This window comes from Muntiacus reevesi, chromosome 4 (genome assembly GCF_963930625.1).
Source record: "Muntiacus reevesi chromosome 4, mMunRee1.1, whole genome shotgun sequence".
NCBI lineage: Eukaryota > Metazoa > Chordata > Mammalia > Artiodactyla > Cervidae > Muntiacus > Muntiacus reevesi.
In genome coordinates, this window is record NC_089252.1 from 10,021,430 (window position 1) to 10,165,608 (window position 144,179).

The window sequence follows — 144,179 nt, forward strand, 5'->3', positions numbered from 1 at the left end:
TATTGGGAGTATCTCATGTTCCTCATACGTAGTGAGTCCATGATGAATACTGAGGCTGTGGTGTTCCAGGTACACTTAGTGTATAATCAATACAACACACTGTATTAGTCTTTTCTTCTCACTATATCTATGTTTAGCACAAATTCATATTTAACTTACTTCATCTAGTGGACCAGGTCTCAATAGTTACTACTTTATCTTATCTTACATCCTGTATAAATTATCCCAGTAACTCATAAGCTACTTGCTTGGTTTAGTTAGATCCATCTACCCTTTTTACAAATTTTATTCTCTTCTAAAGAAATTAGTATCCCACATAAAACAGTAAGTGGATTTTAAATCCAAATTGCAAAATTTCTCTGATACAAGCAAAATATAATTCCAAGGATGAGGCTTCCTTTTTTCTTTCAACTCTTTTTCTATTTCTTTTATTGAACTTTTTAAATTTAGGAGCAACAGAAATGATTGTTTTGAAGTGCTGTTAATATATTTCAGGAAGTGAGTTTGGCAAAGTAAACACAAACGACGCACATTTCAGGACCCTTAACACTGTTTTTGCTTTGACTCCTTCTCTTCATTCTTTCTGGAGTTATTTCTCCACTGATCTCCAGTAGCATATTGGGCACCTATCAGTGTGGGGATTTCTTCTTGCAGTGTCCTGTCTTTTGCGTTTTCATATTCTTCATGAGGTTCTCAAGGCAAGGATACTGCAGTGGTTTGCCATTCTAACAGTGGACCGTGTTTTGTCAGGACTAAGTGGTCAAACAGGAGATGACAAGAGTAAGCATTGACATTTTAGGGATCAGTGAGCTAAAATGGACTGGAATGGGTGATTTAACTCAGATGACCATTATATCTCCTACTGAGGGCAAGAATCCCTTAGAAGAAATGGAGTAGCCATCATAGTCAACAAATGAGTCCAAAATGCAGTATACTTGGATGCAATCTCAAAAACGACAGAATGATCTCTGTTTGTTTCCAAAGCAAACCATTCCATATCACAGTAATCCAAGTCTATGTCCTGACCAGTAATGAAGAAGCTGAAGTTGAATGGTTCTCTGAAGACCTTCAAGACCTTCTAGAACAAATATCCAAAAAAGATGTCCTTTTCATTATAGGGGACTGGAATGCAAAAGTAGGAATTCAAGAGCTACCTGGATTAACAGGAAAATTTGGCCTTGGAGTACAAAATGAAGCAGGGCAAAGGCTAACAGAGTTTTGCCTAGAATGCACTGGTCATAGCAAACACCCTCTTCCAACAGCTTAAGAGAATGCTCTACAAATGGACATCACCAGATGGTCAATACTGAAATCAGATTGATTATATTCTTTGTGGCCAAAGATGGAGAAGCTCTATACAGTCAGCAAAAACAAGACTGGGAGTTGACTATGGCTCAGAACATGAACTCCTTATTGCCAAATTCAGACTTAAATTGAAGAAAGTGGGGAAAACCACTAGACCATTCAGGTATGACCTAAATCAAATCCCTTACAATTATACAGTAGAAGTGAGAAATAGATTCAAGGTATTAGATCCAATAGAGAGTGCCTGATGAACTAAGGGCAAAGATTCCTGACCTTGTGCAGGAGACAGGGATCAAGACCACCCCCAAGAAAAAGAAATGCAAAAGGCAAAATGGTTGTCTGAGGAGACCTTACAAATAGCTGAGAAAAGAAAAGACATGAAAGGCAAAGGAGAAAAGGAAATATATACCCATTTGAATGCAGAGTTCCAAAGAACAGCAGGGAGAGATAAGAAAGCCTTCCTCAATGATCAGTGCAAAGAAATAGAGGAAAACAATAGAGTGGGAAAGACTAGAGATCTCTTCAAGAAAATTAGAGATACCAAGGGAACATTTCATATAAAGATGGGCACAATAAAGGGCAGAAATGGTATGAACTTACCAGAAGCAGAAGATATTAACAAGAGATGGCAAGAATACACAGAGGAACTATACATAAAAGATCTTCATGACCCAGATAACCATGATGGTGTGATCACTCACCTAGAGCAGACATCCTGGAATGCAAAGTAAAGTGGGCCTTAGAAAGCATCACTACAGGGATGGGGAATATGTGTAACTCTATGGCTGATCCATATCAATGTATGACAAAACCCACTGAAATGTTGTGAAGTAATTAGCCTCCAACTAATAAAAAATAAATAAATAAATAAAATAGAACAATCATATGATCCAGCAAAAAAAAAAAAAAGAAAAGAAAGCATCACTACAAACAAAGCTAGTGGATGTGATGGAATTCCAGTTGAGCTATTTCAAATCCTAAAAGATGATGCTGTGAAAGTCTGCACTCAATATGCCAGCAAATTTGGAAAACTCAGCAGTGGTCACAGGACTGGAAAAGGTCAACTTTCATTCCAATCCCAAAGAAAGGCAATGACAGTGTTCACACTACTGCACAATTGCACTCATCTCACACACTAGCAAAGCAATGCTGAAAATTCTCCAAGCCAGAATTCAACAGTACATGAACCATGAAAAGCTAGATTTAGAAAAGGCAGAGGGACCAGAGATCAAATTGCCAACATCCGTTGAATCATAGACAAAGTAAAAGAATTCCAGAAAAATTTTACTCCTGCTTTATGACTATGCCAAAGTCTCTGACTGTGTGGATCACAGCAAACTGTGGAAAATTCTTCAAGAGATGGGAATACCTGATTCCCTTACCTGCCTCCTGAGAAATCTGTATGCAGGTCAAGAAGCAACAGTTAGAACTAGACATGGAAAACAGACTGGTTCCAGATTGGGAAAGGAGTATGCAAGGCTGTACATTGTCACCCTGCTTATTTAACTTATATGAAGAGTACATCATGCAAAATGCTGGGCAGGATGAAGAACAAGCTGGAATCAAGATTGCCAGGAGAAATATCAATAACCTCAGATATGGAGTTGACATCACCATTATGGCAGAAAGTGAAGAAGAACTAAAGAGTATCTTGCTGAAAGTGAAAAAGGAGAGTGAAGTAGTTGTCTTAAATCTCAACCTTCAGAAAACTAAGATCATGGCATCTGGTCCCATAACTTCATGGCAAATAGATGGGGAAACAATGGAAACAGTGACAGACTTTATTTATTTATTTTTGGCTCCAAAATCATTCTAGATGGTCACCGTCTACATGAAATTAAAAAAGATGCTTGCTCCTTGGAAGAAAAGCTATGGCCAACCTAGACACCATATTAAAAAGCAGAAACATTACTTTGCCAACAAATGTCCATCTAGTCAAAGCTATGGTCTTCTAGCAGTCATGTATGGATGTGAGGGTTGGATCATAAAGACAGCTGAGTGCCGAAGAATTGATGCTTTTGAACTGTAGTGTTGGAGAAGACTTTTGAGAGTCCCTTGGACAGGAAGTGGATCCAACCAGTTCATTCTAAAAGAAATCAGTCCTGAATATTCACTGGAAGGACTGACGCTGAAGCTGAAATTCCAAACTTTGGCCATCTGATGTGAAGAACTGACTCATTGGAAAAGATCCTGATGCTGGGAATGATTGAAGGTGGGAGGAGAAGGGGACAGCAGAAAAGAGATGGTTGCACTACATCACTGACTCAAAGGACATGAGTTTGATTAAGCTCTGGGAGTTTGTGATGGACAGGGAAGCCTGGCATGCTACAGTCCATGGGATTGCAAAGAGTCCGGTACGACTGAAGCTACTGAACTGAACTGAACTGAGCATTGTAGATACACTGAATCATCCAGTCAACAAATATTAAGTCCTACAATCCTAAGATTTGGCTCAGGTACTACAGAGGAATGAACAGTGAATTATATATATTCTCCCTCTTCAAGTTTGGGAGAGGTGAATGTGGCATAAATTAAACACATCATGTCCTCTTCCTAGGAATATAAGAAGTCTTCTTCTTCAATTATATTGAGGACCAAATGACCCAACACTGACCAGTAAGTTTTGAGTGAAAGTGATATAAACCACTTCTAAGACTTGACTTAAAAAATATTCTGCAAAGCCATTCATTTCCTTTCTCTTCAGCCACAAACTTAAGTCACTCGTTTTCCAGAAAGCAGAGATGCAAGACAGGAGTAACCTGAATTCTTAATCCAAGCTTGGAGGTGAGCTAAGCTGTTTAAAAGCAAGAAATAAGGCCTCTCATATTTAGAAGAACCTAGCATAAAATGCATTCACTAATAGATATTCTAATACAATGATAAAACTGATATGCAATGATTCCTGTTGCTAGAAAATAGGGATCAAGGAGACGGACCTTTAGCATGGAAATCAGATAAAGATACATTAAGAAGGTGTCATTTAGGATTGTATTTGACAGACTTGGACACAGAAATAGAATAAGAAGCACTGCAGACTGATAACAGTGTGAATAAAATCAGTATGTTGGAATACATGAGGCCATGTATTGAATTTCTAGGAGCCCAATTAGGATATTGCAAGGAGATACACATAGAAGTTGAAAAAGTAGTATAGAATTCCGGAGAGTATTTTTGTTTTACATTTTCTAAATATGAATTGTGGCATGGAGAAATTTTGAGGAAAATAGTGAGGGTAGAATTTTCATTAGTCAAAATAGTCTAATACCCTCAGAATGATTTTTGTATTTTGTGAGACCTGGTAAAAATGAAAATATTGGGCCTTTTGTTCAAACATTGTTAAGAATTTAAAGTTGGCTATAGCAGAGTATTGCATCAAAATGTGCATGTTTGCTCACTCAGTTATGTCCACTCTGTGACCCCATGGACTGCAGCCCCCTAGGCTCCTCTGTGCGTGGGATTTTCCAGGCAAGAATACTGGAGTGGGTTGCCATTTCCTCCTCCAGGGACCCTGCCCCCCCGACCCAGGCATCACACCTGGGTCTCTTGCATTGCAGGTCGATTCTTTACGACTGAAGCATCAGGGAAACCCCTTGCATGGAGTGCAGGGTCCCTCTAAGAAAGGGCCATTGCTCATGAAACCCTGTCTGTAGTGTCTAGCTTTGATGGGAAAAAGAATAAGTGTTTGGGTGGAGTTGCACCTAGGGGTAATTTGTTAGATAGATACCACTCACAGTCCTCAGAGAGAGGACAGTGTTTTCAGTAAGAAGTTTTTTTTAGTCACTGAGAATGGAAGATACGACCATCAGTATAAAACGCAATGTCTAAACATGAAAACTGCTGATGCAAAAAATATATATATATATTTCTGATCCATGTATATTTAGTATCTGTACAGTGGGAATAAAAACCATGGCTTTAGTATGAGGGAAAAAAGAAGAACAAAAAATATTCTGCAGGTATAAAATAGAACCTGCAGCTTCAATGTATTTGGGTTTCACATTGAATTACTTAGTTAATTGACTACTGAAATGCATTTCACTACTGTTTCCCATGAGTGTCTCAACTGTGTTCTAGTAAATGGAAATTCTATAACATTTACAAGCATTCGACAACATTACAAGGTCCTAAAGATAGCCCTCTTGGATTTTGGATAAAAGCTTCCTTTATTATCCCAGTAAGGATGAATCTGTGGGGCTTGTCATCCTAACAGACAAAATCCACCATCACTAAGAAAATAAAGTATTGAGACGTTAACACATATATCTTTAAGAGTTTCTTTCGGGCTTTACAAGAAAACATTTAATTCATTATTTTCTGTATTAGTCTTGCCAAATTGTAGTAAGTATTAATAATACAATAACTTTAAAAATATACCTTGAGGTAAAATAAACATATAGCTCCTCCATATGTCCTCATTCAATCATAAAAACAAGTATAAGATTGATCATATAAATTTTTAAATGAACAAAATCAGTTTAGAGGAAGCATGCTTTGGGCAGACAAAAACATTATAAATATTAATATTTGCTATAGCCATTTTGAAAAGTCTTACATTAGCATATGGTCCCTTCTTATTACATTTTAATTCAAAATATACTTACAATATTTTTGGTTGCTCATCATGACATCTTTCATTCTGTCTCAATCACTAATACTAATACACTCTACACTAATACACTCTCATTCTTTGATAGTATCATGGGAGAATTCAGAGGAAAAAAAATATAGAAAATGAAGGACAGAATAATTCTCATGGCTTTTTCCCTCAACACAAAACTTTATGACATGTAAAAGTAAACATCCAATAAAATGTAAAAGTAAGCTTTGCATTTTATTAGAATTGGATCCAAGGAACAATAACTGACATGATTTCCCAGCATCTTACAAGGTTTCTAGATATGACTTGATAAGTTTGCCTTAACAGATAATACAGTAGCCATTTTAGTGTTTTAGTTTCAAATGTGACAGGTCTGCTTACATACAGAAGAGATTCTACTCATGCGGGTGGGTACATTCTCCAACAGCTTCTGAGGTAGCCTCTATTTCACCAAGTGGGCAGTGTAGTATTTAGCTTCTGTCACTGATACTGAGTCTTTTGTTACTTTGTTTTATTCTTTCAGACTTTTTTAAAGCCATTTTCAGTTCAGTTCATTTCAGTTCAGTCACTCAGTCGTGTCCGACTCTTTGCAACCCCATGAATCGTAGCACGCCAGGTCTCCCCATCCATCACCAACTCTCGGAGTTTACTCAAACTCTTGCCCATCGAGTCAGTGATGTCATCCAGCCATCTCATCCTCTGTCACCCCCTTCTCCTCCTGCCCCCAATCCCTCCCAGCATCAGGGTCTTTTCCAATGAGTCAACTCTTCGCATGAGTTGGCCAAAGTACTGGAGTTTCAGTTTCAGCATCAGTCCTTCCAATGAACACCCAGGACTGATCTCCTTTAGGATGGACTGGTTGGATCTCCTTGCAGTCCAAGGGACTCTCAAGAGTCTTCTCCAACACCACATTTCAAAAGCATCAATTTTTCGGTGCTCAGCTTTCCTCACAGTCCAACTGTCACATCCATACATGACAACTGGAAAAGCCATAGCCTTGACCAGATGGACCTTTGTTGGCAAAGTAATGTCTCTGCTTTTTAATATGCTGTCTAGGTCGGTCATCAGTTTCCTTCCAAGGAGTAAGCATCTTTTAATTTCATGGCTGCAATCACCAACTGCAGTGATTTTGGAGCCCCAAAAAATAAAGTCTGACACTATTTCCACTGTCTCCCCATCTATTTCCCATGAGGTGATGGGACCAGATGCCATGATCTTCGTTTTCTGAATGTTGAGCTTTAACCCAACTTTTTCACTCTCCTGCTTCACTTTCATCAAGAGGCTTTTTAGTTCTTCTTCACTTTCTGCCAAAAGGGTGGTGTCATCTACGTATCTGAGGTTATTGATATTTCTCCCAGCAATCTTGATTCCAGCTTGTGCTTCATCCAGCTCAGCGTTTCTCATGATGTACTCTGCATATAAGTTAAATAAGCAGGGTGACAATATACAGTCTTGACGTACTCCTTTTCCTATTTGGAACCAGTCTGTTGTTCCATGTTCAGTTCTAACTGTTGCTTCCTGACCTGCATACAGGTTTCTCAACAGGCAGGTGAGGTGGTCTGGTATTCCTATCTCTTTAAGAATTTTCCACAGTTTATTGTGATCCACACAGTCAAAGGCTTTGGCATAGTCAATAAAGCAGAAATAGATGTTTTTCTGGAACTCTCTTTCTTTTTCGATGATCCAGTGAATGTTGGCAGTTTGATCTCTGGTTCTTCTGCCTTTTCTAAAACTAGCTTGAACATCTGGAAGTTCATGGTTCATGTATTGCTGAAGCCTGACTTGGAGAATTTTGAGCATTACTTTACTAGTGTGTGAGATGAGTGCAATTGTGTGGTAGTTTGAGCATTCTTTGGGATTGCCTTTCTTAGGGATTGGAATAAAAACTGACCTTTTCCAGTCCTGTGGCCACTGCTGAGTTTTCCAAATTTGCTGACATATTGAGTGCAGCACTTTCATAGCATCATCTTTCAGGATTTTTTAGGTACACTCAAATTTGGGAGAAAGGTACAGAGGTTTGCCACATACCTGGTGCTCCCCTGGATATGCAACCTCCTCCATTATCAGCATCCGCAGAGGGGCACATGCGTCACAGTCAATGAACCAACACCGACACAGCATTATCACCCAAAACCCATGGCTTACATGAGCACTCACCCTCAGTGTTGTACATTCTGAGTTTGGACAAATGTATAATGAATGACATATGGCTCTCATTATGCAATAGTGTCATAGGGACTATTTTCTAAAACTTTGTTTGCCTTCTTATGGTGAATTAGAAGAAATTCTGAAACACAGGACTATTTCTTTCTTACTTAAAGTTTTTAGTCCTTTTGTATTTATGAAGTGTAAATTATTTTACTGTGAAAGTTAATTAAGGGAAACAAAAAAAAAACCCAAAACATTGCTTTTGGTTTCTCCTCAACTATCTTATTTTTTTAAACTTTTAGGATTCCATTTGTTCACTGTTTTTACCAATATTTGCAATTAATTATAGCAGTATGTTATCTTTTGCCATATTTGGAAGAAGTGAGGACGCATTCTTAATGTTTCCTCTCCATTTCTAGTGTCTTATTACAGTCTATTGTAAAAATACAAATGTTCCAGAGAGGATTAACAAAAAAAAAAAGTGAATGAGTTTTTCCTTTAAGGAAAAAGAGTATTTTGTTCTCTTTGAGGAAAAATATACTATACAAAACATCGACGAGCTGGATGAGAGAGATATATTAAAATCCAGGAAATGCTCAGAAAGGAAGTTAGAAAGCAAGGCAATGGCATCTACTAATAAGACAAGGCTTGGGGCAGACAGTTCAGACAGTCTTGGGGCAGACAGGAAGCTTGTATTCTTATGCCGGATAGGATAGAGTTTGGATTTAGATTGTCCAATTAAAAGCAAATCCAGACTTAGATTAGGGAAGACTGCATCCAGAAGCATGACTTTTTTCTTAAGGTTTGTTGGTTGGTTGGTTTAGTCACTCAGTTGGGTCCAACTCTTGAGACCCCAGGAACTGTCTCCCACCAGTCTCCGCTGTCGTTGGGATTCCCCAGGCAAGAACACTGGAGTGGGTTGCCATTTCCTTCTCCAGGGGATCTCCCCCTCCTAGGGATTTCCTGCAGTGCAGGTGGTCTATTGTAGGGAGCATGCTCCAACTTCAGAAACATGCCCCTGGCTCAAAATCAAACCGAAAAAGGCTTTTAAAAGAAAAAGTTGAACAAGAAAGGATAAGCAAAAATTGACAGATATTTTTCAGGAAAAGTTGGACAGCCACATGGTAATGACCTGGGGATTCTGACAAGAAACGCATCTTACTGTGGCCAGTCAATCTTTAGGTAAAGCTGGAAAGGGGGAGTGCTCCACCTCCCTTACGGAAAAGCTGGTAAGGGGGAGTGCTCCAGAGCCAGGGACCTGCGGGTAGCAGAGTAGTCCGACTGAAGTCTGGTTGAGAGGGAGTAGATGGCAATAAACAGACAGTTGAAACACTGACCACTGCTATTTCATTATTTTAACAAAATCATCTTTTTCAAGAAAGAAAATGAGAATTCTTGGAGTGGAAGAGCTATCACTGCTGTGACCCTCTCTCATAGAACCCCTCTCAGCCACATGTCCAGACCTTTTAATCTCTAGGCCTAAAAAAGAGGACTGTCGTTTTCAGTGTCTTTCGAACTATTTTATATGCCAAAGTTGTATTATCTTCAATTATTTTTATTTCTTTTCTGATTTTGATTTGGTACATAATATAGTCTTTTAAAATAATCATGAATGATGTGTTTTTTAGAGGAAAGTGCTTAAAAGAATAATTCCAGTCATACTTTGATATTTATGATAAGGGCTAGCATTGGAATTTGATGGCACAGTTCCATACAAAGCCAGTGGGGTCTATCCACAGAATATTAATGTAAAAGTGCCCCCAAAGTATTTATTACACAATGTAAGAAACTGTATGTTGTAGCTTAGCATTAACCATAGACATGATAGAGGGAAAATGTATGTAAAATAATAAGACTTGTTTCAGATCTAAGTATATAAGTATGCCTATTTATTATCATTATTATGTTATTTCTTATCATCCTGTTAATTATTATTTATTATCCTTCTGTTATTATTGCACAATATATTATTCACATATATTATTAATATCTGTATACAGATTTATTGTCTATCTCATAATTTAGTAAAGAGAAAGCTTTTGAAAACAAGTGACTTGTGTCTGCCACTCACTCTTGCCAACTCAAGCTCATTTCACACTCTTTAATCACCCTCTCCACAGTCCCCAAAGGTAATAGTGAAGATTACAGAGACTGGTATTGTACTTCATAAACTTGAATTCTAATTCTATCATTTATTCTGTGTATAATTTTCAGGAAGTTACTTGAGCTCTCTAACCTATAGTCTACTCAATCCTAACATGGGGAAACTGTCTACATATTGGGGTTGTTATGAGGATTAATTACAATAATTGTATGGGAGGAACATAGCCTCCCATTAATACCTCGCTGAGGTATTAATGAATAAATGTATCTTCCTTATCTGTAGGCTTATATATTGTAGTATATAATATAGGGAAATTTAAAGTGTTAGGCTTCCAGTAATTGAATCCAGAAATTCAGTCAGTTCAGTTGCTCAGTCATGTCCAACTCTGAAATCCCATGGACTCCAGCACGCCAGGCTTCCCCATCCATCATCAACTTCTGGAGCCTGCTCAAACTCATGTCCATCGAGTCAGTGATGCCATCCAACCATCTCATCCTTTGTCCACTTCTCCTCCTGCCTTCAATCTTTCCCAGCATCAGGGTCCTTTCCAATGATTCAGTTCTTTGCCACAGGTGGCCAAAGTATTGGGGTTTCAGCTTCATCGTCAGTCCTTCCAACGAATATTCAGGACTGATCTCCTTTAGGATGAACTGGTTTGATCTCCTTGCTGTCCCAAGGACTCTAGAGTCTACTCCAACACCACAGTTCAAAAACACCAATTCTTTGGGACTCAGCTTTCTTTATAGTCCAACTCTCACATCCATACATGACTGCTGGAGAAACCATAGCTTTGGCCTTTGTTGGCAAAGTAATGTGGTTGGACAAAATCTCTTGCAAATAGCAATTATAAATTCTAAAATTGAATGTAAAACTATAAGTGTGTGTCCAATTTTTTATTGCTTGCACATAAGATATTTAAATCATGCAAGTGTGTATGTGTGTTTATATGCTTTAAATGTTCACATTGAAAAAGGTTGAAGGTCTAAAATTAGTAATGTAAGTAGCTTACTTTAGAAGGCCCCCTTCCTAAAAATGGCAAACCAAATAAATATAAGCAAAGAATAGTAAAAAAGAAAGATGAAAAACCAATAAAATAGAAATAGTAGGTAAATAAATATAAACAAAGCTACTTTTAAGTACTAAAATTTATAAACCTCTATTTATAACAACAGAAAGAGGGATCTAGTCAAATTATCCTTTCCTCAATGACTTTAATGCATTCGGAACTAAATCAAATGCCTCCACATTCTTGTTCTGCCTGTATTTTTATGCCTAACTCTTAACGTTTCTCAAAATCCGCCTTAAGACCCAAGTATGCCAATTTCCTATGCATTCTGTTAAGATGACGTTCTTTCTCCTGCTGTTGCACATACGGATGCCATCCTTGAGGTATGTAGACCTAATTTTTCATCGAGCACAACATTAGCACCTTGACTTTTGGAAAAGTTTCCCAACTGCCTCCACACTTTCATCTGTAAAATGTCAGTGGAATAAGCCACATCCTCCTGTGGTCTTGTAGTACCCTGTTATAAAAATATCACAGCATTTATTAAAGTATAAAAAATGCAAAGTTCTTTAATAGATGCCATGATTCTTGCAGGGAAAGGCAGTAGGGTTTTTGTTTTTGCTTTTGCTGTTTTCATCTATTTCTAGCCTAGTGCATCACACACAGTAATAATAAATTCTTTGAATGAAAGCTGTGTATCCACTTGCATTCCTAAATATAGGGCAATATGACTGAGTGGAAGAATCTGTGTCATCTTTGGCATCAGATAGAAACTTGAAATGTGGCTGCAAAATGTTCTAACTGCAAGACATTCTCAGAGCTTTAGTTTCCTCATGCTTTCTATGAGGGTGAAGATAATACCAACCAGCATATATCATGATGCCTGACAATTGTGCATCACCTAAGAGTCGCAGCATCCCTCACCTCACTGCTGCTGGAAGACCTGCCCTGGGAAATTACCATTTGTCACACACAACACCATCTACGCCCTTTGCCAGAGAAATTAGGCAAGAGATGTGAATCCAAAAGATAACAGACTATCGGATCATTGCTGATGTTCATAGAATATTTTGACCCCTTAGAAGTTTTAACAAGAAAGTAAGAATAGGACTTTACTCAGCGGAAGTTGAAAATCTGTCACTAAGAGTTTATAGGTTTAACAATCAGCCATAAACAAGATAAATTATAAATAAGCAGAAATTCTGAGTGAAATAAACCAATACACAGAGACAGGAGGTTAATGACATAATCTAATATTAATTGGAAAAGGTACAAAGAAAAAGGAAGTAGCCAGGTCATTTCTGGAGAGCTGTGAACTCCCATCACTGCCATCACCAGATCTATTATAACCCTGCCACAGCTCTTCTTCCTTTATTTCCATGAAAGTCCATTTAACATAACTACAATGAATCTCTTTTCCTTACAGCCCAAATTGCCTGACCAATCACTACATGCTTTGTAAACTTGCTATAATCCAGAGGACACTGAACTTTACAATAGTTCTTAATATGTCTCCCTTTTTCCCATCACCACCCTGGCATTCTAATCTCAACACACAAAGTAGATTAAGTCTTTAAAATGTAAGTAAAGTCACATTGTTTCTCATTAAATCTGTCCAATACTTCCCATTTCAGACCTTGTAAAAGCCAAATAACCTGAAATTGCCAGCAAGATCTTTTACACTCTGCCCCCATGTGCACAAGAAAACACACAGGCACACTCGCCATCATTGCCATCAATCACCATATCTCTCTTCCTTTCCTCCCCTTCCCCTCCTCTGCCTTCCCACCTCCCTCTCCCCCTCTGTCTCCTGCTTTCCACCTCTGCACTGCAGCCGTGAAGGATGCCTTGTTGTCCCTTGAGCACTTCCGGCTAACAGATTTGTTTGACCTAAGCTTTTCTTTGGTTTGATAACTTCAGGGCTCACTCCTCATCTTAGTGATTTATTTACCCACTATCTCCTCAGTTGGACTTTTCTGAACATTCTGTATAAAACTTTGTGCTTCCTGCTCCATGAGAATACTAACTACCCTCCTTATCTGCTTTCATTTCTACTTAACCCTTCTGTTTATCTAGTATACTATATATTCTCCTAATTTACCTTGTCTGTTTACTGTGCCCCTTCCCTAGAACTTGAAATTCATCCAGATAGAAGTTTCTTTTCCTGGGTCACTCCTAACTGTACCTCCAACACTAAGACAGGAGCCTAAGAAATAGATACTCAGAGACTGCAAGGACAAAAAAAGGAATCGATAAAGGAAGAAAGAACCTTAGTTTAAGTCCTTATATGGTTAGTTTCATTGCTTTACAAGTGATGCTTACTATAACACTACTAAATTAAATTGCTGATCATATTTTTTAAATGTTTCTTTTAAAAATTGTAAGTTTTCTTCAGTAAAGAGGGAGTTGTTGTAGTGAGTACAATATAGACTCTGGCATAAGCAAATCCTCTGACTGTTCAAGACCTTGCTTTGCTACTTGTCTCATGTCTACTCAGATGTAAATGGAGCTGATGACCCCCTGGCAGAAGTGTGGTGGGTGTTAAATAGTCTCTATCATAGCACAGCCGTGCTGGATGTGTTGTAAAATGAAACAACTGCAGCTTTCCATTTCTTCTGCAAAACAGAACACTCTGAACCTGCCATAATACTCTCTAATATATGAACACATGTTCCTCTCAACCATGCAAATATATTTTTACAAAAAGCCAGCTTTGTTTGTTTGCAATACTATTTATGCCAGGTTTTCTAATTATTAAAAACATGGATTTACAGAATATAACAAATGAAATGTCTAAAAAATAAAAACCATTATTTTCTATTAAATCTAAGCTACATATTTCAGAAATGATCATCTGTTAAAAAAGATGTTGAAGGGTATGAGTGAAAGCATTTTTAAAAATAGATATGAAAAAATTATTGAAAGCAAATTAGGAAAATTTCTGTCCACATGAAAACCTTTACATGGATATTCATGGCACTTTATTCACATTTGCTAAAACTTGGAATCAACCAAGATGTCCTTCAGTAGGTGAAAGGATAAAGTGTGGAATATTACTCAGGAATTAAACAAGTGAGCTATCAAGTCATTTTTAAAAAAAAGAGAGAGGAATCTTAAATCCATATTGTAAGGAAAACAAGTCAATGTGAAAAGGTTACCAACTATATGCCATTTTCTAGATCTGTATGTAAAACTAGAGAGAGAATAAAAAGATCAGTAGTTGCCAGGAATTAAGGGGAAGGGTGGGATGAATAGGTGGAGCACAGAGGATTTTTAGGGCATGAAACAACTCTACATGATACTCTAATGGTGGATACACATCCAAACATTTGTCAAAGTCAACAGAATGTAAAGCACCCAATGGTAAATCCTAATGTAAACTATGAACTTTGGGTGATAATTACATATCCGTATAGGTTCATCAATTACAGCAAATGTTCGACTCTGAGGCGTAATGTTGACAGCAGAAGACGCTCTGCATGTGTGGGGGTGAGGGGAATATGGGAACTATGTGCATTTTCTATTCAACTTCACAGTAAACCTAAAACATCTCCCAAATATTACAGTATGTGTTTATTACACAATACACTGTATGCCAGACACTACATGTCTATTATACTATATGTCTTCACAGTTTGTTTAAATTCCTTCTTCATTCTTCAGAAGCAAACTAGGAAACATAGCTACATGATGAGCATATTTTATATAAAGAGATGCAGAGACCCATTCTGAGGATAATACTGTGAGGAAAATCCTTAATATGCTAGGGGAAAATATATGTATATAATTAACATGAATGTATAGGGAGTTGGTCAAAACATTCCTTCAGATTTTCCATAAGATATTAGAGTTAGCTATAAGTTCTTTCAGATGTTTTCATAACATATTAGGAGAAAACCCAAATGAACTTTTTTGGCCAACCTAACATATATTTTATGCAAATATAAAAAATTTAAATTGTCTTGGGACTTCCTTGTTGTCCAGTGGTTAAGACTCTGTGCTCCTAAAGCAGGAGTTCCAAGTTCGGCTCCTGGTCAGGGAACTAGATCCTACCTACCACAACTAAGAATTCACACACTGCTACAAAGAACCAGTGTAGCCAAATAAATAAGTAATTTAAAAAAAAATTTAAGCTGTCTTTTAATAAAAAAGCTAACATTTTCGTCAGCCATAGCAATCTATTGACCCACAGATAAGCAAGATAATGTAGTGCAAGATGACTGCTGCTGTGTAGATTTTTGTATATTTGTGTGTGTGTTTATCCATCTATAGATCAAATACATGTAATTTAATTTTAAGTAAAATGTCCTATACATATTAATTAAAAACACTATACCACATGAATATAAATCAGATAATGGTAAACTTTTCCTGTAAATGACTAGGTAGGAAATAGTTTCGATTTTGCAGGTCGAGTCTCTTGCAATTACTCAGTCTGCCTTAAGAACTTGAAAACATCCGCAATTTGGACAATATGTAAACAAGTTAGTATGGTTGTGTTCCAATGAAACTGATTTTTTTAAAGCAGAAAGCTGGATTATTTGACATGTTAAGTGTCTTATTTTGCATATGTGGATAAAATATCATTGAATTAATATTTAAGCACTGCTAATTTCCAAGGACTAATTTTTATTAATTTAAATGAATGCCATTTAAGCAGAGTTTTTCTTTATATGCTCTGCGCTCAGTCACTCACTCGGTCACTCACTTTTGTTCGACTCTTTGCAACCCTATGGACTGTAGCCCACCAGGCTCTTCTGTTTGTGAGCTTTTTCAGGCAAGAATACTGGAGTGGGTTGCCATTTCCTCCTTCAGGGGATCTTTCTGACCCAGGGATCGAACCCACATCCTCTGCATTGGTAGGCAGATTTTTTCCCACTGAGCTACCTGGGAAGCCCATTTCTTTATAAAAATATATAAGCAATCTTTCATAAAATGTCCCTCAAATTAGGGACCTTGAAGGAAGTGGCAACCCACTCCAGTACTCTTGCCTGGAAAATCCTATGGACAGAGGAGCCTGGTGGGCTACAGTTCATGGAGTCGCAAAGAGTTGGCCAGGACTGAGAGACTGCGCACAAGCAATAGGCCGTCTCCTACAACATGTCAGTCTGCAAAGAAAGTGTTTTGTTCTATAATTCTGTCCTGATCAGCTCTTGATTAAATACATATATCTCACATGTCATCACATAGTCATTTCTCTTTTCCAAAGTTATTTTATTGGACTTTCATTTTGTTTCACTTCATTTGGTTAAGCATCTTGGTTGATGCTTAAAATGATGTGTGCTTTTTATTTTCAAGATATGGTTGGTCAGAGTCATATTTTGTCTTTGTATAAGTGTAACCTCTAACAAGATGTCTTGCAAAAGGAAAGATTATGGATGACTGATAGGTAGATAGATAGTTCAAGAGCCAGGGGTCAAGGGTGCTAATGCTACATTTTGGGACTTGTACTTCTGAATTCTATTATTTTGAATTGTTTATGTATTACCAATTGCTAAAATATATATGTTTTATGGAATAGAACTTTTGTTATTTATGTATTATTCAATCAATTTTCTCTGTCCTGGGGTTTATGTTGTAGTTTAACCAGAGAGATTTATTCCTTAGATACAAAGCTCCAAAGCAAGGTCTTCCCACAAAAAAGAAAAAAAGCAACAAAACAGAAAATAAAATAATAAAATGTGGGTATATATGAACAGATACATTTAATTTATTTGTTGGTTTGCTTTTTTATTTAATTGATTTTTATTGGAGTATAGTTACTTTACAATGAACACATTTTAATTGCACCAAACCGATGGCTACTGCAATTAGAATTTAAAACATAAATCTAGTTCAGTTCAGTCGCTCAGTCATGTCCAACTCTTCACGACCCCATGAACCACAGCACGCCAGGCCTCCCTGTCTATCACCAACTCCCAGAGTCCACCCAAACCCCTGTCCATTGAGTTGATGATGCCATCCAGCCATCTCATCCTCTGTCGTTCCCATCTCCTCCTGCCGTCAATCTTTCCCAGCATCAGGGTCTTTTCCAATGAGTCAGCTCTTTGCATCAGGTGGCCATAGTACTGGAGTTTCAGCTTCAACATCAGTCCTTCCGGTGAACACCCAGGACTGATCTCCTTTAAGATGGACTGGTGGATCTCCTTGCAGTCCAAGGGATTCTCAAGAACCTTCTCCAACACCACAGTTCAAAAGCATCAATTCTTTGGTGCTCAGCCTTCTTTATAGTCCAACTCTCACATCCATATATGACCACTGGAAAAACCATAGCCTTGACCAGATGGACCTTTGTTGGCAAAGTAATGTCTCTGCTTTTTAATATGCTATCTAGGTTGATCATAACTTTCCTTCCAAGGAGTAAGCATCTTTTAATTTCATGGCTGCAGTCACCATCTGTAGTGATTTTGGAGCCCAGAAAAATAAAGTCAGCCACTGTTTCCCCATCTATCTGCCATGAAGTGATGGGACCGGATGCCATGATCTTAGTTTTCTGAATGTTGAGCTTTAAGCCAACTTTTTCACTCTCTTTCACTTTCATCAAGAGGCTCTTTAATTCTTCTTCACTTTCTGCCAAAAGGGTGGTGTCATCTGCATATCTGAGGTTATTGATATTTCTCCCAGCAATCTTGATTCCAGCTTGTGCTTCATCCAGCCCAGCGTTTCTCATGATGTACTCTGCATATAAGTTAAATAAGCCGGATGACAATATACAGCCTTGACGTACTCCTTTTCCTATCTGGAACCAGTCTGTTGTTCCATGCCCAGTCCTAACTGATGCTTCCTGACCTGCACACAGGTTTCTCAACAGGCAGGTCAGATGGTCTGGTATGCCCATCTCTTTCAGAATTTTCCATGGTTTCTTGTGATCCACATAGTCAAAGGCTTTGGCATAGTCAATAAAGTAGAAATAGATGTTTTTCTGGAGCTTTCTTGCCTTTTCAATGATCCACTGGATGTTGGCAATTTGATTTCTGATTCCTCTACCTTTTCTAAAACCAGCTTGAACTGGTTTTAAGACTTGAACTGGTTTTAAGTCTTCTAAGACTATGCAAAATGTTGCTGTATTCAATAGAATGTCTTTATTAGCAGCCAAGTTTTCTGAGTTTAACACAAAAGGATTGACGTTATTTGAAATATATGGATTAACTAGTGATTAGGTGTATATTTAATCTCTTATTTATCATTGTGATATATGATCATGATTTAAAAAAAGAGAGAAAATACATCAAATTGGACTATTAGAAAAGAATAACATCTAAAGGTCATTCTAGGAAAGAAATTACTTTTATTTTCAGCTTTTTGAAAGGCTATTTTACATATTTGTCTATAGTAAACACTGTTGATTGTCAAACCAGATTCAGCAATCTAAATTTTATTTGTTCACTAATAAATTTGTTCACAAATTTATTTGTTAATCCTTTCTCTGCCAAGTAGTTCTTCCTTGCAGGTGCAGGAATGGCTTAATGGTTCTAATCTTTTCTCTATGGTGTAACTTTTTCAGATATGGACAAATGATTATATTAGTCAATAAGACAAAAATGAAGTTTTTGGGACACACTTGGTGGGGTAAATTATTCTTAAGCTCAAGATAAGAGCAAATAATTTTGAATAACTGATTGCAGGGTGAAACCACTGGCTCCAACTAACCCTAAGCCAGCTTCATCTTTTTATGTATGTTCCACATTTCTCCAAGGTTTATTCCATTCTCTTAACTTTATTTTGTACTGTTGTCTCTATGGCAGCCAAAGAGAATCCTAACTGACAAAATGATTTAGAGTTAATATACTTTAAATTTTTTCTATTTATATATATGAGTTTTTCTAAAACCATTCATGAATATTATTTTATTATATTATGATAACAATATGCTATTATAATATATAATATATAATAGTGTGCTCCATGACTGCGGTGATCAGGAGGTAGACCTTTGATTCTGTCAACCAGACCACAGCAGATTGGAGCCTTAATATCTTATTAAAGTCATCTGGATCATCTATGCTGAGATATATGTACAGCTAAACTTCCTGATTGAAGTTTTATCTCCAGGAATTGAGCCTGAATAACATTTGACTTTTGTCCTCTGCATGCTGTTAGGTCTGAACTTCATTAGCTGCTCCATTCTGCAGCTAGTCATTAGATTTGCATTTCTTAATTATATTTTTTTAAAAAGAAATTGGTGGCTCTTTAGAGCATTGATGAATTGCAACATTTTAATTTAAATCTTAGATTAACTCAATTCAGTCCTAGTTTGAATTCTTCTGAAACTACACACTCTTTTCAACAGCCTGCTGTCAGATGACATTTGGAGAATTCTCCCGGACTGCATGTGAAAGCTGATGATTGTTTGCTAGAATGTTTCTGGGTAGTTATGAAACAGTATCTGTGTCTCAAGAATGGTCCACCCTCCCGACGATTGTTCTGTGGTGTGGAGACCTCCAGTAACCCTTAGGGTACCAGCGGCTCTGTCTCTCCAATGGATAGTGCATACTGAATTCTGAGCTCTCCCTTCTTATACAGTCATGTTCCATGCCCTGTTTCTTTACTCTCTTAGAAACAACTTCTCTCCTGATGTGAGGAAAACGTGGTAGAAGTAATCCCTAAGCTTATTTGATGGCCAGTCCCATCAATCTAGTCAAGTCTACGTTCTTGGTTGTGATATACAGACGCTGGATTCCCCAGTGTGGTATTAAGAAACTTTCTTCTCCCAGGGACTGTAAACTCTTAGGCATTACAGCACTTTTTGCCTAGAATAAAAACAAACCTAGTTGGTCACTTTACATAGGTGTTTTATAACAGATCTTTAGTTAACGAAATAAAAAATTGCCATCAATGGTATGCGACATAAAACATATAGTTTCAAACTGTACACTATTTAGAAAGTTTATTCCTATCTCAGTAGATTTTCTACAGTCCCAGTTCCCCCTTTAGTGGTTTTATAATAATCAGTGTATAAAATGCTGACCCACACTTGCCCTCTTTTGCCTGGAGATAAGCCCTCGGGACATCTTGTTGAACAGGGCTATTGGTTGAAGAAGTTAGTAATTGCAGTTCAGAGTGGAGCTGGAGACTGCATCAATGCAGGAAACTATTACCCATAAAATATTAGATTCGTACTCCAAAACTGGAATATGGTTGAATTGGGAGATCATTATGCAAGTGAGATAAGGCATTCACAGAAGGATGTGCTGCCTGAGTCCACATACATGAGGTGTCTAAAGTCGTCAAACTCAGAGGCAGGGGGTAGAATGTCAGTTGACAGGGCCTGGGGACAGGCGGAATTGGGGAGCTATTGTTCAATGGGTGTAACGTTTCAGTTACACAAGAGGAGTGATTTCTAGAGCTCTGCTGTACATCATGCCACTAGTTTACAGTCCTGTACTGTGCACTTTAAAGAAGTTGTCAAGAGGGTAGCGCCCATGTTAAGTGTTCTTACCACAATTAAAAAAAAAAAAACTGTTTGGTTTTGCTGCATGTTACAGAGGTCTTTAACATTTATTTAGCAAATGGTGACCAATAGAATTGTTTTATATGAACTCAAAAACGAAGTAAGCATGAATCAGATAATCTGTATCACATAATCTATATTGTTCTCATTAGCATTGGTTGTAATCCCTTTCCCCCTATCCTTCCATTGTTATGGTAAAAAGAATGAACATGTCTATCCTCCAGATAGTGTAGGATTTAAGGCTATTTCTGAAATTTGAGGCTGTTCCCTGCAATACTTGCATATATAAACCATAAAAGTATTAAAATTTATAGACATTGATCATGGTGTTAGACACTGTTCGTATTCTTTAACCTTTCTCTGATTTGGTTCAAAAATGATTTTTAATTAACAACAACTTGAGTAAACAGTATTGAGTGTAATATTATGTAGTTCACTATAAACAACAATAACTATTTATAACAAAATCTAACTATAAATTTAATAAAATAAATAGATTTATGTAGTTCATAAACCAAGGGAAACAAGAGGATCATAATTTAGACATCGCCTTCTCTTTCTGTATTTTACTTTATTCCTGAGTAGAAAGACTGAATTTAGGAGCAGCCAGAAGTCATAGAGACAGAGTTTAAAAGCTCTTCTCTTTTTAGCAACTTTTGTGCCTGCTTTAAATTGATCATTTGTTTCATCAGCTAATCCTCAAGTAGAGGGCATGTCCTTTCCACTTGCAAAATTCTCTTACATAAGTTGAATTCCCTCCTTATCACCTCCAGCCAATAAGTACTTTATTTTCTTTTTTGTTTCTTGTTAGGAAAAAAATCAGCTCATAACTATTTGCTGGAGCTGTCTGCATTTTAACCCCAGACTATGAACGGACATCAGAGTGCCCTTATGATATTTTGCACAAAGGCTCAGTGTTCGTGGCTCTGCTCAGAGAACCCAAAATAGCATTCAGTAAGCGGTGACATATTGAGGGTCTTGGTACTACAAGCACAAGTGGCTAACTCAGAGCGATGTGGCTCATGTAAGGTTGATGAGAAGCCTGTGAAGCAAACTCAGGGCCAACGCTCCTACTATTCTTCATGTGTTTCACGTGAAGTTTGAATTTCAGTCTCTTCAGACCTTGTTGAACTTGAAGATACACAGGTAAGAATGCGCTCATCAGGCAAGTATTGATTATATAAGCTAACTCAATGAAAATAGAGCGAAAAAGTACTTGAAAAACTCTCTAATTTTCCCTTCAAAAGGAAAAATTTCTAAAAATCTCTAAACTTGATGTGTACATTGAACATTCTCTAAAACAAAGATCAATTTAGCATCTCTGCAATTCATATACAGGAAAATAAAAGTTCTTTATATCTAGAAAATTTAAAAGAAGTTTCTTGGGAAGAATGTAGCATCTTTCTCCAGGATTTTGTTTCTTAATTTTCAAAAAAATATTTACCACTCTACTATCAGATGCCATGCCAAGGTTTAAAGTTATAAACCTTAAAGATATGTGGAAATATTTATTTACAGAATAAATATTTTTAAATAATAAATTGCTTATTTCTTAGTAAATGATATTTAGTGTGGAGATTTCCACATATCTGAATAAAACTCTATGTTTCTTTGAAGGATAATTTCTTATTAAAGTTAATATATACTTATTTTATTTTCTTTCTTTTTGTCAGGTTTTTTGGTTATAAAATTTTTCATTGGCTTCCAAAAATTCTTAAAGTGAAAAAGCTTAAGTAATTAAGAATGTTACAAAAATAATAATAATAAAAGCAAACTATTGAGCACATTATGAATACAAATACATACATATTCAAAAATGTAGACATATTAGCTTTCAATCTGTTATATCATGAAGGTTAATTCATCAAATATGAAATACACAAAACTAAAAATTAAGAAAATGCAAATTGTGAAAGGGATTTGTTATTGTCTCAATTCAGATTTGTTGCAGGCAATTTTAATTGGGTTACTAATTTTAATAAAATATTTCAAAGTAAATTTGCCAGAGCATTTAGTAAATCTATAACTAGCATATGAAATAACAGGAAGAAGTTAACAAAATGTATAAGTAGAATATCAAATGTTTTCTCAGATTATGTAAATTTATAGTTCAGTTCTATCAGTTTATTTTTTTAACTACTGTATCTGGAGAGAAGACCTTTTTATTTGCATAAAATATTTGCTAATTTATAATTATAATTGAGACATATCTATATTAGATGTATTTGCAATATCAAATAAAGTAATAAAATAGTATACTTTCATATAATATTATTTATTTCAAATTCAAAGTACTTTAAATGTCTAAATATCACTAATATGCAAATATATATTTATAATTTTAAATTTGAAAATATTTAGATTTCAATATAATCTAAATATTTCTGTTTGCCAAGTGTTTTTAACAAAATATTTAAAAAATTTCCAATAAGAATAAACATACAAATTTATAGGTCTAGAATTGCTTAAATTTTTAAATAACGAGTTTATGAAATCTAGAAATCATTTGCTCTGTTATTCATTATATGTGTTTTCTTTACCAACACTTTTTACCAATGATGGAAATGAATCAGATCTTTAGGTAAATTATATAGAATTTTTAGTTTCAATTTTAGCATTTTTTTATTTGTTTCCTTTTATGGTTAAAAACACACACAGTGTCACACAATTTGTAGAAATCTTAAAGCATAGATTATCTACTTACGCATTTTGTTTTATTTTGTTTTCTCCTTTGAAATATTTCTAAGGTACTTATATGCAGAAAATTTAAAAAAATTATTCAATTAAATCATCATAAATTGAAGTTGCTTTAAACTGATGTGCACAAATTCCCATGCATTCATAAGTAATCTATTGTTTAGAAATTTATCATAATATACTACATGTCATTTGATGAATAATAATCAATAACTAATTATGAATTGATAGTGAACTTTTTGCCAGTCATGCTCTTAACATTATTTTATATGTAAAGTGTTATAGTATAGTATTTGACATGTTATTGAGTAGCAATGTAATAGGAATAAATCATTACACAGTTTGAAAGAGCATACTGATTTTTCATTTCCCTTTCTTTAGATTAGGATTTAATGATACTGACCCTAATATTTGAGGACTATGCTGATGAACATGAGAAATTGGAACTTTTATATTTTGTTGTCATGATGACTTTCCTTAGTAACTATGATCATCTAATACCTGTATCTTTGCTTTGGTGTAACAGATTAAGGAAAAACACAAATACAGAACTTCATAACCCATAAGAATCCTTTCTTTCTCACAGTGCTGGTAACAGCTCATAATCTGAGAAATGAATGAGTTCCTTTTGCCATGGTGACCAGGAAGATGTTTGACCTTTCTTTTAAAGACTCGCAGTGTGAGAGTTTTCTTGCCACCACTCACTTGAGAGAATTCAGCTCAAATGCTCTAAAAATCTACCTTTTCACAACTTCTAGAAAATCAGTTTCTTTTTGAGACAATGCATGCCCTTTTGAAATAATGCATGAATATTCAGAAGTGATCAAGTCAGACAATTCTTGTTTCACATAAAAAAAAAAAATGGCTCTGGAATTAGTAAAGTAGAAATATTTTTGACAGAAGTTTATCTTGTTAATTAGTACTCCGTAAAGACATTCAGGATCATCAAAAAATGTCTTAAAGTTAAAGGAAAACATGTAATTTTTCAGAGACTCTGCTTTGGCATATTAAATCAAGTTTGAAATGTTATCACAGAACAGTGACTTATCAACATACAAGATCAGTACATTTACATTTTATCTGCTCCTTCCTTCTAAGAACTTACATGATAAATGAATTTCGTAAATTAGCAGGATAGTATATTAAAGTGGGAGTACTTTTGGCACATCAGTTGTGGCTAAAAATAACCTAGGTAATTTTCTCTAAGTGCAAAATTTAGAAATGTCTTCCTGTAGAAATGAGGAAATTGTACATAAATCATGGGAAAGGAAAATGCCACCGTTTTTCTGCCTTTAAGTTGAATTAAAGCTGAATTGTTTTCAAGAGTTTGCCATCTATTTTATTCTTAAATATCTCTAGTGGAGCATCAGTGACCTCCTTTTTTAACAGATTTGGCTTTTTTGTTTTGTTATGGTTTTGACCACAAGGCTCGTGGAATGTTAAGTTTGCTGAACCCAGGCTCTCAACAGTGAAAGCGCAGAGTCCTAACCACTGGATCCCTAGAGAATTCTCATTACCTCTTTTTTTTGTTTGTTTGTTTTTTTAAAGTATTTCATTGAAGTTAGTTGATTTACAATGTTGCGCTAATTTCTATTGTACAAAAAGTGATTCACATCCATTCCCTTCTCTGTTCCCTTCTCCAGATCTTCCTGACCCATTCTGTATCACAAGTGAATTCTTTACTGTCTGAGCCACCGGGGAAGCCCTCTTTTTCATATTATTTCCCTTTATGGTTTGTCACAGGATATTGGATACAGTTTCCTGTGCTATACCATAGGATTTGTTGTTCACGCATTCTCTACATGATAGTTCGCATCTGCTAATCCCACACCCCCAGTCCATCCTTCCCTCACCATCCTCCCCTGGCAATCACAGGTTCCCTCTCATATCTCTGAGTCTGTTTCTGTTTCATAGATAAGTTCATTTGTGTTATGTTTTATTTTTTATATTGTTTAGTTTTTTTCTTTGCAACATCTTTACTTATCACTCATTTAATTGCCCTACAAATTGAGCTCTCAAACACTGCAATTTCTATGTTAAAATTGTTTATTAATTCCAAATGGGCAGAGACATATATCTGCTTTCTTGTCATTTGCAACTACTTCGAGAGACACATCTACCACTGTAGATGTGGTTAGTCACTCTTCAATTCACTCTTTTCTAATTCTTGAGAAACACTTATAAAATTCTTGACCTATTCATCATGATGCACCAGCCTTTGGTTTTTGTTTTTAATTAATGAAAAGAAGCCAAATCTGGACACTTCAGGTACACATTGGCACTTGTTATGGACTCTTCTGGTGACAAGTTAAAGAAGATATCTATTTTTCATGTTCATTTGTAACACTGATTTTCTTATTAAATATAACTCATTATCAAACTCTACTTTCTGGATAGCATATAGTTTCTCTGCCAAGAAACTACGTAACTATCATTGTCATAATTCTGTGCAAAACTTCTTTAAACACTGGTTGTATATATCAAAAATTGCTCAACTAGCTTCAACGATTAGATTTCCACATTTTTTACACAGTAAACAATACATTGCAATAATGCATTGCATTTCTAAATGTCAGTTTATTTCTGTAGGACAGAGTTTTGGACCTGAGTTTAGTAGATTAAATAGTCTGAAATTCTTAACGTTCCTGAAAGATATTTTCTAATTTCAAAATATCATTCCAAGGTATTTTGCTGGTATGAGAAACAAGTAATAACAAGAAGCTATGGATTAGGAATTTATAGATCATAGGAGATTAGTGCATATCTTTGAAAGATTTATGAGGTAGAATTGACCATAGATGAAGCTTGAATATGCATGAGAGGTAAAGGAGGAAAACATTAAACAGGGAATTTTTATTCAACTGAGAGTTTCTGAGTGGAGGCTGGTTTTATTTGGTGAAAGAAACAACATAATCATGATGTGGAGGGCCCATTCCAGTATTCTTGCCAGAAAAATCTCATGGGCAGAGGAGCCTGGTGCTGTCCACAGGGTCAAAAGGGTCAGACACAACTGAAGTGACTGAGCACTCATGCACGCAGTGATATAGAATGAAGAATAAAAGATGATCATTGAGATGCCTCTTGAAAAATAGGTTTGTAGATCAGGAAATAGATATGTATAGACTATTCAGGAGATTGCTTTGTGATGCTTCAGTATATAAATATTAATTGAAGCTGTAAAACCAAGAGATAAACATGTACCGAATGGGCAAAAAATTTTTTAAGAACGGAACTTCAGAGTTTAAGGCAAGAAAATGAGATGGAGATTCCACAGGCAAAAGAGAAACACAAATGTGTACGGAGATTTGCAAACTGAGAAAGGGAGCGATTTTAAAAGGAGTGTGGTTATTGTGAAGGCAACAATATGTTATACCACTGTGAAGTTAATTTTACAGTCATAAGTAAATGTATTTTTTAGATTTCGTTAAAATATAATGGAAAATTCCTTTTGATCTCGTTAGGTTGTTTGCATTGCAGTATTAGGGTGGGGGAAACCTAAATTGCATTTTTCTGTAGACTTGCATGAGAGAACCTGAAGACAGTGAATGAACATTTATTCTGCAATGTTTCCCCTCCACTTGCTCTGATATTTACTTTTGGATGTTGCGCCTTTTGAATTAGTGTTCTAATTTCCTGATCCTTTGCATCCAATTTTCTATATCTATGCATCATTATTCTAGTACCTAAGAGATTTTCTCATATTTATCGTTTAACCACCCCTCACCCCACCTTTTAAAAACTAGTCATTAGATTGGACTTCATTAGATGTTTTTTTCTGGCAATGACTAAGGTGATTGATTTAGACATCCCCAAATATCATTACGGGCTTCCCTGGTGGCTCAGTGGTAAAAAAAAAAAAAAAAAAAATCCTCCTGCCAGTGTAAGAAATGCAGGTTTGATCTCTGGGTCAGAAAAATCCCCTAGAGAAAGACTTGACAACTCACTCCAGTATTTTTGGCTGGAAAATCCTATGGACGGTAAGCTTCTACTCCAACACCTTACTTTTCACATACAAGAAACTGCATACATTAGTCTTGGGTGTATAAACCTGATTGTCTGCTTCGTCACTCAGTTGTGTCTGACTCTTTGTGACCATTTGGACTGTAGCCCACCAAACTCCTCTGCCATTTGTATGGAGTCTGCAGCAAGTATTTCCTATTATTCTGCCCCTGCCTTGGAAGGAGCTCTTTCCTCCACCATTTAAGCAGTATTCATATTGACAGCTAACTCCTTTGATCTTTTATTTCCGTAGTAATGGGGACTCCTACACAGTCTAAGGATGGATTAATTAGAGGGTTCTGAAGAAATCTGGGATTATGAATGTTTAAATTAATGGCTTGTTTTATGACTTAATACTAACTACCTTTGTTGTGCATTTGGCTTGTTCCAGGTGCAGTCCCAATTCATTTTACCTGACTTATCACAACATACACAAAAGTCAGGTATGTTATCTCATTTTGCAGTTGGAGAAACTCAGTCTGAGAGTGTTTAAGTACGTTAGTTAGTGCATGCAGGCTGACTCTTTGCGACCTCAGGGACTGCAGCCCACCAGGCTCCTCTGTCCATGGGATTCTCTGGGTTAGAATACTGGAGTGGGTTGCCATTTCCTTCTCCAGGGGATCTTCCCGACCCAGAGATTCAACCAGTGTCTCTTACATCTCCTGCATTGGCAGCAGGTTCTTTACCACTAGAGACAGTTGGGAAGCCATACCTCAGTTAGTACCATGCAACTATTATCTATAGATGTACAAGTCTTTACATTTTATTCAGATTCTTCTTAATAGCATTAATTTAATGTTACTAAATGAGAATTTAAACAAGTAATATAATTAAGAAAAAGAGCCAGTTGAAAATTCCGCAGTTCATTTGATTTAATTCTTTACTTCATGCCATACCTTTGTCTACTATCACACATTCTCAGTCATTATTATCCTTAATAACCATCCATTCTAGATATAATATGGCAATCAGAAAGTTACCGCTACATGATCAGAGCCACACAGTAAAAGTCAGGCTGAGAACTAAAGCAGATTGTTCTCTTGAAGAGAGAGGAAGCAGGATAAGGTGGGAAATGTCTGGTTGGGACATCCCCCTGACCACGAGGTGCACCTCTATCCTAAGAACAGCCTCCAGACAGGGGCTTAGATAACACAGGGCATGCACAAGACCATCAACCAAGCTGTGGGAAAATATAAGAATTTCTGTTTTTGTTGTTTTATCTCATTCTTTTGCATTTCATTTTCCATTTGTTTTGTGAAATATCTGTAGGGTCATAAAAGTTGTAGAAGTAAATGATTAGTATACACATACACAGCAAACGTTGGAGGCCCCCTGAAGCCTTTTTTTTTTTTTTTTTCCTGATTAGAGTATAAAACATGAAAGTTGGGAAACCACTGCTCTAAAAATAAACCCTGGCCTATATCCGCACACATATTTGTTTTCCAAAATGTCGTCCATATTCCAAAATCCTTCAAGCACATTGGTTAAATGTACCCACTCAGAAGGAAGCAAGCTCTCTGAGTTTAACTCCAACCCCACCAAGTATTACATGGCTAAGCAAAGCTAGTTAACCTACATGTGCACATTTTTTGCATTCATAACATAGCAACATAGATAGAATGTGTACCGTAGAAATGTAAGACAAATCATTTAAAAATGACGTACTGTTTGTATAGTTATAATCATGGAGTAAGCATTCAATATTAGATAAGATGATGATGATAACGATGAAGGTGGTGATGGTGGTGGGAGTGTCCTCAGTGTTGTATTTGCCTTAGAATCAGCTTTAGAGACTTGAAAATACCTCACTGAATCAGAAACTGTGGAGTGGAAAAGCCACATTTTATCCCAATTTTCTTTTCAAACTAATGTAGAATAAGTGTGTAAATCATTTCCCACAGCTAGAGGGAGCGGACCAACCACGTTACTGTTTACTTTACACATGAAAAGATTAAGGCATTCTCTTCATGCATAGTAAAAAATTTTAAACTAAAGAAAATGTAATCAGGTCCAACATAAAATAATAATAGAATTGTCACATATGTTCACAGTTTAGTATAAAAACCATTACTACCATTGTCCAAAAAGTATTTTTGCTTAAATGCTTTTAATATTTCACCCAGTTCATCTGAATCCAATACTCTATGGTTCTGTGATACTATTTTATGAATTTTAAAATTGTGCTTTGATCCTACACACACAGATACACATGTACACATAACACAAGCAAAATAGCAGAGTGTATGACTTTAAACTTCCTTTTCATTCACTAAGATTTGGGCCTTTAAAAAATCCATGTTTATATTATGCCTTTTTCAATAACAAAATCATATTTTCCACACCATTTGGCAGTGATGCTTACTAAGTATTGCTTTTGATGGTAGAATAAATTTATAGATATTATAGTTATAAAGAAGCTGTACTGAAAAAATTGATAATTGAAGAAAGGAGCATTTGGCTGATATATTTGACTAGGCTTTATGTAGCTACTATTACAACATCAGCAAAAATAGTCAGAGTACAACTGTGTCTTTATTTACTATAGTAAGAAGTGGCCAAAAAGATTTCCAATAAGTGAAGAACAAAATAATATATTTACAATGGAAATTGAGGATTAAATAATAAATGTTGAAATACATTCTTAAGAGACTAGAATATATTGTTGGTAAGAAAAAAAATATTTTTTACTTTATCTTGTCTTTGTAGAGATAAATAAGTTCAAATCGACAGGTAGTATTTATGTAATGAAAATAATTAACCAATAATGTGTATCATCACGCAAAACAATGTTTTAGGTGAAAAAGTGCTTCACTTTGCATGATTCTACGATTGTGGAATTCTCAACTCTTTAATTTATAGGTACAAAGCTTTTCATTAAATGTTGATGGTAAATAAATAAAGAGAAAACAACTCATATATACACATATCAATACAGACGAGTCTAACTCATTGATTAAATATTCAATTTGAGAAGGCTTTCCATGATATCTCATTCAAGCAGATTTTTAAATGCTGAATATATATATATGTTGAACATATATATATATGTTCAATACATCTATAGAGTAGGTAGATTTATTTCTATATCTATAGAAATAAATATCTTTATCTATAAATGTCTTTACATTCAAGATAATAGTTATCTTTTTGGTGGGAAGGGAGGAAGATATTTGCATTTTGAAGATTCATAATATTTCACTATGTAAATATTAACATTAAAATATAAAAAGCTAATACTTGAAAAGTTTTATAACATTTTGCTCAAGTAAAAAATACTTATCAAAGTAGACTAATAAGTAATTGCTGAATTCTGGATGGGTTTCCAATTGTTTTTAATATGTTGATGTGTGTGTATGTATAGATATGTAGTATAACTATGTTTACACATTTTAATTACATAGGAATATAATATGTATTATAAACAATATATTATATACATATTGCTTTAATGTGTGTGAGTGTTTGTGTATGTTTTGTGTGTGTGTAACAAATCATTCATATTGCCTATTTGAGTCTTGGGATTTGATGTACAATGCATAATTGAGAATAGTTCATGTATATTTGCGCTTTCTTTTTGAAAATTTTAGACCTGCCACTATTTTCTTAATGTATGAATGTAGATTTATCTTTAGGTATATATTTCTTTTTGTATATGCTGCTCTCAAATTCCTTTCATCTTTATAATCATACATAAAGTGGATAGTAAAATATTTAATTATTTACAGTAACATTTTATATCTACTCTTCTTGTTTCCAACTATTAAATGCCATTGTTTTAAATTATAATTAATGTCATTGACTATAAACAGCTAATAAAGAAATATTTTCTGCTTGCCACCTCAAATCACAGGAATGGTACCAGAGGGAACATCAGTCTATATATTTATCTATATTCAAATATAGCTCTAAACCAAAAAAAAAATACCTTAATTAAATTATCTCAGAAAGTAAAGATATACATTATACACCCCAGGGCAGGGGTGGGGGAAATCTAAAATCTATTATTTTACAGAAAGTTCATTATCCTAGCTAACCTTAATTTTAAAAGTCATTCATTATGACTTTGATGAAATGAAGTTTCCTTTCAAGTTTTTATTTTTGATGGAATACCTGAAGCTGATTTTAGTATTTCATAGATTGCAGCCATGCATGTAAAATATCCTGGTATTAAATGCTTGAGAAATGTACCCAAATCAGAACACACCAGATAGATGAGGGAATCCCAAAGAAAAATATACTCAGTATAAAATATTTTAAGCATATGCTTTAAAAATACTGAAGAAATGGCAGAGGAATTAATTCAGGACTTAATATTTTGTGGAGAAAATATCCCAGAAAAATGAGGACTGAACTGAACTAGAGAAACGAAGATTTGATATAATGCACAAGAAGTTAACTGAATTATACAGGCTATGGAGATTTGTGGCCCATTTGACTACGCTTAATATCTTAACTTGAAAATTACTTAACTTGGGCAGCTATTTGAAATAATGTTTTTGAAATTACTATGCAAATACACTTGTCCCTGGGCACATCATATTTCTCCCCATCTCTGACCCTATTCAACTTCTTGTATCCTTTCAGGTTAGGCGGTTTTATCTCTTCTGTTACTCTGACAAGTCTTTATTCCAGCTATTATCTATAGCTGGCCTCTGTGACCTGCTTTCCCTCATTAGTTTCTATAAGCTCACTTTCATCTTTCTTCTTTTTTAAAATGGGAGTTAATAATTAGTATCTCATTGAATTAAAGGAATATTAACTGGATAATACAGGGAGTACCTCCTATAGTGTTAAGAATCTAGTTGGTGATTTTACTGGCGTGCTAAACTATGTAACCAAGTTCTCAGCAATCTCTTTCCACAAATGCTTAAGTCAGTGGGGGGTGCAGTCACTCATTGTCTCAAGCTTGATTGAAACTCCATCCTCTCATAACTACAGGATCTGGTTGCCTAAGAAAGGAAAGATAAACACAAAAGAGCTATTCCAACGTCTTATATTTCTTCTGTTCTGAAATAATAGATGTATGGTTTTTATTTCTATTTCATTAACAAAATAAAATGCATAACCCTCCCCAGTTGTGGTAGGGTTATTGCTAAACCATGATAGTGTCTACCACAGCAATCAAAAGATTTTAGTTCCTTTTTTACTCTCTTATTTCACATGCCAGTCACAGCCTTTTCTGCTCACTAATCGTTTAGATGTTAGAGATGGTTAAGGAAATCCTACAGAACTAAAGTTAGGCTTTTCCTAGAAATAAGGTGAAAGGGAAGATATCTTGTTAACAATCACAGTGGTCTCTGAGACTGGAATCACCTAGTGTCACTTGGAAGCTTTGCCTATAATTTTTGCAAATATCTCAACCTCAGCATTTCCAAACCTACTTAATCTCTTTTGAATTCCAGTTAACCATCGAATTTTGTTAATCCTGTTTCCATATTATTCATCGTAGTACTCATTTGTATTATCTGTTTCTGTGAACCGTGATTGACTTGAATATTGGAATGCTCTGGGAGCCTTCAACTGGGCAACAAACTGTCATGGTGGTTGGGATAAACAGAACAACCATTTCAAAGTCCTGGAATTGCAGATGCCTTTCAGCACTCCTAGAAAATTAAAATTATTTCTTGAAAACTGACCTCATATTAACTAATGGCTAAAATAAACAAATATAAATGAAATATGAAGGAAGACGTTGAGCTGGGAAACGACACAATAGGTAATAATAGTCCCCAAGATATTTCAACGGAATAGTTCAAGAACTTAACACTTTTGTATTATTAATACCCTTGCTTCTGCATTTAAGTGAGTAGTAGCTGTGGTTTAGTTGCTCAGTCATATCTGACTCTTGAGACCCCGTAGACTGAAACCCTCCAGAGGCCTCTGTCCATGGGATTTCCCTGGCAAGAATACTGGAATGGGTTGTTATTTCCTTCTCCAGGGGACCTTTACACTCAGGGATTGAACCTCAGACTCCTGCATTGCAGGCAGATTCTTTACTGACTGAGCCACCAGTGAAGCCCATTTAAGTAAGTAGAAAGTGAAACTGATGTCGCTTAGTCGTGTCTGACTCTTTGTGACCACATGGACTGTAGCCCACCAGGTTTCTCTGTCCATGGGATTTTCCAGGCAAGAGTACTGGAGTGAGCTGCCATTTCCTTCTCCAGGAGATCTTCCCGACCCAGGGATCGAACCTGGGTCTCCCACATTGCAAGCAGACACTTTACCATCTGAGTCACCAGGAATCTATTTTTAAATAGATTCACACAAAGTATCTTTTGAAATGTATACTGAGGCAGTTCCACAATCTTGGAAAAAATGAACTTCATGGCACAGTCTGTAACCTTCCCCCAGCTATCCTATAAGGAATGATAAAGGTGCTTATGGAATAAGTGGGGTTGTTAAGAGGCATTCCTTGTTTTTCTTTTATAAAAAAATCTGTCGAAAGAGAAAAAGGAAAAGAATCTCGAACTACTTCCCTTGTGGTAATAATACCACTCACAGCCCCCAGAGCCTCATTTTCCAGCCCTAAGGTTTTATAGAATTTACCTGCTTCACACACATTTAGATCCTAATATGAAACATTAGACATGCTTCTGTAAATTAATAAAGAGAAATATGTTATCTTATTTTTAAGTAGCATTTTAGAAACTAGGACTTTAAGAGTTTATTTTTTTAAGCTTTGAAACTTCCTGACCATTGCAAAGTGTGTCTTTTGATATATTATTTTGGCCAAGCCTACCCCACTATTTTCTGAAGACAGAGACATTGTATTAATTGCCATCTGCTTGTCTCTATGAGGAGCTGGCTAAGTTGAGCTTAGTTTCAGCTTTACACAAGCCTTTCAGAATACATTATATTTTATAAGTTTTCACAGATGGAATAATTATCTTTATATAACCAGGAAGAGGTCATAGAAAAGACAATTTCTAATTAGATTCAGTAACAAACTGTATAAGTGCATAGATTATAATATTTTTCATCCCTTAAGTCATAATTAGTCTTCTTTGAAATGTAATTGTTCTGAGTCACAGTGGGATCATTTTCAGCCCATATATGCCCATCCAATATCACACATTGCTTCAAGCATGACAATGTTTATCTGTCATAGTCACTTAGCATACTTGGAAAAAAAATAATGACATTCAAATCCTTTGAAAATACTTGTAGAACACATGCATTAGGAACAATGTCTCCTAAACCACGTTTGCAATAGTCATTTATAAAGTTTTTATATGTGCAAGAAGTTTGCAGAAATAATAGCAGTTGACTACTTTACTTCAAGGTTTAAAAATAAAGAAATCACTAGGTATTTACTACCCAGGCATAGGTTGCTACTCTTATAGAATTAGTTTAAAATACTCAGACAACACATAGTATGCATCAGACAGTGTTCTGTGTACCTTGAACCATTTAATCAAGATAACAACCTCAAGTGATATGCCTTATTTTATTGTCATTTTTCATATGACAAAACTGAGGCAAGCGGGTAGTGTTAGTCGCTGAGTCGTGTGCGACTCTTTGTGATCCCACGGGCTGTAATCTCCAGGTTCCTCTGCTCATGGGATTCCCAGGCAGGAATGGCGGAGCAGGTATTGCCCGTCACACAGCGGTGTGTGGTGGGGCTGGTCTTGTCATAGCCATGCTTGCTCGACAGGTGGCGCCCTTAACCCCATCAAGCGGACTTAGAACATTGCGTTTCAACATATTTGGGAGAGTCACCTCACTCTGGAAATAATCAACCCTTGATCTTCGTTATGGTGCTACATAACCTTACTTTAGGTAAAATAGCTTCATAATTCATTATAAAACTATGTGCATATCTTTATTAGCTAAATAAATATTAATACTAAAAAATAGAAATGCATATTCTTTTACTCCATTTATAATTCCTCAATTCAGAGATGATTTCTATTTATTTGCATTTGAGGGCATAGTCTTCCAGGCTTTCTTCTCTGAATTTGTCTACATTTATGGTCAAATTAATGGAATCATTTTCTACGTAATTTCTTTTTTCGTCTAGCAAAGTGTTGCAGCCTGTTTCCATTTCATTAAGTGCCTTTACAGCATAGCATTTACTGGCTGAATAACATGAATGATGTTAACGTGAATTTCGGGCTTCCCTGGTAGCTCAGTTGGTAAAGAATCTGCCTGCTATGCAGGAGACCCGGTTTCGGTTCCTGGGTTGGGAAGATCCTCTGGAGAAGGGAGTGGCAACCCACTGCGGTATTCTTACCTGGAGAATCCCGTGGACAGAGGAGTCTGGCGGGCTACTGTCCATGGGGTCACAAGAGTCAGACCCGACTTAGATACTAAACCACCACCAACATGAATTTTGAAACTTGTTTTCTTTCTATTCACTTGTTTCTTTGTCATCTGTGAGCAATTTTTTAAATCTTCTCCAAATGATTATATACAAGGTATTCAGGGATTTTTCCAGTGTTTCCAGTGTTTTAAAATTATACAAGGAGTTGGGAGGGGGGATCGGGATGGGGAATACATGTAAATCCATGGCTGATTCATGTCAATGTGTGACAAAAACCACTACAATATTGTTAAGTAATTAGCCTCCAACTAATAAAAATAAATGAAAAAAATAAATGAAAAAAATATACAAGGAGAGAAAAATATGGAGAAATATGAGTTTATCTCCTAAAATACTGTTTTAGAATTTTTTTTAGATATTAGAAATACAATACTGTTATTCATCCATATTACATGTTTTCATGAAAATGTTATATATGGAAAAAAGATTTCAAAAAATAAAGTTTTTTGACAACAGTCACACAGGAAGATACATGTGAGAAATAGCCTGTGGACCTGCAATGGCTAAATTAAAATTAGATTATAAAACTGGTAAAGACATAATTAAGTTTTGTACATATTGATTGCATTGGCAACATGTAGTGAGGAATATAGTCCAAAAGGAGTTCAGGTGAACCTTCAGTAGAGAGTTATATAAAGATTTAGCCTTGAAGTTGTAAGAATGAATCCCATTTTGGTAGCTTGTGGAAGGGAAATAAAAGGTGGGATACCAGATTTTTTTTTTTTAATGAGATTTTGCCAGTGTGCATTTCATCAACTGAAATCTGTGTCTTCCCACTGTGGAATATTTTGCAAGGGCATTTTCAATTTTATCAATGCACAGCCTTCCAAAATGGGGCTCATTAATCTACAGCCGTCCCTGAAAGTGAGTGAAAGTCACTCAGCAGTGACTCTTTGTGACCCCATGGACTGCCCTGTCTGCTGCTCTAAAACAGAGTTAACAGCCAGCCCAGGAATGGATTGACTTCACATTTTAGGACACCGCACAAGTAGTGTTGGAGAAGGCTGTAATGTCAAAGAGGGCTTAGGCGATTTCAGCCACTACACTGCTTCATCTGTAGCATACACTGTCAATCCGCAGTAAATAAGTAAAATCTAAGTCTAATGAGAATTCATAAACAGAACAAAGAAAAAGGTCTTTTACATTCTAACTCTCTGAAGAAAGAATTAACACATGGTTAATTATAATTTTTGGTTCAAAAATTGTCTTCCTTCTCACTTCTATCTGCAAGCTATATCCACTCATTTCTTATTATATTCCTATTAACAGTTCTGAGAAAGCCATTTAAAAGCCTTTATTTATAATGTCACTCCAAGAGACTGCCAAGTTTCCCTTGATTTTTAAGAGATCACAAATAGGATTAAGTTTCTATATTTATCTGATCCACACTTCCCCAGCTCCAACTTTTATCTTCCCCCACACAGCCACCAAATCCATCATTCTGACTTATTCTTTCCTTTTCTTTGTGACCTCAAGAATCTTTAGAGTAAGAGGGAAAACAACGGTCTAAAAGGAGATAATAGAAAGCATTTTATTATGTCTAGTTTCAAGACTGGTGCAAATGTTAAAATGCAATTTAAAGATCTTTATTCAACTTTAATACGTGAACTACCCATGACAGATGTCATACACAATGTTAGATATCTATGCATTTCCTTTCTTCTATTCAGTAAAACACAAAGTATATTGTACCCTTTATGTCCTTAAAATTATATCTCCAATCCTACCTGTATTTGGTATTATGTAGATCACTTAAAATTTCTCAATAGACATCACTTCATATGTGAGTATATTATATGAAATATGCTTTTCTATATTAAAATCATGTGATTCTACTTGGATATATATATTGATGCTTATAATAATAATGTTATTCAAATATTAATAACTTTATTATGTAATACTATGTTAATATCATTGCAACCTTATTTTTATATATTATGTACTTTGAAAAATAGTATACCATACACCAAGGGGCTTCCCTGGTGGCTCAGAGGTTAAAGCGTCTGCCTGCAATGCGGGAGACCCGGGTTTGATCCCGGAGTTGGGAAGATCCCCTGGAGAAGGGAATGGCAACCCACTCCAGTATTCCTGCCTGGAGAATCCCATGGACAGAGGAGCCTGGTGGGCTACAGTCCACAGGGTCGCAAAGAGTCGGACACGACTGAGCAACTTCACTTCACTTCACATAGCATACTCTACATTTTATTTAATATTTACACATATGTCTAGATACTGGCACTGATATTAAATCTAAGCAAGCAAACATGATTCAGAGTAATAGCGTGCTTTTTTCTATATTGGCCTGTTATGCATGGGGGGATAGGAGGGAGACTCCAGTTGGGGATTATATGTGTCCTCATAGCTGATACATTTTGTACAGCAGAAACCAACACGACATGTAAAGCAATTATCCTCCAATTAAAAATAAAAATTAAAAATATAAAGAAATACAGATTCATATCCCTGTATTCACCTGATTGGAAAATAAAACCAGGAGTGCTGACGCAGGTCAGACATGTCACTGGCTATCTCTCTAGGGCCCATTTCGGACATATTAATTGATAGCAGTTTTCCTTGTTAGCCTGAACTCAGCCCTGGGTATCTCTCAGTCTGACACTGCTGACAGCTGCCAACACTCTTCAATCAAAAGTGGACCATTATTTGCAACATTTTTTCCCTTCCCCTGAAATGTATGACCACTATAGGAAATTTGGAATATGGAAGATCGCAAAACCACAATAGTTCATCATTCAGATATGCTTACTGCCACCATTTCAATTTTTCCATTTTTACATTGAGTTTCAAATGACAGAGTACTATATTCCTGTTTTGTTATGATATAGATGTATGAAATAGTGATAACTTAACTTTTAAATATTTCAATCATGTACTTAATCTGAAAAAAATAAGTTATAACAATCATTCAAGTTTAATGGATATTATGTTTTGATATCTTTAGGTTGTATCAGAGGAGAAAAATGTCACAGATATTTCTAAACTTCAAATGTTAAACCAGTTTTTCTTTCTCTTAACTCTCATACTAAATTTTGCTTGTTATTTTTATTTTCCTAGGCTTATTTTAGAAAGTCAGTTTATGAGAATAATTTATAATGTATCATCTCATAATTTTGAAACATTTGGTATCATTTGATGCCTTAATCCAAACTTCGATTTTTTTAATGCATTTTTCCTACATAATTCAGTTTATATTTGCCTCTAACTGGACAAATTTAAAATTTTTTTCGAGGTATAAAGTGTTAAAAAAAATAGCTGTTAGTTTCTAGATTGAACTAGCTTTCAAATATATACTAAATTTGGACACATTACCTCCGCAGTGTCCGTGTATGTGCTCAGTCGTGTCTAACTCTTCGTGACCCCGTGGACTGTAGGCTGCCAGGGTTCTCTGCCTATCGAATAGTCCAGGCAAGAATATTGGAGAGGGTTGTCATTTCCCTCTCCAGGAATTCTTCCTGATGAAGAGAGCAAAGCCGTCTTTCGCGTCTCCTGCAGTGCAGGTGAATTCTTTACCTTTGAGCCACCTGGTATGCCCATTCAATGGTTGCCCAAATTTTTAATTTCATTAACTTGTTATGGGAGTTCTGTTTTCTGTATATTTTCATCAACTGCTGGTACTAAAATTTTTACTACTTTCTGTGCACCATATTGATTTTACAAATATAAAATAAATCATTGTTATTTTTATTGTTGAAAATATGTTTTAAATACAGTTAAAAATGCAGTATAAATGCTCATTAACCAATTTCAAGAATATTAATTATCAGGAGGACCAAAATTTATCAGTTGTTGACCAGAACAACAATGACTAGCAAAATTAGCAATATTTTTATCACCTAATAGCCAATTCATATTAAATATTACAGATTCATAAAAATGTAAGGATAAGAATGTGTTTATACAAATCAAGATCTAGACAGTGTCTTCGCTTTACACTTGCTCTTGTATCTTAAACATCTTTTAATCGAGCCCAATATCTTCTTTAAAACCCCACACTTTTTTTGTCAAACTACTAACATGCTGAAGCCTCGCCAACCCCAATCCCTCTAGGTTGTCACAGAGCACACAGGAAATTCCCACTGGCACTTTACATGTGCTAATGTATATATTTCAATGCGAAAGGACAGACTTCTGGACTCAGTAGCAGAAGGGGAGAGTGGGGATGTTCCTGACCCAGGGATCAAACCTGGGTCTCCTGCATTGCTCATTTATTCTTTACTGTCTGAGCCAGCAGGGAAGCCCTAATGCATATGTTTCAGCGCAGAAGAACAGACTTTTGGATGCAATGGTGGGGAGGAGAGTGTAGGAAGATTTGAGAGAGTAGCATTGAAATAAATCAGATTTTTTTAGCAGCAGTAGTGAGGCATAACTGACAGAACAAACCACACATATTCAAATTGATTTGGGTTTCTTTGACATATTTATACTTCTGTGAGACCATCATCACAATCAAGATAATGAACAAAGCCATCACCTCTTGATTTTCTCTTAAGACCCTCGGTATTCCCTCTTTCTTCTTCTCTAGCTCCATGCTCTCTCAAGAACTTACCTGTTTTCTGTCATTGTAATAGGTTTGAATTTTCTAGAATTGTATACAGATGGAAGCATGCAATCTGAATTATCTTTTGTCAAGTTTCTTTCAATTCAGCCTAGCTATTGGCGATGTTATTTTGTGCATCAATAGTTCATTTATTTTTACTACTGAGCACTGTTACACCCCATGGATAGACTACACTTAATACATTGAATTGTTGATAGGCATTTGATTTGCAGTCAGTTGGGCTATTTTAAATAAAGCTGCTTTAAACATTCTGGTAAATATCTTTGCATGGATGTGTAATTTTATTCATCTGGGGCAAATATCTGAGGGTAGAATGGCTGGGTCATATGGTTGGTACATGTTTAAGTTTTTAACCTAAAAACCTGTCTTCTACACTGGTTGTGCCAGCTTGCATTCCCACCAGCAGTGTGTAAAAACTATATCCCATTTTGTGCTGCGGTCTATAGTCTTAATTATTTTACATTGATTGATTATGCTTTAAAATTTTTTTTTATATTCTCAGGGATTTTTTTTTTAATATTCTCAGGGATTTTTATTGTTCAATGGGCATTTCAATAGAGGAGGCCAGTGTTAACTGCTCCACATAGTATAACTATTTACTTCTCCTTAGTTCTATTGATATTTGCTTCATGTATTCTAAAGCTCTGATATTAAGTTTGGTTATGTTTAGGAATGTTAGGCCTATTTGATAAATTTCCTTTTATAATCTTTATAAATGTTCTTGTTATGTCAGATGATATACCTCTTATCTTGAGGTCTTGTTTCTGAGATACTGATACAGCATTTCAGTTAATTTATGATTATTATTTTATGGTATATTTTTCTCCTTGTCCTTACAAGCTATCCATGTATTGTAATTACATGATTTGTTTAGTACGTTGTTGGGTTACGTTTTTAAATCCCAAGCACTGCATGTTACTTACAGTGTTTTATTCATCTCTTTTTACTGCAGTGATGCATTTGGTTGAATTTGCTATACAATCTTCAGTTTGCTTCTTCCCTCGCATTCTCCTCTTTATTATTGCACTAATAAACAATTTCTAGAATCCTACTTTCCCTTTCTTGGTCACATGATATGGCATTTTGTTTATTTTAGTGACTGCTCTGCTGAATTTGGTGTGCGCCCATCACTTCTCACAGCAGCCTGCTTGAGCAATTGCTCCATCACTATCTATAATATAAGAAGCTGAATGACAGATAGCTTAATTTCCCACATCGCTTTGTTTTCACCATTATCATCATTGATTTTATTCTACATGTTATATACCTGGTAATATTGTTACTAATTTATAAATAGTAGATATTTTTAAAGTATTAATAGAAATGCAAAACAGCTTTTTATAATTATCTATACATATTTAATATTTCCTTCTAATTCATTACTTGATGTTGGCCCACGTGTCCCTCATTCTGAAGAGTCTCTAGGTAATAGTTCTATAGTGCACTGGTGCTGTTGATTACTTCCCCTAACTTGCTGTATATCACCCTTATTTTGAAGGACATATAATTATAGGTTTGGAAGTTTTTCTCTCAGAACTTTTGTCTGTCATTCTCTTTTCATCAGTTATTTCTGATGAGCATTTAATGGACAGTCTCATTGTTTCCCTTTTTATCTTTGCATTTTTAGTAATTTTATAATACCATGATTTTGTTTGGTTTTTTTCCTTGTTTGTTGAGTGTCTTTTTAAGTGTGATATTGTTCTGCAGACTTGAAAAACCATTGGTTATTATTATTTTCTCTCTTTTCTCTTTTGGACTCCAATTATATAGATGTTATACTATTTGAAATTGTTCCATAGTTATTGAAATTCTCTTTATTTTTAAAAATTATTTTTTCTGCTGCTGCTATTATCTCTCTACTTTAATTTGAATAATTAAAAAATAATCCTTAAAGTCAATGGTATTTTCTCCTATAATGTTCAATCTTTTGACATAACCATTTTGATTTTAGATATCATATCATTCAGTTCTAGGAGTTTCCTTTTTTTTTTTTTTTTTGGTTTTTCTTTCTTTGTTATGTTTCATTATGTGGTCACTAAAATATTTGATTTAGACAGTTATCATCAATAACTGGCAAAACTTTAAGGGAAAGAGTGATGAGGAAATTCATAATAAATGATTCAAGTGCCAGGACATGAAGCTAATAATGAAATTTAGGAATAAGAACAACATCAAGACTGGAAATAAAATGTGACCAAACTAAGAAATTTTTGCCTTCACATATCAAGCAATATGAAATGTAGAGTATCAGTTATGAGTATTGTTGACAAATATGTAAAGGTGCATCTAATCAAGATTCTACTAATTTAAAGTAAATAAAGAAATATATTAAACCACACTGTGGCGATGTAGTCAGAAAAATCCATAATGTGGGAAAATCTATAGGATCAATTACTTTTCTGAACACATAAATGGAAAGAAAAGTTAAATTTAGAGTGATGAGACTTGTGAATTAACTGAGATTTAACTAATGTCTCAACAAACTACATGGTGTGGAAATAGCTGTATCTTGACTCAAAGATGTTTAAATAATTTTAATTTGAGTATTGCTTGAATATTTGATTATATTGAAGACATTCTTAATTTTTAGTAGTCAATTTTGATTTTTAAAAAGGTACACACACACACACATATAGCATGTGTGCCCAAGTTTGCCTCTGTGTGTAATGAATCATTAAAATGATAGGACATTTCAAATTGTTTTTAATATCAGGAAATAGCCATGTGTACAGATTAAGCAAGACTGATCATGTCTTGATAATTTTGAACCTAAATGATGGCGTATAGCTGTTCATTATACTATTCTATGCTTAGATGTATGAAGATATCGTAATATAAATTTAACTTTATAAAGTTTACCTGACATTTTAAGTGTAACACATATCACTGTTAGTGATAGTTTTCCAAATTTATGCGAAGTATCTTTTCATAAAGAAAACTGTACTTGTTACAAATGTTTTCATTATTCATTGCTATCAGAAATATCCATTTCTAAGCAACAGACATAATTAAAATTTCAAATATTGAGCATAAGGGTAAAATTAATCTCAATTTTTACCTCAGGTGAATTTTTTCTTGATTTTCATTAAGTAAACTTATAACAAAGAATATATCTGCTTGAAGGAATTAGAGAGGGACCATGGAATTCCCATTAACAACAGTATGTTCTTTGTTAATTAGCCTTTTTTAACAACTCTTACTAACAAGAGCCAAAGACCTAAGAAATCTGTCAGGGACAATCAAAGATATGTGGAGAAATTTCAAGCAAGGTCATATGAAAAACTCCTAACTGAGAAAGATTTTATGACTTTTATGTTGATTAGGGCATTGTTAGATCTGACAAAACTATTTTTCTTCCTTAATCCCAAACAAATCCAATTTGGTTATATGAAGACTATGTAAATATGAGAAATGCAAAGTTATTCTGTTTCACTTAAAGGTGAGAATTACCAATCATTTCATGGAGAGTTGGTATGATCAATATCAGGTAAATGGAAAGTTCTAAATTGAAAAGTCCCTAGCTTTTTTTTTTGTCATAATATTTAAATACTAAAAGATACCTTTCATCTCCATTTTACTTATTATAAACATTCAGCCATGTTATCCAAGCACTGTAATTTTTATTTTATTTTCAATAAATGGCTTTGTTTCTTTGTTAAGATAAAAAACATTTCTTTGGTATATATTTGCAATATAAAAATATATTAGAGTTTCTATTCACAAAGTGTTTCATAACATCAGTATTATGAATTAGTATAAAATTTTAAGTCCCCCAGATCTTAAGTTGAATTTTCTTTTTTTTAAATATTTAATTAGCTATGTAGGGTAACATGATTTGAGAAACTGAATGAGAAAATATTTCTGTTGAAAAGGAGGAGAAATGTCACATTGTCACCTGGTTTGATAGTTGATTTAATGGAATAGTTTGAGTTTTACTGAAATAGAGAGAAGTAAGCAGGTTAAGCTTTTAAAAATATATCAGTGGTAGTTATCAGTCAAGGAGATTTCTAGGGCAACTTTTCCACCTTCAGGCAGATTTATGACAATAACTAAGCAGAAATTTGTAATTGTTTTGTTCAAATTATTGCTACAAAATATGATTAACTAGCTTACCTGGAAAATAAATGCATACTTTGTCCCATTTTTACAGATGCAAAAGTTGTATCATGCCTTCAATAATTCTGTGAGAAAGTGTGTGTGTGTGTGTGTGTGTGTTTTAGGCAATTCAGGAGAATTTATTTATTTATTTATTTATTTTTAATTTATTTATTTTAATTGGAAGCTAATTACTTTGCAATATTGTAGTGGTTTTTGCCATACATTGACATGAATCAGCCATGGGTGTAAACGTATTCCCCATCCTGAACCCCCCTCCCACCTCCCTCCCCATCCCATCCCTCAGGGTCATCCCAGTGCAGCAGCCCCGAGCACTTGTCTCATGCATCCAACCTGGACTGGCGATCTGTTTCACACTTGATAATATACATGTTTCAATGCTATCCTCTCAGATCATCCCACCCTCGCCTTCTCCCACAGAGTCAAAGTGTTATTTTTTAAATGTCAAAATATTGTTTTATTCTGTTCTCTAGGAATATGAAAGATACGTAAGAGTTGAAAATATTACAAGGGAGCTTATGAGCTTTGTTTGCAGCACACTGTCTCCTCTGAAGAGTACCAGTTGAAATCCAGAGAAAAATGAATTGTTGGTTATTGCTGCCTTTTATGTTGGGAATTCCTCTCCTATGGCCTTGCATTGTAGCAGCAGAAAACTCTAAAACAGAGGTGAGGCACCCAGCGGGATCTCATTTGAGAATCAGGCGTGGCTGGATGTGGAACCAGTTTTTTGTACCAGAGGAAATGAATAAGACCAGACATCACATTGGCCAGGTACTGATTTTCTGAAAGTGCTACTGGAAATAACCTTGTAAATCTAATCGAATGAGGTGAGGAAGCTTCCGTATTTGTTGAATTTTTCATCTTCTCAGTGGAACTATTAGAAAGGCTAAAACAACAGCATACTGATTGTTTCATATTTGCAAACACCTGAAATATTCACAGAACTTGAAGAAGAGGGAAAGCTCTGCTTTTCAAATTCCACTCTAGTCTCTCATGTGAAAATGCAGCATTTATCAACATCTGGAAATCTGATGGTGTTATTTTTGGTAATGGATCAAAGCAACAGTAATGTTTACCAACAGTATTTAGCAGAATTTTCCATTATGCTAAGTGGGTGTTGATTTACCCCTCATTAAATTTTAATGAAATAGATTAATACCAAATCCTTTTACAGTCAGGTAGCTTCAAGAACCTACACACTTCATTTGATTAGTGAAGTAAAACCAATAATTACTTTGCTTCTCTCTATAAAAACATTTTAAGAAAATGGCATTAATGACACAAAACATTTCCTATTTATGTTTTCAGTTTTTATTCTTATTTAATTTTCTTTAAACAGAGGTAATTATAATATCATGTCCTTCTTCTCTGTAAGGCTCTTTCTCTGGATGAATGAACTGAAATAAGTTTAACCGCTAATTAACTAGCACTAAAATTTAATTGGGCCCAAAGGGCGAAGCACTCAAAATTCATTAACTCCCTCCTTCTAGCCCTTTCAGGAGAGTTTCTCTGTTAGTGTGTTCTCTGGATTCCACACCAGTTCATCTAGCCTTCAGCCAAGTATATGAGTACATTCAACCAATGACCTCGGCTAGGATTTCAGGCCGATTTCAATCATTGTTGTGTGTGTGTGTACCTGCTATAAGTAATATTTCTCATGCCTTTTTTGACTTTTAGTGGTAAGGCTCCAAGGGAAGTGCAATCAGAATGAGGACTGGTGATGTGATTAATTCACATTTTCTTGTTTCTTTTTTTTTTTTTTTTTTTGGCTCATTACAGATAACTTCCATTTCCTCCTTTCATATAGCATTTAGCTTTGTTTTTCATTTTGTAAAAATATTTATGAAAATATTCTAACAGATATCTTTCCTCTAAACAACCTCATTAGGCTTAAACAACATACAGGCAACTGTTTAAAAGAAAGTAATAGTGAATATTTACATGTTTGTAGTGACAGAGCTGGTAAAAAGACAATGTAGCTGATATGTCCAAAATCACTTTCTTTTTGATCAATTTGTTGAAAGGGGTTAAAATTTGGAAGCACAATTAAGGAAAGATTCAGTCATATTGATTTGCCAAATTGATAGTAAATACATAATTGAAAAAAATGGTTTTGAATGGAAATATAGAAAATGTATAACCATGAAATTGAAATGTGTTTAACTTAAGCGTTTTGTGACATAAATAGAAAGATGTTGAAATTATGGTTTTTATTTTAATTAAATCTAAATCCTACAAAGATCAAGCTCACTGATCTATGACAATTAAACTGAATATACTTGAAATGCATTTATTCATGACTAAATCTGACTTTCCTTCATCCTGATATTCGAATTACATTGAAATGATATTGGAAACCAGGGGCTGTGATTCTTCTCATTTCTAATACTTATTTTAGAAAATACATTTGTTTTCCTTAATTTCTTATCATTAGGGCATGTGGACTTCACTTTTATGAATAATTAAGGACTTTCAAAATTTAAGAGCTGTAATTCTTTTTTCATTATTTCCAATTTGCTTCTTTTATTGTAAAACAGTGATTCAAGACAACACTATAATTATTAAATTATTCATTTTGATATCTTGAGTTATTCTCCTCACATAGAAAAATGTATTAATTAGTCCAGAATAATGATACATTGTACCTTGAGCTGTCAGAAAAATTATGAAATTAAGCTTGTGTCTATTGTTTAAATATGTAAATTTTCAGAGAAGCTCTTACTTTGAAGAAGGGCATATTCATAAATAGTGCTCCTCAGGTGGCACAGTGGAAAAGAATCCACCTGCCAATGCAGTAGATATGAGTTTGATCCCTGGGTCAGGAAGATCCCCTGGAGGAGAAAATAGCAAACCACACCAGTATTCTTGCCTGGAAAACTCCATGTGCAGAGGAGAACATGCACACATCAGTATTCTTGCCTGGAATACCATGGACAGAGGAACCTGGTGGGCTATATTCCATGAGGTCACAAGGAGTCATACATGATTGAGCACACACACACCTTCATAAATTGGAATATGAATAAGGAATCAAGAAAACCATGGATTCACGATAATTAGGAGGTTACTATCTAATGCTTCTTTTCTTTATGTAAAATAAGTTAGATATGAAAAGTCATGTAGTATTATCTATATCATAACCCTTTTTAATGTATAAAATTCAAAATTCCATTAGCACTATGATGAATAAGCTATTTAGTGAGAGCCAAAGAATAGGTACATTTGAGAATTAAGTGGACTATATTGGAAAGAAACAGTTAGATCTAATTTGGCTAAGATTTGAGGACTAAAAGACCATGTAACAGTGGTTTCTAAGAGGGGAGGAGCTATGTAGGCAGGGGTCTGGGGTCAAACAGGGCTTTGGTCCAAATCATAATTCAACCCCCAAACCATACAACTCTGTGAAAGTTTTTACATTTTTAAATCTCACTTCTCTTCTCTATTCAAAGAATTTATTAAGTCAACAATATGTATTACACAATATTAGTATGAGGATTAATTGAAAAAACTAATATAAAGCAATTTTCAGATTTTATGGATGATTGAGATTATTATCATAGTCTCAACATGCTCCCTTATTTTCTTACTAATATTTCCATGTCTTCTATGTGTTTTTAGCCTAGAGATAGAACATCACTATTTAAATTTATGTAAGTCATTATCTCTTTAACTGTCTCTAGATCCGGATCTAATATAAATATTTGAGAGTATGATTTTAATGACTAAAAATGTAATCATTTGAGTAAACATGAACCGACTGTGTTGTGCATAATGTATAAAAGAGACTTTGGTTTTCAATCTTTATCATTTCTAATTGGAATCATCTATTTAGAGTAATAAAATTTGTATAGTGATTTACAGTGAAAATTCAGAGTCATCTGCCTGGTGATAGATTTTAATCTTAAACTTAACATTTCTCTTCATTTAATAGAATATGGGAATTATATGAAATTATTAGTTTGGAGAATAATTAGCAAACATGAAAATGAAACAATGAAAATACTTTAACATATCTGGACAATAAACCATCTCTCTTTGCACTTGCAGCTAAGATCTGATTTAGACAATGGAAACAACTCTTTCCAGTACAAGCTTTTGGGACTTGGAGCTGGAAGTATTTTTGTCATTGATGAAAGAACAGGTGACATATATGCTGAACAGAAGCTTGATAGGGAGGAACGGTCCCTCTACACTCTCAGAGCCCAGGTAATCGACACCAATACTGGAAGGGCTGTGGAACCTGAGTCTGAGTTTGTCATCAGAGTGTCGGATATCAATGACAATGAACCAAAATTCCTAGATGAACCTTATGAGGCCATTGTACCAGAGATGTCTCCAGAAGGTATTGCATATTAATTTACATCAAAGATGTACCTGTTAACAATGAAAACAGATTTAAAATTTCAAGCATATGTTTTGAACATGAATTATTTAAAGTTCTACCTGGGTACTTCCTTCTGCAAATCTGTTAAGTAAAATATTTGAAAATTTTGACTATACACTAAAATTTTATAAGCAATGATGCTATTTATTAATAGGTAATTTGTCTTGTTAAAATACAATTTCAGTCTTCAATAAAAAAAGGTTAAACATGTTTGAGTGATACATGAAATTATTTAACTTGTTCGCTTATTAGTTTCTTCTATATAAAAATTTACTTTCCAAAATAAACTATACTTTTGCATCTCAAAAAAACATATAAGATCATCTCCATTTAAAAATAAGAGAAACAATTTTATAAGACCAAAAAAACCTATATTTATCCAAACAATTGATCATGAAAACTAAAAACATTTGAAGATCTCTGTGTAGCCACATCCATTTTTAATTTCTTTTTCAAACCCAATATCACTTTAATAAATACTTTAAGTATAAATACTTGTAAAGGAGAATGCTTTCCATGAGATATAATAATTGACTGCCTTGGAAATCAGAATTGTTTCCAATAGGGGAACAATTATCATATAATCATACAAAGTTATCCGCTCTTCCTTTGTTAGAAAATTGTAATAAAACAACAAATAGTATATACATTTTAATTCATAAAATGTATTTAATTGTGATAAACTTGAATTTATTTAAGTGTGATTTATTAATGATGATTTTTAAATTATGTTAAGGTGCTTTAAAACTGCCTTATCTGAACATTTGATTCATTATCCAGCATGTCTAAAAATGTAGATTCCATAATATACTTTCCTGATTCTTCACCTTTTAACAGCTAGCAATTTAAAGACCTATTTCTACATGTATTCAGAACATAGATTTTTAACAACAGCATAAATAAATTTAGCTGTGTAATATATATCAAGGCCAATTATCCTTAGATACAAGTGATGAATTAATATTGTCCTGTCTGATCACTAGGCAGTGATATATTTCCTTTTCTCCTTCCATCCTTATCCTCCTCCTCCTCCTTTTCGTCCTAGCTCTTTTCTTTTCCTTCTTCAACAAACATATATTATAGATCTAACATGTTCTAGGAATTTTTTGTGAGACTGGGGATTCGGTTGTAACGGAAATATATGAAGTAATTGCTAGTTAACAGAGCTTATATTTTAATTATAGTGCACAAACTGTAAGCAACTATTTTAAAGAAGCCAGGTAATATTTGACCTTATATGTTATTGAACTGTTAAGTATGAGAAAATATGATGATGGCTAATTGACTGGACAAAGTGGAGTCATTTAGGAGGTAATATTTAAAGAAAATGATCCAAAGGGGCCAGCCATGCCATGTTCTGGGAAAAAAAATTCCCATGGCACAGTGAGGAGAGGGCATGGCAATGGATGAGATCTCCTTGTTGAAGAATGTAGGTAGGGAAAAGGAAAACATCGGGGCTTCAGAACTGCTAGATATGAAGGAGTTGCCTGGTGAAGGAGAATCAGTGGAATCGGACAGTCCTGTAAGAAAAGAAAGACATGAGAAGCGATGTTGCAAAAGAAGAGATCCTCCAACTGCATGGAAGCTGCTGTGAGGTTGAATAAAACCAACATAGAAGAGTGATTTTTTTCCCCAAGCATTTGTACAAGTTTACATGTAAATTTACATACATAAAATAAGTTTTTGTAAGACGATATGTCTGATAAAGTGGGCAAAATCAAATATCATCTTAAGTTTATTTATAAAGTCCTTTGTAAAAACTACTTTAAGATTAAGAGGCTATTCAGAACAACAAAGTTGATTTAAATTTTGCATATTTGAGAAAATATCTCAAGGATAATATAGGAAAACAGCATCAACTGTCAGTGTAATGGATAGAATGCAGACGTTCTATATTATATATTTTGTTGTTATAAACTGTGCTTCCCAGGGGGCACTAGTGGTAAAGAACCTTCCTGCCAATGCTGGAGACATAAGAGACATAGGTTATTATATTACATGCGATGCTGTAAGTTTATTAAAGGAAAAAATAAACTGAGAAATTGCTCTTAATAAAATCTGAGAAAATGATTTTTTGTAATTATACTTTCTTCGTTTAACAAGATAGATAAAAATTGATTTAAGAGATCTTTAGACTTCAAGAGTCCAATCATTGGCTCTTCGCATTTACAATATTTTGGTCATCTGTGACCAAGCGGTGGTGACAGCTCAGAAATTCAGTGACCTTTGGCTCTTTCAGTTACCAAGCAAAGGTTTTCCGTCTCTCTGTTATACTTTCCTTGCTAATTGAACTTCAAGAATTTATTCAATTTAAGTTTTTAAGAGTTGCCATAAATTTCCCAATTCTAATTATAGGATGGTGTCATAAGATAGAATAATAGGAGTTAAGGGTGAGAAAATTCAGTGTACACATACACAGGTTTTGGGTTATTGCTCCTTCCCTTAGCACAAAATTTTCATGATCATTCTGCATTGTCACAGTGATTCTAAGCAGGTGATCAGCTATCCAGTTCTACCAAGGACCACCTTAGTCAAACATATATCTATCTATCTATCTATATATATATATAGGCAACTTGTACTGGAAGCATTTGTCACTGATTTTTAATTTAAAAAAATATTAATTCTTGCATTACAATAAGCCAGAGTGAATTTTGTAGACATCTACTGCTTTACTTCCAGTTTCTTTCATGATGTGTGAGACATACAGGCAGTGAATGCAGTTCTTTTTAAGACATGATTAAATTGAATGGGGGCTATATGATAAAACACAGTTAATCTAAGAAACTGATCAAATGATGCAAATGTGGATGAAGGATATCCTGACGATATACTTCAGGTTAAAATAGCCTGCATAAGATAACTTTCATTAATGTACATATAGGTCATTTATCCTTTAGAAATATATTTATTTCTAATATAATTTAGAGAGAATTTAATTCTTCACCTATTAATGTTGTCAGGTCAACATTATCAGTTTTAGTGAGAGTACATTAAAATGTTGATCAAATGAATAAATTGAGGCTAAAAAGGTTAGATTATATATATGACATATACTATGCTTCATACACTGATAGAGTGAGTAATACACATTAAAGGTGATACTCAACCACCAAGTGTCTGTTATCTATCTTTACTGGTAATACAAGGAAATGGACACTTTAAACAATCATTGATTATTTCCATGAAAGACACATCATTGGCTTCGTGGTGATTTTGTCAACTTTCTGTGTACTGCATAACATTCCTGACTGTGAGATCTTCATGACCCAGATAACCATGATGGTGTGATCACTCAACTAGAGCCAGACATCCTGGAATGCAAACTCAAGTTAGCCTTAGGAAGCATCACTATGAACACAGCTAGTAGAGGTGATGGAATTCCAGTAGATCTATCTCAAATCCTAAAAGATGATTCTGTGAAAGTGCTGCACCTAATAGGCCAGCAAATCTGGAAAATGTACCAGTGGCCACAGAACTGGAAAAGGTCAGTTTTCACTCCAATCCCAAAGAAAGGCAATGCTAAAGAATGTCAAACCACTACACAATTGCACTCATCTCACTCACTAGCAAAGTAATGCTCAAAATTCTCCAAGCCAGGATGCAACAGAATGTGAGTCATCAGCTTCCAGATGTTCAAGCTGGATTTAGAAAAGGCAGAGGAACCAGAGATCAAATTGCCAACATCCATTGGTCATCTCAAAGGCAAGAGAGTTCCAGAAAAACATCTACTTTTTCTTTATTGATTACACCAAAACCTTTTACTGTGTGGATCACAACAAACTGTGGAAGATTCTGCAAGAGATGGGAATACCAGACCACCTTACCTGCCTCCTGAGAATTCTGTATGCAGGTCAAGAAGCAACAGTTAGAACAGGACATGGAACAACAGACTGGTTCCAAATAGGGAAAGGAGTATGTCAAGGCTGTATATTGTCACCCTGCTTATTTAACTTACTGCAGAGTACATCATGCAAAATGCTGGGCTGGATGAAGCACAAGCTGGAATCAAGATTGCCGGGAGAAATATCAATAACCTCATATATTCAGATGACACCACCCTTATGGCAGAAAGCAAAGAAGAACTAAAGAGCCTCTTGATGAAAGTGAAAGAAGAGAGTGAAAAAGTTGGCTTAAAACTCAACATTCAGAAGATCATGGCATCTGGTCTCATCACTTCATGGCAAATAGATGGGGAAACAATACAAACAATAACAGACTGTATTTTGGGGGGCTACAAAATCACTGCAGATGGTGACTGCAGCCATGAAATTAAAAGACGCTTACTCCTTGGAAGGAAAGTTATTACCAACATAGAAAGCATGTTATAAAGCAGAGACATCACTTTGCCAACAAACGTCCGGCTAGTTAAAGCTATAGTTTTTCCAGTAGTCATGTATGGATGTGCAAGTTGGACTATAAAGAAAGCTGAGTGCCGAAGAATTGATGCTTTTGAACTGTGATGTTGGAGAAGACTCTTGAGAGTCCCTCGGACTGCAAGGAGATTCAACCAGCCAATTCTAAAGATCAGTCCTGAGTATTCATTGGAAGGACTGATGCTGAAGCTGAAATTGCAATACTTTGGCCACCTGATGTGAAGAACTGACTCATTGAAAAGACTCTGATGCTGGGGAAGATTGAAGGCAGGAGGAGAAGGGGACGACAGAGGATGAGACGGTTTGATGGCATCATCGACAGGATGGACATAAGTTTGAGTAAGCTCCAGGAGTTGGGGATGGACAGGAAAGCCTGGCGAGGTGCAGTCCATGGGGTCTCAAGGAGTTGGTCACGACTGAGCAACTGAACTGAACTGCGAGTCAATGTACAATTTCTCTTATATATGACAAGTCCTCACAAATAATATAAATATACAAAATATTATCAAATGGTTTGTATTTCTTAATTGCTTTGATGCATATTTATTATTACTGCTTATGTTAATTTAGTATTTTTGAAGATTTCTACAGTTTTTAAATTACTGATTAAGAATGTATACAGGCTTACTTCTCTCTACTGACTTTTTTTAGAGAAAACATTTATAAAGTATTTAGAGGTTTTAAAGTTGATTAATCTGTATTTAATGAAATGTTATGCCAATAAAACTGAAACAGGAGAAGAGAAAGACAGAAACTGAAGAAAATAAAATTAGATAATTAGAGCAATGTTAGAATTGACCATTCCTAAATTCCTTCTAAGTTTTATAGCTGATATTTACAAATTATGAGTAAGAAAAAGCAAGACTTTATGAAATTAAATTAATTTTAGAAGTTCTGCCTCAAATTTGTGTCATCTTAATTTATTTTACATTTATTATTTTCATGGTAATAACACAGAACATAGTGCTTCAAAAATGTGTGTTTCCAACAAGACTCATGATAGATTCCATATTTACAAAAAATCATTAGAAAGCACAATTAAATAAATATATTTAATTTAACCATTGATTTTAAACATACAAATATTTATTTCCCATGAATTTTATTGATTGTTACTAAATTAGATTAAGAATGCTTACCTTATCAAGCTGGTAGATTTTTACATTGCACTATAAAAGAAAATACATTAAAGTAGACATTTTGTTGAAGGAAATATTAGCCAAATAATTCTGCTTATCTTCAGCTTGACACTATGTCAAGATCATTTTAATAATCTTTATTAATATTTTTATTAAAATCTATAATTCTTTGAAAAACTGATTACAATATGGTTTTTGAAGAAAAACTGCTTTTAAATTTCCCTTTGATTACTCCACTAATAAAACATCTTTGAATAATCCTTAATTGTATATTTTAGTGGGTCACTTAATATTTAGGTTGCATTAGATCATGGATCTACACATTTAAAATTCTATATTGTATTTGGGAATAAGGGCTATTTTTTATAAAGTTATATTTTCTTGTCTAAACAAAAATATATTTGTTTCACAATCCAGAAAAAGGAGGGCTAGTCTTTCGTTGCATATCATCATCTTGCTTGCTAAAGGAAGAATATCTTAGAGAACTAGGACCCATTTTCAAAAAGACCAGAGGCTTAATTTCTTGTAACTATTCATGTTCTCTTCAGGAACGTTAGTCATCCAGGTGACAGCAAGTGACGCTGATGATCCTTCAAGTGGCAATAACGCTCGTCTCGTGTACAGCTTACTACAAGGCCAACCATATTTCTCCATTGAACCAACAACAGGTATTCCTAAATGAAATAACGTGCAATTCAACACGATTCTAAGTTGGCAAACATCAGAGCAAAAATTCCCTGCATACAAATGTGTTGTAAAGTGGAGCAAATATTTCCATAAACAAGGAGGTTGTAATGTAATCGTAAGCATTTAATTATTTTTAATTTTTTAGCTGATTTTTCTAAGGTTGGGAGATTAAGCTTTTCACATCCATACCACAGATTATTTGTGTATGGGTTATAAAGCATATCTAAGGTTTATTACAATTTAAAAATATGGGGAAAAGACATTTACAAACAATTGACAAAAAGTTGATACACAGAAAGCCTGCAAGCATATTAAAATTGTGCAGCCTTATTAGTCGTCATGGAAATGCAAATTAAAATCACAGAGTACCACCTGTACACCCAGCCAGAGTGAGGTTAATCCTGACTTTATGTCTGGGTGTGGAAACTTAAAATTAATAGCTCTGTGTTTTATGTACTTCTGATTTACATGAATATAGCATTTGGTTTTCCTATCCTTGCTTCTCCAATTTCTGTTAATCAATTGAATACTTTATAGAATAAATAAAGCAAAAATCTCTCTCTTTATATCTATTAAACACGTAAGAATTATATAACATTAGTTCATTCAACAAATATGACTTCTTTGGTCACTGCAAAGATTAAGTCCACATAGATATGATTATGGTCTCTAAAGGTGAAAAAAAGAAGTACCTAACTAACCACCCATAAATGTGGCAAGTGCCAAAAGCAGTAAAATTCTATGGTTGTTAATGAGACACTTATTATATCCATATTGATGACAAGAAAAGCTTTAAGCAATTAAAGTATGTGTTGGGTCTTTAAGCATTCTTTATTGATTCATTCACTCAGCAAATATTAAATGTCTTAGCCTTTATCAATCAGGTGTCTTGTGAGAATCAGATTCTGAAAAATATGATTTGAATGACTATATTCTTAATTCTCCCAGGATAATACCTAGTTTCTATTATCCTGAATGTATAAGTTAAAGTTATTATAATGCATGAAGTGAATGGATGCCTGAAGACATTAGGTTTTCATTCTCTTACACGATCTTGGTTGAGAAGGGCCAAATATGCAACAGGCGTTGTGTTTACAACATACTACATTTACAGCCGTACAGCACTGCAATATTAAAAAAAAATAATAAAAGGAAACAACAGGAATTCTTTTCTCTTGGAATTTAAATATAAATATTAAGCATTTGCATATTGATAAATACATGCATACCATTTGTGTATATCATGAAGTAAAATAAACAAGGTTCAATAGAAGAAAGTAAGCACTATGTCATATTGTCTGGCAAGGCAGAATACACTGAAAACAGGATGCTGAGCTGAGCCTGTGACCAAAGTGAGGAGTGGAAGGCATTCCAGGTTGTGGGAAATCCCTGAGAAGGGGAACTGTTGAAGCTCTTAGACTACCCAGGCACCAGGGTGAGGAAATACAAGGGGAGGAAGACAGAGTGGGTTGTCTGTGACGTAGGCGAGTGCCGGGTGGCACTCGACCTTCTCAGCCATTTCGAGCATTGTCCTTCCCCCCCAGTCCTCACTGGCTTCTGAAATATTATATATTGAGAAAATTTGCTAAAGCAATTAATTTCATTCGCAGAGGAGCCGTAGAGTGAGCAGCAAGGCAATTGAAAGCCAAAACACACAAGAGTTAAATTTTGGAGTGTGTAAGAGGATCTAGGAATATATTTAAATTTGTTCATTTTAAAGATGAGAAGAAAAGAAAATGAAGTAGGCAATGTTAGTTGAAGCCTCTACACATGGGAAGTGAAGGCCTTTGTGTTCCTCTCAGTCTCCACACCTTTGGATATATAATTCAAAAACTCTAATACTATTCACCTTTGCTAACATCAAATACAATTCTCCACTGAGTCACACCTAGGGAAGACAGTAGCAGCATCTGTTTCATAATATTCTATTGTTTCCATATTGATTACACATACTAGAATACAATTGTGAAACACCAGTCCACAGTTAAAATATCATCATAGTGAAGTCCAATTTATCCTTCTTTTATTTTTGTTCAGGTATCACAGTTTTTAATCAATACCTTTGCCCAGACGTTGTTGAATAGCCATTCTCTTTCTTATATTTGTGTTATGTGTTACCCAAATCTTTACGATTGCATTTCTCCCACCTATTCACCACCTTAAGTTTCTCCTAGGTTTTTTCAATGATGATTAACTTTTTAATAAATAATTTTATAGAAAGTGGACACTTAATACGACAATTTCATGGTCCAGTGTGGGTTTGAATATCTCTGTTGGTAGATTATGAGTAACTGTGAATTGAAGATCAGCCCTTCTTCATATGTTATGACTCTAAATAAATTTTAAACCACAGGTGCACAGTATTTTTTGCATAAATTTAGCTTTTTAATTTACACACATATCCATAATAAACCAACTTCTTCCAAGTTTAGGGAAACAGTTAATTGTAGCACCCTAGTTTTAGGTCAGAGAAGCAAAGCAGAAAAATAAGACTTTCTTCTTCTCTCTCTGTGGTTTATCTTAGCATAGTGTTTTACTAAGGATTTACTACTATTAGTATTGTGATGACTACTCTAAACTCTAGGTAGAGTTGGTGATTAGTTTATTGTCATACTTTTATCTCCAGGGCACCATCTGGCACATTGTAATGATTCAAAAGGTGTCAAACAAGTGATTTTATGTTTAAATTCTTAAGAAATTAACTAGGGAGATGCCATGGTTAATCATGAAATAATAATTGTAGTTTGTTACATTTTTAAAGGAAAAATAAGAATATCTTCTAAAATGGATAGAGAACTGCAAGATGAGTATTGGGTGATTATTCAAGCCAAAGACATGATTGGTCTGCCTGGAGCACTGTCTGGAACTACAAGTGTATTGGTCAAACTTTCTGATGTCAATGACAATAAACCTATATTTAAAGACAGTAAGTAAGAAGTACCCTAACAAACGATTTTTGAAAGTATGGGAAACAGCATAGGCTGAGTCTTGATTTGCCAATGTGTACCCTAACAAATGATTTTTGAAAGTATGGGAAACAGCATAGGCTAAGTCTTGATTTGCCAATGTGTTAAAGCATCTTCTTTCAGATTTAGGATCCTGTGGCTCTCTCCTCAAGAGTAATGTGTTGGCAATTTTTAATTTGTGCCAATCAAGTAAATGATTCTTTTAACTTCCGCACATTGATAGATACACGGTAGCACACTCAAACTCTTGCTTCCTGCAAACAGCAAAATATTACCTTTAAAGTAACATTTCTCCCACTTAAAAAAAAGAGAAAGATCTCACAAGGCACTCTGTGTAGTGACTCGCAATGTGCTTCTAAGGAAATCAAGAATCCCTTTAAAGGAAAATTATATTGAATCTACCCCTTTTTTATTAATTCTAAGATTTATTCTTTAGGATATTATCATTCCTGATGATTTTTTACATTTCAGCATAAATTACAAATGATATATGAGTGACTAATTTTTAATAAGTTTTATGCAAGCTATTTCAGAAAAGTAAAGAAAGAAAGCTTATTTATTTTTATTTGTGTCAATGTATTTCAAATGTAACTGCCATTATTTTTTTTCAATAAAAAGAAAAGAGTCATCTGACACCAGCATGGTTTGTCACAACCAACTATTGTGGCTCCATCATTTTTTTCTTTTTAAAATTATTTTACTCATGTATATTTTGGGCTTCCCTGGTGGCTCAGACAGTAAAGAATCCACTTGCAATGCAGGAGGCCTGAGTTCAGTCCCTGAGTTAAGACAATCTCCTGGAGAAGGGAATGGCTACCCACTCCAGTATTCTGTACTGAAGAATTCCATGGACAGACGAGCCTGGTGGGTTACAGTCCATGGGGTCGTGAAGAGCTGGACTTGACTCAGTGGCTTTCACTTTCATAATTGATTCACAATGTTGTGTTAATATCTACTATACAGCAGAGTGATTCAGTTATACACATATATACATTCTTTTTCATCTTATTTTCCTTTATTATTTATCACAGGGTATTGGATACAGTTCCCTGTGTTTTACAGTAGGATTTGTTTAACCATTCTCTGTATAGCAGTTTTCATCTGTTAGTTCTAAACTTCTAATCCATCCTTTCCCCGACTCCCCATCTCACTTGGCAACCACAAGTCTGTTCTCTGTATCAGTAAGTCTGTTTTTGTTTTGTTCAGTTCAGTTCAGTACAGTCGCTCAGTCGTGTCTGACTCTTTGCAACCCCATTAATCGCAGCATGCCAGGCCTCCCTGTCTACCACCAACTCCCAGAGTTTACTCAAACTCATGCCCATCGAGTCAGTGATGCCATCCAGCCATCTCATCCTCTATCGTCCCCTTCTCCTCCTGCCCCCAATCCCTCCCAGCATCAGGGTCCTTTCCAATGAGTCAACTCTTCGCATGAGATGGCCAAGTATCGGAGTTTCAGCTTCAGCATCAGTCAAAGTTCATTTGTGTCATATTTTAGATTCCACATATAAGTTACAGCATATGGCATTTGTCTTTCTCTTCCCAACATACTTCACTTAGTATAATAATCTGTAGGTCCATACGTGTTGCTGCAGATGTTCTTATTTCATTCTATTTTATGGCTGCATACTTCCGCATCTTTCTATTTCATTTCAACTGTGATTAATGCAATCCAAGTTCATATTCTCAAAAATCAAACTGCTACACTTAGAACTCAACTATTTGCTTTTAGACTCTACTTTCTTCAATTCATGTTTATATTTCTTGGTAATTTTAGGTATCAGAGAATGCCTGAGTAAAATTGAAAGACTTTTTATCAAATATAATTTGGCATTGTTGAAGAACACAATAGAAGATAAATCCATGAATATTGAGAAGCTATGAGTATGAATGGGCTTCCCTGGGGCTCAGACAGTAAAGAAGCTGCCTGCAACGCAAGAAACCTGGGTTTCATCCTTGGGTCAGGAAGATCCCCTGGAGAAGGGAATGTTTACCCATTCTCCCTGGAGAATCCCAAGGACAGAGGAACCTGGCAGGCTATAGCCCATGGCGTCACAAAGAGTTGGACATGATTGACTGACTCACATACACACACACATGAATATGTATAGAAATTTGGAAATTATGTGTAGTGGTGAAAGAACTTTCTAAGATATATTTAAAGAGAAAATAATAAATACTCAAAAAGATATGAGGGAAATGTTTAGACTGCGAAATATAAAGGGAGAGAGAGGTGTATTTAGAGTAAGCAATTAGTGAAAAGAGTGGGTAGGTTTTTTTTCTGACAGCGCATTAAATAAAGGCAGGGTGCTATATTTGTAAGTTCTTTATGTTAATTATCTATGCAAAATATCCTGAATTTTGTTTTTGAAGGTTTATATCGCTTGACTGTCTCTGAATCTGCACCTGTTGGGACGTCTATAGGAAAAATCATGGCATATGATAGTGACATAGGAGAGAATGCAGAAATGGACTACAGCATCGAAGACGATTCAAGAACATTTGACGTCATTACCAATAATGAGACCCAAGAAGGAATAATTATACTAAAAAAGGTAGGTGCATTAAAGTTGTTTCTTTTGCATAATAATGCAAAATCAAATCAGAAATACATATAATTATTTTGTGTAACCAGTTAGTGTTTGTTTCAATTAAGTAATTAAATTAAGACTCAGTGATTTACAGTTTACAGAACAAAGGAAAGATATGTGCACTTTTAAAAAAATTCTAAGATGTTTCATTTTTTAGAATATTAACATATATGATTATTGTCTACATTTTAGCATAAATTACAAATCATACTTTAAAACTAGCTAATTATCAGTTTTGTGCAAGCTACTTCTGAATAAATTTTTTTAAAAGTTCAGTTACTTATATTTCCATTGATATATTTCAGATATAACTGAGGAGAGAGTTACTACAGAGCTCCTTGAATTACACTGTAGGAGAGGTTTTGAAAAAGATTTTAAAGAGGACAAATTTAAAGATTTTAAGAGGACAAACTTTTCAAAAATATCTTAAATAACAGGAAATTAATTCTCAACTCCCTATTTATACTCAGAAAAGTATAGTTTTAATCCTAAAAAAGAAACTAATTATTAACCAAATACATTTTGTAATAGATGTAAATAACAAAATACACATAACATAGGGATTTTCTCCACAACTACTAAGTATTTAATGACAATCTCATAGGGATCCAAGAACATAAGTAGTAAAAACCTAACTGGAAAGCACCTGAGACTTAATTTAACAACAAAACCTTTCTTTTCCCCTAAGTAATTCCTTGGGTTTTCTGTGTATACTGTATTACTTTGCAGAAAGTGAACTTTGAGGACCAGAACCACTATCGTATTAGAGCAAAAGTTAAAAACCCCCAAGTTGATGAGCAGCTCAGGGCATACCACACTGAAGCTTCCACCACTGTCATCAAGATCCAGGTGGAAGATGTTGATGAGCCTCCTGCTTTCCTCCTCCCATATTACATCTTTGAAATCTTTGAAGAATGCCCTCATGGATCCTCTGTAGGCACGGTCTCTGCCACTGATCCTGATCAGAGGAAATCTCCTATTGGGTATGTCTGGAAGCCCAGCTTCGCATTGATAAATGAGGGAACACAGATTAGCTTGAAAATAAAATTTTTTATAAGTGGAACAAGGATATATCTAGACCTATATTTCTCTCTATGGTCACTTATAAAATTTGCAACAGTTTAAGGAAGTCAAAACAGGAAACCTCACTATTGGTTAAGCTGCAAATAAATAAGCACTTGCAAATGTGAACAAGAGAGAGGCGGTGCACAGAAATTCAGTGCAATCAACTCTATTAATTGGGATGGGGATGTGAGGGAAAAGAAACCCTTGATTATGCCAAGTCAGAGCAGAAACAAAGTTGATGACAATGTGGTTCATACAAATAGTATTTGATTAAGTTAAAGTAAAAGTCGTTCAGTCATGTCTGACACTTTGCGACCCCATGGACTTTTATACAGTCCATGGTACTCTCCAGGCCAGAATACTGGAGTGGGTAGCCTTTCCCTTCTCCACGGGATCTTCCCAGCCCAGGGGTTGAACCCAGGTCTCCCGCATTGTCAGCTATTCTTTACCATTTGAGCCACCAGGGAATGATATTCAAAAGTTAACCAAGCTTTTACAAGGTAACTTTAAAGGCACACAAATGAGTCCAATCAGTTAGAAATAAGTTTTTGTGTTGCAATTAAACTATATTTACCATCCATTTAATTAGTCTGTTACATTCATGTAATATATTTTCTCCTTGTTTTTTAAAAAATTATTCTCCTTGTAGTCCTCATTAAAGATAAAAGCAAAAGCTGTTACTACATTTGACTGTTGTCACATTTTTCTCATGTATGTTACATAATATTTCACATATAATCATCTAACTTTAATGCTTGTGTATTGTTTTTTTTATGCCATATTTTTAGCTATGTTTTTACTCATCATTATCTCTGATAGCTCAGTTGGTACAGAATCTGTCTGCAATGCAGGAGATCCTGGTTCGATTCCTAAGTCAGGAAGATCTGCTGGAGAAGGGATAGGCTACCCACTCCAGTATCTTGAGCTTCCCTGGTGTTTCAGGCAGTAAAGAATCCTCCCTCAATGTGGGAGACCTGGGTTTGATCCCTGGGTTAGGAAGACCCCCTGGAGAAGGAAGAAGCTACCTACTCCAGTATTCTGGCCTGGAGAATTCCATGGACAGAAGAGCCTGGCAGGCTACAGTCCATGGAGTTGCAAAGAGTTTGACATGGACTGAGCGACTTACACTTTCATAAATCATTCATCATTCATTGCCTTATTTACACAACTGAGATTAGATACTTAAATTGTTTCTACAATGTGTCATTATAAATGATGACATAATGAAAACTTTAATCATGAAAGCATTTGTTAAGTTATGTGTTCTTTAGTATTGTCAGAAAAACAAGCAGTTTAACAGACATGCTATTTAAAATATAAACAACATACTGTGCTTTGATTATATACACACACACGTATATTGGAAGTCTTCCCTAGTGGCTCAGACAATAAAGAATTTGCCTGCAATCCAGGAGACCCAGGTTGGATCCCTGGGTTGGGAAGATCCCCTGGAGAAGAAAATGGCAGCCCACTCCAGTATTCTTGCCTGGAGAATCCCGTGGACAGAGGAGTCTGGCAGGCTACCGTCCATGGAGTGGAGTCACAAAGAGTCCAACATGACTGAACAACTCACACAAGCACACATATACTACATATATACTTATATTCATTACTAAATTTACTGCTAATAAATAGGAGCTATATCTACATGTTAGAAGGCAGCATTTTGTGATTAGGAGTTTCAGTGGGAAACTGGAGCATTGTCTGTCTTTAAAATTTAAATAACCTTCTTCTTTGTATCAGTTGCCCTTCCAAAGAGCAAAGCAATACCCAGCATCTTAGTATATGGAAGCCTGTATAATTCTCTGGACTATAAATATGGAAAATAGATGAATAAGGGAAGGTGGTGGAGGAAAACGTGTATTAATAGTTGTCTTAAGGAGTTTAGTGTGCTGGGAGTTAGGACCTCGAAATGATCTGTAATAAAAACTCCATCGTAAAGTTATAAGAAACTGCATAAGAAGTCTTCCCGAAATTTTTCATCTTATCCCTATTCTCTATATTACTGCATTGTTTAGATGACAGATAGAAGGGATGAATATTTTTGCCACTACTGTGGATGATTCATTCCTTGGACATTGTTAAAATTTCCTTTCTAACTAAATCTAGAGTCAAATCTTGTAATTTTTATAAATATGGGAATGGCAGCAAAATCTTTTCTGTCCTAAAAAGAAGAGCAAGTAAATTTAAGCAAAAAAAAAAAAAAAAAAGAAAGAAAGAAAATTAAAAACTTTAGAGTAGAAACAGTGAAATTGAAAATAGAGATATACAATGGAATAATAGCTGGTTCTTCCAAAACACCAGTAGAAATTATCCTTCTAACCAGACTACCAAGGGGAAAAACAGAAGAGACAAAAGTTACCATTATCAGAAATGAAGGAGGGAATGCAGTTGTTGAACCTGTAGACATTAAACAGTATGTTTTATTATAAGTATTATATTATTATTATTATAAGGAGTATTATATTATAATTATTATAAGTATTTTAAGGAGATACTGAGTATTTAAGGAGATACTGAGTATTATATTATTATAATATATTATAGTATTATATTATTAGGAGATACTGAGTATCTCCTATATTATTATAGTATTATATATATTATATTAAGTATTATAAGGAGATACTGAGAACAACTCTATGTCTATGAATTCAGACCAATTACTTGAAAGAGAAAAACTGCCTGCATTCACAGCAAAAGATAAATAATCTGAGTAGTCAGGCTTGTGAGAAACAGTCTAGCTCACAAGCTGGAAGCAAGTTTGTGTTTCATTCAAGAATGACAAGGATTTCTTTCACCAGGGGAAGAAGCTGCCTTTAAACATCTTTCACCTGAATCACAGACTTAGGGAACAGACTTGTAGTTGCCAGGGGGATAGCTGGAGGAAAGGGATAGTTAGGGAGTTTGGGATGCACATGTACACACTTCTATATTTAAAGTGTATAACCAACAAGGAGCTGGTGTATAGCACCACTGTCCATGGGATTCTCCAGGCAAGAATACTGGAGTAGGTTGCCATTTCCTTCCCCAGGGAATCTTCCCAACCCAGGGATTGAACCCAGGTCTCCTGCACTGGAGGCAGATTCTTTACTGACAGAGCCACCACGGAAGCCCCATAGCACAGGGAACCCTGCTCAATGTTATGTGACAGCCTGTATGGGAGGGGGGTTTGGGGGAGCAAGGGTACATGCATATATATGGCCGAATCATTTCCCTCTTCACCTGAAATTATCACAACATTCTTTGTTAATTGGCTATACTCCAATACAAAGTTAAAAGTTTTTTAAAAAAACCAAATCCTCTATTACTTGTGCATAAAAGCACACTTAAAAGCATCCTTGAAAGATCTGGTGGAGTTGCACCTACTTGGGAAGATTTAGCCTTTGTTATGGGCTTGGCTTTTATGTGTCTGTTCTTCTTCTGGGAGATGGGAAGAGTACTTTTGTAGAGGTGTATGAAGATTAAGAACAGACTATAAAGGCATACTTATATGCATGGAGAAATCATTTGTTTATATCTTTCTGTCAGGAGCCCTTAGCAGTGAGAAAACATTGAATAACCACATTCTCTTCACTCAGCACTTTTAGTGGAATGAAGAGTCTTTAAAAAGGAATTGCAAAGCAAACCAAAGATTAATCTGAACATCTAAACTTTACGTTTTAGGCTTTTTAGTCCATGCTCTTTCTAATATGTATTACACACTTATTTCTTAAATGGTGAAGTGAAGTAAGTGAAAGCCGCTCAGTCATGTCTGACTCTTTGTGGTGCTGGAGAAGACTGTTGAGAGTCCCTTGGACTGCAAGGGGATCAAACCAGTCAATCCTAAAGGAAATCAACCCTGAATATTCATTGGAAGGACTGATGCTGAAACTGAAACTCCAATATGTTGGCCACCCGATACAAAGAGCCGACTCATTAGAAAAGACCCTGAAGCTGGGAAAGATTGAAGTCAGGAGAAGGGGATGACAGAGGATAAGATGGTTGAATGGCATTAGCGATTTAGTGGACATGAGTTTGAGCAAGTTCTGGGAAATGGTGAAGGATAGGGAAGCCTGGCATGCTGCCGTTCATGGGGTCACAAAGAGTCAAACACAACTGAGCAACTGAACAACTGTTTCATTTTGCCAAAAAAATCTAAGTAGGAAATGTGACCACTTGTGGATATGTAAGCAAATTGCTTATAAAGATTTAACAATAAGCAGAGTTAAAACTGAATTTCCTTAAAGCTTAATTCTCTGTAGTTTCTATTTTAATCTCCCCCTGAACACCAACCTACAAATTAGTGTGATATTTTTAGGGATCTGTCAATTCAAAATTAAAATATTCTCATCTACTGCCACAGAACATGGCAAACCTCACTGATGTCTCATCAAAGTCTTCAGGAATATATATGCAGTTAGAAGCCATCATTGAACTCTAGTTATTACTCTTCTTTAATTTTTATTATTAATCATTTGCAAGCAGATAAGACATGCTGAGTATTTCAAAGACTTCTTTCATTGTGGAATTTGAGATAATTTCCCAGGCTTTTGCATGAGAGAATGTTATTATCTGACTTCTTTCCAATAATGACCTAATATACCTACTATCTTTACTTCCTCTCTTTTAGGATATGCATACACGTATAACATATAGTTTATTTTTATTAGGACTTCCCTGGTGGCTCACTTGGTAAAGAATCTGCCTGCAATGCAGGAGACCACCTTCCTGAAAGAGACCAGGGTTCGATTCCTGGGTTGGGAAGATCCCCTGGAGAAGGGAATGGCAACCCACTTCAGTATTCTTACCTGGAAAATCCCATGGACAGTGGGCTACAGTCCATGAGAGTCATAAGAATCATACATGACTTAGGGAAAACACTATCAAGTTATTCCCTTTAAACAGAAAAAAAGAACATTTCTCATATGTCAAAAATCAAGTAATTATAATGTGATGCACAGATTTAGAAAGCAGCTATGTGGTACAAGAAGGAGACTCAGCAGCCTACAGTGAGGATTTGTGTTACATTGTCTCAAAGAGGGGAAAAATGTATTACAAGCTTTAATCTTTACCTGCATTTATTTGTACTTCTCTTCATTTTGCAAAAGACATTTTGCCATTTCTTTTTAACCAAGTCATTTACTTGTTAAAATTCTCTCTTGGGAATGAGAGTGAGTGGTGTGTCCAGATTTGGCAGACATCATTTGAAAATTAGAGTTTTTTCAGGTTTTTCTCCTCTGTCTCCATTGAGTTGAATATACATGTAGAAATTACTTTTTTGAAATTTTTCAGCATTATACTAGCTCTCTAGAATGTAGATTTGATATCCTTTTGCTTAAAAAAAACAATGTGTAGTCTTTAAAGTATGTTGTACAGAGAAAATAATACTTCTAAGAAATTATTTGTGTCTGTGTGTGCAGATACTCTATTGCCAGAAGCGAGGTGTTCAGTGTTGATGACAATGGCACAATCTTTACAACTAACCGACTTGATCGAGAGACTAGTGCTTGGTACAACCTAAGTGTTACAGCCACGGAAAAATGTAAGTATTCATTTGAGAACCATATATTGGTTCACTGTATTTTTTAACACATCCAATAATCTCTAAACATAGGGACAAAAGGTAGGTTAAAGTGTTGCTGAAATTAGAATTAAACACTATTTTATATATCAATTCATGCAAGTGTATATAATTTATTATTTAAAAGTTAACAGCTTGTTCATTCTTACCACAGCTTATTTATATACTTACCACAAAATATCTCTATTTTATTATGGCAATACATAACATTTAATACAAGAAATGAATCATAGAAAATTCAGAAAAACATAAGAAATAAATCCAAGTCACTTGAAATTCTAAAATCTTTAATTAATTTTAGGCTCTTACAATACATTTTAAATCATTTTTTTTAAACATTGAATATAAATTTCGCAAGTTTTTTTTCAAATTGGACATGTAAAATATTGCCCAGCGAAATGTGTCCAAATAAAATTCATGATGCTGTGCTAATGGTCACGTCTTCAATAATCAGTAGTGACTAGGTATTTTTCCATTTTCAGGTTTCAAAACATAGATAAAATTATCCAGTTTACCAGTTAATGTCTTCAAAATTTTAATTAATCAGTTATTAAATTAATCAAGCTCAAAAGAATAGAAAGAACACAATGGAAAAGACTATCAAAATCATCACTATTGTAGTCATGGATTTTGTATAATACAGTAAAGGATTCAGTTTGTGAATTTGAAATGTATCAGAATGCATCCTTTCCAAACTGATTTTACATAGAATTTTAATAATCATGTTTACCTTCTTGGCTTGCTCTTTGAAAGTCTTTAAACACATATCTTACTCCTCACTTTATTGAGAAGTTTGCTGATGAAATGCTGGAATGGAAATCATCTCTTGTGTATTTTGTTATACACTGAGTGGCTCTTTGGCACCCAGGAAGATTGGGTCTGAGTCTTGAATTTTCTGTTTAACTAAACACTAAACGAATGGGAGCAAATGTTGCAAGGGAATAAATGTCTGCTTCACAGAAGAAATGCCAAAGCTTTTGGTGTCAGAAATCACAAGAATGTTTAGCCTAAAATCAAGAAGCTTTTATTCACTGGATATTTTGGAAGAAAAAATTTATCACTGTTTACAAAGCTATTAAAAAAAGAATTCAAATTAATTCAAAGGATGAGTGAACATCTTTGAAAAATGTGTTTCTCAATGAAGTAGTTTTCAACTGTTAATGTTTTAATGAAATTTATGTAAATAATTTATGTAATTTTATGTAAATAATTTAAAATATGTTTTAATGAATTTATGTAAATAATTATCCACTGTAATCTTATTTTATATATAAGAACTTAACTTATTTTATATATAAGAACATTTCATTAACTTCTATTAAATTAGAAGTACCACAATTTATGTTATTAAAAAGCAGTGTCTTTAAAATTGATTATGTGTATTCTAAGACACAAATATTGTAAAAAAAATTATAAAACAAAATTTATAAATAAAAGAAGACTAAAAATATGATTAAGGAAAAAATTCCTGAGAAAACAAACTGAAAATAAACAATATATTTATATTACATGAAATTTATTACTGAGAAGTTAATCACTGTTCCAGAAATAAGTGATTAGAAATGTTATCAAGTTTAGAAATTACATAGCTATTGCTGATCTGCTTCTTCTGCTATAAAGTCCATTTTCTTAGAGTAAAAAAAATTATTTTAAACTCATCTTTGAATATATATTTTGTAAAATGTCTGTTTCATTTTAAGGGAACTTGCTTAGCAAGAACTTATGTAACACCAAGCATCCAATTTTCATGTATTTTTTCCCTCTATCTCTTGATTCATTTTAATCCACATTATTAAACTCACTTTAGAACAATTTTGGAGAAAATAATTGTAAGTGCCAATTTTTTATGGTAATATTGACATCAAAAATAATTTTTGACCCATTTAAGTCACTTAAGACATATTAATATAAACAAAACACTCAAATAGTGGAAAACAGAGCTTCATATAAAATTGTTACATAAAGCACTTGTTGCATGCATTATCTGGAAGGCCGTGACATGTCAGTTGTGCTGATTATAGGAAAGACATGTTCCAAATTAACATGTGTTTTCCTGGCAAACGAAGTCCACTGTGTGCTTAGTCTTTTTCCTGGAAAGTTTCCCAAATTAAGCACCAAGCTATTCATCAACATGCCAGCTAAGTGAGCTGTCGGGGGAGTTTGCAATTTCCTCAGCTGTGTCTCACCAACAGCAGAACTTTGAAGCAATGGACAGACCATTGTTACAGCTCAGTATATTTTGGCAAGCAAAGGAAAATACATCCTCAAGCAAGGAGTGAGGGTGGGTCAACCCAAAAGACGCAAAGAGAAGAGAAGCCCCCGGCTCAATTTTGGCTCCTCTTTTTTTATTGCGCTAGCCAGGAGGGCTATTTGTTTTACCTGGGGTTCTCACTCCGGTCCTGAGACCTTCCTTTGTTCTATTTTCATGGGTTTTTCCCCTTTTTCTTCTTTTAGCCACTGCCATTCTGGACTCATTTTCCCTATTCTAACTACCTAACAGAATAAAACAACTAACTACTTTAAAATGAAGCTGCAAAGATATGTGTATGGTTTGTATAGTCATGTCAAAGGTTTAATTTGAACTTAATTTATTTTTATTTTTAAATTTTTTAAATTTTAAATTGAAACATATTTGCTTTACAGAATTTTGTCATACATCATACAAGAATCAGCCATAGTATACCCATGTCCCCTCCCTCCCAAACCTCCCTCCCATCATCCTTCCCAATCCACCCTTCAGCCTGTCGCAGAGCCCCTGTTTGAGTTCCCTGAGTCTTATAGCAAATTCCCATTGACTATCTGTTTTACATATGGTATTGTAAATTTCTGTGTTACTTTTTCCTTATATCCCCGCTTCTCCCTCCTCTCCTCCCACCTTGTCCATAGATCTGTTCTCTATGTCTGTTTCTCCATTGCCACCCTGAAAATAAATTCATCAGTGCCATCTCTTCAGATTCCATATATATGTCATATATATGATGTTTATATTTCTCTTTCTGACTGACTTCATTCTGTATAATAGGCTCTAGTTTCATCCACCTCATTAAAACAGATTCAAATGTGTTCCTTTTCAAGGCTGAGTAGCATTCGATTGTGTATATATACCACACCTTCTTTATCCATTCATCTGTTGATGAACATCTAGGTTGCTTCCATGTGCTCGCTATTGTAAATAGAGCTGCAGTAACATTGGGGTACATGTGTCTTTTTCAGTTTTGGTTTCCTCAGGGTATATGCCTAGGAGTGGGATTGCTGGGTCATATGGTGATTTTATTCCTAGCTTTTTAAGGAGTCTCCATATCGTCTTCCATAGTGACTGTATCAGTTTACATTCCCACCAGCAATGCAAGATTGTTCTCTTTTCTCTACACCCTCTCCAGCCTTTATTCTTTGTAGACTTCTTGATGATAGCCATTCTGACTGGTGTGAGGTGGTATCTCATTGCAGTTTTGATTGCTTTTCTCTGATAATGAGTGATGTTGATCATCTTTTCGTGTGCTTGTTAGCCATCTGTATGCATTCTTTTGATAAATGTCTCTTCAGATCCCTTTCCCACTTTTTGTTTGGGTTGTTTGGTTTTTGGTATTGCGTTCTATAAGCTTCTCGTATATTTTGGAAATTAGTTCTTTATTGGTTGTTTCTTTTGCTATTATTTTTTCCCATTCTGTGGGTTGTCTTTTCACCTTGTTTGTAGTTTCCTTTGTTGTGCAAAAGCTTTTAAATTTAATTAGGTCCCACTTGTTTATTTTTGTTTTTTTTTACATTACTCTAGGAGGTGGATCATAGAAGATCTTACTTTGATTTATGTCATTGAGTGTTGTGCTTATGTTCTCCTCTAAGAGTTTCACATTTTCTGGTCTTACATTTAGGTCTTTAATTCATTTCTGAGTTTATATTTGTGTATGGCATTAGGTAGTGATATAATTTCATTCTTTTGTCACATAGCTGTCCAGTTTTCTCAGCACCACTTATTGAAGAGGCTGTCTTTGACCCATTGTATATTCTTGCATCCTTTGTCAAAAATAAGTTACCCATAGATGTGTGGGTTTATCTCTGGGTTCTCTATCTTGCTCCATTGGTCTATATTTCTGTGTCTGTGCCAGTACCATAGGTCTTGATGACTGCACCTTTGCAGTATAGTCTGAAGTCAGGAAGGTTGATTCCTCCAGCTCCATTCTTCTTTCTTAAGACTGCTTTGGCTATTTGGAGTCTTTTGTTTTTCCATATGAATTGTGAAATATTTTGTTCTAGTTCTATGATAAAAAGCCATTGGTAATTTGATAGGGATTGCACTGAGTCTGTAGATTGCATTTGGTAGTATAGTCATTTTCACAATATTGATTCTTCCCACCCAGGAACAAGGAATATCTCTCTATCTGTTTATTTCTTTCACCAGTGTCTTAGAGTTTTCCTTATACAGGTCTTTTGTTTCCTTAGATAGGTTTATTCCTAGATATCCTATTCCTTTTGTTGCAATGGTGAATAGTATTGATTCCTTAATTGCTGTTTATGATTTTTCATTGTTAGTATATAGGAGTGCAAGTGATTTCTGTGTATTGACCTTGTATCCCACGACTTTGCTGAATTCACTGACTAGCTCTAGTAATTTTCTGATAATTTCTTTTGGGCTTTCTATGTTTAGTATCTTGTCATCTGCAAACAGTGAGAGTTTTACTTCTTTTCCAATCTGGATTCCTTTTATTTCTTTTTCTTCTCTAACTGCTGTAGCTAGGACTTCCAAAACTATGTTGAACAATAGTGGTGAGAGTGAACACCCTTGTCTTATTCCTGACCTTAGAGGGAAAGTTTTTAGTTTTCACCATTGAGAATAATGTTTGCTGTGGGCTTTTCATGCATGGCCTTTACTATGTTGAGGGAGGTTCCTTCTCTGCCTATTTTTTGAAGAGTTTTTACCATAAATCGATGCTGGATCTTGTCGAAGGCTTTTTCTGGATCTATTGAGATGATCATATGGTTTTTATCTTTCAATTTGTTGTTATGGTGTATCATGTTGATTGATTTGCATATATTGAAGAATCCTTGAATCTGGAATAAACCCTACTTGAAAATGGTGCATGAACTTTTTAATGTGTTGTTGGATTCTGTTTGCTAGAATTTTGTTGAGAATTTTTGCATCTATATTCATCAGTGATATTGGCCTATAGTTTCCTTTTTTTTAATATTGTCTTTTCCTGGTTTTGGTATCAGGGTGATTGTGGCCTCATAGAATGAGTTTGGAAGTGTTCCTTCCTCTGCAATTTTGGAAGAGTTTCAGAAAAATAGGCATTAGCTTTTCTCTGAATGTTTGATAGATTTCCCCTGTGAAGTGATCTGGCCCTGGGCTTTTGTTTTAGGAGAGATTTTTGATCATTGCTTCAAGTTCACTGTTTGTAATTGGGTTGCTCATAATTTCTATTTCTTCCTTTTTCAATCTTGGGAGGCTCATTTTTTCTAAGTATCTGTCCATTTCCTCTAGGTTGTCCATTTTGTTAGTATATAGTTACTCATAATATTCTCTTATGATCCTTTATATTTCTGTGTTACCTGTTGTAATCTCTTCTTTTTCATTTCTAATTTTATTGATTGGATTTTTCTCCCTTTTTTGTCTTGATGAGTCTGGCTAGTGTTTTGTCAATTTTTTTAATCTTCTCAAAGAACCAGCTTTTAGTTTTATTAATCTTTAATATTGTTTCCTTCATTTCTTTGTCATTTATTTCTGCTCTGATTTGTATGCTCTCCTTCCCTCTGCTGACTTTGGGGGTTTTCTGTTCTTCTTTTTCCAGCTGTTTTAGATGTAGAATTAGGCTGTCTATTCAATGTTTTGCTTGCTTCTTGAGGTATGATTGTATCACTATAAACCTCCCTCTTAGAACTGCTTTGCTGAGTCCCATAGGTTTTGGGTCATCATAATTTCATTGTCATTTGTTTCTAGGAATCCTTTGATTTATTTTTTTATTTCTTCAGTAACTTCTTTGCTATTTAGTAATGTATTTTTTAATCTCCATGAGTTTGTGTTTTTTGCTGTTTCTTTTTTTTTTCCCTGTAGTTGATATCTAATCTCATAGTGTTGTGGTCAGGGAATATACTTGATACAATTTCAATTTTCTTAAATTTACTGAGGCTTGATTTATGGCCCAAGATGTGTTCTATGCTGGAGAATGTTCCATGTGCACTTGAGAAGAAGTGTATTCTTCTGCATTTGGGTGGAAAATCCTGAAGATATCATTTAGGTCCATTTGGTCTAATGTTTCATTTAAGGTTTGTGTTTCCTTATTGATTCTCTGTTTTGATGATCTATCCATTGATGAAAGTGGGGTATTAAAGTCCCCCACTATTATTGTGTTGCTGTTGATTTTTCTTCTTATGTCTATTAGTGTTTGCCTTATGTATTGAGGTGCTCTTATGTTGACTGTATGGACATTTACATTTGTTATGTCTTCTTGGATTGATCCCTAGATCATTATGTAGTGTCCTTCTTTGTCTCTTATAATATTCTTTATTTTAAAGTCTATTTTGTCTGAAATAAGGATTGCCACTCCAGTTTTCTTTTGGTTTCCATTCACATGAATATCTTTATTCATCCTTTCACTTTGTGTATGTGTCTGTATGTGTCTCTAGGTCTGAAGTGGGTCTCCTGTAGGCAGCATATATATGGGTCTTGTTTTTGTATCCATTCAGTCAGTCTCTATCTTTTGGTTGGTGCATTTCATCCATTTACATTTAATGTAATTATTGATACATATGTTCCTATTGGCATTTTCTTGATTGTTTTGGACTTGTTTTTGTAGGTCTTTCCTTTCTTCTGTGTTTACTGGCTATGTAAGTCCCTTTAGTGTTTGTTGCAAAGCTGGTTTGGTGGTGCTGAATTCTCTTAATTTCTGCTTGTTTGTAAAACTTTTGATTTCTGGGCCAATTTTGAATGAGATCTTTGCTGGGTATAATAATCATGGTTGTAGATTTTTTTCTTTCAGTACTGTAAGTATACCCTGCCATTCCCTTCTGGCCTGTAGAGTTTCTGCAGAAAGATCCACAGTTAATTTTATGGGTTTTCCCTTGTATGTTATTTGTTGCTTTTCCCTTGCTGCTTTTAATATTCTTTCTTTGTGCATAATCTCTGCTAGCTTGATTAAAATGTGTCTCAATGAGTTTCTCCTTTGGTTTAAACTGTAGGGGACTCTCTGCACTTCTTGGACTTGATTGACTATTTCCTTTCCCATGTTGGGGAAGTTTTCAGCTATAAATTCTTCATAAATTTTCTCAGTACCTCTTTTTTTCTTGTTCCTCTGGGACTCCTATAACTCAAATATTGGTGCATTTAATATTATCCCAAAGGTTTCTGAGGTTTTTCTCAATTTTTTTTATTCCTTTCCCTTTATTCTGCTCTTAAGCAGTTGTTTCCACCATTCTATCCTCCAGCTCACATCTCTATTCCTCTAAGTTATTCTGCTATTGGGTAATTGTGTTATTTATCTCTGTTTGCTTATTCTTTAATTCTTCTATGTTCTTGGTGATTGTATTAACTGTGCTAAGTGCTTCTTGCATTTTCTCAATTTTATTTTCAAGTTTTAGGAGTATCTTTAATTATCATTATTCTGAATTCCCTTTCAGGGAGATTACATTGTTTATTTGGTCTTGTGAGTTTCTACCTTTCTCTTTCATTTATGTTGTATTTCTCTCTATTTTCACCATTTTTTTTTTCTAACTTGCTCTTCTTGAGTTCTCCTTTCCCCAGGCTTTTGGGTAATATTACTTCAAGCTGGTTTTAGAAAAGGCAGAGGAGCCAGAGATCAAATTGCCAACATCTGACAGATCATCAAAAAAGCAAGACAGTTCCAGAAAAACATCTATTTCTGCTTTATTGACTATGCCAAAGCCTTCGATTGTATGGATCACAATAAACTGGAAAATTCTGAAAGAGATGGGCATACCAGACCAGCTGACCTGCCTCTTGAGAAACCTGTATGCAGGTCAGAAAGCAACAGTTAGAACTGGACATGGAACAACAGACTGGTTCCAGATAGGAAAAGGAGTATGTCAACACCCTGCTTATTTAACTTATATGCAGAGTACATCATGAGAAATGCTGGGCTGGAGGAATCAGAAGCTGGAATCAAGATTGCTGGGAGAAATACCAATAACCTCAGATATGCAGAAGACACCACCCTTATGACAGAAAGTGAAGAACTGAAGAGCTTCTTGATGAAAGTGATAGAGGAGAATGAAAAAGTTGGCTTAAAGCTCATCCTTAGAAAACTAAGATCATGGCATCTGGTCCCATCACTTCATGGGAAATAGATGGGGAAACAGCAGTAACAGTGTCAGGCTTTATTTTTTGGGGCTCCAAAATCACTGCAGATGGTGACTACAGCCATGAAATTAAAAGACACTTACTCCTTGGAAGGAAAGTTATGACCAACCTAGATAGCATATTAAAAAGCAGAGACATTACTTTGTCAACAAAGTTCCGTCTAGTCAGGGCTATGGTTTTTCCAGTGTTCATGTATGGATGTGAGAGTTGGACTATAAAGAAAGCTGAGCACTGAAGAATTGATGCTTTTGAACTGTGGTGTTGGAGAAGACTCTTCAGAGCCCCTTTGACAGCAAGGAGATCCAACCAGTCCATCCTAAAGGAGATCAGTTCTGGGTGTTCATTGGAAGGACTGATGTTGAAGCTGCAACTCCAATATTTTGGCCACCTGATGCGAAGAACTGACTCATTGGAAAAGACCCTGATGCTGGGAAAGATTGAGGGCAGGCTGAGAAGGGGAAGGCAGAGGATGAGATGGTTGAGTGGCATCACCAACTTGATGGACATGGGTTTGGGTGGACTCTGGGAGTTGGTGATGGACAGGGAGGCCTGGCGTGCTGCGGTTCATGGGGTCGCAAAGAGTCAGACATGACTGAACTGAACTTCTTCCTTTGATTTTTGCCCTTGGAGGGAAATGTTGGTTGAGTAGTTTGTGTTGATTTCTTATTGGGGGTGACTTGTGCCTGTGTTCTAGTGTGAGAAGGTCACATATGTAATTACAGAAATACTGGGACATAAAGACACACACTTCCACACATACAGTTATAACCAAAGCATTCTAAAGAAAAGAGTGCAGGAGATTGACTTGGTGAGCAAGGGAAACCACAGGTGATATCAACCAATTGAAAGAAGAGCTAATTAAAGCTCAATCTGGAAATCGGAGCATGAGCAGAGGGCCAACTGGGAAACATAGCATAGAGAGCTCATCAGTTTAACCTACTTGGTGAAAGAAGAAAGAGTGAAGGGAAAAATGGAGAATAAAAAAAGAGAGAGAAAAAAGAAAGAGAAGGGAAGGAAAAGAAAAGTAAGGGGTGGAGAAGAGGATTTTAAAAATTTTAAAAAGAGAAGAAAAATAGAGCAAATATTAATAGACATGTGTGGAAAAGATTTATATATATTCAGAAATAGCTACAGCCGGTAAAGAACAGTAGGAAAAGCATTGAATATATCCAAAACAAGATTCCCCCCCAAAACAACAACAACAACAAAAAACAAACAAAAAAAACAACTCATCAAGAAAGGAAAAAAAAAGTGAGAAGAAAAAAGAAAAAAAAAAAAAAACCTAAAATGAATGTTTTTCTTGCCTTTTTTTTTTTTTTACAAGAAACACAAAGAAGAAAACTCCACAGCACCGCAAAAGGCTATAAACCGTGTAATTTACTAAAAAAAAAAAAAAAAAAACAGAAAAAAAATCTTAAAAAAAATTTTTTTTAAAACAAGGAAAACTCCACAGCAACACAAAACGCTAACGTGATGGTGGAAACATCTTGGGGAATAAGCAGTGTGATTTATAAAAAGAAAGAATCTTAAAATGATTTTTTTTTTTTTAAGAAGAAATTCAAAGAGGAAAACCTCACAGCGCCAGTAAATGCTAGTGTGAAGGTGGAGATATGTTGGGGGAATAAACAGTGTGATTAGTAAGAGAAAAAGAAAGTAAGAAAGAAAACAAACAAAAAAAAGAAACAGGAAAAAAAATTAATAAATAATGGGTTTTCAAGGTCGTAACTCTTGGTTGTGGAGTTCGCCTCTGTGGATGGTGTTGGGTCAGCTCCTGTGATGTTCTCCTGGTTGGCGGATCTTGTGCCTGTGTTCTGGTTGATGGGGCTGGATCTGGTCTCTCTGAAGGCCAGTGTCCAGTAGTAGGTTTTGGAGCGTCTATGGGTGCAGTATGCCTTTGGCCGGCTGTTACCGCTTTCAGGGTGTTAGGCGCGTCTATTTCCGCAGCTGCTTCAAAGTGGCCCTCTCAGCATAACTGCAGTGCCGCCAGCCCCCTGCTTGCCCCTTGGATCCTTGCCGGTGCTTCTGTTCCCCTTTCCCGCCCTGCGCTGCTGGCCGAAACTTGCTAGGTAGGTGCTTGCGTGGGTCCTTCTGCGTCGCGGCGACTCGTTGGGCTTCGCTCACCCTCTGCGTCGTGGGGCTAGTGCGGACTTGTTTTGGCTCCCCGTGCCCGTTCTCTGCATCGCGGGGTTTATGTGCACTTCTTTCGTCTCACTTTCTACACTCTTTGTCGCGGGCGGGTATTTGTTCTTCTTCCGGCTCTGCGAAGGGTTGTGTGCGCTGCCCAAGTTTGCAAGCCTCCCCTCTGTCGGCACCCCAGTCCTGCCCTTTGCCCCGGCTGTGTTTGTCCGCCGGCTACCTGGGCCCGCCCTCTCTGCTGCAAGGGTTGTGTGCGCCCCCTTGGGTTTGTCTGCAGCACCACTCTTGGTTCCCCGAGCCTGTTGGGGGTCACAGTCCGGGAGTTGTTAATGGGCTGAGAAGTACAGCTTTCTCTGTTTACTGCCCTCCAAGTCCCTGCTTTGCCTGATTTTCCAAGACTTCGCAGCTCCCCTTTGGGCCCGCCTGTGAGGGAGATTCCCAGTGCGCGGGAACTCTGTTTCAGGGCTCCCTCCCTCCCTTGGGGCACAAGCTCCTGCCGAGAATTTCTTCTTCTTTTCTCTTTTTTTTGTCTCCCTTCCCTCTCCTACTTCATTGGAGGCCTGGGGTCTTCTGCAGTCGCCTAGAGGTTGCTTTGTAGAAGTTGTTCCATATCTTGAGATTTTGATGTATTTGCGGGAAGGCTAGCAATCTCCCCGTCTTACTCCACCACTATCTTTGATTCCTGAACTTAATTTTAAGCAGCTTTTTCAGGAAAAAAAAAAAAAAAAAAGATAAAAGATTTTAAATGAAAATTTTTTTTTACTAATTTCCTTAAACTTATTTATAACTGATATACTTTTTCCCATTTCATTTAGGCAGAAATTTGTTCTACAGTGATGTATAGTTAAACCGTAAGATATGAACCTTAAATTTTGAATAATTTCTTCTTGAAATTTCTAGAAATATCTTTTCATATTTTAATGTTTTTAATCTATTTGATCTTGAACATAATACAATAGAGAAGAGTCACCAAATAATAATTCTTAGTGGTTTATGTATTTCCTAAAGCCCATGGGTTTCTTTTATATGCATTCTTTTATATGCAATAGAAACTGCAAGTTTTAATTTTAACTGATTGGTTATGTATTGGTTAAAATAATTACATAAAAAATCTCATCCCAACCTGGAAAATCTCTTCACAAGGTGAAACAGATATAAACAGTTTTATAATTAAAAAGCATCAAGCTAGAATTTGAAGTGTATCATCAGTTCAGTTCAGTCACTCAGTCATATCTGACTCTTTGCGACCCCATGAATTGCACGCAGCAGGCTAGGCCTCCCTGTCCATCACGGACTCCCGGAGTTTACTCAAACTCATGTCCATCCAGTTGGTGATGCCATCTAGCCATCTCATCCTCTATTGTCCCCTTCTCCTCCTGCCCCCATTCCTCCCAGCATCAGGGTCCTTTCCAATGAGTCAACTCTTCGCATGAAGTGGAAATGTATCATAGTTGGAAAGAAATTGCTGAGTCAGAAAGAAACCTCAGCCTTTTACATAGCCAACCAAATAGGATCCACTGCAGGCATGTCTCAAAATAATGGAGTGGGTAGCCATTCCCTTCTCCAGGTGATCTTCCAGACCCAGGGCAGATTCTTCACCACTGAGCCACCAGGAAGCCTAGATAAACAATTAAGGTGTTAAAGCAGGAGCACTTAACACCACCATGTGTCACACAGTTTATCCTAAGTCCACTAAGTAGTTGGAGTGACCGTTTGTGTTTGCTAACTGGCTTTATCCATATGGAAACTAAACGTTTTATACATTTATGACAAGATATAGTTTTGTATCTTGGTCAAGGTCTTTGCTGAAGCTAGGTGCTTACCCTCCCACAGAAAATGGGAGAAAATATGCTATTAATATCTTCCTTGGTGATTAATTACATTCCAAAGAATTGGCTCCCAGCCCTGAAAAAAGACAAGCTTGGGTTGTAAAGTTGGCAAGAGATTTATCTCAGTTTTAAAAAGTTAACATACATTTCAAAGAGATAGAAAAATAATTTACAAGCTTTTCTAAAGTAAATACTCTAAGAAGGGGAAGGAAGGAAAGACTTTAATTTTCAGCAGAACTAATTCTCTCTCTTTTTTTAATTGTTCTTTGCCTTTACACATTATAATTGCAAACATAATGTTTTTTGATTAAAAAAAAAAGCATGCAAGATTATAAAGACACTGAGACAAACAAAGGAAACTCCTTCTCCCCACTCTTCAATGTATGTATCTTCAAGTGACTTTTTAAATGAAGAAAGAAATATTTTAAATTATAATATGCAATACCATTCCCTAATGGCTCAGTTGGTAAAAAATCTGCCTGCAATGCAGGAGACCTGCATTCCATCCCTAGGTCAGGAAGATCCCCTGGAGAAGGGAATGGCAACCCACTTCTCTTGCCTGGAGAATCCCATGGACAGAGGACCCTGGCAGGCTACAGTCCACAGGGTCACAAAAAGTCTGACACGACTGAGTGACTAGTACTTTCTTTCAACAGATCACAGCTGTGACCTCCTAGTTTTGCCTCCTAGTACCCTCAGGCCGCGTCTGAAGACAGTTTAGATCATCACAACTAGAGTGGACAATGCTACTGGTATTTAGTTAGTAGAGGCCAGGGAGAATACAAATATGTTTGACTGTTCCTGGATTAAAAAAAAAAAAAAAAGTTCATATACCTGACTCTCTTCTTTAGTTAATGCTTTTCCTCATCAGCTTCCTGAAGTCCATGGCAGGTACAAGGCACTCGATAAACACTGATTGAGCTGAATGTTCTGAGAACATTTTTTGTAGTCCATAGTGTTGTATATGAAATATATAATGATCCTGTCCTCAGCTTTTATTCATGTGAAATAAAAATATACCACATAGCCTCTAATGCAGTTTTCATGGCCATGTTACCCCTAAGAGCAGCATTATTCTTTATTTTCATTCTGTTTACTCAATTTGCAGACAATATAGCACAGATTTCTTCAGTCCCTGTCTATGTACAAGTTCTCAATATCAATGATCATGCTCCTGAGTTTTCTGAATACTATGAGACTTACGTTTGTGAAAATGCAGTCTCTGGTCAGGTAAGAATCCATCATAAATTGCCTATATCTAAATAGTACTTTGTGTTATAGAGAATAGCATTTTCTATGTATTCCTCCGTCTTTGAAATTATATTAATAAAAATAACCTTTATTTGACTATATTAATTATAGGCTTTAATGTTGTAAGTTACATATAATTTAAATTTCTTTCTTTCAAAAAATATGTAAACTTCAAATTTTCTACTACCAAATTCCTCACATTTGAAAAATCTGCTAACCCTTAGAATTTAATAGTAAATCATTTGTACTTTGTCAATATAGAAATTATTTTTTGTGATTCTGTAGAGTATATAATTTTAATTAATTTTTATTATTTCATCCATCATGTAAATAAAGACAAAATGATATATAAAATACATCAGACATCAACAGATGAAATTCAATTTGAAATGAATTATTAAATATATAAAGACTTAGGAAAGCATACTCATTTTGAAATACATTATCATTACTTCACAATTTTTTCACACATTTTCTCATATGGGGCTTACCTTTTTACATTTGTAAAATGTAGAGTTTAAGTTAGATTCCCCTTTGAGTATCTCAGTTCCAATACACAATAACTTTACATTTTTTTAGGTATCCTATTAAATGTCATAAAACATTAAAAAAAAAACACTACTTTTTAAAATACTGAATAAATATTGCTGTTGTTTAAGTCATGTCAGACTCTCTGCAACTCCATGAACTGCAGCACGCCAGGCTTCCCTGTCCTTCACTATCTCCCTGAGTTTGCTCAAACTCATGTCCACTGAGTCAGTGATGCCATGCAACCATTTCATCCTGTTTCCCCCTTCTCCTCTTGCCCTCAATCTTTCCTAGCCTTAGGTTCTTTTCTAATGAATCAGTTCTTCACATTAGGTGGCCAAAATATTGGAGACTCAGTTTCAGCATCAGTTATGAAAATTCAGGGTTGTTTTCCTTTAGGATTGACTAGTTTGATCTCCTGACTGTCCAAAGAACTCTCAAGAGTCTTCTCTAACACCACAATTTGGAAGCATCAAAAAAAAAAAATGAATCAAGTACTTACAAAACTATAAAACAAAAATTGAAAGTTACAAAAACCAATATAAATGTATTACTGGTATTGGTTTTGTTTTTATTGGAGGTTTTCTTACATACATTCTTGATTTATTCTGGTTGGTTTGAAATGTATTATGTTGTTTTTATAAAATATCTCAGAAGCAATAATTCAATAAATTTCATTTTTCTTTCTTAAAGTAAGTTAATACATTTTAATTAATCAGATTATTTTATTTCAAAAATTTTTTTGAAAGGCAATGAAATGATACCTTTGAGTATGCATATCAAGAAAAAGAAAGAAAAATTAGGTAAATTGTAAAAATTAAATCCATATTTTGTGATGTGATATTTGTGTGTTCTAATAATTTGAAAATCTGAATGATGTAAACAGTGTTGGGAAGATGATACATAAATATATTAAAATTCTCCAGTTTTTTCAACAAATTTTGCTGTAACAAATGAATAGGAAAGAAACAGGGAGGAAATGGAAAACTCCATCTAAGCCTCACATTTTATACAAAGATTATGTTATGATGTATCATAGATTTAAATATAAACCTAAAACTAGAGACAAACAGAGGAGAAAGAATTATCTTATGGCTGGACAAAGAGTTCTTAAATATAGCACCAAAATACCAATCCATAAGAGAAAACGTGTATTAATTTGATGTAATCAAAATTAGGCCTGTGAAAATCTCTGTTAAAAGAATAAAAAAGACAAGTTACAGAGTGGCAGAAAATATTTGAAAGTAAGAATGAAATGATATAACTGGTACTCAGTCTAATAGTCAAAATCTCCCTTAATACTGAAACACATGTGGAGTATATTTTTTTTTTTTGGTAGTATGTTTTAAAGTAATAATGAGAATAAAATCTCTGCTTTCTGTACTGTCAATTCATAGTGTTCCGAAGCTTAGGTCCATACAATAATACATATAATTCATACAAAGCAGACTTCCAAAAAGAAGAAAATATATTTGAGAACGTAAGATTATCTAGTAAAGTGAGTAAAGTGTTGACAAATAAATATGATAGAATTTTAATTTTTCTGAAAGCATTAAAAAAAAAAAAAAACAGAAGAGGAGGTTGCTCTTCAACAGGCATAATGTTTCCATTTAGCTGGGTGAATAAGCCTGTGACATTGTCCCTATGGTTAAAAATGTGTTTAAGAGGGTGGATCTCATGTTAAGTGCTTTTGCCCCAAAGTTTTTAAAATGTAGAAGGGAAAGGTGAAGTTAATTTTAGTGTTTGTTTGACAGAATATGATGATTTTCACATGTAATAAAAATATAGGGAAATATTTTATGTTTTTTCTCATACTATGAAAATCACTCTTGTCTCATTTCCCACAGGCTCAGACAGCTGCACAAAATGGTGTGTTAAAAGGTCTCCTGTATCTATCTGCTTTGAGTAGATAATACAATCACTGTAGGAAACCAAAAAGCCAGAACGTGCATTCTATTCTGAAGGAAATCAGACATTCCCCTAATGACCTATGTGACTAAGCAGAAATTTTTATTTCTGTTCCTTATGTGCAAATGGCCAGGATGGGGAGGAGAGGAAGAGTAAAACTTTTCAGAGGTTTGCAAAGTATGGATATAATAAATGAGCTGACATTGGGGCAATTTGCCTTTTCTGTTTGGTGTAAATAGTTATCATTTTTCAAATTAATGATTCCCATTATCTTGACTGATACCAAATATCTTTTCCAGAAGTAAAGTAGAATAGCAGTAATTTTTAGATTCCTTCATACCAATACACTGTCTAAAGTAAAGACATTTACATTGTCGCCATGTAAAAATTTTCTCCTGCCTAAATTTCTATGATCCCACAGTGCGATCCCAGTTTTCTCTTCATCTTCCTTTCTCTCTCCTGTCCCATACTTTTTATTTTTTTCACTCTTTCTGTTATACAGAAAATGTCTCAATTACCATTTGTATGCAAATGACTTCTAGATCTTTATGCCAGTTCTTTCTCTTATATTTAAAGCTGTAAGTCCAAATAATTAGAGAAAATTTCCACCTCTGTTCTGCTGGAATGTAAACAGTGGTGACGGAGACACTCTTGGCCCCAGCCACCATGGGCCACCCAGACCTGAGATGGCTTGGCATGTTCCAAATGCCAGTGAAACATTTGTTAAATGGATATGTTTGGGATATTCATTACATACTTTCATAATTTTAAATTTGTATGTGATGATTTTATATGAACTTTTATAGAGAATGTTTACAAAAGTAATTTATCAAAGGAAAATGAGAAAATATATATTGAGATAAAATCTAAGAATATATCATTTTTAACAGAATAAATGTATATTTATACAAGTTACATTACATTTACAAAACATTACATTAATGTAATTTAAATACATCTAATAAAATTTTGTGAAAACTTTTTTGAAACAGTAGTTCTGCCTCTGTTTACTATCAAAATGTTAGGATCATGAGCTTCTCAATAATTTTTTCCTAAAAACATTCTAAACAAAGAGAGAAAACAGACTACAGACTCAATTCTCTTGTAGCTCTATTATTTGATTAGAACTTTGACCTTTAGAACAGATGTTCAGTCACCTTTTTGAGTGCTAAATGTGTATCTATCCTAAAAGTAGTTAAATATCCTAAAAATGAATCCTAAAAATTGGTATCTCCATATTTAAAAAATATATATTGGAATATAGTTGATTTACAGTGTTGTGTTAGTTTCAAATACACAGCAAAGTGAACCAGTTGGTGCTCCAGTGGTTAAGAATTTGGGCTTCCATTGCAGAGGGCATGGATTTGATTCTTGGTTTGCATGCATGTTAAGTTGCTTCAGTCACGTCCAACACTTTTCAATCCTATGGACTATAGCCTGCCAGGCTCCTCTGTCCATGGGATTCTCCAGGCAAGAATGCTGGAGTGGGCTGCCATGCCCTCCTCCAGGGGATCTTCCCAACTCAGGGATCAAACCCGTATTTCGTATTTCTTACATCTTCTGCAATGGCAAGTGAATTCTTTACTGTTAGCCCCACCATCCCGGGAACCAAGATCCCACTTGCCGTGCAGTGTGGCCAATAAATAAATAAATGTTTCCCCAATTTTTAAACTTAGAACATTAAGTGGGAAAGACAGAATTCAGAATATTAGACTTCCAAGCCCATATCCTTCATCCTGGCTATACAAAATCTTGTCATAACTCAGAGTAAAAGCATTATTCTGATAACAATGCACATTTATTATTGCTGTCATGGATTGAATAAAAATGTTTTCTTTTATTAGATTATTTCATTTACACTCCATGATTGTGATTTAATTAGAAATGTGTTGTAAGGGAAAAGATAAATCAATGTAGAGAAATAATGTACAAACTGCATTAGTTTCACAAGATTCTTCATGCATGTGGAGAGATATCCTTTGAAATATAAGATTATAAATCATATCTGTCATCCTGCAACTAAGGATATTTTTGTTTGACACATTGTTAAAAGCAATTTAATTCTAGAAAATTCAAAACAATAACTTCTATAGTCAATTTACTTTAATTTCCAGAATTAATCACAGTCTCACTATTTGATCTTGACAGCACATCTCTTTTTTGACAATAATTAACTACTTGACTGACACTTTCACGTCTTGAAGGCAAAGGACTAATTGTGAGCTGATTTGTTCATAGTTGCATTATCTCACTTTTTTATGATCTGAGATAGAGAGAGGAATTTATTTGACATGGAACACTTTTGCTATAGTCTTGTGGGTGAAAGGAAATCATGTACATCGCCCCTAAGCTTTAAATACACTATTCCTAAAATCAATTTATAAACTCACTACTTTAACAAATACTCAAGTAAGACAATAAAGTTTATTACAATTATGTCTCCAATATATGCAGGAACTATTTAACTACAGCAAATTGTAATGGTTAGTATTCAGATAAGAAAGAGAGAAGGAGAAAAGGACAAAAAGGAGAAATCCAGGCAGGAAGGATGGGAGGATGTTTTCTGACAAACTTGGCTTATGGAAATCATCTCATTCATTAACAAGAATTTACTTTCTATGTAATATCAAGACATTCTTTTGAAAGGAGCAAGTAAACATGTTTTTAACTTCAGAAAATATTTTCATATTTTCCACCAATTTTGAGATATCCTTTGGAATGTCCATAAAGATTTTGGTAAAGCAATTTTAATAGAAGCTAATAATAATTTTAAATAATAATCAGAATATCATAAAGAGAATAATCAAAACTTATCCCCATTTTTTTTTCCTAGGTGATTCAGACCGTCAGTGCAGTGGATAGAGACGAATCCATAGAACATCACCATTTTTATTTCAATCTATCTGTGGAAGAAAATAACTCAAGTTTTACAATCATAGATAACCAAGGTAATGCCATTCACTTATAATAGCTTTCTATTCATTCTTCGAGATCTTGTTTAATTTTAAGAAAATTCATAGCATTACTTTTTATACTGTTCCTGCAATATGATAGTGTTGAGAAATTATTCAAGGAGTGGAAATGGAAATGGGAAACAAAACCCAAAGTAATGTTCTGGGAATACTAGCCTTATTTCCCACTGGATTTCTTTAAACTGGAAGCACTTTTTCAAGTAATTATTGACTGTAAGCCCTTGTAAAGTCTGAATGACCTTGAAAATCTAATTGCAGTTCCTCTCATGTCTTCACATCTGGAGAAGAAAATGATATATACTTCCCTGGTGGCTCAGACATTAAAGAATCTGTCTGCAGTGAGGGTGACTGGAGTTCAATCCTGGGTTGGGAAGATCCCCTGAAAAAGGGAATGGCACCTCACTCTAATATTCTTGTCTGGAGAATTCCATGGGCAGAGGAGCCTGGAGGACTACAGTCCTTGGGGTCCCAAAGAATCAGGCACAACTGAGCAACCAACACTTTCACTTTTCATAGTCACTTGATTGATTCAAAGATATTTGGAATCATTAATTAGAAGCTATAAATATATGAAAAGGCTGTTCTTTTCCCTTCAAAACAAAATGGTTGTATCAGCCTAAGAACAAAATGTTCTAAAGGATTTTGTATGGAGAGAAGGAGTTCCTTTTCCTTCCATATAGAAGTAGATTAACTTTGTACAAAGCTGCATTGTTCTTTTTTGCTTCAATAAAATATTTTTTGTCTTCATATACATTTCTATTCTAATTTTGCTTCATATCACAAAGACATGCAGCACTGTAAGATTCATTATTCAGGCATCTATAACCAAACACATGCAGCTGTTCTTCCTTATACCTGAGTTTAAGCTCCCATCAAGGGGAGCTCTTTTACGGAAGGATAAATGCAGACACCTTCTTTCCCCTTTGCCTTTGTCAAATTCCTTAGTGAAAAAAAATGCAACAGCAAAATAAGAATTTGTTTATATTTGTTTATATTTGCTTAGATTTGTTTATATTAATATAAAATAAATTAGTGGGACAAAATAAATATATTGACACATAAAGAGAAAAATTTAATATTGGTTTAGTATTTGTGGTTATAAGTAATTTAAGAAAATACATACCAAAAAGTGTAAACTTTCTCACCTGTTTGATCTGTCTGCTGAATAAAATCACAGATGGTTTGTAGACTTCAAGAGCATGATGGAGAATTTGTTTTTAAAGGAGACTTGGGAAAAGTGATAAGTAGGCATGCATTTCAAAAGACTTCCATTTATTTTCATTTATCTATTTCAAAAACTTCCATTTATCTATCTCCTCTTATTTGTTTGTATCTTCCAGAATTTGTTTGATTGCTACAGAATATCTTTCAAGGAATGCCAGTACACAAAAAACAAAGTGTCTGGGGGGAAACATATTGTGTATCATAAACTGATACACAATAAACTGCTTTGGAGAAGACCATTTAGCATATTTGGGGATTCAAGGAAAAAAAATTAAATATTAATTTAATTTTGTATATATAATTTATTTTTGGTAACTATTTGAGTGTTCTAGCAAGGTGAATTAATCAGTACTATTAAGGTTTAACGATTCTCTGAAATATAAGTAGAAAATAGCTTAATAATGTCAAGGTGAAATGATATGTTCTAAAAGAAACTTTAACTCCAAGTAAAATTAATTCTTTTGTCTTATTAATAAATACATTATTTGAGATCACTTACTGTGACAGAGACGACTTTGAAAATCTCATGTATTTATATTATTTGTGAAAGTAATGAGTTTCTGTTAGAAAAATGAGTCATGGGTATTTAATTCAAATGAAACTGATGAGTCTTTATACATTTAATGCTAGTACCCCCGTATACTGTCAATGGCTAAATAAAAAGTTATTTCTTTTCTGTGTTCCATATGTATGTTTCCTATCATTACAAAAAAAAAAAAAAATGAAAAAAAACAAAACATTTTAGAGCTGATTCATATAATTCATCTAATTTTGTAATTGGGAATTCAGGCAATGTCAAAATCAGAAATGACTTTTTTAATTGATCTTTTAATTTTCTTTTTCATCAGAAATGTACTCTTTCTTATTTGAGCTTATTTAGTCTCTACATTTCTGCCTCTTCTACACTTAGTGGCTATGAATTTCTTTTGCATTATTGAAAAAAATTATGCCCATGGATTTTTGTTTTAGATAACACAGCGGTAATTTTGACCAATAGAACTGGCTTTAGCCTTCAAGAAGAGCCTGTTTTCTACGTATCCATCCTAATTGCTGACAATGGAATCCCATCACTTACAAGTACAAACACCCTTACCATACACGTGTGTGACTGTGGTGATGCTGGCAGCACACAGACCTGCAGTCATAAGGATTTTATGCTTTCCATGGGATTCAGGGCAGAAGTCATCACTGCTATTCTCATATGCATTATGATAATATTTGGTAAGTCATGTGAACTGAGCATATATTCATTTATTGACAGCATGATGCATATAGAAAAGAGTTAATTCCATTATAATGATATAATGTCGACTTGTGTGTGTGTGTGTGTGCCTATTTGTGTATGTGTTTAATTGCCCTTCTGAATTGATCTTTTATTGATCAATTGATCTGAATTGACCTTCTGAATGTGTTACAATTCTTAAATCAAGTGGAGTAAATGAAAAATAGAGTGAATATGCACTTCAAGTTCAAAATCAATGATCCTTGAATTTGATGAGTATGTGAGTACACACATGCACATCCTTTTAGGAGTGGTTTTGACACACACACTGCAACATATAGTAATATAAAAATTAGTAATAATAAAGGCAAACCTCTGTTGAGTGCATTTTATACTCCAGGAGACTGTCTTAAGTGATTTGTAGAAATTGTGCAGTGTACTCCTTAAGATAACCTCAAGATGTAGCAACTGTTATCGCCTGTGTTGGACAGATGAAGAAAGTGAAAGTCAAAGAGTGACCTGATTTACAAAGGGTCAGGTAGCTAGTAAACGAAGTGCTGAGGTTCCATAACCATAACACATCTCCATCCAACCCTTTAGGGCAACACACTGAAGCCTAGGAGCATTGGGGGGGTAAATGTTAGGATGAAAAAAATGTAAATGAGAAGTAACAAGGATCTGCTGTAGAGCCCAGGGCACTCATCAATACTCTGCACTGGCCTATATGGGAAAAAGTCTAAAAAAGAGTAAATATGTGTACATGCATAACTGATTCGCTTTGCTGTACGCTGAAAACTAACACAATATTGTAAATCAACTCTACTCAAAAAAAACAAAAACAAAAGAAATCCCAACTGATCAGGACATACATAATTCTGTCAGTCACATCTCTCCCAGGGTTTCCAACTTTCCAGCATATATCACGAGGAACTAACAGAAAGTTTTCTGCTTTAAAAAAAAATCAGTTGTTTGTGATGGATAATTATGTTTAAGCTAGCTTTGTAGTTAAAAATAAACATAGCTTTCATTCTAAAAATGTAAAAGAGAGAGTCTTACTTAAAGTGTTAAACACAAAAGAAATCTCAGTAAAAGAGCTCCATTTGTTTTCATCTGTTTGTTATTGTTGTTGCTGCTGTTTTCACAAGGAAATAAGTTATGCTCATTTTACAGATGAGGCAAATGAAGTTCCAGATGTTTTAGCTAGGCTTTCAAAACTACACATTATGCATCAAGCATAACTTTTACCTTTTCTTAACATACCAGTCTATATAGTCTAAACCCTTCTGTTGCTTCCCTCATAACTTCATATCAAAGCCAACACAACTGTATTGAATGTTGACAGCAACCATATGAGCCATGGGTTATGAAATCCCAAACTCACTACTCAAACTGACATACAAAATGTTTCAGGATTTGCTTTACCTTCACTCTTCTCATCTTTCTCAAAGTTTTAAAAACCATGCATTACTATTTTAACAAAGTTACCCTTCTTTTCTACCTAGCTTCAGTTTTTCAAATTATTTTTGATGATCTTTTATCATAAAACTGAATTTACAGCTATATAACTAGATAGCAGAAGCAAGAAGCAGTAGAAACAGTATAATGTTTGCAGGTTGCAAGTACAAAATTGCTCACTGGTACAGACCTAAACCTAGTCCCAAGACCCTGCAAGTGAACCAAGGGCAACCTCACAGTCAAGGGCATGAGTCATATTGAAAAGGTGGAATGTCAGGTTCAACAACAGTCAACAGTTTCCTGTGAAAGTTTCATGAATATGCGCTTCAATTCATAGATTGAAAAATTATTTATTAGATCCCTTTCTATTTCAACCATATATCTCAGCTGTATTGAATTACTGTATCTGGATTCAGGCACAGTGAACTTATTTCAGGAACAGTATTTCAATTTATTTAAAATGTGAGATTTACCTAAAATATTGCCTAATGTATTTCTCTTTTGATAATATTAGCAGCATTTTTGTTTCAGTTTCTGTAGATGAAATTATGAACAGATACGTAAGATCTGAGATTGTGTAAGGGTTGACTATGCATAAAACACACGCACACACACTTGTCTCCAAAAATTGTTTAAAAAGCATTCTGAAATTGTTCCATTTCTACACAATGTTAAAACTATTTCATATTGATACAATTTAATGTGAACATACCAGTGTTATGACTCAAAAACCTGATAAGTTTGGAATTCCTGAAATTAGTGTGGTATAGTAAAGTACAGATTGTGAACCAGCTTTCTGGTTTTGAATACCAGCTTTTTGTTTCCTGGGCATGTGATTTAATCTCTCTGCACTTCGTTTTCACCATCTTTACTAGAGCACTATAATAAAATATGGGTATCACAGCAAATCAATGAATATATGTAGAGCTTTTAGAAAAATGACTGGTACAGACTTTGTAGTCAATAAATACTAACTTAGGAAGAAATTATGCCACAGAATGTGTCTCAGTGGTAAAAATCAAACCGGCTCAGGGTGCTTCACTTCCTCTAACACGGATCACTGGTTCCTGAGATTGGCAGAGGCACGTAGATTAGAACATCTTCTCATCTTTGTTCTATTTTCAATAAAGAAAAAAAGAAACTGTTGTCATAAATTGATCATCATATAAAGTTCACTATATTTTTCTGATGTTTTTCCACTCTAAATCATCAGCCAGTTAAGTCTGCTCTACTTCCTTATCTTTCTGCAAGTTCCTTTGATAAATTTACAATGACAAATATATCTTTGCTTTATGATCAGAAAACTGAAGCTATGTCTTGAGCTTGTAACAAAAGCAAGAATTTATAGCTTATTATAAATAACATACTGTTTAACAATATTTTATAATGTAAATAGATAACTATATATTTAATTATAGTATGCATTAATATTATAAATGTAATAATATTTGATAATATGTTTCAGTATAAATAGAATGAATATATAGTATAACATTATTAGGCATTATATGTTTATTTATAATATAGTACTACAAATATAAACATGCATTATATTTATATTATATTTATAATAAGTAATATAAAGCCTAAACATTTATAATATATAATATTGTATTTGCGTTAATGTTCTGATACGCTTTGTTTGACAGGGTTTATTTTTCTGAACCTCGGTCTGAAACAACGGCGGAAGCAGACTCTGTTTCCTGAGAAAAGTGAAGATTTCCGAGAGAACATATTCAGATACGATGATGAAGGCGGCGGAGAGGCGGACACGGAGGCCTTTGACATCGCGCAGCTGCGGGGCAGCGCGCTGATGCGGGGCCGCAAGCCCCGCAGAGCGGCCAGGGCGGAGATGCTCAGCCTCTACCGGCAGTCTCTGCAGGCCGGGCCGGACAGCGCGGTGCTCAGGAGGTTCATTCTAGAGAAGCTGGAAGAGGCTGACACTGACCCCTGTGCCCCGCCTTTCGACTCCCTGCAGACCTATGCTTTTGAGGGAACAGGGTCCTTAGCTGGATCCCTGAGCTCATTAGACTCCGCGGTCTCTGATCACGATGAAAATTACGATTATCTTAACCAACTGGGACCTCGCTTTAAAAGATTAGCGTGCATGTTTGGTTCCGCTGTGCAGTCAAAGAATTAGGGCTTTTTTCATTAAGACTTTTTTTTTTTTTAATGCTAAATGTATATTTGGGCGAACTGGTAGTCGCTCGGTGAAAAGTTGTTTACTTCATTCAGTTCCCTGGGAAAAGACAGAGACGCAATTTATACTCTTCTCTGATTTTCTTGGAGTAAATATCCCATATAGTCCCTGACTGCAGATAAGGGAAGTGAAGCTAACATTGCAGATTCCCACTAGCAGGCCCCTGAAATACTATTTCGGATTTTTTTTTTTTAATGCCAAATACAAATTCTCAAAATTTTTGACTGTTTAATATGAAAAGGACAATGAACTAGATAGTCTTAATTTTATTTCATTTATTCACTTTGTAAATCTTGCAAAATAACAGTAAGGTGTTTCTGTGTGTTAACTTCCTCATACTCTACAGAGAAAAACATCTAGGAGAGTCTGGTTGGTTATATACAACTTTCAAAAACTCTTTTCTATGAATATGCAAGCTTATGACTGAAAGTCTATGATTCATTTCAGTTTGATATTTTTAAATTGTCTTCAACACATTTTAAAACTGATTTCAAATTTAGACAGATGCTTGGTATTTGTTTATGAGTCAAAGATATAGTGTAAATTTATATTCTCTTTGATATTACAGCTTTATAGAAAAAAGGGCATAGACTATGTTTAGGAGATTTTCATAATTTTTTTCTTATGTTTTCAAAGTACTTCTTTACCATATCACAATGCAATCACAAAGTACATATCAATATTTCCTCAAGATTAAATTGAAACTTTTAAAAAATAATTGAAAGTGTGAAATTTTTTAATTTTATTGCTACCAAGATGATAGAAGTAAATGAAAGGAGCACTGGGTTCAAACTGGAATTAATATTCATCCTAAATATTATGATCAACTGCACTGCTCTTACTGTGCATAAAATAAAACATGATAAAATTCTCAGCATTTCCTTTTTTATTGATGCTTAGACTGTAACTGATTCTTCCATGTCATTTTTTATTATGCAGTATAAAATTAGGTGCAATAGTTACTTTTATTGTAATGTTATGAAGGAAATATGCTAAGCTGTTGGACATAAAGCTTGAAGGTAACATTAGATAGTCTTTGGTTTTAATCAGCCTTGTAAGAATGATTCTTATTATTCTATCCAAATCAAAGTGAAATTTGAAATTCATAGGTTGAACAGAAAGTAGTGAATACTGTGTCCTCAAAATTGCTTTATGCGTTCATTTTTTGTTAATAGGGTGTGAAACTGAACTGAACCAAATTGATCATAAATGTTCAAATCAAATATTTCAAATAATTTTGAGCTTAAGTTGGAACAGTTGAATACCTACAATCTGTCTCTCTGTATTTTGAGACATAAACATCCATGCCATGTAATAGAAGATAATTTTTTCATCAATATCAATCAGGTATCATTGATATCATTTTGTGTCAGCAACACAGATATAATTTTACAAAAGCCTAAGAAAAACAGACTTGAAGTACAACAATTTTGGAAGCTATTAAAAGTAGTTGGAAAGGGCATATCATTATTTACTTAGGGAAAAGTAAGAACAGTAAACAAAAGAAGCTTCTAAAAGAGCAAAAACTTGCAAATAAAAAATAAATGTATGGGTTGAGAGAACATTTATATTCCTATCATACTGACATAAAAATTGAAAAAGTATAGTTAGGGAAATTTTCATGAATCATTCCATGAATGGCTGCTCCCTGTATTTAGAAAATAGTGTATATAATCTTGGTTAAAGAAATTGAAAGTATGATAAATAGCAGGTGAAGCAATCCATGGAAAATAGATTAGGAAAAAAAAAGAGACTTCGGGGCTCACAGTCAGTTCTGTCATGGATGGAAGCCTTATAAACAGCTTATCAACTTGGATGAACACCTTATAAAAATGCACATTGATGCAATATCTGTATCAATAAGGTTTAATGTTTTAGAGTGGCATTAAGCAGATGTGTTAACATAAATTCTGGTTTAATTAATGATAAGATTGTCAATCATAGCATACATAGGAAAAGAGATTCAGGGATGGATACCTATGTGTTAGTCTAAAAAGCATTCTTTCAAAATTATATATAAATAATACTATCAGATTCTAGTAGAGAAATTTCAATTTTCTAGATATTATACTCAGTAATATTTCAATAACTATTTTAAGTTTTTTCTAGTCACACAGGTGTCACAAGAATATAGCTGTATCCTAAGCGAAAGATATGGCTTTAAGATCTCATTTTTGTAAATTTGAATAAAGGTAAATCAGTGAGGATACTTAATGAAATAGCACAGCTTCACATTATTACCTGCACTACAGTGTTCTTGCCTGGAGAATCTCATGGATGGAGGGGCGTTGTGGGCTACAGTCTATGGGGTTGCAAAGAGTCAGACATGACTAAGCAACTAAGACACACTCACTTAAATGCACTCTTAATGAAGAACTTACAGGTTGATGCCTAAGTCTTAAATTTCTAGTAGTTGATACAGGAAGATGTTAAAAGCCTTTATAGGGATCAGAAAATGTTAGCCATATTTGTTCACTAAGGCCATGGCTTGAGCCTGTCAGATCTGAGTTTGCGTTATTTCACTTTTATTTAGATAACTGTGTGAACGTTGTTGAACTGAATAATCTTTCCACATCTGAGGCTGTGATCGCTAAAATGAGGTCCAATCTACCTTTTTCACACAATTGTTGTGAAGAATAAGTAAAACAGAGAGTTTGCAGTACCAGACAAAACGCAAGAGCTCAATGAACGACAGCCCATCATCACAAAAACCCCCACGGCTCTACTGGAACACACAGATCCATTTCTTTTCAGACTCTGAGCAATCCCAAGGGCTTCACAGCACATTTGAAACGTAAGTCGACTTTCTGACCTGACACACGAGGTCCTGTATCATCTGTGCCCTGCTTATTTCTGTGTGCGCGCCACTCTTCCGATGTCATGCTAAAGGCCTGAAACAACCTTTCTCCAAACGTTTCTATTTTTCACTCCCTCACTTCATTCAAGTCCATGATCAATTCTGACTTCCTCAGAAAGATCTACTGGCCACTCTGCCCCAAATGTGGGTCCCAAGCTTTGCTTTCTTTCCATCAGATCGCTCAGTTACCTGTATTTCTTTGTATATATGGCACTTGCTATTGTCTTTATCCTTTTGTTACAATGTAAACCCTAACTGGGCAAGGAATTGTCTGACTTTTTCACTTGTTCTTGTCTGAAATAGCTTCTGGCACACAGTATGTGACCAATAATTATTTTTTGAATGAATGCAGTAATGAATTCCAATCTATTTTTCTTGGTCAAGTAATATAGAAGCAACCTTAACTTTGTTGCGTATTAATATGGAATTAAAATATTTGTCAAACGAGGTTGGCACTGGGTAGTTCTGGGATACAATAACACTTTTCAAAATCTTTCTGTAAATTATAAGAGCTTGATGTTTTACTTTTTTTGTACTTAATTATATCACTTCCTGCTGTGGGGAGGGGTAATGGTGTTACCCTGCTTGGTTGAAACACATCCTTTGATGATTGCTGTAGAAATTCTCATATGAATAAGTTCCCATGAAATGTGATGTGCAGGAAAACATTTGTGATGCATGGGAATTCTGCTTCACATGTTAGAAAACAATCTGGGAACAAATACATTGTTAAGTTCGCAGGGCTACACAAAACCTTCAAGGTAGCTTCTTGTTCTTTTTTATGATATAAATAGGCATTAGATAGCAAAGACATTGAAAGGTGGGAGGCACACTAGTGAGAGAAATGTAGGAAAGGATTATGCTGCTTTTTTTCCTTTTTTTTGGGTCACGTTGAGCAGCAGGTGGGCTCTTAGCAACCTGACCAGCATTGAACCCACGCCCCTTGCAGTGGACGCCCGGAGTCCTAACCACTGGACCGCCAGGCCAGTCCCATGTGTGGCTTTTTACATGTCTAATTATGTCTATCTTCTTTATCTGTGTACCCATCCAACCGTCCTTCCATCCACATATCTATCTATCTATCTCCTGACTATTGTCTATCTCCTCCTCCAGGAAATGGTAATTTCCCAGTTACACTGGAGATCAGCGCCCCAATCACAGGTTAGACCCTTGGGACATGTTGGTACTTGTTTGTCTTCTCTTCCTAGAGAGCTCTGGGGATGGGAAGCTGCCTGGTGTGAAAGGGCAGGGAGAGAGAGAGGGTGAGAACTGGGCAAAATGCTGTTCCTACCCTTTGACAAGGCAAAACTGCGTGATTTCCCAGAGGTTAAGTCACTGCAGCTGTAGATGCTTTGCACAGAAGGGAGAGGCTTCGGGAGCTGAAATCAGTCATTCAAAGACTGTGTGACACAGGCTAAGGAAAAACAGGGACCTCTGGTCCTTAAGACGTCTCTGAATCCCCCCGCATGAAATCCAGAACGGAGGGACAGACATCAGATGCCTGTCATCACTCAGGACTCCAGCTGTGACCTTACAATAGTTCCCTTCCCTTATCTCTCACCTTTCCATCCCCACCCAGAAACCAGAGGTCCTGACGCAGAGAGTAAGTGGAAGAGGGAGGGAGACAGAGGCACCCTGCTCAAGGTGGGCATAACAAAGATCAATGGAAATGTCCCTTAAAAACTGAATAACATAAAGCTTTTTCATGATGTTTCTTTCACGTTGCAAACTAATCGATAAAGTGGATACATTAAAGTATCAAATCCATTTGGCATTTCATGTAGTTTGAATAATTTGAAATTCACCTTGCTAGTGTAAAGCATTAGCAGAATACAAAAAAGTAAATATGATTTATAGTTTTCTTAGGCCACTTGAAAGCATATTAAGATAGTTTGCACAACTTTATTTTATGCTATTTCTTTGTGCTTATTCATTTTAATATTTAAATTGTGATCTGTTCTTTGGGTTTTGCAGTGCTAAGTGGTTTATCTCACCCAGACATAAGACTGGACATGGAAATGACCATATACATTCACGATGTACACATATACATTCACAGAGGTACAAATCTTTAGAATGTTTTGCCCTAAAAAAGGGAGTAGAGATGATATATGGAAATCTCATGTTTCTGTAATATTGCTTCATTTACATGCTAAAGAGAGTGAATGGTGTATGAAGTACATTTCACATTGTTTTCCAGTTGCTAAATACTTCTTCCTTGTGTAAACTTTGGCAAGTTACTTAAAACATTGTCTTTTGGTAGCTCCCTCTGTACAATGGTAACATTAAGGATATATACTTCATCACACTATTGGAGGAAGTAACCGAAATAATACATATAAAGAATTAACTGAGCTTAATGTATAGGAAACATGACATTTTAACTTGTGTGATTGTTAAAAATAATAATTATTATAATTATATGAAGTTAATCTTTAGGAATGCTCATAGATTCATTCTACTCTAGAAGTATTATGGGCAAAAGAAAGTGAAGTGGAAATGGGTGAAGATGGCTGCAAGCTACAAATTTCTGTTTATAAAATAAGTCCTGAGAATGTAATGCACAGTATGTTGACTATAGTTAATAATACAAAAAAAAGGTGAGAAGAATATGAATTAATTTAGGACAATAATTAGCTTGCTGTTACTTCCTGCCGCTGCCCACTTTGACCCTTCCATGGTAATGTGCTGTTACTACCAAAGTAAAAATTAATTGCTTGAGTTATACATTATGTATGAGATGTTCTGATTGAACATCCCTCCTCTGTGACATTTACTTGGAAAAAGATCTGCTAAATTATGTAGTAACCGCTCTTTTTCTAGGTTTATATGTTTTAGGGAAAAAAAAAACTATGAAAAAGGAAAGGGTTGATTTTGCTCACTTTTGTAACTGATAAAGAAGTGAAATTATTTCTATGTTATGTTAATATTGGAACTACATGGAAAACAAAGTGAACGGGCTAAGGGCTCCAAGAGAAAGCTTTCATACCTTTTGTAGCATCTAAGTTCTGATACCCAGAGTTCTAATTTTATACTAAGAATTTAAAGTACAAAGCAGACTGTTCTCATCACCTCTGAAGATACAAAATGAAAAGCTGCAGCTTGACTTCTCTCTATATTCCCCTGTCCTTTCTCATTTAAAAAAAATAATAAAATAAAATAATGACATGTTGCCATATGTTCTCTGATGAGAACGTTTTTATCATCTTTTTCTCTTCTATCTACTCTTAGGGCTCAGGCAAGTTCTAGGCAATTATCCAGCTCATACTGACACCTCAGTTTTCAGAAACTTCTTTCTCATCCCAGAAGATCTCTGCATTATTCTGGAAGCTTCCTTTGCAGAGCTAATTATCTAAGTTTAACTCTCTTTAAAACTTAACACATACCTGCACTTTGACAAATTCAATTTACATAGAATTTCATCTGATCACTCGAAAATATCAAGTTTCATTGACTGTATAAATAAAATTAGAAGTTCATAAATCTTATAATATATTTATTCATACTCACCCATCACCATATATTGTTAAAATGATTTGTTCAAATAGCACAGTGTTTAAGAACAAACATTTCTCCCACTTTGTCAAGTATTCTACAGTCATGCTACTTTATCTTTTTAAGTAAATACTTGAAATTTGTCCTGAAGAACATGCTGGGAAAGCGTGTTAACTGTGCAAATCTTATGTCTTTCTCACACTTGTGTTCACTCATCCTCTGTAAATAAATAGCAAACATCAAAGATTTTATCCACTAGTATCATCTACTGAACAACTCCATGTTGAGTGCTGTGCAATGAAGCCTGATTGGCATCCTAACAAATGTGTGTTTATGTGTATCCTCGCCTGAAAAAGAATGCTGAGCAGCACACGGAGGCTGAGTAACAGACTGACCTGGGTGTCAGGCCAGCGCGCAGGTGAGACAAGGTGCTGCGTTCACTTCCCTCTGTGCTGCGAAGAGGAGCCACTGCCTCTCATTGATCTTCATTCAGTTATGCCATTGGCCAAAACCAAGAAAGTATTCATGATGAGATTTGTATTTCAAATGTTTCTGGATATGCAAACAAAGCTGTTCCTTAAACCTCACTCACTCTTTTTTTGTTTGTTTAATTGCAGTTGCATTTCCAGGTGTTGTTCTAAGTGTTGCTTTAAATGTTATCTCATTTAAATCTCTATCAGCAAAGGAAGGTACTGATATTATTCCTAGCATACTAAGAAGGAAACTGGGACAAAGAAAAACTGATTTGCCTAAAGTCATACACAAGATCAAGTTAGTTCTGGATTCCAAGGTTTAATCCATCATGCCATATTAGCTCCTATATTTGCGTCACCTCCTTAGGTTATTTACCTGGGGCTTTTTCATTTAGTTACCGATGATTTGTTACTTTAGATGATATGATAATATTTATAAGTACACATGGATAGAATAAAGAGATGATTAGTATTCTTTTTTCAAAACATCCTTAGCCACTTTTATGTTATTATTACTGAAGCTGAGTTTCTATCAAAATTAAATGGCAAACACTCTTCTTTTCCTATTATTATTGTATATCATTCCTTATTGCTACTAATCAACCATAGAAATGGCACATTCAAAACAAATGTGGGAACAGAAAGAACCTTGATTGTTTAAGGATATGCATTCTTAAATTATTGTCATATTAGACTAGCATAAAAATGCAGTAATGTTAATTTACTTAATATGATGTATTTTTCCCACTGCATATTAATGATCATCCACAAAGGGCATACAAATACATAATTGTGTATATGTTGTCATGAGTAGCAAGTATGTAATGAGCAAAAGAAAGAAAGAAAATTAGGCAAGAATATGAAAAAGCACTAAATTCATATTGGGGAATTCAGAGAAACTACTCTTCATTTGCATTGCTTTTTGTCACATCCCCCTGCTCCTTTCTTTGCTGTTTTTTTTTTTTTCTTTTTTCTTTTTTCTATGTGAGCATTTTCTGTATCTTTTAAAACTTATAATAGAATGTGTTTGATTTTTTTCATAATTTAATCCTCAACCAGAGAGAGGGATTTGCTATTTTTAAGCAATGACTTTTGAGGTTCACAGAGACAGAGAACTGAACCCAAGCCTCACTGGATTGTTGAATTATTCTGATGTGTTTGGGTAACACAAAGAAATCTTTCATAAATAAACACACACGGTCCCCTGATGCATTTTTCAGCAAAATGATCTCTGCCCTAGGAACAAAAGAAAGATAATAAGCCTGACATGTCCTTTTAATTCTCCTCTTCTGATATCAGAGTATTATATCAAAGAATGTAGTTCTCCTTGATTAAAGGAGACAGCAACTGACCAAGGGATGACCTGAAATGCCGAGATAATAGCCACCATCACTACTGAGCACCAAGTCATCTACTGATTTCTCTAGCACACACCCACTTCACTCAGGATGAAAACAAAATAGAAGTTTCCATTTTATCTACAGTAACTATTCTCCATGTTCTCTTTCTACTCTCCTTATGGAAAGAAAGTAATCTAAAATCCTTCTTCTTAATATTTTTAGAGTAAATATTAAAGCATGGTGGGCAGTTATTAAGATTGAATCATTACTGAATCATTGCCACGCAGTTAAAATGCCTGTTTCTATTGATGAAATAAAGCTGACTGATCTGATAAAGGCAAAGTAGATATGACATCCATAGAATCTGTCCCGGGAGGGGGTGCCCTCTACCCACTTTTGGGGTTGGATGGGTAGAATTAAATAGAAGACTGACTATGGGCCCTTCTGTATTTTTGTGCCAAAGCAAAGATGATCATTATTGGCTCAGAGAAAGAGAATATAATTGAATATGTATGAGGAAATAGCACCAACCCACGCAGAATTTTATATTACGTTAAAATCCTAAATTTTTCTTGTGATTTTCAGCTTTTTAAAATGTTTGGTTTGCAACATTAATAAAAACTACCAGAACTATTAAAATGCAGAGACAACTAGAACTAGAAGTCATTTCTTAGGCTTCTATGAGTGAGCCAACTTAGTGTATTTAACATTCGGGTGGCAGAAGGGTTTCCGCCCTTGTAAATCATTTGCTGCCTTATAATGTATTCCTTTTTCTAATTAAATTGATTGCACAAAGCTTGTGGAAACTTGGGATTTGAACTCAAAAAGCCTTGCAGGGGCAGAGCAATTCATTTCCATGCTAAGTCTTCTTTTGCCACATGCCTTACACTTCTAATAGCCAAATGTTACTTTTTGTGGCAGGTATGCTAATCCCTGAGGCAGGTTGCAGCTCATAGTTTCCCTTCCCTAATCACTTCCATTGACTTTCATACTGTTTGTAACATTAAATTAATCAGAGTATTCCATCATGACCTCTAATTGCTTTTCTGAAAGGTAGGATACTTAAATGTATCAAATATGTTAAACATGGCATCAATCCCACTGAGACACTGGGAATCTCAGCAACATCAAACCTTTATAAAGCAACCCAAGGAACCTCTCTTCTTCTAGACAGTCCCTTTATTCAAGCAGAAATGATCTGAGATGTGGCTTTTACAATTAACTTTTGACTTAAGACATTGCCCCAGGTGAGAGAGGATCAGAACAAGTGAGAGAGGATCAGAGTAACAATGAATTTTAAAATAACATACCTGTACTGCTTTGCATTAGTAATAAAAGAGTCAAGCAATACTAGTTTGGAATACGAAAGTATTTAGTAGGTATTCTTTGGGGAAAGGTACTATGTAGTTAACATTGTTAATCTTTTCAAAAGTTAAATCCCATAGAGTTAAACCACTATTAAACTACTTGTAAGACACAATGACACTTAAGTCCCCAAAGTGTCATTCGCTACTACAAGTAGGAGGAAAATGTGAAAATGCATATTTTAAAAGATTTTGCTACTTAGTAATTATTTTCTTCAAAAGATCCATTTGAATAATACTATTAAAATGCGATAGCTACATGATCCCTATGTTGTTACTTTTTTTAGGATGATTTGGTTCTAGTTTACTTGGGGTCATGCAGTGAAAAATTGTTGTTGTTGTTTAGTCTCTAGCTCATGTCCAACTGTTTTGCGACCCCTCTGTAGCCCACAACTCTCCTCTATCCATGGGATTTCCAAGACAAGAATACTGGAGTAGGTTGCCGTTTCCTTCTCTAGGGGATCTTCCCAACCTAGGGATCAAACCTGCATCTCCTACATTGACAGGTGAATTCCCTACCACTGAGCCACCAGGGAAGCCCAGCAATGAAAAATACCATCATATACAGATATATATGCATCTATACACATATACATACTATAGCAACTCATAGTAACATACATTGTCAGGGGCAGAAGCCACACCATAAGACAGTGAGAATGCATTCTGCTGTTCTCATCCTTGGTTCTTTCTAATGACATATAGACAGCGTATTTATTCAATTTTTCCTTTTACATCCCAATCAGCAAGTATTTATTGAGCACTGATTACATGCCAAAGTGCTTTAAAGTCAGAGAGAATGGCACAAGGTCTCTTAAGAACCCAAATATACTCTAAACGAGAGAGGGCCATGCAGCTCCAGTTCTCATAATCTCAAAGCAGTGCCCAGGAGGGGCTAGGGCAGGGAGATGTGGCAAGACAACTTTCTCTAAGCAGGTGACATTTGAACTGGGTTTGAAAAAGATTGATAAGGAGGTGGTTGTTTATATGATTTTTGTGGATCATGTGAACACATGTCCCTACAATACAGTGGGATTTCTTCAGATATTAGAAACTTCTGGTGATACCCTCTAGCTTGCAGGTACCTAAGAACTGCCTCAAAGCTAGTACATCAGTAGTGAATGTGTAGTGCAAATGCAAATATAGGTAGAGAGCCTAACTATGCAGCAGGGAAGGAACATGGTTGCATAACTCTGCAGGTGCTATTTATTTGCAATCAATGTTGCAATAGAATTTGACTCATGTGGCAACTCTGGCCACAAATGTCTCTCTCCCAAGAATGCTGTGAATATACTCTATTTTTTAAACAATTTTAGATTTATGTTTGTTATATTGCTTTTAGATTTACATTTTGTTTCTTTGAGTATTAATTACCTATGTTTTAGGACTTTCCTGGTGGCTCAGATGGTAAAGCATATGCCTACAATGAGGGAGACCTGGGTTTGATCCCTGTGTTGGGAAGATCCTCTGGAGAAGGAAATGGTAACCCACTCCAGGACTCTTGCCTGGAGAATCCATGGACGGAGGAACCTGGTGGGCTATAGTCCATGGGGTCGCAAAGAGTCGGACACAACTGAGCAACTTCACTTTCCCTTTCCCTTTATCTATGTTTTTAACACAAATTATTTCTTTGTAAGTAGTAAACTATAAAAACATTGTGTAAGTTTAGTTTTTTAAAACTTTTATTGGAATATAGTTGCTTTGCAAGGCTGTGTTAGTTTCTACCATACAGCGAAGTGAATCGGCCACACACGCTACATGTTAGATTTACATTTGTGTTGATAGTACAGGCTTCCTATATACCACACCCACTTCTCCCCGGTATTAACATTTTACATTAGTTCAGCACACTTATTACAGTTAATCAACGAAAAAATGACATATGATTATTAAAGTCAACAAATGAGTCAAATTTCCTTAGATATCACCTAATGTCTCCTTTGTTCCAGGGTCCTACACCGGACACAACACACTTTGTTTTCACCGCTCCTGAGATTCCTCTTGGCTGTGATGGTCTCCTAGGTGTTCATTGCTTTTGATGATCTAGACTGTTCTGAGTATCTTTAGTCAAGTACCTTGCAGAACATCACTCTAATTTGACTAATGTTTTCCTGCATTAGACTGGGGTTGTGGATTTTGGGGGAAGATCACAGAGGCGCTATCTTCATGGTATCAAATCAAGGGTACATACTGTCAACATTTTTTGTGCTACTGATGTTGACCTTGATTGCCTTGATTAGTTAAGGTAGTGTCTGTCAGCTTTCTCCACTGTTAAGTCACTATTTTTTTCTCCCTTCTCCTAATATACTTTTAGGAAGGAAGTCCCTATGTGTAGCCCACACTTAGGACATGGGGAATTATGCTTTCTGACATTGAGGGCAGAAGAAGTGCATATTTCTAGGGATTGTTTCGCAGGAGAGATAGGTGTGTTCTCCTGACATTTATCTGTCTACTCAGTTATTTATATCAGCATATACTCATGAGCATTTACTTTATATTTTGGATTATAATCTAATATTACTTTGTCACTCACACTGTTCCAGCGTTGGCCATTTGGAGCTCTGGCATTTGGCTTCGGTGTCCTTATGATGCTCCTGCCCCCTGCTCTGAGTATGTGTCTGTTTGTAGTACTTCTCTGACTTTCTGGCCCAATAAGGTGCTCTAGGTTTACCTTGTACATTTCCTGCTTTGCTCTCAGAAGCAATCATTTCTCCAAAGTCTGGTGAAGGATGCTAGAAACCAAGATTTGGACAATAAGAGTGTTTATTGCTACTGAGATAATGGTTTCTCTTTTCTTTTTTCTTTTTTCCCTTTTAGGCTCTTATCTGTAAGAGCAGGGAAATATACACGTGTTTATGGCCATGTGTGGATTCATGTATCTTACTCATACCATAACAATTTCCATATGCAGCCATCTGTATTTAGCAAAATTGTTGTTCAGTCACTCGGTTGTGTCTTACTCTTTGCAGCCTCATGGATTGCAGCACCTCAGGCTTCCCTGTCCGCCGTCACCTCCTGGAGCATGCTCAGACTCATGTATTAAGCAAAATGTGAGCTCATATCTTTGTTTCCAATATTATTCCATTAGCTAGTGGGTCATTGTAGCCTTCTACACTTGCTTATATCTAAACTGTGCTCCGACAGTGAGAAACCTGGTTTCTAGTAACTGCCATTCATTTACTTAATTATTCAGTTCTCACAAAGATCTATAGCAGTAGCAGAATTGTTAACAAGTACCCCTGTGGGATGAAACTTTGTATGCATGTGTTCTGCTGTGGTTAAACAGAGTATTCTATGAATGCCAATTTGATTGGATGACATTGATGGTCAGGTACTTATATCATTACAGATCTTCTGCCTGCTTGAACTGTCAGTTACTGAAAGAGGGTGCTGAAGTCTCAACCTAAAGAATGGATCTGTTTATCCTTTAAGTTCTTTAAGTTTTTGCCTCATGTGTTGCTCTTTTGTTAGATATACACAATGAGGACTGTTAAATTGACTCTCTCCACTGCGATCTACTGGGGCTTCTCTGGTAGCTCAGTGGATAAAGAATCTACCTGCAGTGCAGGAGACCCGGTTCCATTCCTGGGTGGGGAAGATACCCTGGAGACAGAAATGGCAACCCATTCCAGTATTCTTGCCTGGAGAATTCCATGGACAGAGGAGCCCGGCGGGCTACTGTCCATGAGGTTGCAAAGAGTCAGACACGACTTAGCGACTAAACCACCACCACCACATCGCTATCTATGTCTGTCTATAATCTACATAATATTCTTCATTGTAAATGATAATTTTCTCTTCCCTGAAGACCACTATTTGTGAAATTTATATACTTAAGTTTTTTTTTAATATTAACATAGTACATTTTCCCGATCCCTTTACTTTTAACTTATTTGAATCTTTACATTAAAAGTAGATTCCATATATCCAACGCATAGTGAGTTATTTTTATATCCAGTCTTACAATCTTTTTTTTTTTGATTATACCATTCATATTTAAAGTGATGTTATATATAGATGGGATTCTGAGCCCTGGTGTCTCAGTTGGTAAAGAATCTGCCTACAATGTAGGAGATCTGAGTTCGATCCCTGTGTGGGGAAGATACCCTGGAGCAGGGGATGGTAACTCATTCTAGTGTTCTTGCCTGGAGAATTCCAGGGACAGAGGAGCCTGGAGGGCTATAGTTCATGGGGTTGCAAAGGTTCAGACACAACTGAACCTATCTAGTATTAATACTTTCTTACTTTATATATAAATATATATATCTCTTCAAATTCCCCTAGTGTCCTTCTCTTTATCTCCTTACATGAAGTCCCTGCCTTGTGATTATTTCATTAATGCTTAAGTGCTCGTTCACTAAATTGTATTTGACTCTTTGCAATTCCATAGGCTGTAGCCTGCCAGGCTCCTCTGTTCATGGGATTTCCAAGGCAAGAATACTGGACTGAGTTGCCATTTTCTTCTCCAATTTCATTTATAATCCACTCTTATTTATGGAGCTCTGATGATATGGCAATACTGTGGGGGGAGGAGAAGCATTCTATAACATCATGGTTAAATCTCAGTTTATGGTTAATTTCGTTTACTGCCTCTCTGTCCCTGTGCTTTGCCCTTCACAAGTATTGCTTAGCTCGCCCCAGCCCTAAAGTGAGGCAGGGAGGAGTGGGAGCTAGACGCAGATAAATGCCCTTGTCTCTAGGTAGCTGGGTCTCTGCTGAGGTCTTTTTCCTTGGAGGGTAGGCCACAGCAATATCATTCCATAGGCCCGCCAAGAATATCCTGGATGTACTTTCACAATGGTTATTTTTCTTTTCCTACTGCTATAAATATAAGGAACCTTCTCTATGACCGTCTCTTTCCTTCCTTCTGTGTCATCTCCCTCCTTTCTCTCTTCTCTATTTTCTTTCCTTTTGTGAGGGGAGGCAGAGGCTCTTTTTCTTAAAAGCTGCTGGAATTCCAGAGGGGGGGGGGGGGTCCACCAAACGCTGAAGCTTTTAGGAGTTTCTTGCTCTCGTGCCAGTCCACACTCGGTCTCCAGTAACTGGTTCAAATGACCAATTAACAACCCCAGGAGCTGAGACCGACTGGATTCACCTGTCTTTCCAAAGTTGAGTGTGGGCATTTTGCTTGCAATAGTGAACTGCACTATTGATTCTCTGAAAGGTTTAAGAAGTCAGTTTCAGTTTGGATTTCACAGCACAAACTGGGGGTGACATCTTCCAAGCTCCTTACCCACTGTTGCACTCCCCCAGATTTGCAAGGCAGAGGGAAAGCATGAAGACAAGCCCACGAGCTGGACAAGGCAGAAAGGAGTACAAACGTGGCACCGTCAGAGACAAGAAGAAAAATAAAAGACACCAGCCAGTGTCTCTCCATGGATTTATCCCAGTGACCTCTGACCCCCAGAGCAGTGCCTTAAGCTTAACAACATGACTTTGTTCATATCAAGTGTGGGTGCTTTTCACAGAGCTGCTTCTGTGCTGGGCCCCAGGGTGGGGTTTTTTCTTTGGCTGGGCTGGCTCTTCGTTGCTGCATTGACTTTCTCTCATTGCTGAGAGTGGGGGCGACTGTTCAGTTGCAGTACATGGCTTCTCATAGCTTCCCTTGTCCTGGAACACGGGCTCCGGGGTACACCGGCTTCAGGAGCTGTGACATACCAGCTCAATTGCTGCGTCGCATGTGGGATCCACCCAGACCAGGGACCAAACCCCTGTCCCCTGCATTGGCAAGTGGATTCTTTACCACTGGATCACCAGGCAAGTCCAAGGACAAGCCTCTTAAGAGCAGCTTCTCAATTCGCTCTTGGGTATGGCCACCGCGAGTCCCCAGCTGTGCTGGTTTTTCAAGTTGGGTGTTTTGGGGGCTCATGTCTCGGGTGTCACAATGGGTGACCACTCAGTAAGTTGGGTGCTCCCTTGGGGGGTTAGAGCCATTCGCTTCTCTGGGAGAAGCTGCAGTTTGGAGTTTCCTCCTGACTGTGGGTTGCCTTCTCCCTACAGTTGTGTTGTAATTCGAAATTGTTTGTGGCCCTTCTGAATTCCAGAAAGTGGGCAGCAAATCTTTCTTAAAGGCTCAGAGGGTAAATATTTTAGCCTTGCTCTGCGTATAGTGTTTATTGTAACTTCTCAATGTTTGCTTTTATAGAGCAAAACAGTCACAGATGATACATAAATTAGTGGCACGACTATGTTCCCATAAAAATATTATTTGTAAAATCAGGCAGCAGGCCCACAGGCCCTAGTTTTCTAACCCTTGTTTTAAGATATTCTTTACAAATCCAATCCAATTACAGCTCTATGTTAGTACTTTAGGGCTTTAAGTAAAGATTTTTTTTTTTTCCCCAGTGTTCTATGAATTAAGCAATCTGGTGTGGAATTTGCCTGGATTATGCATGAAGAACAGCTTTTATATAGATTCTACCATATATTGGCAAGTAATTATAGTTTCCTACTTCAGTTTATTCATGTGAAAAAAATCAAATATAGCAATATGTCTATGACAAAGGAAGACAGAGTTGAGGAAAACAAATGAAGTTGTCACACCTTCCCTATGCCTATTTTAGTACTTTGTAGGAGTTCATTAAATATGCCTGCTTTATACACTTGGTCAAGTTTTGAAGATCAAATTAGAAAATGTATCTGAAAATATATAGTACATGATGTGATACTTGATGTTTAAGGGCTGTTATAAACACAAATAGTAAACATATTTTGTTCTTTATAGCCAGGTAAATATTTTCTCGGTCTTCCCTGGTGGCTCATTGGTAAAGAACCTCCTCCCGATGCAGGACAAGCGGGTTCCAACTCTGCTTTGGGGAGATTCCCTGGAGAAGGGAATGGCAACCTGCTCCAGCATCCTTGCCTGGAGAAGCCCATGCACAGAGGAGCCTGAAGGGCTACAGAGCATGGAGTCTCAGAGTCAGACATGAACTAGTAATTGAACAAAATATTATGTAAGTTTCTAACTGGACATATTCCTGTGGATTGAAACACTATCTGATCAATTAAGCAATTGATCAGTGATTACTTTTTTATCCCTTGTCCTCTGCTGTTAAAGAAGGTGCTTTAGCTTAGGTTAAAGGAGGTGCTTGTAGCATACGTTTTGTTATTCAGCTCTGTTTTAACCTGCATGCTTCAGAGAAGATTGTATGACTTTGAAATAACCTAGATTTTCAGCATTTAACTCTACAATTCATCCATAATTTCTCCCAATGCAGCCATTCCTTTGAATGGACACTTTTCCTAAAGTGATTATCATATACAGTACTTCTCATAAGATACAGATCTTGTTTAAGTAGTGGCCATCCCTGTCATTTCTTTAAAACAGAAGCCTGTAGATCATTTCTTCTTATATAGTTTAACAGTGAAGTGGGTTTAATGCTTTGCTTAAGAATTATGGAAAATTCTTTAAAACACAAATTTGTCAGGGTGGAACTATAATATCTTTATGGGCAATATTATTTTGAAACATAGTCCAGTGTGGATCAGCCTTCTTGATTTCAAAATTAATACCAGCACAGTATATTCTGAAATAGTTTTAAAGCACTAGCCTCTCCATCCACATGCACTTTTTGAGAAACTTGTAAGTGCAGAGAGAAGCACGTTTAGAAAACGAACTAAATGCAAGTCACTTCATTTGTAAAGTCCCATAGTGACACTTTACCGAACATAGGAAGATGGAGTGGTCACTTATCTTTTTATCTCTAGTTAGCTTAGATTTTAAAATTCCTATCTGTTACTCCTCTCTGAATTGATCCTAATTTATCATACCAGAAAGTTATCTCTTTAATAATCACAGAGCATAGTACAGAGTTGCCTGCTTAATAGGTCATCAATGAAATAATAAATTAGACTCTTAAGATAGGTATAAATTATCTTTACAAAATTTACTTATCCAAAAAGAGAAATAGTTAGAGTTGGGCTGAGAGAAATGATTGCTCTTTTGGGGTCATAACAGCTTCCTATTTCAAGTTAATAAGAATTAAATGAACTGCTGCAGACTGCATGCTACCGTGCATTTATATTGCATGACTTTGCATAAATGTTATTTTTATATGGTCTCATGTCAAACATGGGAACAAATGCCAAGCAGGTGACTTCTTATAAGTTAAAGATTTGGATTTGACAAATGTCAAAATAAACTTAAGCAGCAAGCTGACTAAAATCACAAGCCAAAGAGAATTTTCAACACTATACAATTTATTCTTTGAATCTCTCAGCTTTCTTGAATCTGATAAAATGATACAATGTCTTCTGTTTTTTAATTGAAAGCTTGAACCAATGTTAAATTTCACTGTTAACCTACAAAAGATTATTAGTATTGTACCTTAAGGTATCAATTCTGGTGAGATGCCCTCACTAACATATATATATATCTTCTGAAAAGAACTATCACAAAATCTGCTTCATTCAGAAGTATTAGTAAAATATCATAAGACAGAGTTTCAAGTTTGTTGTTAAGATCCAGATGCATTTTTTTCCCTTGAATTTATGTCCTAACCTTGCACTTGCAAAGTATCATTTATAGGTCTGAGTATGTGCCTACTGAAGTTTGATTTTTATCACTCTACTAAGTCGAAAGGTTTAAAGTAATTGAAGGAATTAAGTATATAAGGATTATTGGAAGATTTGATTTACAGTAGTCTAGTATAACATTTTCTAGGAGAGGTTTCAGGAAATGAAGAGAGTCATCAGACTAGCAGGAGAATGCCCATGATCATAGATGCCTATAGCAGAGGACAGGAAATTTGCAGGAAAAAATTATTAAAGCCTGAAGTGTTGACAGTATATTACCTCCTCAGAAACCTGTGGGTCCTGCCCACCCTGGATGGAATAATTGCCTTTATTTTTCTCTTTCATTTTCCAGGTCTCACACAACTACTTCTTATCAGTAGATTTAAACCTGAAATAATGCAGACTCGGGGGAGGTTCAGCACATTTCTCACATCAGACACAGTTTGGCCAGAATCAGACAGAAAAACAGAAACCTGCGTTTTCTACAGGTAGGTGTTTCATACAAGAAATGATAACCTTAAAATTCTATTAGAGTGCTGGAGGAGTCAAGGCCTGGGAAATTATTACTAACTCTCAAATTTATTCTTAGATTTCAGAAAGTCAGTTTTGCAGAAATACAAGGAAACTTCAGACAATAAAAGGAACTGCCTGTAACAGCAGACAGGGAAATTATCAGGGAAACACTAGGAAAGCTTCATCACTTCAGGTCTTCCAAAGCCCAAGCTAACACCTGAAAACTCTGCAGGAGACACAAATGGTTTCTGCTTCTGTTCTGCCTTCCAAACTGGCTTTGCTTTTCTCCTTTTCAAAGTTTCCCATTGATGAAACCTCAAGCAGAAATTTGCTCTCAGTGTTTCCTGTCCTTATTTCAGCAAGGGTCGGAAGATGATGGTGATGATTGGTAGCTGAAATAGGCAGTTTTCCCCAGTTCTTACTCACTCATATCCAAACTCTCAATTTCTGTGGATTCTACTCGTTATACAGATCTCAAATGTATTTACTTATCTCCACCTTTGTCCTTATCCTCCTGTTGTGTGTGTGTGTGTGTGTGTGTGTGTGTGTGTGTGCTCACTCAGTTGTGTCTGACACTTTATGACCCTATTGACTGTGTAGGATGCCAGCATCTCTATCCATGGGATTTCTTAGACAAGAATACTGGAGTGGGTTGCCAATTCCTCCTCCAGTGGAGCTTCTTAACCTAGGAACAGAATGCATGTCTCTTGTGTTTCCTACAATAGCAGGCAGATTTTTTTCACTACTGAGCCACCTTGGAAGTCCCTATCTTCCTGTTACATGCCATCATTCTTTCTCACCTGGACTATCACAATGATAATTAACTGGTCTCTTCAGTTCAGTTGCTGAGTGGTGTCTGACTCTTTGTGACCCCAGGGAATGCAGCCCGCCAGGCGTCCCTGTCCATCACCAACTCCCAGAGTTTACTCAAACCCATCTCCATTGAGTCGTGGATACCATCCAACCATCTCATCCTCTGTCATCCCCTTCTTCTCCTGCCTTCAGACTTTACCAGCATCAGGGTCTTTTCCAGTGAATCAGTTCTTCGCATCATGTGGCCAAAGTATTGGAGTTTCAGCTTCAGCATCAGTCCTTCTAATGAATATTCAGGACTCATTTCCTTTAGGATTGCCTCATTTGATTTCTTTGCAGTCCAAGGGACTCTCAAGGGTCTTCTGTTTTCCTCTATTTCTTTGCATGGATCGCTGAGGAAAGCTTTCTTATCTCTCCTTGCTATTCTTTGTAACTGCATTCAAATGGGTATATCTTTCTTTTTCTCCTTTGCCTTTAGCTTCTCTTCTTTTCTCAGCTCTTTGTAAGGCCTCATCAGACAAACATTTTGCTTTTTTGTATTTCATTTTCTTGGGGATGGTCTTGATCACTGCCTCCTGTGCAAAGTCAGGAACCTCCATCCATAGTTCTTCAGACACTCTGTCAGATCTAATCCCTTGAATCTACTAGTCACTTCCACTGTATAATCATAAGGGCTTTGATTTAGGTCATACCTGAATGGTCTAGAGGTTTTCCCTACTTTCTTCAATTTAAGTCTGAATTTGGCAATAAGGAGTTCATGATCTGAGCCACAGTCAGCTCCCAGTCTTATTTTTGCTGACTGTATAGAGCTTGTGCATCTTTGACTGCAAAGAGTATAATCAATCTGATTTTAGTATTGGCCATCTAGTGATGTCCATGTTTAGAGTCCTCATTTGTGTTGCTGGAAGTGGATGTTTGCTATGACCAGTGCATTCTCTTAGCAAAACTCTCTTAGTCTTTGCCCTGCTTCATTCTGTACTCCAAGGCCAAATTTGCCTGTTACTCCAGGTAGATCTTGACTTCCTACTTTTGCATTCCAGTCCCCTATAATGAAGAGGACATCTTTTTTTGGGTGTCAGTTCTAGAAATTTTTGTAGATCTTCATAGAACTGTTCAACTTCAGCTTCTTCAGCATTATTGGTCCAGAACCTCATCTAATCTGTGACTCTGAAGATTCTGTGTACAGACTCAAAAACTACTTTTTCTTTTAATTTTTCTGGAGAATGTTGTTCATATCTTTTCACATCAAAGATTAACTATTTATTACCAGTCAAGTGAATTCTCATTGTCAGAAATAATGTGATGTCAAGGTATATCACTATTACATTTATTCCATGTCAATAAGGGAGATACACACAAGTTCAAATGGATAACCAAAGAATAACATGACTGATTTACCATATTTTGACAATATTTATTTCAACATAAAAGTATGTAACTCAAAATATTCTTGTAGTCATTCCTTCACTCAGTGTATATTTTAATTATTATTTGTTGTTGTTCAGTCATTCAGTTGTGTCCGACTCTGTGACTCCATGGACTGCAGAATGCCAGGTTTCCCTGTCCTCCAGCATCTCTGGAGCTTGCTGAAACTCATGCCAATTGAGTCTGTGATGCCACCTCTGTCATCTGCTTCTCCTCCTGCCTTCAATCTTTCCCAGCATCAGGGTCTTTTCTAATGAGTCTGCCCTTTGCATCAGGTGGCCAAAGTATTGGAGCTTCAGCTTCAGCGTCAGTCCTTCTAATGAATATTCAGGACTCATTTCCTTTAGGATTGCCTCATTTGATTTCTTTGCAGTCCAAGGGACTCTCAAGGGTCTTCTCTAGCACCACAGCTCAAAAGCATCAATTCTTTGGTGCTCAGCTTTTTTTGTAGTTCAGCTCTCACATCTGTACATGACTACTAGAAAAACCAATATTTGACTAGATGGACCTTTGTTGGAAAAGTAATATCTCTGGTTTTTAATACTCTGTCTAGTTTTGTCATAGCTTTTCTTCCAAGTGGCAAGTGGCTTTTAATTTCATGGTGGCAGTCATCATCAGAAGTGACTTTAGAGCCTAAGAGTATAAAGTTTCTCACTGTTTTCATTGTTTCCCCATTAATTTGCCATAAAGTGATGGCTTTTAAATTAAACTTTTAAATTCCTACCTTTCTTTATCTTGGTAATTTTTAGATAGCTTTTAAAATAAAGTTTTAAAATAAAACTTTAAAATGGCACTAGAAACACATTTCCAGGGCTTTATGTGAAAGATGTAAATGTACTGTATGAAATGATATGAATGTGTATAAGAGGTATATGCTCATATTTATTTACATATTTTATGCATTGCTATATTATCAATTCTATCTATATGGGAATATAGAGACACCATACCTCTGGGTAACTTGTCAGTATTCTTTCCACTACTCATATTCAGTATAATACTCATAGTCAATACAAACTTATTAAAATGTGCACATTATGTAAGTGTAATTTGTTATTTAGCTACACATCTTATTTCTTTGCTTTTTCCTTTCTGTCTCTGATGATTAATTTTGTGTATCACCTTGAGGAGACTATGTTATTCAATTGTTGTATCAGAGATGAGAGTAAATTGTTGCCAAGAAGACATTTTTCAGATGTGATTAACATTTACATCAGTAGACTCTGCATAAAGCAGATTGTTAAGTCATTTCAGTTGTGTCTGACTCTGCAGACACATAGCCCATGCCACTCCTCTGTCCATGGGATTTCCCCAGGCAAGAACACTGGAGTGGGTTACCTTTTCCTACTCCATGGGATCTTCCTGACCCAGTCTCTTATGTCTCCTGCATTGGTAGGTGGTTTCTTTACCACTAATCCAATTTAATCCAATCAGTTGAAGGTCTTAAGGACAAAGGCTGAGGTTACCCAAAGAAGGGATTTGTACTCAAGATTGAGACATCAACTGTGACCTGAATGCTAGCCTACCAGAGCTGTCCTACAGATTTTGAACTTGTCAAAGCTCAAGTTCCTTAAAACAAATCTATTTGTCTATCTACCTATTATCTCATATTGATTCCATTTCTCTGGAGTACTTAACTAGTACAATGTTCTTTATGATTTCAAATGTATTTCTTAGTTGGGGCATGATGAAAAATTCAAGAATAAAAGCAGAGCTAGTTCATGAAGGATACATGTTACATTGAAAAATTTTGAGGAGTTTCTCTAGAGCTGCTCTAAGTTACAATGAGATAATTTTGATAAGTGTATTTAGCTTTTAGAACTATTATTTCAACTGTACTCTACAAAATCTACTGCATTTTTAAAGATAGATATCTGGAAGGTGAATCTCTTAGAAAAGAGTTGATGGTGTTTATCACAGGAAAGTTATACAGTGGTTTCAGAAAAATGGGATGTCTAAATTTCCTTTTTATTTAGAAAACAATTATTTACATTGACAGGATTCAAGGTATGATCCTGAGAGTGGGTGGGTAAAGAAGAGAGGATGAATCATCCATATCAAGATTGTAGATATTTATACTGAAGGTAAGATTTGGATAGAGAGAAAGATGTGATGATAAATGGGGGGAAATGACCAGAGAGGTGGTAGACAGCAGTGATAGGAAGGGTGAGAGTTTCTGGTATCAAGCAGCGTTACAGGGAATAAGCAGTGTATGTTATAGGAGACAGACACTTCAGGGGCAAGGCAGGCAGCAGGAAGCATTTCTGAACAGCTTGATAATTTAGTTGCTTTTTCTATGAAACAAAGATTAAAAGGAGACTGTGGACTCTGTTGATGATTTAAATATTCCCAAACTTGGGTCATCATTATTGATAACAGGCCTGTGAGTTTCAGAATTAAAAGTGTTAGTCACTCAGTCATGTCCAACTCTTTGTGACTCAATGGACTGTGGCCTGCCAGGCTGCTCCTCCATCCATGGGATTCTCCAGGCAAGAATACTGGAGTGGGTTGCCATTTCCTTCTCCAGGGGATCTTCCTGACTCAGGGATTGAACATGATTCTCCCATATTGATGCCAAATAAGTGTTGGGTAAATGATTAAATCAATGAACTTACTGCCACAAGTTTATCTCTTTTAATCTAATAATTTAGGTTTATTCCTTTTGATCTAACATTGCATATAGTGACCTCACTGATACTTGAAAAATTCTACTAAATGGCATTAAGAATTATTATTGTACACATAATTGAAAGCACTTGAAGGCAATCTGACTTTGGAAATCCTCCAAAAGTGGTTCAGTTCAGCCGCTCAGCCGTGTCTGACTTTGCCACCCCGTGCAGCACACCAGGCCTCCCTGTCTCTCACCAACTCCAGGAACTTGCTCAAGTTCATGTGCATTGAGTTAGTGATGCCATCCAACCATCTCATCCTCTGTCATCCCCTTCTCCTCCTGCCTTCAATCTTTCCCAGCACTAAAAGTGGTACCCAGTTTGTATAGTAACAATATTGGCTATTCATATTTTAATTGGGGTTTCAATTTGAAGTTTGAATTTAATCACAAATATGAAAGGAAGATTAATGATAATTTCTTGAATTATTTATCATAGTTAAGGGATTCCTCATACCTTGATATAGTATGGATACTCAAGCAATTTACAGTAGTGAATAGCTGTTCATGTTTGCAGTGAAATAGAAAAAATGCCTCAGTTAAAACATGGAGTTGATCTTTATATAAAATTCTCCAGCAGACAAATGGATAAGAAAGCTGTGGTACATATACACAATGGAATATTACTCGGCCATTAAAAAGAATACACATGAATCAGTTCTAGTGAGGTGGATGAAACTTGAGCCTATTATACAGAGTGGAATAAGCCAGAAAGGAAAACACCAATACATTATACTAATGCATATATATGGAATTTAGAAAGATGGTAATGATAACCCTGTATGTGAGACAGCAAGAGGCACAGATGTGTAGAACAATCTTTTGGACTCTGTGGGAGAGGGTGAGGTTGGGATGATTTGGGAGAATGGCACTGAAACATGTAAATTATCATATGTGAAATGAATCACCAGTCCAGGTTCGATGCATGAGACAGGGCGCTCAGGGCTCGTGCACTGGGATGATGCAGAGGGATGGGATGGGGAGGGAGGTGGGAGGGGGGTTCAGGATGGGGAACACATGTACACCCATGGCAGATTCATGTATGGCAAAACCAATACAATATTGTAAAGTAAAATAAATAAATAAATAAATAAAACTGAAAAAAAAGGCAAATACAAAAAAAAAAAGTAAAAATAATTCTCATATTCAAATCCTTTATGATGAGAATTTCAATTTTAATTACATAAAATGAATTCCATAAAATACAAAGTGAACAAACACATTTTGAACTTTAATAAGAAACATTATAACATGATGGAAATTGAAATTACTTTCTAGGGAAAACTATCACCTCATAGACTGAGTATGAAACCAGCCGAGGTATATCCAGCTTGAACAAGTTTCTCTATGCCTTGTTTTCTCATAGGTAGGATATAACTAATAATAAAGCTACAACCATTTAGTGACTTAAAGTACATTAAGCAATTCAAATGGTTCCTGTGAAAAATATTTTTATTAGCATTAGTTGTTTGATGGAGTCTTGAAAATGAATTATATTTAAATTCACCTAAATTATTATTTTATCTATATATGTTATTTGATTGTTGTGTGTATGGGACTATTCACCCCAAATTTAGTCAATCATGGTGTTTATTTCATAAACCTAATCAGATTAATTTAGTCTAAATATAAATGAAGAGTAAGAACTTGAAAGAGCACTCAATTTTCCCCTTTTTTTATTTTCAGTTCAGTTCAGTTGCTCAGTTGTGTACACCTCTTTGCGACCCCATGAACCACAGCACACCAGCCCTCCCTGTCCATCACCAACTCCCAGAGGTTACCCAAACTCATGTCCATTGAGTCAGTGATGCCATCCAACCATCTCATCCTCTGTCATCCCCTTCTCCTCCTGCCTTCAGTCTTTCCCAACATCAGGGTCTTTTCAAATGAGTCAGCTCTTCGTATAAGGTGGCCAAAATATTGGAGTTTCAGCTTCAACATCAGTCCTTCCAATGAACACCCAGGACTGATTTCCTTTAGGATGGACTGGTTGGATCTCCTTGCAGTCCAAGGGACTCTCAAGAGTCTTCTCCAACCCCACAGTTAAAAAGAATCAATTCTTCTGCACTCAGCTTTCTTTTATTTTAGAAATCTGCTGTTTGAAGTATATTTGATTTACTATTAATAGATTAGTTTCAGTGGTACAGCATAGTGATTCAGTATTTTTATAATTATATTCCATTCAGTTATTACAAGATGTGTGTGTGTTAATCGTTCAGTCGTGTCTGACTCTTTGCAACCCCGTGGACGTTAGCCCACCAGGCTGCTCTGTCCATGGAATTCTCCAGGCAAGAACACTGGAGTGGGCTGCCACTTCCTTCTCCATATTACAAGATAGTACCTGTGGTTGTCCGTGGTATATGACATATCCTTGTTGTTTTCCTATTTCATGCATGGTAGCGTGCATCTCTTATCCTCATACCCCTAACTTGCCCCTTCCTGCTTCCCTCTCCCCCCTATAACCATTAGTTTGTCTTATCTTGCTGTGAGTGTGTTTCCATTTTGCCATATACATTTGCTTATTTTTTGGATTCCATGTATTAGTGATGTCATACAGTGTTTTTTTTTTTTGTTTGTTTTGTTTTTTTACTCTGTTTGAGTTATTCGACTAAGCACAGTATTGCCTCGGTTCATCCACATTGCTACAAATGGCAATATTTCATTGAAAGATAACTCAGTTTTAGTCATCTGTAATACTTAAAGAAAGAAAAATATAAACCTCCCTTAAAACGAACACGTCACTTTTCTGGTGAAAATAAAGCTATTTCTTTCAGTTATATAGAATATGTAATGTAAAACTTTGAGAACTTGAGTTTGTAGAAAAATCATCAAATGAGAGAACAAAGAATAACTTTAAAAAGTGTATTTACTATTTTATATAAAAATTTAATTGTGTTCTGCTGTGAAAATAATGTCTAGATAAGCACAAACCCCATTCCTCTGAATGTGATAAATTTTAGTAGTGTTATTCAAGCATTTTTAATAAAAACTGGTAAATAATTCATGGCACAAACACTGCCAACTTGCAATAATTTTTCTTTATCTCAAATTTATTTACCAAGAAGCTGAAAAGTTTTAACTTGCCAAAAATAAATTAGAGAAATAACAATATTAATGATCCTCTTTCTTCTAATAGTCAAAAGTAGAGCCAAAACATCGTCACCAGGACCAGAGTGTCAAGTATGAATTTAGCATTTCTCAGTAGTGGGTTAGTAATGGGCCAAATACCATCATATTCAAACTCTGAAGGCAAGTGAATTAATAAAGCCCACTCCTCCATGATTTGCTGAAAGGCACACAAAGCCAAGTAGATGAGATGGGGGTACAATTTTTCCATGTTTAGGCCTTTCAGATATCAGGAGCCATTATCAGCTGTTACATGAAAGTATTCTTCTGTGCCCTCATTTTTTATTGTAAGTTTTCTCTCATGAAGCATAATTCTTGTCTATACTTTCATCACCATATTGGATTTGCTTCCAGGAGATAGTACCATGAATTTAAACCAGAAAAATCTCTCATCCTAAATTAATCTTCTTTGAAATAAATTGATAACTTGGATGTTGGTTCAGTAAGTCTGTTCCTTTCTTGGGTTCCTTAACACCATCTAACTTGGTAAAATAGACTAAATGAAACTGCATTCATGTGAATCACACTTAATCTGGGCTTGCTGCAGAAAGTGTATTTCCAATTTTTGACATCTGCATAAGGACTACATTTTTCTCCATATTTTGATTTACCTTTGGTTCCACTAATATGCAGTGTACACTGAGGAAGTTTGAGAATTTTCCTTTTCTCTCTCTGTTTTATGTTTCATCACTCTTCGTCTTCCTGACTTGTTATTTATGCTTTTTATATTTTTCAGAATTAAACTCATTCTCTGTTTGTGTGTGTGTGTGTGTGAGAGAGAGATAATCTGTAATCGATATAAGCAGAAGCATTCATGAAGTTTTACTTTTCTTCTCTAGTAGGGTGATTGCATTCCAACAGCATAAACAAAATCTATGTCTGTCTTTGGTAGTGACAAAATGACTTCCCAATTGCTTCAGGTCATGAAACAGACATTTAAATATTTTAGCTTATGGTGTAAAAAGGTGAAAGAGCAGTGCTTTGTGTACACTTGGTTGATTTCTTTCACCAAAAATTCTAATACCAACTTCCCTGATTATTAGTTCAATATTTATATGTCCCTGTTTTTTCTCATATTATCTTCCTCCCTCCAAATTAACAAGAACAAAAAAATCTTTTGCTGAGAGAAAATTAAAAGGCAATTACTAACACTAGTTCCTCAATACACCTACTTGATTGCATCCCACACAGTAAACTAGTGGAAAGTTGTAGAAATGTTTATACATTAGTAAAACATCGTATGACTTTTACTCACAGAGTTTTTTACTTAGAAGCAAAAGTTTAACATTATTCAGCAGGATAAATACTTCAAATGATAAAATTTACATTGACCTACCGACTTGATGGGCATGAGTTTGAGTAAACTCCGGGAGCTGGTGATGCACAGGGAGGCCTGGCATGCTGCAATTCATGGGGTCGCAAAGAGTCGGACACGACTGAGCGACTGAACTGAACTGAACTGAACATATCTTTACATTCCCTCAAATTATAATATTAATTGTAGCAACAGTGTATCTCGCTTATTGAAGATTCAGCTTTTGCACCTCTTCCCATAAAGTCACTGGGAAAAAAAAAAGCTTTAAAATGTTGTCTTAAGACAATGCAAGTCATTTTTAATGTATTTTATACCTTCCAGGAATTAAATTAGGTATATTTAGTTCGTGTATGTCCAGACAACCTGTACCAATGTTTCTTTGAACAGTTCACATATGGTGAAGAGAAAATTGATAGTATTGGGAGTAGCAGGTGATTAGTGTGGCATAAATATTTTGGGCTTTTTAAAAATTCTACTATTTTTTGCTTTGATCATGTGTTTGGGTTGAGCTGAATTTAACATTATCATATTTGTATGTGTGATTAATAGAATATGACTGGAGAAACAAACTGTTTTTGAAAGAAACCATTCTTCAGGCAGGTAATGTCATGCAGATTGCAATTGAAATATCATCCTATCCATTCTAGCGGTTTTCTGCCCTTCTATCCACATTCATGATTTCCCTGTTAAGTTTTTCTCTTTCAGTGTTCAACACCTCAAGGATATGGGCAAAAAATAGATAATACTATAAACATGTTCTTTTCAAAACCCTATGATCAGTTCATGTAGAATCATTGAAATGAGTATATGAATTACCTCCCTTACCACAAAAATCCCCCTAAAATGACAATACTAGGATTCCTAAGAGATGATTCCAAAAAAAGAGAATGTGAATGAAGAAAACAACAGCGGAATACCAAAGTTAGAGGACCTGTGAAGGTGATAAGTGACTTAGCAGCCACAAGAAAGAAGAATCGTAAACTGGTAGCAGAGAAATCAAGATGCTCCCTGATTTTCCTGAGAAAACTTGCAAAATGCTTAGGAATTAGTAGGCTTCAGATTTCCCTAAAAGTGAGGCATAACTCAGGGATAAGATGAATATCTACAAGAGAAGTGCCCATTCTGTACCATGAAGTCATTTCTCTGAGGTTGCTAAGTCCTGTCTGACTCTTTGTGACCCCCTTGACTGGAGGCCACCAGGTTCCTCTATCCATGGGATTCTCTGGCAAGAATACTGGAGTAGGTTGCCATTTCTCTCTCCAGGGGATCTTCCCAACCCAGGATCGAACCCACATCTCCTGGATTAGCAGGCAGATTCTTTACCACTGGTTCAGCTGGGAAGCCTAACAAGATTCCTGAAGACTAGCAGGGTTCTTTTTTTTGTAGAAAGAAAAGGTGTCTTTGGATTGAAGCCTGCCAGGACTGAATGAGGGCAGTGTTATCACACTGCATGGAAGGCAGTGAGTGGGTTTCTGTCAGGACAGAGCTACCTGTGTGTGGTCTGTATACCCTACAGAAGAGAAAAAGAATGGCTAAAATCATGGAATTTGCTATGGTCTGAATGTTTGTGTCCTCTCAAAAGTCTTGTGTTGAAATCTTAAGCCTGAGGTGACAGTATTTGAAGATGGGGCTTTGGGGAGATGATTAAGTCATGGGGGTGGTGTCCTCATGGATGGGATTAGTGTCCTTTGTTAACGACACCAAAGAGCTTGTCGGTCATTCCAGCATATGGCACAGTCTATGAACCAAGAAGCAATCTTCACCAGAAACCACACTGAATCTGCCGGCGTTATGACCTTGGACTTCCCTATCTCTAGAACTATAAGAAACAAACATTGTGTATAAGCCACCTTGCTTGTGATAGTTTTTATAGCAACTCAAGCAGACTAAGATCCCATACCCTATTCCTTCACCCAAAGATCTATGTCTGCATAGACATGGTATCCTATGTCTAATTCATATAATATTCAGTATAAGGTTGTTATATTACTGAGAAGTGTACAGTAAACATTTACATCTTATATTCTCATTCCCCACATTCCCTCCAAAACAAATGCACAGACTTAACTTTGTAAATCCAGGAAGAAGAGTGAAAGGATTTTCTCAAGGCACACTTTTTTATTCAAAAATTTTTTAAAAGAACAGCCAAACAAAAAACATTGTTTCCTTGAAAACATACACACTTATCATCTCAGTAAAAATAAGACATCAGTAATCAACAATTGTTTAAACACAGTCTTGCAGCATTAAAACTGTTCATGCTTGAACTATACATGGACCCAAATTAATGAAGGAACACAGCCTTTAGTTTATTAATGGCTCCAGTTTCATCCTTTGGATTTTGTAGAATTTTCCTGCTCTCACAGCAGTTATTTGTACATGGTATCCTGGAGAGTAGCAACAAAAAAGTCAGATGGAAATCAGAGGTGTAGTATTAATAATTTTTATTATATTGCTGCCTTTGGTCATTTGAGCTGCTGTAGCAAAATGCCACAGGCCAAGTAGCTTGTGAGAAACAGAAAGTTATTTCTTACTGTTCTGGAGGCTGAAAGTCCCAGATCAGGATGTTAGCATGGTTGGGTGACGGTCCACTCCCAGGTGGCATGCTTCTCATTGTGTCCTCATGTGTTAGAAAGGGCTCCAGAGCTAGGTGGGATCACTGTCTCTCTCTCTCTTTTTAGTAATTTTATTTCCTTATATATAGTTTTCCAGGTTTATTGAACTGTAATTGACATATAACATGTGTAAGCTTAATGAGTACAATGGGTTGATTTGATATACTTAATATAGTGCAGTGTGATTATTTAACATCACCATCATGTCACACAATGTCATTTATTTTCTGTGGTGAGAACCTTTGAGAATATACAACTGTACGGTCGACTGTATCCACAATGCTGTGAATCCAATCCTTAGAACTTTATCATCTTATAGTTGGAAGTTGGTACCCAGTGACCAATAGGATTCTGACTTGTGAGTTTATAATATTAAGAGGCCACGACCATATGTCACATTATTTTATTACTTTTTACAATTAATAGAATTTTAATTTTTTTAAACACTTCTGGGCTTGTTTCCATTTTCACTAAACAGGAAGAATTTATTACCTGTCTTATGAGACTGTGGTGAAGCCTAAGCAGGATGATGGAAATAAGACATGTAGAACAGTACCTGGCACAGAGCAACTCTCCAGCATGTGAATGAAAGCCTTGCCCATTGGTGAGAACTGGATTACAGTGATATTTAGAATCAGGAAGGTACATGCTTGCTTCAGCAACAGATAAACTAAAACTGAAACAGTTCAGAAAGTCAGGAAGCTGTGGCAAAGAATCTGCCTGCCGATGTAGGAGACTCAGCAGATGCGAGTTCTATCCCTGGTTTGGGAAGATTCCCTGGAGTAGGAAATGGCAACCCTTTCCAAGAATCTTGCCTGGGAAAGTCCAGGTGCAGAGGAACCTGATGGGTTCATGGCATTGCAGAGTCCAACACGACTGAACACTACCCAAACACGCAGAGAATCAGGAAGGTGAGGACTGGAATCCCACATCCCCCACTTGCTAGCTGTGTGACCTCTGAAAAAATCCTTTAAACCATCTTAACCTCAATTTTTTCATGTTTAAAACTGACATCACAGGTACTTGTTGAAGAAGTTCAAGTTTTAAAAATACAGTTTACACAGCATAGAATATATTACTTCCAAGTATTAGAAATAGATGTATTATATTAAATATTTTCTTGATCTATACAGTCATTGAATTTTAAAAATGTAATTAGTCTTAAAGGGTTATCTTTAGTTTTCTATGGGGTTAGATAATAATTTTCTATGGGATTAGATAATAATTAGATAATAATTTTCATTGATATTCTTAAGTGATATTGGCCTAATGCACTGCTTTATCATTTACATTAATTACACTTCAGTATAACTACATACAAATTGAAAAAATATCTTTTATTTTCTCTGAAACAGTTTGCATGTGAATTTTCTCTCTCTGATCTTTAAAAATTCGGTAAAATTGCCCTCAAAAAAAAATTACAAATCTAGGGTATTTTACTGGGAAATTCTTTTAAATTATTTATACACTCTGTAACTTCTGGCTGTAGTTTTTGTGTGCTATATTTTCTCCAAAGAATACATTTCATCTGAATATTCAAATTTTTAGGAGAGATATATTTTAAGCTGTTCTTTTTCAAAATGTCTTTGTTCTGTGAGTTTCACTTGCCTTTTCTTAGTTTTATATTTGTATGCTTTTAAACCCTTGTTGAGTATTCAATTAGCTAGAGTGTGTCTAGTTTGTCTTTATTTTAATTTTAAACATAATTATTTTCAACGTAAGTGTAATTTTTCCATATTGTAATTCTTGTTTCATTTTTCCAAATTATTTCTTTCACCTTTTATGGTACTTTATGGTTTTGTGAATAAATGGCATATGTAAATATTTTTATTTTAAAATTTCTAGATACTAATCCTTAAGATTTCGCAACTTTTCCAATTCAAAAAATTCAGAAATTAAAAAATTGACTGTCCTAGATAAATTATGGATAATTTAATATATTTCTAAGCAATTATTGAATCTATGAAAACAGTGATAAAATATGTAATTTTGTTAATATGCGTAAGTCAAAGATCATATTTATTATGAAATTTGTGATCTCTCATTTGTTCATATCTTCAACCATTCAAAAATCTTTACTGAGGACTTATCCATTACCTTATGTTGTTACATGGTTTTTAAAAGCCTGGCAAAATAACAATATTCATTAAAAAGTCAGTTTTACAGCACTCCCTGAGCCATCACTCAGTAATGCAGCCAACTCTTCTTCTCCAATATGCAATTAGCTTTTTTATACAAAAATTGATTTATGGTTAGATTTTCCATTATCTGGAATGTGTCCTTTTGAAGCAAATTTTCCTAAGCACAAGAAATTCTGAGACCTGGACTTCAGATTGCTTTGAAAAAATATTCACTTCTCTTATCCTTGTATTAAAAATCAAAAAAAGAAGTATTACATTATCATAGGAATGTTGTTTGACTTTTTATAAAGTATTTCTTTGAAACAAACTCGATGTGTCTCCACAGTTGCTAATTATTTTCTTAAGAATGAACATTTCTTCTTTTCCTTTTTTATTTACATCAATGAGTTAGAAACAAATAAGAAAATGACAGACTTAATCTGTTCATATCGTGGAACTCATTATGCAGTAAATAGAGTGCAACCATGCAAATGCAACTCACTGGTCCACCTGACTTGATAGAGGGACAGGGAGGCCTTCTGAAGACTCTCAGTGTCAGCTAAGTAATAATACAAGTGGGACCAGGGACATGTTCAAAATTCTGTATATACCTTTAATCAGTGTTCAAAAATGTTTTGAACTATATGTTTCATCATGTAGTTTTCATCATATAGTTGCTGCTTTTCCCATATCCAGGATTATACATTCAGGAATCAAGAGTGGAAATGGGAGTGGTTGACTCATACTGATGCCTACAGACCTACAAGTGAATCATTTGCTTCCTATACCTGTGAACTTAGGCTCTCCTAGCTTCAATTCAGTTCAGTTCAGTCGCTGAGTCTGATTATTTGTGACCCCATGGACTGCAGCACTCCAACTTTCTCTGTCCTTCACCATCTCTCAGAACTTGCTCAAATTCATGCCCATTGAGTTGGTGATGCTATCCAAGCATCTTGTCCTCTGTAGTTTCCTTCTCCTCCTTCTTTCAATCTTTCCCTGCATCAGGGTCTTTTCCAGTGAGTCAATTCTTTGCATCAGGTGGTCAAAGTATTGGAGATTCAGCTTCAATATCAGTCCTTCCAATGACTATTCAGGACTGATTTCCTTTAGGAATGACTGGCTGGATCTCCTTGCAGTCCAAGGACTCTCAAAAGTCTTCTCCAGCACCACATTTCAAAAGCATCAATTCTTCAGTGCTCAGCTTTCTTTATGGTTCAACTCTTACATCCATACATGCCCACTGGGAAAAAACATAGCTTTGACTGGACAGATTTTGTCAGCAAAGTAATGTCTCTGCTTTTTAACATGCTGTCTAGGTTGGTGATAGCTTTTCTTCCAAGGAGCAAGAGTCTTAATTTCATGGCTGCTGTCACCATCTGTAGCGATTTGGAGCACCTCACCCCACCAAAAAAATAAAATCTCTCACTGTTTCCATTGCTTCCCCATCTACTTGCCATGAAGTGATGCGACCAGATGCCATGATCTTTCTTTTTTGAATGTTGAGTTTTAGGCCAGCTTTTTCACTCTTCTCTTTCACTTTAACCAAGAGGCTCCTCAATTCCTCTTCGCTTTCTGCCATAAGGGTGGTGTTATCTGCATATGTGAGGTTATTGATATTTCTCCCGGCAGCCTTGATTCCAGCTTGTGCTTCCTCCAGCCCGGCATTTCTCATGATGTACTCTGCTAATTTAGAGATTTCCAAAGGAAGGAATGTGGCTTGCCAGGGGTATAGTGGTGAAAGAATCTGTCTTCCAAAGCAGGAGATGCAAGAGACATGGATTTGATCCTGGGTTGGGAGTAGGAAATGGCAATACATCCCAGTATTCTTGCTTGGAAAATTCCATGGACGGAGGAGTCAGGCAGGCTACAGTACATGAGGTCGCAAAGAGTTGGACATGACTGAGCCTGCACCCTGGCAAAGGAATGAGTGCTTCCTTCAAAGAGACAAAATGTCTCCAGTAGTGAGAGGTTACTATTGCCTTTGTCCATTTTTACCTCCTCATGGCTCTGATTAAGGCAAAGAAGGGAATTAATTTACTGGGTGGTAAATTGAACCTGATTATTGAGGGGAAATTGAGCTGCCTATAAAACTTTATTCACTATTATACCCGGCAAAGCCAAGTTTCACAAAAACAAAACAAAATGAATAATGCTGGTTTAGTTTAAGTTGTATTAACATTGACTAATAACAGTAGAAAAGTAAGGTTGTAATAAATAAAAGGTAAAATGAAATATCATAACCATGACTTTCAGTAGTACTATGTGAGAAAACACTGTAACATTTCATACATAATTTTATAAATGAATCCTTACCTCTAGGCTGTTTTGAATTTGTCAGTAATCATTTATTTTTTTCCCAATGAAAGTGTTATATGTATTATGGTACAAAGTTTCATAATAAACAAATGCTTATTATGCATATTAATGTCTATTAATACTCATATTATGTATATTAATTCTGCTACTGGATATTCCATTAAATATAATCATGAATTAATTATAACTTATCGTGGGGCTAGGACCTCATAATCAAAATTAATTGCTTAGCATATTGTCCTGAGGTGCATAAATTCATTCAACATACTGGGCAAATGCACATCCCACTCTGCTTAAAATATCCACAGAGGTAAGAACAAGCCCATTCTAGAGAAATTTTAGTCCATTTTTTTCTGTAGTTGTTTAAAGAATATTGTCAGCTTGATACAGAATCTTCCTCACCATAGTTTCTATCCATTACTTTTATTATACTTCTCTCATCTGGGATTTTATTCTATACATCTAATTCCTCTTATGAGGGTGTCCTTCCAATAATTTAAAGAAAATATTCATGTCCCCTCCCCCAAATTTTTCCTTCCACGGGCATATTTCATTTCACATACATAAACTTTTCTTTTCCTCAAAATCCTGTTCATCCTCACTCTATGTTAGATGGTCACTTATTTCAAGTCTAACACTCAGATTGCATCCGAGAATTCCAGCAATGAGTTAATGCTTATCTCTTTCATATATTATATATATTTTATATTTTACATGTATATATGTGTATTACATGCATATTTTGATTTAAGAACCAGACCTGGAAAGGTTCCTATCATGGTCAAAATTCACATGCCTGCTAAGAGTTAGAACTGGGGGACTCAGGGAGAATTGTGGGTTGACATATCACAGTATCTATCTATTTTTCCCTCCCTGGGCTTCCCAGGTGGCTCAGTGGTAAAGAATCCCCCTGCTAAAATGCAGGAGAATCCCACTGACAGAGGAACCTGGTGGGCTACAGTCCACAGGGTTGCAAAGAGTTGGAGATAACTGAGTGACTAGACATTACAGTATTGATTTCTACCCAGATTTTCCTCACTGGCCATACCACTTCTACCCTAAAATTATGAGACAGATGAATTGAAAGATGGTACTTACCTCTCTTCCATTAGTCCAGTCATGAGGTCAAGTTTCTGCTTGACTGAGAAAGCTGTGTGCAAAATAGAAGATGTCAAATTGTATTGCTTAAACTTTAGAGGCAAGGTGGATTTAATAACTGTTAACATGGAATAGTAAGCAGAAGTTAATAAATTTGGTATTCTAAGGGGTAAAATGGATGAAAATGGTTTAAGGAATTAAAGAGTTTTTTTTGTGAGAACCACAACATAAGTATTTTCTTGCTTGAAAGCCTTATATCTGTTTTGATTGCCTACTGCAGTATAACAGAGTTACTGCCAGGCCAATATTAAAATTAAATCTACAATGAAGACTGAAGAGCAAATCTGATGGAGAAAACAAACATATCTGATGGAATTTCTCAGTAGTGTAGATCACTACTTGCAGAGATAATATGTGAATATTATTATAAAGTTTGTGAAAAATTGACTGAAGGAATTTAGTGATGAATGCATGGGATATGTAGGCATAACTGCTGAGAAAATATGTATCAGGCAGATGAAGAAAATAAAACCTACAGATGAAGAACTGCATCAACATAACACTCACCAGAATGAAAGGGCAATCCAAAAAATAGGAGAAAATATCTGCAAAAGAATTAATATCAGAAACACATAAAGACTTCCTACATCTTGATAATACACATGCAAGAACAAAATCAATTTTAAAAAAAGAGAGAAAGGACTTGAATGGACATATCCCCAAAGAAAAAATATATATGGCTAATAAATACATGAAAAGATGCCCAATGTCACTAGTAATTAGGGAAATGCAAATAAAAATGACAATGAGATATGACTTCACACTCATAAGTATGGCTACTCTAAAAATATAGGAAATAAGAAGTGTTGACAAGGATGTGGAGAAATGGGGAATTTTATACACTGTTGATGAGAATGTAAATGGTATGGCTGCTATGGAAAACAGTATGGCAGTTCCTGAAAGAATTAAGTAGATCATAACCATATGATACAGCAATTTCACTTCTGGGTGTATATCCAAAGGAATCTGAAACATCTTAAAGAGAAATTTGGTACTCCCATGTTATTGCAGCATTATTTGCATTAGCCAAAAGGTGGAAGTAACTCAAGCATCTATTGATGGGTGAATGGAATAACAAAATGTGCAATATGCATACAGTTGAATACTATTCAACCTTAAAAAGAGAGTAAATTCTGACATGTGTTACAGCACGATTAAGCCTAAGGACATTATCCTAAGTGAAATATGCCAATCACAGAAGAACAAGTACTGTAGGATTCCATTTACACAAGGTACCTACAGTAATCAAATTCATAGAGATGGAAAATAGAATAATGGCTGGTAGGAACTGGGAGTAGGTGGGAGTACTTTACTTTAGGTATAGAATTTCAGTTTTGCAAGATAACAAGGTTTCTGTGGATGGATGATGGTGATAGGAGCACAGCAATGTGGATGTACCTAATGCCACTGAGTTGTACTTAAAAATGGTTAACGGTAGGGATTTCGCTGGTGGTCTAGTGGTTAAGACTCTACACTTCCACTGCAGGGGATGTGAGTCTGATCCCTGGTTGGGGAACTAAGATGGTGCATGGCAGAGCCAAAAAAGGAAAACTTAATAGTAATTTTTATGCTGTATTATTTTGCTATAAGTTTAAAATTTTCCAGTTATTTGAAAATCAAAGATACCAATCATTGCTGCATAAATACAGAGAAGTAGGAGCAAGGGAAGTGTGGTGATGCATTGCATTATGGGTTATGAAGTCAACTCAAGACAGATATTGATGATACATGATGGAAACAGGCTCACAGATTTCTATTCTATTAATCAACACAAAATGCAAACTAAAATTAAATATTTTGCATCAGGTAAATGATTATGAAAATATTTGAAGTATGTTTATGTTTGTTGTCTTTCCAACATTTTGCAGATATCAAGTGAACTGCATTTATTTCCACAAAGAGAAGAGATACTCTCTGTAGCTGAGCCAAGGACTATTTATTGAAAATCAAAGAGAAATGTCTTTCATAGTTGCTCCCATATGCTTACATATTTTATGCTTTTGTTTGCATTTTATTTATTTATTTATTTTTGTTAACAGATGCTTGTCTTCAAGTGTAAAGATTGTTTGATACACTTGAAAAGGGCATTATTCCCCCAATGATTTGGAGAATAGAAGCCCTTGCAATGATGAATGTGATGCAGCTTTACTCATTTGGCTTTATTAATACTGTCTCTAGTTATAACTCAGTTAAAATTCAAGGCAAAGGTAAACAAAAGAAAAAATAGTTTGTCAATTTTATGATATTAAATTTAATGATGGCAATTAAATATAAATTTAATATTTGGCAATATGATTCTGCTTATTTATTTGAATGACTTTACTTTCTCATTCAGCAAATCAAAAGTTGTTCATCAGAGAGAAAACCTTGAATTCACAGGTTTATTGAAATATACTATAATATAATTTTGTTTGAATAATATTCCATTGTATGTGCATACCACACTGTCTTTATGCATTTATCCATCAGTGGACACTTAGGTAGTTTGCATATCTTGGCTACTGTGAATAATGCTGCAATAAATATGAGAATGCCAATATGTCTTAAAAATAATGATTTCATTTTCTTTGGATACATACCCAGAAGAGGAATTGATAGACCATATGTTATTTATATTCTTAATTTCTTGAGGAAATTCTGTACTGTTTTCCATAGTGGTTGTTTCAATTTACATTCCTACAAATAAGGCAAAAGAGTCCCCTTTTTCTTCAGGTCCTAATCAGCATTTGTTATCTCTTGACCTTCTGATGATAGCTATTCTAAGTAGCGTGAGGTGATATCTCATTGTGGTTTCCATTTGCAGTTCCCTGATTCAGTTCAGTTCAGTTCAGTTCAGTCACTCAGTCGTGTCTGACTCTTTGAGACCCCATGAATCACAGCACGCCAGGCCTCCCTGTCCATCATCAGCTCCCGGAGTTTACTCAAACTCATGCCCATCGAGTCGGTGATGCCATTCAGCCATCTCATCCTCTATCGTCCCCTTTTTCTCCTGCCTCCAATCCCTCCCAGCATCAGGGTCTTTTCCAATGAGTCAGCTCTTCGCATCAGGTGGCCAAAGTACTGGAGTTTCAGTTTCAGCATCAGTCCTTCCAATGAACACCCAAGACTGATGTCCTTCAGGATGGACTAGTTGGATCTCCTTGCAGTTCAAGGGACTCTCAAGAGTCTTCTCCAACACCACAGTTCAAAAGCATCAATTTTTCAGTATTCAGCTTTCCTCACAGTCCAACTGTCACATCCATACATGACAACTGGAAAAGCCATAGCCTTGACCAGATGGACCTTTGTTGGCAAAGTAGTGTCTCTGCTTTTTAATATGCTGTCTAGGTTGGTCATAGCTTTCCTTCCAAGGAGTAAACGTCTTTTAATTTCATGGCTGCAGTCACCATCTGCAGTGATTTTGGAGCCCCCCAAAATTAAGTCTGACACTGTTTCCACTGTCTCCCCATCTATTTCCCATGAGGTGATGGGACCAGATGCCATGATCTTAGTTTTCTGAATGTTAAGCTTTAAGCCAACTTTTTCACTCTCCTCTTTCACTTTCATCAAGAGGTTTTTTAGTTCCTCTTCACTTTGTGCCATAAGGGAGGTATCATCTGCATATCTGAGGTTATTAATATTTCTCCCGGCAATCTTGATTCCAGCTTGTGCTTCTTCCAGCCCAGCATTTCTCATGATGTATGCTGCATATAAGTTAAATAAGCAGAGTGACAATATACAGCCTTGACGTACTCCTTTTCCTATTTGGAACCAGTCTGTTGTTCCATGTCCAGACTAACTGTTGCTTCCTGACCTGCATACAGGTTTCTCAAGAGGCAGGTCAGGTGGTCTGGTATTCCCATCTCTTTCAGAATTTTCCACAGTTTACTGTGATCCACAGAGTCGAAGGCTTTGGCGTAGTCAATAAAGCAGAAATAGATTGAACTAGGTGTTTTGGAAGCCAGACCCTGCAGTGGGAGTCTTAAAAGTTGAGGCCTAGATGTGGGGTCCAAACCCTTTCCCCTCGAGGAGAAGCTGGGAGTTGAAGGTCCCTCCTAGTCATATGAGGGCTTCCTTGGTGGCTCAGATGGTAAAGAGTCTGCCTGCAATGGAGGACACACAGGTTTGATACCTGGGTCGGGAAGATCCCCTGGAGAAGGGAATGGCAACCCACTCCAGTATTCTTGCCTGGAGAATCCCATGAACATAGGAGACTGTTGGACCACAGTGCGTGGGGCCACGGAGCTGGCCATGACTGAAGCGACTTATCATGCATGCTTGCCCAGATGTATGGTGCCATGTTAGGACTGGGGTTTGTGTCTCTGCCTTTCCTAAACGTTTCAATGAGGATGTTTTCTCACCTGCATACTGTGTAAGAGTGCCTCAGCTAGCTTCTGGGTTTCTTTCAGAGGGAATTGTCCCTTCTGCAGCTATACATTCAGTGTTTTTGTGGGAAGAAGGAAGCTTAGGAACCTTCTGTGACCATCTTGGTGGGCTCCTCTTGATGTATATTAAAGTTACTTATTTAAATTCATATTAAGAACTTCCGGGCTCCCCTGGTGGTTCAGATGATAAAGAAGTCACCTGCCAATACAGGAGACTGGGGTTCAGTCCTTGGGTCGGGAAGATCCCCTGGAGAAGGAAATAGGTTCCCTCTCTGGTATTCTTGCTTGGAGAATCCCATGGACAGAGGAGACTGGTAGGCTGCAGTCCAAGGGGTAAAAAAAAAATTGGACACAACTGAGCAACTAACACTTTAACTTTATGAACTTCTAGCCAAAAATATAGATTTTCTTTGGAGTTCCAGAAACAGTAATATGTGTTTCTTTGAAATAGCTGTCATATTCTCATGTGTTTTTTTTCCTATAAGCTAATTAGTCATAATTCAGCTATCATTCTTCATATGACATGGCGGTGAACTAACTAGCACTTCATCTGAGTCAGTCTTTATCAAGTTGCTTTAAGTGGGCAGGCCCTCTCACTTACACATATTTTTATTTAAATTTAGTGTCAAAATATGTGACAACTCCCCGGGGTCACAATCAAATGCAACTAGTTGTTAGTAACATTCCCATCTTTATAAAGAGTAAAGCCATCTTAATTTTGCCTGGCCACCATTCTTCACACCATAACCAAGGTGTGGAGCACATTCATCGTCTACTCCAAGACCCCAGTTGCATCCTGAGTTTACAAGGCACACCTGCCCTCTTGGAGCCACTATTCGGAGGACAGATTGAATATCTGAGGGAATAATACCTGCATCACTTGATTTTCATGTGTTATCAAGAAATAATGGAATGAAATATTGTTGAGTGTTCTATTTCCCATCCAAAGAACTCCTAATGATACCTGGAATACCAAATAAGAAACTTGTCATAGTGAAAGCTAAGGAAATAATGGGGTGGCAGAGACTATTAGCTAACTGTCAAAACTTCCTCAGCCACCCCTTCGTCAGGGTGCACATCATTTCTCCACCAATCTTTCACTTAGATCTGATCTTTTGGTAAGAGAATAGGATGTGGGCAGAAGTGTTCTGTTTCTGAGCAAAGGCTTCTAAGTCAGCAGCATACCAGCTTCACACATCCCTTTTGTTTCGTCATCTGCATCTTATACTTGGTGACCAGGGGTCTATCGGGCAGATGGTGAGTAAGCCCTAACAGATGGAAGGGTTCTGAGTGTGAACCAGCAAATGAATGAGAATTACACTCAGGCCTGGAACATCTCCCCTTAACCATCATGTAGAGAGAAATACACTCTTTTTTTTTTTTTTTTGAGAAATACACTCTTAAACCACTAAGTTGTCTTGAGTATCTCATGTCACAGTTGGTTAGTAAATAACAGAATTAACAGTAACTAACAGAAAACCAGCAAATATGTGATAAACAAACTGTAGATTGTATGACCTAATTATAAGCCAAACAATAGTTTCATAATCTGGATCCTGAGACGTAGGGGTGAAGTTAGTGTCAGATGAGAGGACTAATTAATCAGAAATATGCATCAGGCAGAGTTTCTCCAGCATAGGACCATGGTCCTTTACGCAAAGTTGATTATATATACTGAGATTTTAATTTTGTAAACGATCTAAATATGTTCTATAGGAATACCGCGTACACTACCTAAGCCATGGGAGAGTCCCATTTATCCTTGAGTAAACAATGAAAACCAGAATTTTATATGGAAACTGAAATGCAAATATATGGTATTGTACTTAAACTAAAATGAATAGCCCTGACAGTCCTCAGTGAAAGAGAAATACAACACATGGACACCATTTAAATTCATATTAGGAGATACAAATACAAAATACCCTCTTAAGAAGTTTTTGATTATAACATGATTTCATCCATTACTTGTCAATATATCTTTTCATAGTTCTCCCAAGAATATTTCTGTTAATGCAGTTTGAGGGACTGGCTCTAAAATCTCTATAAAGTGATTTTACTGTAATTGTTGCCTTTATCTCTCATGAGATTCAATTTCATGTTTCATCTGCTTCCCCAATTTCCTGTTGTTAAATAGAAAAATATGTTCTGATCTTCTAAAAATTGCATGGAAATCGACTTCACCAAATGGATAGTTTTGCAGGATATAATCCATCTATTAAGAAAAGAATTTGAAAAGCTAAAGACTTTAGTAATGATTTTTGTATCTGCAGTGACTTTATATCATTAAAAATACTTCAAACAGTCAGATAGTTGAATACATTAATTTTATATTCTAGGTTCTGTTGTTTCCTATGTTTATTTGAAATAAACTATTTTGTAAGTATTTTAACTGGTAAGTGATCTATCAGGCAATTTCCTCTAAAATGTTAGGACAAATTATTAAGACAATAATTCTTGATGTCAAATAATAAGATATGGATATACTTTTATTCCAGGTATAGTTGTATGCAGTTAATACTCAAGTATTCCTGTCATAAATATGACAGTTTAGATAACTTATCAAATTCACAGATAGTCAAAGACAGAGTCACAATTCAAAACCAAGCTATTTGCCTGCTGAGCCCATGATTTAAACACTACTGCATGTAATTCTCCACAAATCATACTGATTTAATACAGGACTATCATTTTATGCAAAAGGAAATTAAGGCTCAAATAAGAAATATGACTTATCTAAGAAAGAACAACAATGCAATAATTGTTTCTTTCCTTCTAGAACATTTCAGTAGGTATCAGTGTCCCATAATATAAATTTAAAAAGTATCCCTTTATTTAACAAAATAACAATAATAATTTAAATAAATTATTAACATCTGTTTAGTGAAATGCAGTGTTGGAATTGAGGTTGAAATATAAACATGTCCAATACTAGTGTCTGCACTTAGGCATCTATAGTTTGCCATAAAATATGCAGCGAGGTGTGTAATAATGTTTAAAGTGTTTAAAAATAAAATCTAGGAATTTCCATTTACACAGTGAGAACACAGGGAAGAAATCATTGATATTGTTTCTACATCATAACATACACCATGTCTAGATTGTCACATTCTTATCTGTTACTGAAAGTCTAGTTAGAAATGACCAACTCTAGATTTGAATAGAAGCAAGCAAAAACAAACACATTACAGTGAAAATTTTTATGAAGTTATTTGGTGCCTATATAACTTTTCTCTCTTTGATGTCTTTACGCTTCCGTGAAGCACAAGGAGACATGAGATTCAATGCCTAAACTGCCATCTTACTGGAAATGAGTGGACGATAACTCCCTTGAAAGGGCCTCAACACCTACCTACACATGATTCTATTATAACCTGGCTTTTTGATACATTTCACTTTCTTTTAACAGAAAATTTGCAGTATTCTTAACATTTCCAAAATGCATGTCTTTAATTCTGACTGTATGTTTATCCACTAACTGCCCTTTGCAAACTAACTGCCATCATGGGTATAGAGGAATGAAGGATTCCATAGCGGATATCAGGCTGGTATTATGGTCAGCGTAGCGAAGTTAGTTGGCCTACCAGTTAAAAACCCTCGGAGGACATTTTAGCTAGGATGTTTGCAGCTCCATTTTGAATGTAGGATTGAACTTTTTTTCAGCTTAGCTGTGTGTTCCCTTGCCAGTTACCAAAGTCATACATTCACTCTCAATATCCTGCTATATTTACTTTGATAAGTTATGACAAAATATCCTATTTTGAAATTTTATATGAGATCAATATTGAAGCCACTATAATTTTGAAGGTTGAAAATGTGGTTTCTTTTAATATTCAGTTTGTTGTTCAGTCACTCAGTCATGTCCAACTCTGTGACCCCACAGACTGCAGCAGTCTAGGCTTCCCTGTCTTTCACCATCTCCCAGAGCTTGCTCAAACTCATGTCCATCAAGTTGGTGATGCCATCCAACCATCTCATCCTCTGTCATCCCCTTCTCCTCCCGCCTTCAATCTTTCCCAGCATCAGGGTTTTTCCCATGAGTCAGTTCTTCCCATCAGGTGGTGAAAATACTGGAGTTTCAGCTTCGGCATCGGTTCTTCCAATGAATCAGGGTTCATTCCCTTCAGAAATACACACATGCTTTTCTCTACATAGGGTATTTTTGTGTGTGTGTACTTGCAATTGTTAGTCTCACCCTGAAAAGCAGAAGCATCTTAACATATAATTCACATATTTTAGTTGGCTCTTGAGACCGAAGATGACACACACACTCCAAGAATATGTAAATTGTTCTTATGTACAGAAATGAGGTCTCTGGTGAAAGCACATCTGAGATGGCTTGAGAGCAAGAATGCTGGCTGGGTTTTGTTCTTTTTTTTGTTTTTTACAATTTTAAAGGGTAAGGGTTAGGATAAGGTTTCCCACACATAGGCAGAGACTTTCTATTTGAATTTCCTACTTGCACCAAAGAGGTGAGAACCCAGACTTTCTACCAGCTTGTCCGGATGTGGGACATAAGTGGGGCCGGGGGGGGGGGTACTGAGGCTTCACACTGTCAGCAGCCAAACAGTAAAAAGTGGAGTCAGACCCCTTATTTCATTTTTTAAATCATTTAAACAAATAGAAATAGCAGTACTCTTGATAATGTCACCACTGAGAGATATAAGAGAGCAAACAACAAGGTGTTATGATGGCATGCAGAGCTGTGTGTCTGTAAGAAGGATCACCCCCTGGTAGTAAAATATACCAGATGCCTGGAGGTCTCAGGTGCTTGGATAGATGGACTTGTCTCTGGCCAGGACCTGACCTACAGGAGGACTTCAGGGAAGTCCATGAGAGCACCGCATGCTCCTATCATACCTCCTCTCTTTGTTTTGACTATAAAGGAGACCTCCTGGGGAGGAGAGACAAAAAGAACCCTTAGAGTTAACATTGACCCCACCCACACATTCCCCCCAAGACATCATCATAGTGGATCTCATCATGCCCTACAGATCATTGGACCTCAGTTGTAGCAGAAGCTGAAGCTTCTAGGGATGTCATCATCCAATGAGTTGTTCTGTGCATGTTGCTAGGCAACATGAGATGCCTTTTTGATCCTCCAAAACCTTCTACCATTCTCGCTCATACTCACAGTCAATTACTTGCAAAATCTCCGTTATTTTTTCTTCTTTATCTTTCTCAGGGTGAGTGTATATTCTTTTCTTATTGAACCTAGTTATTTCCTGTGAATATTACTTCACTCTTACAACCCAATCAAAATACCTTTTCATGTCCCAGCATCACATCCAAGCCCCACAGCCTGTAGGAAGTTGGCAGCGATTCTGTGTGTTCTTTGGTGGTATTTCACACGACTGTGTGTTCCTTGTTGCCACCAAACATACTCACATGACAGTGTCTGCACCATCTACGGTCCCTCCTGGGGTGGATGTAGTCTGTTGTGCTAAACTCAGCAATTTTTGTATGCTGGAAATAAACTTGATTCTTTTGAACTTGCTCCCATCTTTTTCTATATTCTTGACTTCTTAAATTTCCTAATTAATTTTTTCGCTTACAATATCAACACATTTTTATTCTTTCCAAAATAGATATAGAACAAACAAAAGCTAAATGGTTAACTGGGTTGTTTGTGTGTGTGCCCTTGAAATGTAATTGGGTGTAATTTTCATAGTCTGTTTTGAACAAGTGATGGTTAATAAGCACAATGGAAATAAATATTAATAGCCTTAAAATTTACCAAATCTTCAGAGAATTTGAAAGTTTCATTGATTTATCCTCTGCCTTCTTTCACAAGTTCTAAATGTATAAGAGCTGAATGACTGCATTTGGAAACTTATTTTTTCCTTAATTTTTTTTGGGGGTATACAGCGTGCTTCTATGTCACAATCTGAATATAAAATGTCATATATTTTAAAACAAGTTAAAAATTTTGAGCTTTGGGCTTCCCACTACTCGGTGGCGCTAGTAGTAAAGAACCCATCTACCAACGCAGGAGACGTAAGAGACTGTGGGTTGGCTCCCTGGATCTGGAGAATCCCGTGCGTAAGGAAATGGCAACCCACTCTAGTATTCTTGCCTAGAAAACTCCATGGACAGAGGAGACTGGCGTACTACACTCCATGGGGTTGCCAAGAGTTGGACACAGCTGAAGCAATTTAGCACCTTATGGAAGATAAATTTTCCAAACGTGCTCACTTTCATAGTTTAGTTGGTAAAGAATCCGCCTGCAATGTAGGAGAACCCGGTTGGATTCCTGGGTTGGGAAGATCCCCTGAAGAAGGGAAAGGCTACCCACTCCAGTATTCTGGCTGGAGAATTCCATGGACTGCATAGTCCATGTGGTTGCAAAGACTTGGACACGACTGAGTAACCTTCACTTTCACTTTCCACTTTAGAGGCACACAGGCTAAACATTTCACATGTGTAACTGACAGTGCTCCTGTGGTCTACATACGTGCAGGTTAAGATGTGGAACCTGAGACTCTGACCTCTCCGGTGCTTGGAACATGGCATCAACATGCCTCACACCTACTGGAAGACACCCAGCTCGTGCACTGACACCGACTCAGACAAACACACAGCTCCCAACTGCTCGGCCTCCGAAGCCATCCAAGCAATTTTAAAATCAATTTGGTGTTTGACAGGGAGCCATCGCAGTTCCCACAGGAAAGCAGGGGCATGCTGTGGCCATTTAGTGTGAATAAAATTTTGACAGCAGCATTTTGCTGAAGTGGAGCCTTTGCGACATTTTTTTTTCCTAAAAGACCATTTAAAAGGGTCATGATGATAGTCAAACCTGTAGGTTAAAACAGCAAAATCTATTGTTTCAACATCAGCGGGACGACAGTTGGTGAATGCTTTCTGTTTTTAAGGGAATGATAAAATTAAATTCTTATCATAGATCTGAAATTAGGATACAAAAGCAAGGGTTCATTCCCAATTAGCTGCCAAAAGTTTGGCATAAGCACAAAGACCACTGCCATTAAATTAGAAAGACAGGAAGCTTCAGGAAATAGTGCATCTCCAGCAGCAATTTTAATCTAACCATTTTGGCATCATTGCCTATATCATTTAATATATATTGAATGATGAAGATACTAAATCAATGTATTTTGTTCTATATGTATTTTTAAAAGTCCATAATAATTGTATTTGCATTTAAATCACCACTCTATATCATAATCAATATTATCTCTTGTAGTATTAATTCTACTGAATACTAGACATTAATATTACCTACCCTAACCTTTGTAATTCTAATATATATACTTACTTTCTCACTTCTCAGAGGACCATTGCATTTCATTCATAAATGAGTGAAAAAATACCACAACAATAAAGCATTTTTCTGTCGTTAAAACACCTTTCATTCTAAATGGCCTGAAAAATTTTATAACTATCTTTCACATGCAATTTCTGATTTAAATATAAGCAATCAGTATTTACTACATCAACCTACTGTTAAAAGAATTGAAAAAAGATGTGTGGAGAGGGATAGACAGACAAATTTGGAAGAAATTAGAAAAAGTATTTTTAAGTTAAAAATAAACACAAACCCAAATCCTCTCAGAATAAATGCAATTTAGCTAATGTATATACCCTACACATAAATAACATTTTCCTCACATTTTTGCCTCATGAAGGCACCTGGAACCTGGTGGGAAAAGTTCAGTGCAAAGAATCAATTTCTCCTCTCTCTCTCTTTGTCTCTCTCTCTCTCCATGTACACAGCAGAGGCACTATGATGGGACAGATAGTCATGGATGGTAAAGAATGGCCGTACTAGAATGCATGTAGGTCTAAGGTGGGCTTTTGTCATTATCTCCAATCAATTAGAAACTTATTAATTTTAAAGCTATAGATATGCTACAAAAACCTCTGAAATCCTGCAAATATATTACCTGCTGTCATTCATATCCACTCTGAAGAGCTGAAGAAACTGGATCCAAAGTGTTTAATTTTGCAAGACAAATACATAAATTTGATATGTTTTATTTTTTATTGAGATAAATTTTACATAGGATAAAAATAACCACTTCAAAATATAGAATTCAGTAGCATTTAGAACATTCACAGTACTGTGTAACTACCACTTGCATCAAACAATTTTCATCAACCCCCAGAAAACCCGAAACTCACCGAACAGTCATTCTGTTCGGTGCCCCAGCAAAGCCCTGACAAACACCTGTCCACCTTTGGGCCCCATTGTTTATCCTATTATTAATATTTTGTAAAATACAATGACATAATTTGATGTTGTATGGCTAGATTCTTTCGCTAAGCATAAGCTTTGGAGGCTCATGCATGTTTAGGATGTATCGGTACAAAATTCATATTATATGGTTGACTAATATTCCATTGTATAGCGGTGCTGTGTGCGCAGTCCAACCCATGGACTGTAGCCCACCAGGCTCCTCTGTCCATGGGGTTTTCCAGGCAGGAATATTGGAGTAGGTGGCCATGCCCTCCTCCAGGGGATCTTCACGACCTAGGAATGGAATCTGCCTCTCCTGCTGTCTCCTGCACGGCAGGTGGGCTCTTTACATCTGAATCACCAAGGAAGCCCATTGTGTGGGTATAACCCAGTTAGCTTTTCTTTTGTCTGTTGATGAGCATTTGGCTTTGTCCCACCTTTTGGCTGCAGTCAATAGTGCTGCAATGAGCATTTGTGTCCAAATATTTGTTTGAGCACCTGTTTCAATTCATGTGCTAGTTGGTTGCCTGTATATCTTTTTCAGAGAAATGTCTGTTTAAGTACTTTGCCTATTTTTAAATCAGATTGGTTGTTGTTGTCAAAATTCTTTTTATATTCTGAATATTAGACCCTTTTCAGATTTATAGACGGCAAATATTTTCTCCCCCTCTGTAGACTGTCTGTTCTCTTACTTGATAATGTCCTTTGATGCAACAAAATTTGTTTTTAATAAGCCAAATTTGTTTGTATTTTCTTTTGTGGCATGTGCTTCCTTTATACTATCTAAAAGATCACAGCTAAATCTAAAGTTATGAACATCTACTCCTCTGTTTCTTCTGAGAATTTTAGGATTTCAGCCAGTATATTTAGGTCTTTTGTCCATTTTGAGGTAGTTTTTGTTTACAGTGTAAGGTCTGAGTTCAACTTCATTCACTGTCAGGTCAAAATTCAGTTAATCAAGAATAATATATTGAAGAAGCTATTCTTTTTCACTGTATGATCTTGGGCCCCTTTTGAAATTAGGAAAATAAAATGGTTATATATATATATAACCATTTTTTGACTCTGTTTTGACTAAATTAGCTTTGTGTAAATTTTGAAATTAGGAGGTATGAGTCTTCCAACTTCGTTCTTATATTTCAAGATTTTTTATTTAGGGCTCCTTGAAATTCCATGTGAATTAAAGACTGTATTTTTTTATTTCTGCAAAAAGGTCCTTAAAACTTCTACAGGGATTTCACTGAATCTGTAGATTATCTTAGGTAGCACTGTCATCTTGATAATATTAACCTTCCAATCTATCAGTATAGGCTGTCTTTCCTCTTATTTAAATATTCTTTCATCTTTTCCAGCAGTGTTTTGTAGCTTTCAGCATACAGTCTTTCATCCCCTTAGGTAAGTTTATTCCTAGATATTTTACTTTTTGGGTGTTATTGGAAATGGAATTGTGTGCTTAGTTTCCTTTTCAGATAATTTATTGCTAGTGCCTTGAAACACAGGAATTTATATGTGTTGATCTTTTATCCTGCTACTTTGCTAATCTAGCTTTTAGCTCTAATAATTTGTTTGTGGTTACTTTAGGATTTTCTATACATATAAGATCATGTTACCTGCAAATACTACCCAACAGACAAGTTAAAACAGACAACATAGTTCTTTGAGGCTAAGGTGTTCTCTGCTTCTTCTAGAATAGGGTCCAGGCCCCACCCAGGGTATATGAGCTACATTCTTCAATACTATTACAAAGCCAGGGAGAAGGTGGGACAAGCAGAAACAAAAACATCATTAAGCTCTCTTACATTTTTTAATTGCCATTTTAAAAAATTCAGTGTGCATTTATTTGCTATAAACCTTTGACTGTTTTCATAGTTCTGCTGAAGTGGATAATGACAATTTTTTTCTCAAATTTGTGATTTTCTGTCACAGGAAGCACTAGTCCTTAGAGCTACCTACATTTGTCTGATTTTTTTCATGGCAATCAAAGCCAGTTAAATTTGGATAACATTAAACAAAAACAGGTGTTTTCTAGATTATCCTCGGTTAATCAAAGGAGTTAATCTATGGAAAAAAAAAAAGCTGATCCCACCAACTCATCACAGAGAGAAAACAAGTAGCTCTAGGAAATGCAAAGGTTGAAAACAGATTCATCAGGAGGTTGTTGTCATCATGATAATTCAGATCCAGAGTGTTTACAGATAAGTGTGCCTGTGCAACATTCTAATTCTCAAGGTTAAGAACCCTTAACCCTGGAGGTGTTAGATGATAGATTCTCTTAGCAATACTATGGGAAAGCAAAGTATGCCACTCAGAAGTGAAAATGAAATGTCCTCTAAAACAAAGAGGGCTGAGAACAGGCACACACAGGCTGCATGCAAACCCCCATTCCAACCCATTCTTAATATATATGCACAATCATGTATTGCTCCCAAACGCATTTCTATTCAATTTTAGAACCTTCCTCAGGAATCCAAGAAGCAAAAGCAACTGTTCAGTTAGATTCTAAAGACAACACTGCTGTGGTCCTGAGATTCAGCGGGTGTCTCAAAGCTCATTACAAGCTCTTGACGTGCTGGTGCATATTCACAACGTCATAGTCTGCTTTAACAACATTATTTTTTTTAATTGTGAAATCCACGCTGCTAAATCAGACTAGTAGAATCTTTTCCCTAAAATCCTGAAAAAGATTATTTCATAATGTTTGCTTTAAGGGTATGCATGTTAATCTCAACTGCTTTTGTTATTGAATATAAACCTGTAGTACTAGAGTACAGTAGAAAGTAAACAAGAAAATACAGTCATAAAATGACTAAGGAAGAAGAAAATGGAATAAGAATTACAATGTCAAATTTTACTCCTAATTTCCCTTCAGAATACCCAGAATCATCATTTGATACTTGAATTATTCATGCTGTTTGCATGCTACTTGCTTACTATTCCTATAATTTCTTTATTACAGTACATTATTTGGAGATGTTACTATTTCTACACATGGATCCTAGTTGATATATTTTTCTTCATTCTTAGTACATTTCTGTTCATGCTTACAGTTCCAAGTGAAACTGTTTCTCTTTGTAAAAGAGAATTAAACCCAAGAATTTCATTTTTTTTAATGTTCAAATTACAGATTTGTTACAGGGGAGGAAGTACATTAACTTCATGATATTTGGCTTGAATATATCATGTGTGTCCCTTCCCACTCTAGATATTCATATAAAAATAGTCAAAGAATAACTAGAGAGAAAATTATATTTTATTTGGTTTTATTCTGAGTATATATGCCTTGTCAGGTGGCGCTAGTGGTAAAGAAACTTGCCTGACAATGCAGGAGACATAAGAGATGTGGGTTCGATCCTTGGGTTGGGTAGATCCCCTGAGGAGGGCCT

The 144,179-nt window shown here is 35.7% G+C and overlaps 1 protein-coding gene across 1 annotated transcript; it reads left to right on the forward strand.

Annotated features, from left to right (window-relative positions):
- The first annotated feature begins 21,549 nt into the window (after window positions 1–21,549).
- CDH19 (cadherin 19) lies at window positions 21,550–92,853 on the forward strand. Its single transcript, XM_065935115.1, has 12 exons — window positions 21,550–21,757; window positions 44,799–45,096; window positions 48,373–48,667; window positions 54,773–54,892; window positions 57,673–57,837; window positions 60,248–60,429; window positions 61,195–61,448; window positions 66,933–67,054; window positions 80,475–80,596; window positions 85,887–86,001; window positions 88,219–88,470; window positions 91,576–92,853. The coding sequence occupies exons 2-12, from the start codon at window positions 44,905–44,907 to the stop codon at window positions 92,064–92,066; spliced, it is 2,310 nt and encodes a 769-aa protein (XP_065791187.1). The 5' UTR covers window positions 21,550–21,757; window positions 44,799–44,904; the 3' UTR covers window positions 92,067–92,853.
- The last annotated feature ends 51,326 nt before the right edge of the window (window positions 92,854–144,179 follow it).

Bases quoted from the DNA above. Each gene is read 5' to 3' on its own strand.
- CDH19 (XM_065935115.1), top strand. From the start codon at position 44,905: ATGAATTGTTGGTTATTGCTGCCTTTTATGTTGGGAATTCCTCTCCTA. The intron at 54,893-57,672 runs GTATTCCTAAAT...ACATTTTTAAAG, and splicing joins CTCCATTGAACCAACAACAG to GAAAAATAAGAATATCTTCT. The intron at 86,002-88,218 runs GTAATGCCATTC...TTTTTGTTTTAG, and splicing joins TACAATCATAGATAACCAAG to ATAACACAGCGGTAATTTTG.